Source organism: Nothobranchius furzeri, chromosome 14 (genome assembly GCF_043380555.1).
Source record: "Nothobranchius furzeri strain GRZ-AD chromosome 14, NfurGRZ-RIMD1, whole genome shotgun sequence".
Taxonomy (NCBI): domain Eukaryota; kingdom Metazoa; phylum Chordata; class Actinopteri; order Cyprinodontiformes; family Nothobranchiidae; genus Nothobranchius; species Nothobranchius furzeri.
In genome coordinates, this window is record NC_091754.1 from 44,571,406 (window position 1) to 44,694,404 (window position 122,999).

The following is a 122,999-nucleotide window of genomic DNA, read 5'->3' on the forward strand; positions in this document are numbered from 1 at the left end:
TAATAAACATGAGTGTAAATTCTGTAACGTGAATGTAACTTTCACATTACAGATTATCTATTCATTTGTTTGTTTGTTTTTGCTGCAGAAGTTCCTGAATCCTGTAGTTTATTTATCTGTAAAGAGATTTTTAAAGTTATTTGTGCACAGGCGTAGTGTGTGTGTGCGCGCGCGCGCGTGTGTGTGCGTGTGTGTGCCTGTGTGTGTGTGTGTGGGGGGGGGGGGGGGGCGTGTGTATGTGTGTGAATGTTTATGTGTGTGTGCGTGCGTGCGTGCGCAGGTATCCAGCTCCTCAGTGCAGCAGCATCAGGAGGAGGAGGCAGAGGTCTCGGCTCGGTTCGGTCCCGCCGGTTCGGGCTGCGCTACAGGGGTGGGACTTCGTGCTGTCGGAGCTGAGCTGCAGAGCTGAGGAGATCATCCTTCGTGGCTCTCCTCTTCCTCTCCTGGAGGCTCGCGGATGCGCTGAGGCTGCAGGACCGTTTATCTCCTCCTCCTGCTGCAGGAGCAGATGAACCCAAGTCAGCGGATGGAGAGAAGCTTCTGAAGACCGGAGAGCGGTGGAGTTCTCCTGCTCCTCCTCCTCCCTACTGCACCAAAGGAAAACTCCGGGTAAGCTCTCAGGCCGTTTGGATGCTGCGATCCTCTCGCGCGCGCACATGCACGCGCGTTTCTTCCCGAGACTTTTGTTGACATAGATGGTGTTACGTCTGAGCGTGTGAGGGAATCCTGAAGGCATCTCCTGGAACGACACGGCGGGCTGCGTTCCGTTCCTATTTTCCGCGTCAGCCGCGCTGAACGCTGTTTTGTCCGCGCACCGGCGCTTGGAGCGGGTTTGGAAGCGGACCGACCTCCAGCTGGACCAACTTCCAGAGCAGGTCCAAACAGAACCGCGTCAGCACTTTTGCTGGATTGTATTCATCATTTTCTGACCCAAATTAAAAGTCCTGCTGTTGGCCCAGAGACCCGGATGTGGATGCAAACATGCATCACTCTAGTGCAGCAGATGGAGGACAACCTGCAGCGTGCCACGCCCCCAGCATCAGGTAGCAGTTGGAGTGAGACTGTCTGAAGGGATGACGTCACTCTGGTTAAACTGCTGACAGCTCATACATCGTGCAACCTGCAGCAGGTCACACTAGATTGAGGGCATGATGTGAGTCAGGAATCCTATACATCCTCAGAGGAGCAGGGATTAGGACGCTCGGTTCTGAACTAACTGATTCATGTCACATATCCCGAGAAGCTTTTGGCTTCCAGTGTGCTGGACCGGACCGACTCAAGGCAGAGCTATTATTCTTATTCAGATTCAGACACATCTCAACATGAGAGGAAAGGAAACTCCTCTTCCTCCCACAACCTCTCCGTTCATCAGTGTGTGAGTCTCCTTGCATCTTCTGTGTCTCTCTCAGTCCAGAGACTCTCAGGTCCCTCAGTCCACCGCCCAGCTCCCATTGGGAGGAAAATGGGCCAGTAACTGGTAGTTTCTTCTGATCGTCACACTTCTTCAGTGAGTCGTTTAGAGTTAGTGGATCGACTTCGGAGTAAGCAGTTCCACTTTCTGATGTTCGAAACATTGTGAGACTGTGTGAGAAAGTGAGTCCCACTTAAAAATATTAAAGGTCTAATTTTCATCATAGGTTCAACTCATCTGAGAGACAGAATGCTTATAAAGATCCAGGAAATCACATTGTATGATTTGTTAATTATGTATTTGTTTATTGGTAAATACATGTTTGGTCAATAACAAAAGTTCACCTCAATACTTTGTAATGCAACCTCGGACAGGAACCCAGATGATGGCTAGAGAATCAACATTCATCCTTCCTTCTTTCCTGTCCCCTTTACAGAAAAGCAGCCTGCAACTGAGCATCCTTCCCTTTCCACACTTCCACAAGCACTCAAACTCTTGAGCGCTTGTGGAAGAAAACCCATCTCCACGTCCATCTGCTGCACCTAAAGGATCTTCTGACATCCTTTAACTCTGCAGTCAGAGATGCAAGGGTTTCCTATTTCTCCAACCTGGTGTCCCAGAGCAAAGGGAACCCCAAGGTGCTGTTTAACACCATCAGCAGCATCGTCTCTCCTGCCTCTCCTACAGCCTCCATCCACTCTGTTGCAGATTGTGAGAACTTTCTGTCTTTCTTTGTGGACAAAGTCAATAAGGTTAGATCTAGCATCTCTCCTTCAGCCTTATCGCTGCCTCTCCCGACTCCAGCCAGGCCCATCATCCTAGATAGCTTTGCTCCTGTTTCTTTGCCTGAGTTAACCAAACTAGTTAACTCTTTGAAGACCTCTGCATGCCCCCTCCACATCTTACCCTCATCTTTGTTTGAAAGTGCTTTTCAGTTCATCGGTCCCAGCATGCTCTCTATAATTAATGCTTCTCTGGTTTCTGGTCAGGTCCCTGCTTACTTTAAGAACGCTGTAACCCAGCCGCTTCTTAAAAAAGGGGTGAGGAGTGAGCACCACCTCACCCCTGCCACGTGGACCTCAAGGGATAAACCATCAACCCTGCTCAATAGTCACCTTTCCTCATGGGGTCACACACATTAGGACAGTGGGAGGGTTAAAGAGACCACATACTTACGGCTGTTACAACCTGAGGGCTCGAGTTGGAGCATAAGGCTTTAACAGTTCAGTAATACAGGGAGGAGATTGACCAGGTAGAGCAATGAAAGTTTTAGTCAGGATTCTTAAATGAACTCTAAAGTTAACGGGTAACCAGTGCAGAGACATCAGAATAGGAGTGATGTGTGCTCTTCTGTTTGCTCCAGTTAGAAGCCTCGCTGCAGAGTTGTGTGTGTGTGTGTGTGTGTGTGTGTGTGTGTGTGTGTGTGTGTGTGTGTGTGTGTGTGTGTGTGTGTGTGTGTGTGTGTGTGTGTGTGTGTGTGTGTGTGTGTGTGTGTGTGTGTGATGTTTTTTGCACAAGGCCAGAATGAGGAAAGGTGTGCCTGATCTTGACCTGATATATTTCTGTGGGGTGTTCTCTGAGCTGGGGACTCAGGTCCTGCAGCTACTGGAGGGTTCAGTCTGCACCTCTCAGCAATTGCCGCGAGTCACTAAACTATACGTAGCAGGTTGGATTTATACTTTAACTTTGAAATGAGTATGAACGTAATATTGTTATGAAGCAGGAAGCACGTTGGACCCAGAGGATTCCTTTTCTAAACACATTCTCTCTGTTCACCTTCTGGCCATGGTGTCCAGTCTTGTCTCTGATCCCGGCCATGGCTGAAGTTTGACTGTCTGATGGTCGAACAAGTAAATGCTGATTTTTTGCACAATTATACAAAGAAATGATTTAGAAATGATACGATGTGATTTCCTGGATTCCTTTTACATCCTGTTTCTCCCAGCTGAAGAGAACCTGCTGTATGAGTATTATTACATTAAGATGACTGAGTGTACTTAGGAGAACCGTGGAGACATTCAGCTCTGACTAAAAGAGTCAGCATTCCCTAAAGGTTCCATCAAGCTTTCAGAAAGCTGACGCTTAAGAGAACTCCGTACATTTACAGTATTTTGTCCATTTAAATGAAATCAAAGTCGGCTATAACAGGCGCAGCACCAACTGAGTTTTGTTGTGGTTATTAGCTTAATTGTTAGGTCATTAATCTAATGGCTGGTCTAACTCATTTGCAGTATCCAAAGCAACGTCTGACACCTGATTTATCTTTAGTGCTTTGATGCCAGGGCTCCAGTCAGTCCTTTAGGTTACAAAGGAAATGGAAACACCTCAGCACGTCTGATGTTTTATCCTGTCAGTGTGGAGGCTTTGGCCTTTGCTGTGTTTAACGTGATCTTCTGTTGAATCGGCAGGATTTTTTTTTTCATTTTTTATCACGTAATAATAACAATAATCAGGTCTTTGAATGAGACTTAGGGCTCTTATTCAAGCACCTTTTTAAAGAGCTTGATCAAATGTTTGAGTGAGAGCTACTGAAGGTTAATGAGGACTTGTTGCAGACAGAGTGGATTACTTGGCCTGAGTCGGCGAAGCGATTCCCCTTCATTCATCTTCAAAACTAATCGATTTTCTGTTGTTTATTTATTGTTGTAATGATTGATTGGGTAAATGTGTCCTGGAAAGGGATTTTTTTACAACTGGAAACTGTTCTTTGATCCTCTTAGCAAATTAAACTTTGTTGGGTTCAAAATGGCCCTTATTAATGGCAAGTCACAGCCCCATATTAAAGACCTGCAAATAAAGACATGTATAGCATATATATACACGTACATACAGGCGCGCAGATAGGGTGGGGGACGGGGGGGATCTGTCCCCCCAGATTCAGATCGACCCCGATCCGTCCCCCGCACTAAGGCCAGAAAGAAAACAAAATCGGAGGTTAAGCGCTTGAAGTTCCTTTCTCCAATTACACTGAATGCAGCATGACGTAAACAAACACCGACTCCAGAGGCGCAAAAGTGGTTGCTGCTAGGATGCAGGATGAAGCAAAAAAGGCAACGATTAGTGCGTATTTAAAAAAGACCAACAGTGTAAGTAGGCGGGACCGATCTGTCTGTTTATGCATGTTGGTTCCAGTTTCAGTACGTTGTCAGTGTTGGGACTTACTTGTTAAAAGCACCAAAGCCTCATTGCTGACTTTAACAAGTCTCATCTACAAGTATGATCCTCATGAAGTTCATACTTTACACCAGAAGATAGTGGAGATGTGTAACCTTCAGGCTGAGCAATGTTTGGGAGTTTTTAGAGCTTGAAAAGCGCCTCCCGCCAGGGGCGTAGCACCACATTCTGGGCCCTGTACACTCTCAATGTCATTGGGCCCCATTCGGCACACGAACATAAAAGTGGTTTTATTTGTATAAATAAATAAATAAATAAGGCATAAGTACGGTTTTATACAACAGTCAGTTATATATGGATTTTTGCCAACTATTTCTCATACTTAAAGGGATATTCCACCCATAAGTACAATTGTGCCTCGTGCTCTGGGAACTTCCTGTACATTTTTTGCCACTTGATGTCAGATAACCGGAGTCCCTCTTTGCTGTTCAGTGGACTTTTAGATGGCCTTGTTTGCTCATGAGACAACAGAACACATGGGATGCAGAACAGAGCCTTTACACTCTCACTATATACCAACCAGTCCCTCCTGATCTTTTCCTGCCCATTGGTTGACTTAATACATTGGTAGTTGGGGAATTCTTTGCCTTCCTTGTCTTTGGGTGCCACTTTGGTCAAGTTTACAATTTCTCTAGACAGTCTGAAAACTAGACTCTCTCCTGAGCAGTTAGCTTTTCTGGCCACAGTCCTGGGTCATCTGACAATTCCTCAGCATTTCCCTGTCTTGGTCCTTCCTGTTCTCTCCCCCCTGCCTCCTCACTTTTACACACATCTACAAATATGAAACACATGTGCGGTATGTTAGCCTAAAGCTGTCTATAGTTTTACACGTAAATGTACATCATACTTAGAAACAGTACTGGCAGCTACTTCTTTCAGTTCAAACTACTGATACACAAGATTGCTGTAAATAACCTGAGGTTGTCTCAATGAGCAGCTCACCTAGTCTCACTTCCTCACAACCTTCCTTGCCTTCAGCATCTGATGTTGAATTCTTTACATCTACAAGAATAAATAACTGGGATTAGCTTCTTTACAGACAAACATGCCAACCTGACTTTTAATGCAAGATCCCTTTGTAAGTTGTAAGCCAATTTGATGCATAACTGCTAAAAATATTAAAAAATATGGCCAAACATTGATTATTATGTTGACAGATTTTCTTCAAAATGGAGGTCATTTATGTTTAACAATGAGCTGAGGCTGCCATCAAAATAGAACGGGTATGTGTAAACCATAAGGTTTAGCTGTCTTTATGCTTACAGCCACAAAGTTGGCAGCTAGCTACCAAAGCTAAAGAATTATGTTCAGTTGAATGGGACTTTGCACAACAACAAGTAGCAAAGTAGCTCACCTGTTGGACAGAAAGCAGTCAACAGCTGTCGCCTCTTTTCTTGCCTTCTTTCCTTTTCTTCTCAGTTTTTTTTTCTGATGGCCTGATTGGTGCTTTTTGGGCAACGTGATAATGCCTCAAGCCTACTCTGGTCTGGCTGGGCTGCCTGGGCTTGCTACTTGCAGCCTGTCGCTGCTGCTGAGCGGAATAAACCATTTTACGTCTCCGGGGGGGGGGGGGGGGGGGGGGGGTCCTCCTTTGGGGAAAACGAACACTGACATAACGTCTGGTTCTATTTTCCCATCTTTAGTTGGCAACAGCAATATAATGAAACAAATTCACTCAAAGGGGGCCCAATGTTTTCTAAATAAAAGCGGGGCAGGGAATCATGGGCCCCTCTCCCCTCTTGGGCCCTGGGTAGTCAGGTCCACTTTTCCCCCCAGTACGACGCCCCTGCCTCCCGCCGTGAGGCTCCCAGTCGGGAAGAGGAGGAGATGTGCGCAGCATGAAGAGCGTAAATATTAGATAAAACATATAATTGCCGGCAGGTCTGGTCTTTGTTGACTGATCACTTTGTCTGGTAATGACTGACTCTGATTATGAAGCAGAATATTGACTCTGATGAAGAAATTCACTCATCCAGCCGGGACGATTGACGCTGCTGCAGCATCAGACAGCTGGTGCTGCATGAGAGGTGTGTGGAGCTTATAAGCTCCAAACGTTGGGTTTGATGTTTGTTTAACCTTCTCTGGGACGTGATGGATGTAGAAACTATGGTAAAACACTACTAGAGTGACAGACGTAGCGACAATGTAAAAAAAAAGCCGTAAAAAAGAGGCAGATGCCGATGCGTTATGTATGGAAGTCAGTGTGTCACATAATCATAAAAAGAGTAAAATATAAAATTTTAAAAGAGATTTATATATTTATGTATAAATAAAAACTTTCCAAATATAATGGAAATTTCTAAATAACATAACAATAAGAAGGAACATCTGTTGGTCAGGCTGAAAAGTTTGGGAACTACTGCTCTAAGTGATAAGTGAATATTGATTTTTAAATATATTTTATGTGCAGTTTTTTAGGGCTTTTATGTTTTCTGTACAGATTGGTGCTGAAAATCATTTAATGTTTTGCATAAAGCATGAGGTTTTTGTTAGTAATCGACTGGGAGAATAACAAATGACTGACTTGGATAGTGTTGATCGGGCAGAGCTTTGTTGCCAGCGTTCCATTGCATAATGGTTTCTAACACGTATATAAAAGTGTTAGTTTTTACGTAAACCATTGGAGGAAATTACACAAACTGACTGAGCTCTAGTTAAGGCTCTTGCAATAGTTTGTGTACGTGAACATGTGTTAGAGGTGTGAATCTTCACTTGTCTCCCGATTCGATTCAATTACGATTATTGGGTAAACAATTTGATTCGATTCGATATCCCGGTGCATCACGGTTATTTCATATTGATTTGTTTTCATCGATAAATAGAAGATGTCAGATAATTGCTTTTTATTTTTATTTTTTATCAAAAACGTAATTGAGACAACCTGCCATCCCTCAAAAGCTCTCCACTCACAACAGGTTAGGACAAAACATTTTAAACATTTAAGAAGATTTAACAAAGTAAAACAATCTGTTTCCTCGTTCAACACCACGCCTCAGGCTGAGAAAAACACGCTTTTCAAAAACTCACAAAGTACTGAAAAAGTACTGAAAATCTACAGGACACATAATGTAATAATAAAATACATAATGGGTACATTTAGGAGTGTTTAATGTCCCTGAGCAGCTCTAGAGTCAAATATTTATGCTGCAGTTGAAGGGTGTCAGAAATAACACCAAATGAAATGTTTGACTTAGTTTGTTGTTTTATTTGAACCCAGTGGTTCATTTCTGAAATGTTGGAGAATGAATCAAGTTCTGTTTGATGCAGAAAATAATAAAACATAAAACAAATTCTACACTTCCAATAATATTTAAGACGTGTGTTTTATTCTTTCTGATAATAACACCAGCAGAAGGCTGTGGGCTGGATTAGGATTAAATTATCCAGCTGATGGATCTCCTTCACTAACCAGCTAACTACAAACCTTTCCACTAACCTGTCCTGTGGGACCCTCACCATGTAACCCTCATGTCCATGCTGTCTCTGGAGGAGCAGATAGGAGACAAGATCTCCTGTAACTTAAAATGAACCAAAGCTTCCTCCCAGTTTCTCTTTAAGCTGAATTTAACATCAGTTTATCATCATGAAACAGAATAATAAAGTGGAACAAGAACTTCTGTCTTCTATTTCTATCTCCTTTTAACTTCTCCGTGTCCCTAAATAAAAGATGATTACGCTGCAGCCGCCGTCACTCTCCTCTGCCACCTCCCCAAGACTGGATCTCCCGACATCACAATACTCAGTCTGACTGAGCACTTTGAGTTGAAATAATAATTAAATAATGAAAATAATAATGCGTGTTTGGAGGAGCGTCCACCGATCCTCTCTCTTGTGTGAGCAGACAATGTCTCTCTCTCTCTCTCTCAGTTGCTGTGAGAGCGAGCGGAGCGCGCCATGCGACAACCCGCTCAATTAACATAATTCACGGCCCAAATCCAACAGAACTGGTCAGGCTGATTCGGTTCCGGTTCGGTCTCAGGTTATAACTCTAGCGCTCAGCCCTGCAGTACCACATTAAGGCAGAACCACTTGGTAAATGTGGAGGACGCTCACTCTGACAGATTTGGATGCTGCGCTGGTGCCGCCGTTAAAAAAACAAAACTACATTCCACTATAATCGATTATGGCGTACTTTTCTACGATGCAGAATCGTTTATGTCCGCATCCCGATGCATCGATTATTTGATTATTTTCCTCAGCTCTAACGTGCGTGCGTGTGTGTGTATGTGTTTGGGGGAGGGTACATTGGAAGTTTGTCCCCCCAGTTTGAAAATCCTATCTGCGCCCCTGCATACACACATATATATGTGTGTGTGTGCGTGTGTGTGTGTGTGTGTATGTATAAGTATACGTACATACATACATACATACATAAATATATATATATATATATATATATATATATATATATATATGTATATATATGTGTGTGTGTGTGTGTGTGTGTGTGTGTGTGTGTGTGTGTGTGTGTGTGTGTATGTGTGTATATGTGTGTATATGTATGTATGTATATGTACATGTATATGTATACATACATATATATATATGTATATATATATATATATATATATATATATATATATGTGTGTGTGTGTGTGTATGTATATGTATATATATATATATATATATATATATATATATATGTATATACATACATTTGGGGAAAAAAACACCACTGTTTGTTAAATACACATCTTTGGAAAGACGACTTGATGTAGCGAGTGCATTCTCCATTTATTTTTCTGCTCTAGTTTATTATTCCATCTTCTTTTGAAGCACCAGAATACCCACGCGGTCTGGTTTTGTTACTAAATCCGTCTGAGGACTTCTCTCCTCCTCCGTCTTGTTCTCTCCTCTTCGTCATCCTATCCTCCTCCTCCTCTTTTATGCTCGATGCGGACCTTCTGAACTCCCACGTCAGCTCAGGTGAGCTGATGTTTGGGTAGATCTCAGAGCTTCCCTCCCTGTTAGAGATTTTCCAAATGGACCCATGAGCACATCAGCAGCTGTCAGAGGACCTGCACTGCACCAGCCCCTATAATTGGCCTGAACGGATGTGACTTGCCAACTGGAAGAGACTCTCTCTCTGCAGCCCTCCTCCTCAGCCTTTTTAATATGTCATTAGTGTAATGCTTCCACTTCCATAAGCTCCTGAGATATGGGGCATTCCTACAAATGGGGCTGGGGAGGTGGGGGTTGCGGATGACTCATATGCCAGCAAACATTTTTGTTTCTTGTGTAGAAACTGCATGAAAACAAAGCTCAGGTTGCTTTTGTCCGAAAGTATTTCTTTAGTTTATTAGACCTAATAAGAAATGGTTCTTTTTCCACTAAATGATAAATGGCCTGAATTTATAGCACTTTCTAGGATTCTACAACACCCCCCCCCCCCCCCCCCCCCCCAAGGCACATTATAACTAACCAGTCATTCACCTTTTCATACACACTGGTGATGGTGATCTACAATGAAGCCACAGTTATGTTATGCTTGAGCGGGAGGCTCAACTCTTGTGTCAATGTTATCTGCTCCTGCTCCGGTTCCTGTTCCTGTTCCTTCTCCTGTTCTTGCTCCTGTTCCTGTTCCTATTCCTATTCCTATTCCTATTCCTGTTCCAGTTCCTTCTCCTGTTCTTGCTCCTGTTCCTGTTCCTGTTCCTATTCCTATTCCTATTCCTATTCCTGTTCCTGTTCCTGCTCCTGTTCCTATTCCTGTTCCTGTTCCTGTTCCTATTCCTGTTCCTGTTCCTGTTCCTGTTCCTGTTCCTGTTCCTGTTCCTGTTCCTGCCACACACCACAGACTTTAATAAACTTTTGGGTTTTTAACCTACCTGGCTGCCTCCTGGATTTCCTGCACTTGGATCCTGCAACAACCTCCAGTTCCATGGCCGCTAACGGTCGTGGCCTGAAGTGTATCTCCACTCATTGTTGCCATGTTTTTCATATGAACTTGGGGCTTTTCAATTTCTTTTGTGAACGGTTTAAAACAAATGTTGGTCCGGGGCTGCATGGTAGCTCTGTTCCCCTGCAGCCTCTCATTAACTGATGGACACAGCTCCTAGATGCCCTAGTGAGGAACTGAGTGATGAGCGTAATTCTGACCAGTTGGAAAAGACAAAATCCAGAATAAACTCAAACTTGGGGAGTGCTATTGAGCCGACCATGGACTAACTTGTCGATCTATATCACACAGTTGCGTCGTCAACTGTTGCAGTGTAGTTTTACAATATTTACCAGAACGAGCAGAGACAGAAATGACTTAGCTACACGTACACTTTAAACCTTTCCCACAACAACGACCTCAAGGTAGTGTCGTTGTCAATAACTATCATGAAGAATGTGGATTCATGAAAGGTGATGAAAATGTCCTCTGAGAGAAGTGAAGAATGAAACCTGGGTGAGGAAAAAGACAAATTCATTGGTATAATGAACTCAGTTGTTTACTGCTGCTCATTCTTTTCTTTGTGGAGTGCCTAAAAAGCAAACAGCAGGCAAAATATTTTTTTCTAATTTATATTAAATCCTGTCCAAAAACACTATTAGAAAAGCTTATTGTGGATATTTGGTTTTAAAATACATAACAGCAGTTTTCTAGTGTTACGCCCCGGTCTAGGAGAGAATGCATAACCATATAAAGGGTAAACCAGATAATTCACAAAACAAAAACGGAACCTTAAAGTACCAGTCAAGCAAAGGTGGAAAGAGTACTAAAATTTCCTACTTAAGTACGAGTACCAATACTTTGATAATTTTTCACTCAAGTACAAGTAAAAGTTCTTGCCTAAATTTTTACTCAAGTAAAAGTAAAAGGTATCGTAAACAAAATGTACTCAAAGTAAAAGTTACTTAGTTCCATTTTTGTCAGTGCAAGGATGGCTACATCTAAGTAGTGCTAAATCACAACGCCAGTTCACAATTCACTCGTGTGCACACACACACAAACACACACACACACACACACACACACACACACACACACACACACACACACAGTTTGATGGAAGGATTTCTATCCAATGCACATTGATTGGACAAGGTTTTTCTAGGATTGTACGTTTCAATTGTGATTAAAATTATTCTTTATTTAGAAAAAAAAGTTGATTTTTAGATGCCATCAGTATGTGAGGTATCTCAATGTTCTCATGACAAAACTCTGGTGGGGTTCAAAATTGTATATGTGGATTTCTGGAGCTCAGATCACCGTCAGAACCAGGTCAGAACTGGCCACCAGAAGAGCGCATCACAGCTCAGCGGGCCAGCTGGTTTCCGGGTCAGAACTGGATCAGAACCACCGCATGGACCACCAGGAGAAGATGTGCAGCTTTTAAAAATTCCAGCTGGACTGGCTCTCTGGTGTCTGGGTCAGATCCAGCTCACAGAAGCCCGCATGAGCTCCAGAACTGGAGGACAGCCGTCTCTCTCCCTCTCACTAAGCTAAACTACGTTAGGTGAACGGATATTAACGAGTATGAGACAGTATCGGTCAGTTAATATAATATTAACTGTACTATCTGTACTATATTGTGATGCTGCACTGTGACCTGCTGAGCTGTGGTGGCCTCATGGAGGGGGCCATCGTCTAGCACACTGCTGCTAACCACTTAAACATTATCCTTCTCCTGATAATAACTTTTTGCTTTCCTTGACATTGGACGTGCTACTACTAGTTTATCCGTTTAATTATAGATCCACTAGGATAAATACAATAAAGTTTATCTCTCACCAAACAGAATATTTACTAAGAAATCACAATATAACTATAGACACATTACTTTGTCTGTGTGTGTGTGTGTGTGTGTGTGTGTGTGTGTGTGTGTGTGTGTGTGTGTGTGTGTGTGTGTGTGTGTGTGTGTGTGTGTGTGTGTGTGTGTGTGTGTGTGTGTGTGTGTGTGTGTGTGTGTGTGTGTGTGTGTGTGTGTGTGTGTGTGTGTGTGTGTGTGTGTGTGTGTGCTCTGTCTTCTCGATCCCCAGTGAGTCATGGAGGATGGCTGCTTATACTGAGCCAGGATTCTCTGGAGGTTTCTTCCTGTTAAAAGGGAGTTTTCCTCTCCTCTGTCGCTGCATGCTTGCTTAGTATGAGGATTGCTGTATAGTCACTGACACTAGTCAGTGACTTGATGCAATTTGCTGGGTTCCTTATATAGGAAACATTATTTCTGATTGGCTTAATGAACTGACTTGAATTGGAATGTTTATTATGTGAAGTCTCTTGAGATGACTCTTGTCGTGATTTGGCGCTATATAAATAAAATTGAATTGAATTGAATTGAATTGACCTGCAGTTCCCCCTTTAAGACAACTGTTGTGACTTGGAGCTATTTAAATAGACTGAATTCAATTGAATTTATTTTAATGTTAATCCCAAACAAATGCATCAGCTTTAAGGGCTTAAAGTTTTTTAGATCAACTACTGGGATCCCTCTGTAAGAGTGAGAGGTAATTATGCTTCACTTTTAAATGTTTTGGTTGTGTGAATGTTTTCCTGTAGGCTGGCTGCAGCACCATGTCCTCTGCCCAAAGTGAGGATTCATCCAGCTATCATTTAAGTGGTGAGTAGATGTTCACGCGCATGTGTGTGTGTGTGTGTGTGTGTGTGTGTGTGTGTGTGTGTGTGTGTGTGTGTGTGTGTGTGTGTGTGTGTGTGTGTGTGTGTGTGTGTGTGTGTGTGTGTGTGTGTGTGTGTGTGTGTGTGTGCTACTCCACTGCCAAGTCTTCTGTGCACATCTTGCTCGATTCATCAGCTGCATTTGGCACACGCACCATACTCTCTAGCCTTTGCATCAAGGGGAGAGCTCACTCCTATCCTGGCTTGAATCCTACCCCATAGGTCCCTCAGCCATGTGGCCTGTCTTGGTTAAACTCCGAGAAGGACCTGGCTGCAGCGAGCAGAAAGGGGCGTCATCGAGCCAGTTGTCACGACTCATACCATTTTTGGAAAATGCAACACTTACGTTCTGGAACTTGCTTAATCTGAACATAGAACAGAGTATTAACAACAGTATACTAGTAACAGCCATAGTTCATATGGGTCTGACAAACAAAAGAAAGAAAGAAAGAAAGCGATCTTTTGTATAGCGCATCTCAATATAAAAATCAGCTAAAAAAAGTTAAGTACAAAAAAGATTTAGAAATGTTTAAAATAAAAAAAAATTGTGATAAAAAATAATAATGTAAGGAAAGGGGAAGATAAAATGAATACAAAAGAGGGAAATCAGTGGATCCCGGGAAAGGTGGACTAAGAGCAGAATAAGGAGAGGGAGGTGATAAAGGTCCCACCAAAGGCTGAACAGGTGAGTTTAGAGGAGACCACTGAGTCCACTGATATCAGGCTCAGGGGGAGAGAGGTCCAGAGTCTGGGGACCACAGCAGCAAATGATCTGTCACCTTTGGTCTTTAGCCTGGAGCTGCACAATCAGTAGGATTTGGTCACTGGACCTCAGGGACCTGCTGGGGGTGTAGGGACTAAGAAGAGCACCAATGTATGATGGTGCTTGTCCATGTAAGGCCCTATAGACCAGAACCAGGATCTTGAAATGAACCCTGAAGTTGACTGGCAGCCAATGAAGCTGGAGGAGAAGCGGGGTGATGTGGGTGTGTTTGGAGGACTTGGTCAGAAGCCGAGCACAGGCATTCTGAACCACCTGTAGACGGTTCAGGGAGGTTCTGCTCAGACACGTGAAAAGAGAGTTACAGTAGTCTAAGCGTGAGGAGATGAAGGTGTGGAGAACTGTCTCAAGTTCAGAGCGAGACAGAATGGGACTCAGCTTAGCAATGTTCCTGAGATGGAAGAAGGAAGAGCGAACAAGGGAACTGACATGAGAATCCAGGGTGAGAGCTGGGTCAAAGGTCAAACCAAGATTCCTGACAGAAGGTTTGGTGTGAGAAGCAAGCTGACCAAGAAAGCCTCTGACTTAGGGAACCAGCTTGTCTAGGGCACAGATGAGGATGTCATGAAATGGAAAGCAAACGGAGGGGTACACAATTTTTACTCACGACAGAATAACGAGATGATCAGTAAACAGTGTAAGGTAACATGTATGCTCCACAGAAACACAACTCAGCTGGAAAATGGTGGTGTTGCTGGATGTTTTGCTCAGTTTTATGGCTTTTTGTCAGACTCTGAACCAGGAAATGACTGTGGGCAGGGAAACAGAAGGCAAACAACTCTGCCCCTATAGCCAATCAGTGGTCAGAATCACGATGCCGCTTGACTCAGCCTTGCCAGACAAAAATAAACAAACAATGATGAACAATAGTCTGGTTCTAGACCTGCAAATGGGACACACAAAAATACAACAGGAGCAAGCTATCACTGCATCAACCTGATGATAAAATATAAAATTAACACTGTTTTTCTGAACAATCACACAATAATAAATCACAGTGCATTTAGTTCCAACCACAGCCTTAAGACATGTGTTGAACGTGCCCAAGTCCATACTTATGAGAGCACCATGTGAGCAGCTGTGTGTGTACACGTGCTTGTTTATGTAAGGTTTCTCTATTGGAGCGTCCAATAGAGAGTGTGAGAAGCCACAGATCTGCCCCCCAAAGATGTGTAGGAGATAGAGGGAGCTCCAAGTCCCAGAGATCCAGGAGCCGCCCCAGAGCACAGGTACCCCAGGGAGACTGCAACCAGAAAAGCCCCTGCCCCCCTCAAGAGGCACAGAAGATTGCCCCGGGGGGGCCACAACCAGCAGCCAGCAGAGTCCCGGGAGATATCAGTGGCAAGCCCACAGGCCTGCCCCCCCCAGTCAGAGGGCATCAACCCAGCCCCACCCCAGCAGAATATCTACTCCCATCCCTGCATTTGCACAATGTCCAGAATATATAAGACATAGGACATCCAGATAAGGTTGGGTCCTCCCCCTCCTGGACTTCCCCCTCCCCTGTGATGGGACAGCAGAGGAGCCAAGATCTACCTGAGGTCCCTGAGCCCAGGCCAGGCACTGCCACATGGTCCCGCCTTCTTCCCGGCAGCATACATGTCAGGACTCGACCCCCAAAGCCCCGCCCAGATCCCCGCACGGGGCCGGCCACCCCACACCCCGAGCCCCCAGGCCCCGCACCCAGACCTGCACAGGGGCATTGCAGCTGCCAGGCAGCGACCCATGGCCACCGCCTATACCCCCAAGGGGCCCCACTCACAACCGTCAGTAGTCCACCCCCGAGGCAACCCAAGCACCTCCAGTGTGGGGCAGCATTCCCCCAGTCCCAGACGCCCCCAGTGAACCCACCTCCAGGGAACGTCCGGATACTCCAAACTCAGACCCTCTGAGGGTCTGAGGGACTGAATTTTAAAAGCTGTCCAACCGTCCCGTATATTGTGTTCCTGAGGCAAAGACAGCTGCTATTTTGCATGAAGAGAAGCATTTCAGTAAATCATTTCTGCTCATCAGCTTTTTTCATCTCAGTGGTGTGTCCTGGCTGTCTCCTAAAGCTTCCACCTAATGTTAAATGGCAAAGCCTGAAATTGTGTAACTGTGCTCAGTGATTAGAAGCTTGTTAACAACCCCCCCCCCCCCCCCCCCAACAGGCAATGTCACTTGTTTTTGTGTGAATTTCAACCAAACAGTAAACATAGATCATTGTGAGGCTCCTGCAGGTGAAATGCCGACATGTTCCATTTGCTTTCTTGAATTGTTTTTTTGTGTCTGACCCAGTGGTCCGTAACCCACCAGGCTGGGAGGTGGGGATTTACCTTGTGGGCTTCCTCCTACTGCTGGGTGCAGCTGGGCTGAACATCTGGAAGTTGTGGAGATCTGGAACCTTCCCAGCGCCGTCCCCTTTCCCCAACTTTGACTATCGATATCTGCAGGAAAAATATGGAAACTCTTTCTCAGAAGTCAGACAAAAGGTACGTTTGCAAAATATCTGCATATTATTTTGTCACTTTACTTTGTTCATTGATTCAGAAAGAGAGCTAAACAGAGGCAGAGCTCAATGGGAGCTTAGGAAATTTTAAGTTTCAAATTCCAGGGCAAATATTGCATGGAGTACATAAATTACCTTCTCAGTGGTAGAGTGTCTGCCGTGGGACTGGGAGATCGGGATTCAAATCCCGGTCGGTTCATACCAAAAACTCAACGCCTTCCCGCTTGAAACTCAGCTCTGGGGTTGGACTGGGGGGTTAAACCACCAACTAAATCCCGAGTGCAGCCACTTCTGCAGCTCAATGCTCCCCACGGGGATGGGTCAAACGCGTAGTTGAATTACACCAGTGTGTGATGACTAATGGGACTTTAACTTTAATTAAAACTGTTGACATATTTTATAGAAAAACTGGAAACAAATAACTGAAATATTAGAGATTCTTTAACTGTTTGAATCCCATAATTAGCTAAGGTGTCAGTGAAAGCAGGATTTGTTCAGGATTCAAATCTCTCATTCCCACAGAAACCACTTGTTCTGTTGGACAGCCCTCGTTGCCTGTGGGATCTTGCCCGGGAAAACAATCAGGTCTCTTCTACATCACTGGGGAAATTAGCATTCATGGCTCCACCCCCCCTGGCAGGAGATAGCGGAGCCATAATTTGGGTCTGAAATTGAAGCCAATACGGAAGTGAAAAAAATTGCAGTTCCACCCTCATCCACTAGGGGCTGGTGTCAGAAGCAAGCAAATCCTCATTGACTCCCATGTTAAAAATATCCATTTCACAGCAGAAATAAACATGTTTACAGCCTGGTTCCAAAACATGTTTTAACTGCTTAAAACTCTGAATAATTAATGAGCATCAGACCCACGTGACCGCAGAGCTAGCTCCGGGGAAAGGCCTCAGCCTGAGTGTAATGTAGCAAGTATGTTGGGGGGGGGGGGGGGGGGGGGCTATCTCCAGCGGTCAATGGGCAATCAGGCGGGGTACACCCTGGAAAGAGAGCCAGTCTATCGCAGGGCAACACAGAGACACACAGGACAAACAATCATGCACACACACACACACACGCCTAAGGACAATTTAGACAGACCATTCAGCCTAACAGTCGTGTTTTTGGACTGTGGGAAGAAGAAGAAGAAAATATCGTTTCTATAGCGCCTCTCAAAATAAAAATCATGAGGCGCTTCACAAAAAAAATGTAAAAATATAAAAAGCATTTAGAAAATGTTTAAAAATATATTTAAAATGAGCAAAAAGAGACAATTGTGGTAAAGAAAATGTTAAGAAAGAGAGAGAGAATAGGGAAGAGGGAAATCAGTGGATCCTGAGGAAGGTGGAATAGGTGGGGAGAGCAGAATAAAGAGAGAGTGGTGAAGAAGGTCATACAAAAGCCAGCTTGAACAAGTGAGTCTTCAGCTGCTTTTTGAAGGAGACCACTGAGTCCACTGATCTCAGGCTCAGGGGGAGAGAGTTCCAGAGTCTGGGCGCCACAGCAGCAAATGATCTGTCACCTTTGGTCTTTAGCCTGGTGCTGCACAACCAGTAGGCTTTGATCACTGGACCTCAGGGACCTGCTGGGGGTGTAGGTACTAAGAAGATCACCAATGTAAGATGGTGCTTGTCCATGTAAGGCCCTATAGACCAGAACCAGGATCTTGAAATGAACCCTGGAGTTGACTGGCAGCCAGTGAAGCTGGAGGAGAAGCGGGGTGATGTGGGTGTGTTTGGAGGACTTGGTCAGAAGCCGAGCACAGGCATTCTGAACCACCTGTAGACGGTTCAGGGAGGTTCTGCTCAGACACGTGAAAAGAGAGTTACAGTAGTCTAAGTGTGAGGAGATGAAGGTGTGGAGAACAGTCTCAAGTTCAGAGCGGGACAGAATGGGACTCAGCTTAGCAATGTTCCTGAGATGGAAGAAGGAAGAGCGAACAAGAGAACTGACATGAGAATCCAGGGTGAGAGCTGGGTCAAAGGTCACACCAAGATTCCTGACAGAAGGTTTGGTGTGAGGAGCAAGCTGACCAAGAGAGTCTCTGACTTTGGGAACCAGCTTGTCTGGGGCACAGATGAGGATCTCAGTCTTATCTTCATTCAGCTGTAGAAAGCTCCCAGCCATCCAGGTTTTGATAGAGTCTAAGCAGGTGTGTAACAGCTGCAGCTTAGACATCTCATGGGGCTTAAAGGAGATGTACATTTGGATGTCATCTGCATAAAGATGGTAGGAGATTCATTTGAAGGAGCTCAGGATGTGCTGAAGAGGACGCAGATAGAGAAGGGAGGAAGCCGGAGGACCCGGAGAGAACCTACGCATGCACAGGGAGAACATGCAAACTCCATGCAGAAAGATCCCAGGCCGGGAAGCGAAACCAGGGTCTTCTTGCTACAAGGCAACAGCTCTAACCACTGCGCAGCTAGTGTTTTGTCCTTTTATCAAAACTTATTTTGAGCCTGAGAGGGTTAATGTTAAATTTTTCATCCAAGAAAGAAGATTGACGAAAGGCAGAGGAAGAGTCATGTTGCCATTTGCCAATCAAAAGCAAGAGGTTTGCATATCATAAATCTTAATGAGTCAGACTCGTAATCCTGCCACCCCCTCTCTTCCCACTAAATTGTACCCTTTAAACAGGCCCGCTGAAGCTTTTTCCCAGGAAACAACTCACTAGTCATTCATTCAAGCTACAGACCAAAAACTGAGTGAACAAGAGCTTTAAAGGTCCCATGTGTGAAATCCATTGAAATCATGATGAAAAAATGTGACTCTTTAGCGCCATGCAGTTCAGAGACAGTATTGCAGCTACGGTGGCTCACTCATGAGTTTGAATGTATAATCAATTTTCAACCTGTGTAGCCTAACCCACACAAAGCTTAAAACAAGCTACTCGACCTCTTTAAAAAGTATTTATAATTATGACTGTTTAATCAGCCTGCCAGTTCTGAAGGAAGCAAGCTAGTTCTGTTCTTGAAGCTGTCATGATTCACACACGGAGGAGGGGTGACGTCAGCCGGGAGGTCAAGTGTTGTGAGAAATTGTGTTCTCCTGAAAATATTCTGTCCCTCCATGTTGGGTGATCGTACTTCCGGCTATTTTTACAACATTTGTGATAAACTTTTATTGGAAAATGATGTAATGTAATGTAATAATCTTATGCTTGTGATTTTTATCTGTATTTCCTCCTAACAACAACAAAAATATACAGTAAAAACATTCTTGTTCACTCTTTTGTAGCAAGCTTATTTATCATTTTTGTAAAAAGATGTCATGTCACTTAGTTTAACCATCTTTTATTTGAGGTAGTTTAGTCCTCATAATGGACAATAAGTTCTGTGGATTTGGAAATATTTGCTCTAGACTGCCTATGGGAAATAGAATATTTCAGGGGAACATAATTTTCCACAACACCAGTTTCACGTGGATCATGGCGCCTCGATGTAAACAAACTGGCTGCTGCTACCAGTTTATATGGATATGGAGCGATCACTGGCTGCTCGTTAGCCAAGGCTGGTTCAGGAGTGTTGGTGAGCCAGGGACACGCTGTGAAGGTCAAGTAAACAATGTTGAATTAGGCACCAGCTAATCGTGGCTCACGGCTGGCGTGGTAGAGATGGGCGTCACAAGCTACTAGTTAGCCATGACTACAGCCTGGGCGACGCTGTGCATGCTGTGTGTAAACTCCCACGGATTACCAGCAAAAGGAGACCCAAGTCTAAAGATAACATTTGAGAAGAAGCCCTCTGTGTCAGAGCGTCTCAGTAATGCACGGAGAACTACATCACTGTTAGTAAAGTGTTGTGGAGATAAAGTAAACAACTCTGATTTAGCCACTGGCTAGCGGATGAGCGCTGGAGCATGTTGGGCAAGACCACAGGCTGCAGGAAGAGAGGAGACTTGAGTAGAAGGACTTCGGAATGGACACGTTGGGACCGGGTCGGGAGTTCTGGTACGGACACGTTGGGACCGGATTAAGAGTTCTGGTACTAGTAAAAGACAGATGAACAACTTGAGGTAAGTTTGGGAGTCAGAGACACTAATTGGAGGCTGGCGTCCAGCTAGTAGCGGGTGGTAGTGATGCGCGGATTGACTTCTAACCCGCAGTACTTGCGGGTTGGGTTGGATCGGGTCAATAAATTTTTACTTCAGTTCGGTGCGGTTTGGGGCGGGTTCATGAAATATAAATATTATATATAAATGCAGACTGAAGATAAAGACATTAATCAATGCTTAATTTTGTAAAACACAATATTTAAGACAGTTATTTAAACACGGTCACGTTTTAAAACATAACTCCGCACAGATAACCTTTGACCCCATGACATAGGCACTAGGGGCTGCATGACTTAATTTTTTTTAAGTCGACAGTCAAGTAATGAAAATCGAGTCGAACAGTGTGTTGTGATGTCGGGAGATCCGGTCTTGGGGAGAGAGAGAGACGGCAGCTATCCATCTCTTTTATTTAGGGACATGGAGAAGTTAGAAGGAGAGAGAAATAGAATATAGAAGTTCTTGTTCCACTTTATTCTTTTGTTTCTTGATGATAAACTGATGTTAAATTCAGCTTAAAGAGAAACTGGGAGGAAGCTTAGGTTCATTTGAAGTTACAGGAGATCTTGTTTCCTATCTGCTCCTCCAGAGACAGCATGGACATGAGGGTCACATGGTGAGGGTCCCACAGGACAGGTTAGGGCAGTCACACAGCCGAGCTGGAGGCGGACAGGTGTTGTCCTTCTTTATATTGCAAGCTTGAGTGTTATGCGCATTACAGCCAGCGATCCAAACAGCAGCAGCACACCACCAGGCTGTAAACATGTTTATTTCTGCTGTGAAGTTGGCATTTTTAACATGGGAGTTAATGAGGGTTTGTTCACTTCTGCTGCCAGTTCCTAGTGGATGAAGGGGGAACTGCAATTTTAGCCACTTTCTTGTTGGCTTCAAAAAACAACGACCATAATGGCCCTTTAGTCGGTACCGGTACAAGGAGGTCTGCGCTGGGCTCTGCAGACCCGTGACAGGGTTTTAAAAATAAAATGTGGATTTCTGGAGCTCAGATCACCGTCAGAACCAGGTCAGAACGACCACCAGAAGAGACGTGTGGCTCAGCGGGCCAGCTGGTTTCCGGGTCAGAACTGGATCAGAACCAGCGCTTGGACCACCAGGAGAAGATCAGCACAGCTTTTAAAACCACTAGCTGGACTGGCTAGCTTGTGTCTGGGTCGGTTCCAGCTCACAGAAGCCCGCATGAGTTCCAGAATCGGATGACACACGTCTCTCTCCCTCTCTCTAAGCTAAACTACGTTAGGTGAACGGATATTAACGAGTATGAGACAGCTGACAGAGGCTCATTAGAATTAATATTATAGTAACTGAGCGACACTACTTTAACTGTCTGGTACATGATAGTAATCTGTACAATATTGTGATGCTAGCACACGAGCTTAAGCTAACAAGGTTAACTCACCTGTTGTGAATACTGTCTGGTAAAGAGGATGATCAGGGATCACGTTCTCCATAGTTTTCCCCAGAAACAGCACAGCTCTGCTGCCATGAATCACCACTTTGTTTTGTAAAACATGAACTATAGATTGTTTTCCCAAATAAATGAGCAACTGTGATTCCATTGTTGACCAATTCCAGAGAGCTGCTGCCAACAATCAACGGCGTACCTCCACCAACTCCAGCCGCAAGCCCAGCCTGGCTCTCGGAGACACCCCAGATGGCTTCAGGGACCTGGGCCACTTGGAGCTGATGAGCAGGGAGCTAGACCCGACTGGCTTGGCTCAGCTGAACCGATCCATATCTACCGACTCGCTCAGCTCCATTTCCTCCATTGCCAATAACTTTGGCCATGACTTCACAGTGGGCCAGCTGGAGGTGACCCTGGAGTTTGAGCCATCACGACAGCTGCTCCACATCACACTGCACCAGGGCAAAGACCTGCTAGAGAAGGAGGAAGGAGACTTTCCTGGTTGCTTCATCAGAGTCTCGCTTGGCCTCGAGGAGCTAAATGTGGGGGTCACAAGGGTAAGGAATCCTTTATCTTCAGGGATTGTCTATAATGTTTTTGCTTGTTTGATGTTCAGAGAGGTCAGAGAAGGATTCCATCACAACAATGTTTACCCAGTCTGGCGTTTTCTCAGACAGGACCCGTGAGAGGCTGCAGGCATCAAGGCAAAACAACCAGAAATATCTTCTGACATCACGTTTTAACCCGACTTGGTACACTTGGTACACTGCAACCACATACCCGTTAATTAGAACCATCTCGAGTCAGGTTGAGCGCCGAGTTGGCGCAAGTGGAAAGGGTCCACAACTGTAGCGTCACACTTTATAGCGTAACAACTGCAGTTTAATTATGACCAATAAGATGTGATGATTCCATATAAATATGAAATATCAACATGATTGATCTTTGAATGTTTAACCAGAAGAGTTTAGGATTGTTTACTTGTTCAGGAACCATAAACACACTTCGTATTAATTCAGACAGAGTCAAGTATATAGTTAGAAGGAATTTTATTCTTTTCTAAACTGATAATTATACATGACAAGCTATGAATAATGATGTGTGATGGAGTGTATGTGTGGTGATGTAATGTGTGTTGTAGGTGGTGTGGTGTACAGTAGATGTGTATCAGAACCTTTGTATCTGAAAGAAATTGTGAATTCTGGGGGTAAAAGAATTTGTCTGCTATAAACTAGAGTTGATTATTAATAAAACAACATCAGACGTAATCTGTTGTGTCTACAAACCCTGATCGGAGACCCCCAGTCAGAACCGGAATGTCAGGAAGTCTGGTGGACCTCAAGGCACCGAAGTTCGTAGAATTACCGCAGCACGACCAGTCCGGTCTAGAGATGTCTCCCGGTCACAACAGGCAGGAAGGTTTGTTGCGTCTAAGACGGACGTGCTTTTAAGGAGCCAGATGGCTGTGTCAGCTGGCAGTGTGCCAACAGGTTTGACTGTGTGTCAAAGAGCAAGGTGTGTCAAGGAGGCTGTTTCCGAATTAGCCACTTCGGAGTTCCGCTCGAAACTGAATAACTCAGGAAGTCGCTCTAGTTTTAATAATCCACTTATGATTTCTGCGAATCAGAATTTGACATGTTTGTAGGCTTTACCAAACATCTCTCAGAAAACCACACCTTCCAGCTGTTCTTGCTCTGTGGATAAAGAATCTTTAAACTTTATGTGAGATGACCTTAACCTGAATTTGCATCTAATGAACATTGTGTATGAGTGTAAATAATGATTAACTTGTTAAATCAAACAGTACTGATCATAAGATGTAAACGGATCATTGTAAGACAATATTCATTTCAACTTCACTGAATTAGGCACAGATTATTCAAACATTTCGTATAACATCTGGTTCATTCAACCATATGATTATTTAAACATTTGAGCTGCAAATGTTCACTTTTTATTCAGAGGGAGGAATCCTGCAGTTGTGATAAGAGGAAAGGCTTGGAGACCATGGAAGAGAATGTTTGTTGACTGTCTTGTTATCTTGTGTAACAAGCACTCCAGAATCTTCTGGGTGTTAGAAGATAGAATAGAAAATCCACCTAGAAAGTGGATTTATGTCTGTAGGTGACCGGTCACTGTGTGGTCAATATATAGGTCAAAATTGACCCTTTATGAACATTACAACAACCATGGGTTATTATGGGATACATGTTTATGAGCATGAAGCTAAGGAAGCTGTAGAAGACCTCTTATGTAGTAGCAGTGCTGAAGACCACACATCCAAAGGACTTTAACGGATACTGGCTGATAGCATGCATTTGACAAAGCTCCTCAAGAGGTTGGTCCTCAATCATCTTCACCCCCTGGTGAGGTCTTCATTGGATCCACTGCGGTTCGGCATCAAGACAGTGACACCAGTGGACATCCAGGGAACAGACACTGAAATGGTGGACTTCAGAAGTACCCGAGTGTTCACCTGAACAACAATCTGGACTGGAGCCACCACACTAATGCTCCTCTCAGAAAGGGTCAGAGCAGACTCTACCTGCTGAGAAGACCGAGTTCCTTTGGAGTGTAGGGGGTGCTCCTAAAGACCATCGGCCATCTTTGCCGGTGTGATTCGTTGGGGCAGGATCTACATACCTGATCATTTGTTTTTATAAATATAATTTCTAGTTCTGTCTCTGTGGTTGACTTCTCTAACGCTGAGTCTGTTTTCTATTCCGTGTGTGTGTGTACCTGCTAACGTTAGTTTTCACACCTGAAATATTACCATAAACATTTTTGATTCTGATGTAAAATCACTGCTCTGAGAGAAGAACAAGGCTGTGTTCCTCCATCTGCTACGCCTCCTGCTCTGAGTCTGAAGCCAGAAAAGCCTTGACTGGGAACCCACAGTTTCCACATGTAGGCTAGACAACCTAACTGCTGTGGCATCCTCAAACTCAAAGGGTGTGCACCATAACCCAAAGCAGGAGCCTGGGTTGTAGGATTCATCCTAATGTACATTTTCACACAGGGACTGAGCCCCTAAACCAGAGCAGCAGATTATTTTGGTTTGACTCTGAACACCAGTGTGAAAACTGCTCGTCTTGGCTGTGTCCTAGTTGCCTGGCAACTTCAGATGGTTCAAACTAAGATAGTGACTGCAGTCGTGGCAGCAAATTCCGTCACATGGATCTAGACTGGTCACAAGCGCGCTCACTTGTTCAGACCACGGCTTCCAGCGTTTGGTTAGTGGAAGTAAAATCAGCCTAACGGCTGTTCTCTACCTGTTTCTGTGGCAGATAAACACACTTCATTCAGCATGTGTTTGTGACTCCAGGGCATTAGTGCTGGTGTTGTTTTCAGGATCACACAGGTGTGTGTGTGTGTGTGTGTGTGGGAGGGGCTTCATTCACTTCCTCTCCTGCTCTGCTGTGTATTTGCAACCATGTTTGACAGTCAGTCTCCATTATCAGAACCAGGTCTCTCTTCTTTTACGACCCTCTCAGGTGCAGACGAACGCATTCAGCGTGATCTTTGATGAGCGATTCTCTGTCCCTATGGACCCGCCAGCTCTGGATGAGTACAGCTTGCGATTTGCTGCTTTTGGTATTGATGCTGATGAAAGAAACATCAGTGCAGGGGTAGCAGAGCTCAAGCTGTCAGACCTGGATCTGATCATCAGACCCTTCAATGCCTGGCTCTACCTCCAAGATGTCAACAAGGTTTGAGTGTGTTCCTGGTTCTACAATACAGCTGCATTGTTGCTGATTGGCTGCTGGAGATGTTTCCAACAGCTGCTGTCACATTCTGTGTGTTATTGCTGCGTCCAACACACACATTTCTGTTTTCCCTGTTGGTTTGACTCTGCAGGCTGTGGATGCAGTCGGGGAGATCTTGTTGTCTCTTAGCTATTTACCAACAGCAGAGCGCCTCACTGTGGTCGTGGCCAAGTGTAAGAATCTGGTGTGGACCAACGACAAAAACACAGCAGGTCAGGAGATATTTGTGTGTTTTCTTTTTCCTGTTTATCATTATTTGTATATAAACTAAGTACAACTGACAAAATAAACAAGCACCCAGCTCCTGGTGCAATCTACTGTCATCTCCCGCCTCTATTACTGCAATGCCCTTCTAACTGCTCTTCCAGGCTGTACTGTGAGACCTCTTCAAATGGTCCAGAACGCAGCGGTGCGTCTAGTCTTCAATCAGCCTAAAAGAGCACACGTCACCCCTCTGTTCATTGAGCTCCACTGGCTACCGCTAGCAGCACGCATCAAATTCAAATTACTAACACTAGCATACAAAGTGTGAGATGGTACGGCTCCCATCTACCTGAATCCTCTTGCAAAGGCTTACGTCTCGGCCCGGCCGCTCCGGTCATCACAGGATCGTCGGCTAGCAGTGCCTACACCACGCTCAGGACAATCCAGACTCTTCTCATGCATCGTTCCACAAATGTGGAATGATCTACCAAGCACTACCAGAACAGGGGTTTCCTTTTCAATTTTCAAGAAACTCCTGAAGACCCTGCTCTTCAGAGAGCATCTTCTAAACTAGCACCTTGCCTGCACCCGTCCCCCCTCTCTACTGTCCACTCCTTGTTCCCTCCTCTCCATGACTGATGTCAATGATTGTTGTTGTTATTGTTGTTGTTAGTCTCAAGGGCAAAATGCCGCTTTGGACAAAAGCGTCTGCTAAATACATAAACATAAACATAAACAGCATTAATTATCTTGGAAGGGGAATTAAGGAAAAAGCGCTAAACACCAGTGTTTCTAGGTCCAGATGTCTTTTGTTTTCCGTGAAGTCAAATGGACTTTTTCATTTTGGGACTCTGGTAGTTTGTCCCAAAGCTGAGGCGGTAGCAGCCGGCTGTTTCTCCTTCTCTGATGTTACTGAGCGGAGAACCTCTCACACCAGTGGCGTTCTGGTGCTGAATACAGGACTGTGGGATGAGTGGAGGACCCTGGGAATAGTTGGTTTGGGACCAAGCCGTGTTATTGGCGGACAAATGTTGGGGGAACAACTTAATTGTTTTTTTTTAATTCTCCACAATATATTTATAGCTATACTATGCAGCTTGTTTTACAGATTTGCCCATTTTAGCTTTAATGGGTCGGGTTCATCTGGGTATATCATCAGTCCATCCCTTTAGCTGGCATGGATGTAGTAATCATGTGATGGAAGCCTGGATCACACCCGTGCTAACCCTAACCCCCACTCTGAGACGTATGCTGTGTCAACATTAGGACGGGTTTGAAGAGACACCCTCTACTTACATGTTGGTCTAGTAAATGACAGAACAGGCTAATAAATACAAGGCTATCAGAACATCATCTCTCAAGCCTCTCCCTTCGATCCTGGCTCAAGCCTGGGGTCACTTCCAACCAGGACATGCTCAAAACACCTCCCCCATGACGAATCTTGACCTCATGCCAGAACCAAGCCAGCTTGCTTCTCTCAACTTGGAGGAACGGGGTCAGTGACCTCTCCCAGACAGCTTTTCACCCTAGCTGCAGGCTGAGCCTGACCAACCAGCAGTGGAAACTCTTGTTCTTTTTCTTTTAGCCAAAAGCTCGTGACCGTATTTGGGAGTTGGAATATCTACCAATCAGTAAATCACGAGCTTTGCTTCATGAATTTGTGTCTGAAGCCCTACAGACGCTGCCCAGATCTACCGTTGAACTTCTCACATCATCATTCCCTCCCCCATGAACACAATCCTGAGATATTTAACCCCTTTGTTTTATGTCCCATACAACCCTCACATTCATGCTGTTCAGCCCTGTTGCACAAACACCACAGCAAATCTTATTACGAGATATTAATGTGTGTGTTTACAGGTCTCCATTAAGCATACGTCTATAACTGTTCATGTAAACCACATGAGTCAGACACAAGGCCTGCGGGCCAGATGTGGCCCGCCACATCATTTAATGTGGCCCGCGAGAGATTCAAGTGTCTTAAAATAAGTCTATGCAGCTTCAAAGTGAATATTGACTATGAACTACATTTAAAAAACAAACTGTTTCATGTTGACCCAGAGTGAATTTGAGTTCGACACCTCTGATCCTTCATGTTTGCCCCCATGACCTCATAAACCTGTAAAATGTCACATATCTGTTTTCTAAGTTCTGAAAGTACATTTGTGAGATTTGTCGTCTACAGGTCAAATTCACTTTTGTCTTACTTTTTATGTTGAACAGCAGGGGCGGCGTTAGGCCCGGCTACTTGGGCTCAAGCCCCGAATGTTTTATGAAAAGACTAGTGTGTGTTACATGTGTGTTTGTGTGTGTGTGTGTGCGCGCGCGCGTGTGTTAAGCCCCGGGTCTTCTTCAGTCCTAAATCCGCCCCTGTTGAACAGATGTTTGGGATTGTTGTGTCCTCATAAACCACTAAAAGGTCACACTTGTCTAATAAAACATGTGTGTGTGTGTGTGTGTGTGTGTGTGTGTGTGTGTGTGTGTGTGTGTGTGTGTGTGTGTGTGTGTGTGTGTGTGTGTGTGTGATCACCAGATCCATTTGTCAAAGTGTATCTCCTACAAGATGGCAAGAAGATCAGCAAGAAGAAGACTTCCACAAAAAGAGACGACACGAATCCAATCTTCAATGAAGCCATGATCTTCTCTGTCCCATCTGTTGTCCTACAGGTGAGCTTTAGGATGATTCTCCAGGCGTTTTCTAAATCAGAAAATAATGATACAAAGAGTTCAGCGTGTATTTGGAAATGATGTTTAAGTGAAACGAAACACAAAGAAAGAGGCAAAAACAGAAAGAAGCTGTTGGGATCAGCTCGTTCCTGAACATGACTACCACATTTGAGCCTCCAGTGTGTGAAAAACCTTTAGATACCTGTGAGTGTTTCTGAAAACATTCGTTGGTATTTTTATCAGCTTCTACCCAATGACTAGAAATGCTGGACAAACCCCTTGTTGCGTCCCGGTAGAGGAATCTGTGCAGTTGGGACGTAACACCCCTTGTGTTTAAAGAACTCGACCCTTGCACTTGTCGTAAAAGAGTCAAAAAGGCTTTATTACACAAGGGTTAAGGGTTAGAAAATAAAATACACACACAAAAAGAGGGGGAACTGGGTTACTCCGGAATAAACCAAAGGAGCCAGATTTAAGACAGGAGTAGGAATGTTACGGAGGTGAACTACTGTAGAAAGCTAAAGTTACCATAAACTGATTACAAGATTTATAGCAAACGTACCAAACGGCTTAACAAGATCTATAACAGACCTATCCTAATCTACAATCAAACAATCACACAATATGGAATAATATTTACACGGTCTATGAATGAATCTGAGGACGAGCTCAAAGGGAGAGTAGCAGAGACGAGCAACACCTCCCAACCACTGATCTCTGTCTCTCTTGAGTCACCAGACATGATGGGGATCAGCTGTGGTCAAGCCAAGGTCTTGAATAGCACCATCTCCTGGAGAAACCATGGCACTACCCCGAGGGCCGTGACACCCCACCCATAGCTTTCTGTGGTTCCAATTGCCGCCATCTTGGTCGTGTCACACGTCACATCACGTTCAGAAAATCCTAAAATGAGAAAAGAGGTGGAGCTGAGGGTGGAGCTGTAAGGGTAGGAGCACATGATTGACACCCATAAACTCTGGACCAGTATAGCTACAAGGCTTCCCGAAGCTACACAGACCTAAGTGCCAACAGGGGGAGCTACCTTAGCTAACCCGGAGCTAACTCGAAGCTAACTGATGTTTTCGGGCACTTTTAGCCACAAAAGTGCAGTTGAGCGACTCAACAGGGAAACTCGAAGAGCTGCAGTGTTTCTGTGGTCTCCCTAAAGCCTAACTTATACTTCTCTGTCTGCATCGGGACGGACGCACGCAGCACCGTTATCCGTCCGTTTGAGGGCTCTCCGACAGGCTCGCAAGGACGAATGGAGTCGAGCTCTCTTTTCTAAACATCGTCTGTCAAGATGGAGAATGCAAGCTTGCGATTGGTCAGGACGCCACTGTCATCTACAGCGCCGCCATTGCGCTCTCAAAATCATAAAGAGAGCCGAGGATATCTAGCGGCAGACACGGAGCAGCTTGAAGAATGCCTCGTGGGAAAACTCTTAAATATGAACGTTTTATTCCCCCGTGACTGGAAGAGTGACAAGATACACAGCAAGTGTTTTATTCATGGACGGAAATGACGGGAAACGTGGGTTTAGAGGTGGTGGGGGCATGAAGGGGTGGAGGAGGACAAATATGTGCATGTTAAACAGTCTCAAATACAAAAAACACACTATAAACACACCATCTTGGACTGGTTACATGACAGGATAACCCAGAACAGCGCTACGCCCTCTGCTGTCCTGGCGGGGAACTGCTTTGCACATTTCTCAGGAGACGTAGAAGCATGAGGACAAAATGTCTCCGTCTGTGCATGTCTCTCTCTGGTGGAGCTGACGGAGAAGTATAAATTAGGCTTTAGAAAGCTCAACCGGCAGTCATGATGACTACAGCAGTCTAAAGCAAAGCGCATTAGAAAATAGCTCTTTTAGCCCCGTTGACTTGCATTCATTTTCTTTGTTGTTGTTGTTGTTCCGGGCCAACCGGAGAGGGAGAAGACTTAGACTCCGTGTTAAACCTAAACGAAAGAGTTACAAAAAAAAATTAACCCCCTAACAGTTGACATGGATGGATGTAAACATGTTTGTTTCTGCTGTGAAGTTGGCATTTTTGGCATGGGAGTGAGGATCTGCACACTTCTGCTGCCGGCCCCTAGTGGAGGAGGGTGGAACTGCAGCCTTTTGCACTTTCTGGCTGGCGTCAGGATTGTGAGTGAGTGAGTGAGTGAGTGAGTGAGTGAGTGAGTGAGTGAGTGAGTGAGTGAGTGAGTGAGTGAGAGTTGTTGGTGCGACGGTGGCACAGGAGTTAAGTTCTCGCCCAGTAATCAAAAGGTTGCAGGTTCGATTCTCACTCAGCCTGTTGCTGCTCTTGTGTCCTTGGGTAAGACACTTAACCCCTCTTGCTTGCTGGTGGTGATCAGTAGGTGGTGCCTGTGTAGGGCAGACCTGCCCCTGTCCGTGTACCCCAGGTCAGTGTGCCTCAGCTGAGGCGACAATGTAGCTCATCACCACCAGGGTGTGAAGGTGTGTGTGAATGGGTGAATGACTGATTGTGTTGTAAAGCGCCTTGGGGGTTTCCAGGCCTCTAGAAGGCGCTAAATTAAATACAGGCCATTTATCATCACCAAGGAACTCAACTAGCAGATGCTAGCCCTTAGCATTAGGAACTCCACCACACAGCACAACTCCTCCAGGCTTTTGTTATGTGTGGAGATAAAACATCAACGTTGCAGAGCAGAGTCATTGGTAGAGTCGTGCTGCTGTTAGCCAATCAGAGGTGAGGTGTCCAAATATCAGGAAATAAGACTCCAGATCCTGTCGTATGAAGCTCAACTCTTCTCTGGCTCATTTCGAGTTCCTGAAACAGGAGCGCCAGAACCTTTTTCCCACAGTTTTATACTATGCTTACACTAGAGTAAATACTATAATATACTTACACTAGAGTGAATACTATACTATGCTTACACTAGAGTAAATACTATACTTTACTTACACTAGAGTAAATACTATAATATACTTACGCTAGAGTAAATACTATACTATACTTACACTAGAGTAAATACTATAATATACTTAAACTAGAGCAAATACTATAATATACTTACACTAGACTATACTATAATTACACTAGAGTAGATAGATACTATACTATACTTACACTAGAGTAAATACTATGCTATACTTAGACTAGAGTAAATACTATACTATACTTACATTAGAGTAAATACTATACTATACTTACACAAGAGTAAATACTATAATATACTTACTCTAGAGTAAATATTATACTGTACTTACACTAGAATAAATACTATAATATACTTACACTAGACTATACTATAATTACACTAGAGTAAATACTATACTTACACTAGAGAAAATACTATACTATACTTACACTAGAGTAAATACTATACGATACTTACACTAGAGTAAATACTATACTGTACTTAGACTAGAGTAAATACTACAATATACTTACACTAGACTATACTATAATTACACTAGAGTAAATACTATGCTTACACTAGAGTAAATACTATACTATACTTACACTAGAGTAAATACTATACTATACTTAGACTAGATTAAATACTATGATATACTTACACTAGAGTAAATACTACAATATACTTACACTAGAGTAAATACTACATTATACTTACACTAGAGTAAAAACTATAATATACCTACACTAGACTATACTATAATTACGCTAGAGTAAATACTATACTATACTTATACTAGAGTAAATACTATACTATACTTACACTACAGTAAATACTATACTATACTTACACAAGAGTAAATACTATAATATACTTACACTAGAGTAAATACTATACTGTACTTACACTAGAATAAATACTATAATATACTTACACTAGACTATACTATAATTACACTGGAGTAAATACTATACTTACATTAGAGAAAATACTATACTATACTTACACTAGATTAAATACTATACTTACACTAGAGAAAATACTATACTATACTTACACTAGAGTAAATACTGTACTGTACTTAGACTAGAGTAAATACTACAATATACTTACACTAGAGTAAATACTATAATATACTTACACTAGAGTAAATACTATAATATACTTACACTAGACTATACTATAATTACACTAGAGTAAATACTATACTTACACTAGAGAAAATACTATACTATACTTACACTAGAGTAAATACTATACAATACTTACACTAGAGTAAATACTATACTGTACTTAGACTAGAGTAAATACTACAATATACTTACACTAGAGTAAATACTATAATATACTTACACTAGAGTAAATACTATAATATACTTACACTAGACTATACTATAATTACACTAGAGTAAATACTATACTATACTTATACTAGAGTAAATACTATACTATACTTACACTAGAGTAAATACTATACTATACTTACACAAGAGTAAATACTATAATATACTTACACTAGAGTAAATACTATACAATAATTACACTAGAGTAAATACTATACTTACACTAGAGTAAATACTATAATATACTTACACTAGAGTAAATACTATAATATACTTACACTAGAGTAAATACTATAATATACTTACACTAGACTATACTATAATTACACTAGAGTAAATACTATAATATACTTACACTAGAGTAAATACTATAATATACTTATACTAGAGTAAATACTATACAATACTTACACTAGAGTAAATACTATACTTACACTAGAGTAAATACTACAATATACTTACACTAGAGTAAATACTATAATATACTTACACTAGAGTAAATACTATAATATACTTACACTAGACTATACTATAATTACACTAGAGTAAATACTATAATATACTTACACTAGACTATACTATAATTTCTCTAGAGTAAATACTATACTATATTTATACCAGAGTAAATACTATACTATACTTACACTAGAGTAAATACTATATGATACTTACACTAGAGTAAATACTATACTATACTTAGACTAGAGTAAATACCATATTATACTTACACTAGAGTAAATACTACAATATACTTACACTAGAGTAAATACTAAAATATACTTACACTAGACTATACTATAATTACACTAGAGTAAATACTATACTAATACCAGAGTAAATACTATACTATACTTATACTAGAGTAAATACTATACTGTACTTATACTAGAGTAAATACTATACTATACTTGTACCAGAGTAAATACTATATTATACTTATACTAGAGTCCACTGCAAATGTATTGACAAAATGAGTGACCGTTGTCTTCCACCGTTGTTGGTTCTGCACTGCTTTGGATAAATTGTTAGCAAGGTGTATAAAGAGTGTTTTGCTCTTTGCAGGAGCTCTCCCTGAGGGTGACGGTAGCAGAAGCCACTGACGATGGGCGAGGTGAAAACCTTGGTCATGTGATCATCGGCCCTGAGGCCAGTGGGATGGGGATCACCCATTGGAATCAGATGTTAGCCACTCTGAGGAAGCCCGTGTCCATGTGGCACCCGCTACGCAGGATCTAGTAGGGCAAAGTCTGCTCCATGTTTCAGTTTAACACTCATTTTGTGTCATGCCAACATCTGAGAGTGTTAGAATTAGAGTTCACATCATGACCAAATGTGTGACTGGTGTTTAACAGTTTATCTTCATATGTATGAGGGAGAATTCTGTAAAACCAGAGTTTAATGATCCCCTTTTACTGACTTAATTACTCATCATCATCATCCTGGGTCAGGTATTTTATACGTGAACAGGTTGAAAACTTAGTTCTTTCCTCTACAACATGAGCGTGTGAATCAGACTTTTGACTTTGGGTGAGTTCTGAAAAGCAGCTCAGCCTCAGCAGATTCTGCAGCCTCTGTGTCAACATGGTGTCTGCGGTGGTTTAGCATCGGTGTGGAAAAGCATCAGGACAGAGAAGATGTGAGCTGGTTATGGTTTGTGCCCTCCCGGGCATGCAGATGTTAGCAGGTTCAGACAGCAACCGGACATGTTCTTGATTGTTGAAGATGATTGCTCCTCATCATAGGACATTTGGCAGCAGGAAAAAAGGAGGGAAACAGTTAAAATCCAAGTTTTTAACTGTGATGAGGGCTCCTTTAATGTGAGAGAGCTCACAAGTCACCCCGCCACCACACACATACACACATGCAATCATGCGCACAGACACACACACACACACACACACACACACACACGCATGCAGTCGCACACACGCACACACAAACATGCAGTCACACGCACATGCCATCAGGCACACAAAAATACATACACACACACGCACACACAAACATGCAGTCACACACACACACACGCACGTGCCATCAGGCACACAAAAATACATACATGCAATCACACACACACACACACACCACACGTAATCACACACACATGCAATCACACACACACACACACGTAACCATGCACACACACACAAACACAAGCAATCACACACATTCACACACACATGCACTCACGCATACAAATACACACATGCAATCACGCACACACACAAACACACACGCACACACACCACACATAATTATACACACATGCAATCACACACACGTAACCATGCACACACACACAAACACATGCAATCACACATTCACACACACACATGCACTCACGCACACAAATACACACATGCAATCACGAACAGACACACACACACACACACGCACATGCAATCATGCGCACACATGCACGCACACACGTGCCATCATGTACACACACACGTAATCATGCACACAGACACACACACATGCAATCAAGAACACACGCACATGCAATCATGCACACACACACACACACACACACACACACACACACAGACACACATGCAATCATGCACACACATGCATGCACACACGTGCAAATACACACATGCATTCACGCACACACACACAAATGCAATCACGCACACACACACACACACACACACACACACACACATGCAATCATGCATACACATGCATGCACACACACATGCATGCACACACACACACATGCAATCATGCACACAGAAACACACACACACACACCTGCCTTTTGAAGGCTTTCTTGGCTGCTGGTGAGACTTTCTGATCACATGACTAAAACTTGCTGTGAAACTTTCTGAAACTCAAAGCTGCTTAAAAGCTGAAACTTCCTCCTCTGTCTAATGGTGGCTTTTCTCTCTCTTGATGGGAGGAAAACAGGTCATCTTTTTCAAAAGTAAGAACAACTTTCCAGTCATTCTACTGCAGCTTTGAGTCTAATTCCTGAACACTTTTGTGATGATAGACCAACTCACATGTAAACCAGGCCAAGAACCTTGGGCCCATCATGATGATGTGTGAGGTAAAGCCTGTACATACGTCTATTTAACACCGCCATGCCCTGTCTGATGACTTTCGTTCACAAGTATTTAGAGTACAGAGCCGAAGGTCAGGACTCTGAACCTTTCTGTTTCATTTGAGAAATCGTTTAAAGAAAGAAGGAAAACCTTTTCACTTATCTAGAAAATGTCTGGTTGTTCTTGCTTGAGCCCCCTAGGATGTGTTTATGATGTTTGAAACCAGATAATTCCTACTTGATGAAATTGGTTGTAGATTTAGAGATGAGTCCTGTTAGCTTGTGTCATGTGCTACTAGTGACAGACGGGTCGTAGAGTTTTCATATTCAGTATTGATTGTGCTTTTCTAAATATGCAGGTGATCCTATCCAGGTGAAAACATGTCATTTGTAGCAGCTGCTGCAGGGTGGCCAAATTTGTTGCAATCATTATAATAAAGGCAATGTTGTTCTATTTTTAATGCAATACTTGTTGCAAACGTGTATTTAAGGTTGTACATAGCCCACCTAAACACTATCCTCATTTCATTTTCCTGCAAAATGATTTGTTCGAATCACATTTTTCAGAATTTATCTCATAACTAACATCCAAGTCCTTTCAGAAAACTTATATATAAAGTGTGTCTGTCACTGCTATAAATAAAGACCTCTGGGAGTTTCATTCATGATGTAAAGTCTACTAACTCCTTTGTATATATGTTTGTTTTAAACTAGAGGTTCTGAGTCAGCGGAGGTTTTCCCATCAGTCACTAATTTAGCTCTTGTTGTAAAATCTGACTGGTGATGCATTGCAGCTTGAAGGCAGAACACGTGAGTCGACGACAGCAGAAGCATGCAAAGCTCTAGGGGGCTTTTTCTTTCTCTACGACATACACACTCATGCAAACGTGTTTTGTTGTAACCTGAACGTGACTCGTGTGGAAACTGAACCAACACACAACCAGCTTCATGGATCCTTTTTGGTTTTCAGGTTGCTCAACTATGGACTGCCTTTCTCACCTCACTTTGAAAATCTATCTAAAAAAATAACACGCTTGGGGTGATTTGATATAAAATGTTTCCTATTGTGCCAAATGATGAAGCAATATCTTCATTTACATTCATCATTTGCATTCAACAAAGCTGTAGCCTCCATTCGATCATGCACGAAGTTATTTGGCACTTTATGTGAATGTGATTCGAGAACACGATGTATTGTGTGAATGCTGTTTCAAATAAAAACCAGTTGAAGACTGAGCATTCTTTGGTTGAGTGGATGCTTTATTGATTAATTTAAAGTTTATTTTTCCAGGTAAAATGTTTGAGAACCACGTCTCATTTACAAACATGACCTGGCCAACAGGCTGCATAAATAAGTAAAACAAAGAAATGAAAACAAAGCACAAACATTTAGAATAAAAGAGGTAAATATAAAATGTAACGGAATGAAATGACTGTTTTCCACCTAAAGTCATGCCCCCGACACAGAACTAGTCTGCATGAGATATTGTTCAAGGTCTCATGCATTTGCTCTAAACTGCTTCCTTTCCAGCTCAAGACAAGAATGAAGACAAAGGACACTCTTTCTTTTTATTAAATCAAAGAACTCTATTTTAATAAAGCTAATCAAACAAAGTGTTAGTCAATAATAAGATGTGACCAATCTGTGAAATGAAAATATTAATTACTTTATTATAATCCTATAGAATATAATAAGTACCGTAAATCCTCTAATACAGGCCTGTATTCAATTAATGGCTGGGTCTCATATTTTGGTCGGAGTCGGCGGAGGTGAATAATGGCCGGTCTCTTATTGTGGCCGGGTGGAAGGTGGTAACAAGCAAGTACGGGGGGGGGGGGGGGGGGGGTTGTGTCATCATCTCACTTTTGATTTGCCCGTGGTAGACAGCGAGGGTAACTTTAACTGTGCGGAGACGAAGAGGAGGCGAAAATTTGATATCAAGTTCAAAGAGAACGTGCTGATTATGCTGCAGAACACTGGGGAGCAGTAGGGGTTGTATGAACTAGTCGACTTCACTATAGTGACTTTTTATGCCTGTCATCGACTAGTCGCTGTCACGTGATAATGACCGGCAAGATGCAGCCCTCGGAAAAGACAGCAGCCTGCTGTCAGCAGGTGACAAGCTCTTGCGCTCGGGGGGGCAACGCGCTGTGCCAGAGCGTCGGCACTGACACGCGATCGTTTATGTCGGTTCATTTCCTTTAATGTTTTCTGTCTTTTATTTGCGCCTGATGTGTTTCGCTGCTGTGGAGCGGGGCGCATCACCTTGTCATCCGGTGACGCACCGATCACTGATGCGGCCGGCAAGCAGCGAGCCCTCCGCTGTTTTTGCGGTCGGTAGATCTGCGTCCTGAGCACGGCCACAGTAACATTATCAAATCAGGTGTCGCCACCTCAAAAACTAATTTAACAGGCGATCGTTCATCTCGGTTCATTTCCTTTAATGTTTTCTGTCTTTTATTTGCGCCTGATGCGTTTCACTGTGGAGCGGGGCGCATCACCTTGTCATCCGGTGACGCACCGATCACTGATGCGGCCACCAAGCAGGGAGCACTCCGCTGTTTTAGCGGTCGGTAGATCTTTTAGAACTGCAGTTCAAAGGTAACTCATAAGGTGAATATATATGAACCCAGGTAGCAGTTTCTCTTTAGGATTGAGAGGAGATGCAGGAAGATAATAAACAGATACAGGACAGAAAAATAGTCAAATAAAAAAAAGTTAGTTTTTGTACCTGGTTGCAACCAACAGACCATTGAAGGTAATCAGAAGTGAGGAATAGAAAATGAAATAATTCTGGCGTGACTCTGTGACCTTACGTTTGACTGTAACTTCCACAAACAGCCTCCGATTTGCCCGAGACTGAACATCACATCACCAGTGTGGTAAAGATAGAGTATCTCCTAGTGGTGATACGTGTAATGCTGGGCTCAGAGGGGATGCTGAGTCAGGGTGAGGTGTGGACGAGGAGGCCGTTCACGGTTTCTGGTGTCGGGGTGGTTGACGTTTCTGTTCTGCCAGACATGCCCCCGGCTGCCGGCCAGGAAGGAGCGGCGCGGAGCTGGGTTTGGAGAGCGTCGGGGATGGAGCAGAGGGGGTGCGGACGGAGGGCGAGCAGCTTCACTGCGAGGGCCGAACGACGCTGCTTGCAGCTTTAATTAAAATTATTATTAACATTATTATTGTGATCTTGACGTGTCCTTCAATCTGGGACGGAACAGCAGCAGAAAAAGATGATTTCAGCAGACATAATGGCTCCTCGCTTGTTTAATCTGTGGGGCAAAGTTACAGTCGACCCAGCTGACCCAGCTGGGAAAATGTGACCTTTGTCACAAATTGGAGGACCTTCGTGACACTACAACTTTTTTATTGGGAAAGTTGCTGCACTCCGGGCCACCATGTCTAGGGCACCGGTATGTGGCCGTTCTTGTCATGATGTGGTGTCGGTGGCGGCGGACCATGTGTGGTGGAGCTGACCAGGAGGCAGGAATGCAGGCACGGATCAAAATAAAAATGGATTTAATGACAGGATACGGCAGGAAACAAGTCACAACACAACAAACAAACAATGATCCGACACTGACACAAACAAGACGGAGGTATATATACACAGGGAAACAATCAGGAACACATGGGCAGGTTAACAAGGGGCAGGTGACACCAATAAACACTAATCAGGGGCAGGAGTCAGAGGGAGGTAGGAGCAGATCGTGACAGTTCTGTTACTGCCATCAGAGGTTTGGTAGCATTTCAACAAATTAGTCTAGATGATTTGATCAAGATCGCTGGGAAGGCTAAGCCGAGAGGCTCGCCGGATGAAGTGATGCCAACGCGCCTCTTTAAAGAAGACTTTCCAGTAGTCGCCCCTTTAATATTGCACATAATTAACATGAGTCTCAGTTCTGGTATAGTCCCTGACGATTTCAAAAAGGCGGTTATTCAACCTTTGCCCAAAAAGCCTGGACTGAATGGTTCGCTGGCTGCAAACTACAGGCCGATTTCAAAACTTCCATTCCTAAGTGAGGTACTAGAGAAATGTGTTTACCACCAGCTCTTGATTTTTATGGATGAGAATGCCATTTTTGAGACTTTACAGTCTGGCTTCAGAGCTCTACACAGCACGGAGACTGCACTGGTTAGAGTGCTCAATAACATTTATCTACCTACTGATAGCGGTGATTCTGTGTTGTTACTTCTGCTGGACCTCACGGCTGCCTTTGACACGATAGATCATGAAGTGCTGCTTCACCTTCTACATCATTATGTCGGGATTTCAGGGTTAGCCCTGGAATGGTTTAGATCATACCTGACAAACAGAAAAATGTGTGTAAGGATGGGAAGTTACTCCTCAGAGTACTCTGATCTAACCTGGGGGTACCACAGGGCTCGATATTGGGACCTCTGTTGTTTTCTGTTTACATTCTGCCCTTAGGTGACGTCTGTCGTCAGCTTGGGGTTCAATTCCACCTATATGCTGACGATTGTCAGCTGTACCTGCCTCTGAACACGTCATGTGGTCTCTCTATTTCTACTCTTACTTACTGTTTGAGGGAGATCAAGACCTGGATGAGTGAAAATTTTCTGAGCCAAAATGATCACAAAACAGAGGCTATATTGTTTGCTCCAAGCATTCATTGTGACTCTTCCCTAACTGACTGTGGGTCATTTAATGGCCAGCTGACTACATCGGTGACTAATCTTGGTGTTAAACTGGATAGCGACCTTAGTTTTGATACCCACATCAATGGAGTGATCTCCACCTCCTTTTTCCACCTTCATCAGTTGGCAAAGATCAAACCATTTTTGTCAAGTCATGATCTTGAGACGGTAGTCCATGCTTTTATTACGGTGCGATTGGACTACCGCAACTCTGTTTTATTCGGTGTGAGCAAGGGCTCAATAGCCAGGTTGCAAATGGTGCAGAATGTTGCTGCCAGATTTTTAGAGGGCAGGCACAAGTATGACCACATTACTCCTGTGCTGGCTGTGCTTCATTGGCTGCCCATTGATGTAAGGATTCGTTTTAAAATACTCTTATTGGCTTTTAAAACGTTAAAAGGTTTGGCCCCTCCTTACTTGGTGCCACTGCTTCAACCGTGCACCCCTGCACGGTCACTCCGCTCGGAGAATCTCATGCTCCTCTCGGTCCCAAGAAAGCGCCTAAAGACACGTGGTGATATGGCCTTTGCTGTGGCAGGTCCTAAGCTTTGGAACGAGCTTCCTCTCAGCATAAGGGCCTCCACCTCTGCTGCGGTTTTTAATGCAAGGCTAAAAACCTAGTTTTTATGATCTGTCTTTTAACCTTTCTAACTAGTTTTTATTGTTTTACTTATAGCGATTTGTGCACTCACTGTATTTTTATCTGTATCTTGTGAAACAATGTTTTTATTTTCTGGACTTAATGTTTTATGTTTTTTACTTGATCAGTGTAGCACCTTGGTGACATCTTTTTGCCTGTAAGGCACGATTCACAAATAAAGTTGAGTTGAGAGTTGAGTTGAATGGCTCTTTTAAGCTCTACCATAGAGAAATGAAGGTTCAGGACACCAGATCCCTCCCCAACCTCTGTCAGCTGACCCAGACCCAGACCCAACACCACCCTCTTCCGGTAAGCACCGTCCTCGGCCGAGATGTTCGCCGAGCTATGAACCCTCTGAAACTGAGCTGCCAACAGATTTGCCTTCGCCCTATCATCCGACGCCAACCGGCCTCCATCAAAAAGCACAAGTATCCTGTGCCACACCTGCGCACCCGACATCCTGCAAACCACACCCCACAGCAACATGACCCTCAATCATCCTCTTCAACTCCTGATCATTGGCTACCAAACTCCTGGCATTCCATTGCAGGACTCTAGAAGTCACCATCAAGGGCTGTCCTCCACCATACTCCCATCCTTGTCAAGCGCACCACCGCCATCCACCACCAAAACTGCACCCCAACTACCCCCAATGCCAGGACCACCCATTCCCTGTGAACAAGCAGTCTTCCAAACCTCACTGGGATCCACACCAGAGAAGCCCAGAAGCTGTTCAGCCACAGCCGACACCTCACACGTCGCATATGACTTGCTAGTCACCACAGTCCTCACCCTCCACAAAGCCGCCACAATAAAAGCCATAAACCGTGTTGGATCCCCCACCATCACCCCACTACCTCCCAACATCCCCTTGTCCACAAGCAACGAAGCCGCATCACCCACCCCCGGCCTCCCGAGACCCCACCCCACCACCATCCTTCAACCGAAGCGCTGCCCCAGTGTATGAAACCTTACGATCTGACCAATAGGCCTCAACAGCCACCGCCTCTCAATAAAACACACAACCCCTAAAAATAGTCTGGTGAATGCCCCCCACAATTGGGACAACAGAGGACCTCCACAAATTGGAGACCATCATGGTCGCCCCCACACCTCTTACACCTCGTAACGCCCATGCAGACTCCTGCCACATGACAGAATTTATGGCACCAACAGCACCTCAAAGGTGCCCTCTCAAAAGCCCTGACAGAATAGCTGACATAGCCCAACATAACATGGCCAGGTAACTCAGAGTCACTGAAAGACAGCAACAAGGGTGTAGAACCCCGAGCGTCGTAGCCCATTCGCCGTACAGCTGTAACAGTACCCCTTTTCAGACAGCAAAGAACCTCTGACTCAGGAACATGATTCGGAATGCCATATACCACACCCTGAACACCAGCCTCAGCACGCGATACTACCACATCAACCCCCACATCCAGAAACCGCTTAAAGCCGGGCGTACACTGTGCAACTTTTTCACTTTTTTGAGCCGATTTTCCAGTCGTGCGAGAATCCACGACATCGGGGCGAGTTTTGCGCCGAGCGGCCGTGTAGTGTACAGGGGGTTACGAGAGGCGATTAACACCATGTGACCAGCTGCCGATCAGCAGTCGTGAGGATGCACGGACTTCTGGCGTGTTTAAAATTTTGCTCGTCCCTCATGAGGGTATCGCACTGTTGAAGCGGCGCTGCGAGCAGCTGCGACCCAAAAAGCATCAGAACCGCTCACGGCGCATGCGCAATCCTGCATCAACGCCGCTTGCTATTTCCCTAATAACACACACTGTTCGTTTTTGTTTCTACACGTTTTTTTACTCACAAAGATTGTCAAGAAAGCGTGTTTGTCGTGTTCATGTCAAATTAAACTGATCACAAAACACAGATGTACTTTCTTTATTTCGTTTTCCTCATCCAACCCCCATAAATCCCTGTGTGTCCTGCAGCACTCCCGAAGGACAACAGGCAAGACAAGACAAAAAAGTCTGACGTGTTGAGTAAAACCTGCTATTTTTAGCATATTTTTAGGTCCGACGTGTTGCTACCAGACGTACAGTGTGAGCAGTCAGGTCGCATGCGAGAACTGGGTCGTGCAGTGTGAGCACATGACTCGTGAGATCTGCCCTGCGAGGAAGTCGTACAGTTTGAGCTGAAGCTGAACACTGCGAGTGAAAAAGTTGCACAGTGTACGCCCGGCTTAAGTTTGAGTGCCTTGTCCTGCTGCACCCCAGTACGACACACTACAGACAACACCCCACCAGGCAAGACAGAAGCATCCTGCACATCCCCCATTGTCTCCTTCAACTACCGAGACAGCCACAACGGGCTGACAGAAGCAAAGCCACCCCTGCCTGACGCCCTCAATCGAACAACCAGGCGCTACTCACCAACCCCTCCGGTCCGCAGCTGTTCAGATGAACCCTCGTCCACCACCCCATCTGGAGATGAGGAGCTATGATACCTCTTTGAAATGCCTCTACTCTCCACCGGCGTAGCAACCCAGCTCCCTCACCGGCCCTCCGCCCTATAGCAGCATCGAGAGATTGAACGGGAACAGAGAAGGAAAAATCGTACTACCGGATCCTAACAGGCCATCGGCCGATCCACCAGACTCCCTTCACGGCCAATCGAAGCCGACACCCCAGCGATACAACACAGGAACCTATTCCACAATGATCAACAGTGTCCGTGACCAACCCAACCACCTACCTGCTTTCTCCTAACAGTTCCAACAAGAGAAGGGAGTGCACGCACACTGGACCCCCAAGTTAGCTTATTTCTTCAGAACAAGGTCTAGGGTTGTCTTGTCTTCCAGTTCATTTTATCCGTAGCAGTTGGTGAGTGATCAATTGCTGGTGTGCAACATGCACACCTGCTGGTAAATCCGATGAGTAGAGCATCACCATGGTGCCCTCCAGAGACCAACCTGTAGACTCAAGGGAAAAAAGGAACAGAAATGAGAAAGGGTAGAACTGGACCCATATAGGGCATACGGTTAAAATCTGATATTAGCCCAAATCTGGACAAGTGGGGGAGTTGAGGGAGATGGAGTGTACAGTCGGTAAAGACGGCTCCCCCTTGCCCTGCCTCCAACATGCCTCCATCTAAAAGGCTAGGTTATCCAGAGTTATCTCTGTAGTTATGCTGCTGTAGGCTTAGACTGCTGGAGGACATACTGACCACTTTCCACACTCGACTACTTTCTTCTACAATCTGCTCTTTAACTGTATTATTTCCTGCTATTTCAGCTGTCAACTTTATTTTTTCTCTTAAGTGTTTTTCTCCCCAGAAGAAGCTACAATGATGTTCTGCTGAACTGTGGTGGCCCCATGGAAGAAGAAGACGAAGAAGAAGAAGAAGAAGAAGAAGACAATATCATTTGTATAGCGCCTCTCAAGATAAAAATCACGAGGCACTTCACAAAAACAAAAAATGTAAAAATATAAAAAATCATTTAGAAAATGATTGTAAATATATTTTAAATGAGCAAAAAAATAGACTGTGATTAAAAATGTAAAGAATGAGAGAGATTGAATAGGAAAGAGGGAAATCAGTGAATCCTGAGGAAGGTGGAATAGGTGGGGAGAGCAGAATAAAGAGAGTGGTGAAGAAGGTCACACAAAAGCCACTTTGAACCGGTGAGTTTTCAGCTGCTTTTTAAAGGAGACCACTGAGTCCACTGATCTCAGGCTCAGGGGGAGAGAGTTCCAGAGTCTGGGGGCCACAGCAGCAAATGATCTGTCACCTTTGGTCTTTAGCCTGGTGCTGCACAACCAGTAGGCTTTGATCACTGGACCTCAGGGACCTGCTGGGGGTGTAGGGACTAAGAAGATCACCAATGTAAGATGGTGCTTGTCCATGTAAGGCCCTATAGACCAGAACCAGGATCTTGAAATGAACCCTGAAGTTGACTGGCAGCCAGTGAAGCTGGAGGAGAAGTGGGGTGATGTGGGTGTGTTTGGAGGACTTGGTCAGAAGCCGAGCACAGGCATTCTGAACCACCTGTAGACGGTTCAGGGAGGTTCTGCTCAGACACGTGAAAAGAGAGTTACAGTAGTCTAAGCGTGAGGAGATGAAGGTGTGGAGAACAGTCTCAAGTTCAGAGCGAGACAGAATGGGACTCAGCTTTGCAACGTTCCTGAGATGGAAGAAGGAGGGGGCCACTGGCTTGAACACTGCTGCTAAGTAACCATTTAAACATTCTCCCTCTCCTGATGATAACATTTTACTCTCTTTGACATTGAATATGTTACTACTAGTTTACCTGTTTAATTATAGATTCACTAGAATAAATACAATAAAGTTTATCTCTCACCAAATAGAATATTTACTAAGAAATCCCAATGCCATATAAGTACTATCTGGTATGTTGTTTATGTGTGTGTGTGTGTGTGTGTGTGTGTGTGTGTGTGTGTGTGTGTGTGTGTGTGTGTGTGTGTGTGTGTGTGTGTGTGTGTGTGTGTGTGTGTGTGTGTGTGTGTGTGTGTGTGTGTGTGTGTGTGTGTGTGTGCTTGAGTCAGGATCCTCTGGAGGTTTCTTCCTGATGTGAGGCTACACGTTGGTTTTCACCCTGAAAACGTTGAAAAGCGTTAATCAATTTCCCTCTGGGATTAATAAGGTATTTTTGAATTGAATCGAAAGCAACAAACCTATGGTGGACTTAACAAATAATTATTATTTTGTCTTTTAATTTTATTGCATTGTTTTCCTTTCCGCGCAAAAAGCGTTTCTGGTTAAACTTTTTAAGGAAAAATTAATCCATCCAAAAATCACAACAGCTAAAAAACTAAAACAGAGAGATGGTATAAAACATACTAAAGGGGACTGAAGAAGTGAAGAAGCTCACCCTCTGAAAATAGGTCAGCCAATCAGAAGGAAGGGAGCGAGAAGGGGCAGGGCCAATCCGGACAAAGTCCAGGAAGCACGCCTCTGGTTTGGGATAAATAGATAACCCATTTCTCTACAACACCGAGTGTTGGCGTCCTTCAGCGCGGTAAAGATGGCGGACAGCAGGGCCAAAACCTCTGACCAGATGAAAACATGGAAGGAGAACAGAAGCTCTCAGGTTTGTACGCACGCTAGGTTTCAACTAGCTAACAGGCTAGCTGCACATAAATAACGAGACGCTGCTCATCTACGTCACACACACGGAGACTCTTCTGTGGTTCTGTTTAATATCCCGCTAGAGCCTCACAACTAGAGAAGTTTCTTCTAGAACAGTCTCAGAGCGGAATTTCTACACGACCCTGGTGTTCCAGCCCTGTTTATGCAGATGCGCAGACCGCGTCTTTGTTTAGATGTTCAGCTACACCCAGAGGAAGGATGGTCTCCACGGGTGGAGCTCCAGATAATTCCAGCTGCTATCTTATCGGACTCTGTGGTTTCAGGAATGTTCAAAGCAAAAGGCCAAAATTAAAGCCCAGCTTCCCTTTGTTCAGATATGCTAACGCTTCTCTACATGTGATGCCTGAGCCCTCAGCGTGTGGTTAAAGGTGTGATGACGCAAAAACAGCCCCTTTGAGCGTTACTGCTGTAGTTTGGAGAGGGGGACAAATGTGTGAAAATCCTAGTAGAAACGTGCAAAAAGCTGCTTTTAATGCTTCGTTTTTCTGTGAATTATCAAACATAATAATGTTGTTTACACTCATTTCACGTGGTTGTTTACAGAGCCACCTGGCTTGTTTCCTGGTTGAATGGCAGCGTAACTTTATTCAGCTGTTATTTTATTACATACGTGATCTCTGTGCAGTTACAGTCATGGTGCATGTTTGTCTGCAGCAAACGGACTTTGTGGCATTGCATGGTCCTTTTCTCTGCACCGTGTTGACGCTTTAGTTGTGTTGTGTGTTCCAGAAGCCTGATGTCCTGACCACAGGCGGTGGCCATCCCGTCGGAGACAAGCTGAACCTGCAGACTGCAGGGCCGAGAGGTCCTCTGCTCGTACAGGATGTGGTCTTCACAGACGAGATGGCTCACTTTGATCGTGAACGCATCCCAGAGAGGGTGGTGCATGCCAAAGGGGCTGGTCAGTTTGGACCAATCCTCTCTCTACTTTATTTTATGTTCCTTCCTCAGTGCTGTTACAGCAACACAATGAGAAGTAGTGCATACATGTGAAAAACTTCTTCCTGATGCAGGGGCCTTCGGCTACTTTGAGGTCACTCATGACATCACACGCTACTGCAAGGCTAAAGTTTTTGAACACGTTGGAAAGACCACACCTATCGCTGTCCGTTTCTCCACTGTGGGTAAGAACATACTCGTGGGTTTTTGTTGTCATGAAGGCGTTAATGGATGTTTCTGAGATGCATTTAGAAGCTGAAAACCATCAGTTCTCCGTCGAGTCAACGGGTCTAAAGCCTGGCTGGTTAAATGTTTACCATGTCTGCTACGTAACAAGAGGCTCATATCAGCCACAATAACAAGGTCCACTTGACTCTAATCGATGTGTTGGGTGGGAGTTCATGTCTGGGGACGTGTGCACATTTATATGATATAAATGATGTGAAAGACCCAAACGAGCAAACCTCCATGAGATGTGGTGGTCAGCTGATTAGTGAGTGTAGGAGTGGTGACTGGTACAGAGTCAGGAGCCCGTTTACACAATCAGCACTGGTCACGTGGCCCTGCTGCACCAGGCCCTTCCACACCAGGCCCTGCTGCACCAGGCTCTTCTACACCAGGCCCTTCCACACCAGGACTGGGTTTGGTAAAAGCGTAGCTGTTTATGGTTCAGTCCTTTTCTAAGAGTTCTTTAGAGTTTTTACATCAGTGAGAACGTTAGCGCCTCGCTAGCTTTGATTCTCAAAGCCACAGTTCTCACAGGTGAACAGTTTAAAGGCTGGAGTTCTTTCACAGCATGCCCTCGGTAACAAAGCCTGCCGTAAAGCTGTAAAATGTAATAAAAATACCAGAGGGGCTAAAAGCAGCCAGTTAGAGGATCACAGCTTGCAGAAGACAGCCAAAGGTCGAAAGGTCAGTGGTGTTTAAAGACAAAGCCTGCTTGTTTCTCCAGCTGGGGAATCTGGGTCAGCAGACACGGTGCGAGATCCGAGAGGCTTCGCGGTCAAGTTTTACACTGAAGACGGTAACTGGGACCTGACTGGAAACAACACCCCCATCTTCTTTATCAGGGATGCCATGTTGGTGGGTGCACGTTTAAGATTCAGCCTTTGCAAAGGTCTAATGCAGCATCGAAGTTATTTCACTTATGTTCTGAATGCATCACGTAGACGCTAATGTGAAATATCTAATAATGCAGAATATTGTGAAAAAGCCCCAAATTTAGGCTCCGGCAGAAGTTGTATAAAGATTTGTTCTAGTTTAATACATCAAGCTTTTATTTCTAGCGATGAAAACTGAAAGTTTAGCGTCTCAGGAAGAATAAGTCATGAAGGCACAAACACACTCAAATGACTCTTATTCATGACAAATCTTTAGAAATGAATCGGAGCAGCCCAAAGGACGGTTCCTGTCTGCATGAGCTAGTTACTGCAGCCTCACCTTCAGCAGGTGCTGCAGATGGGAACCAGACACCAGTCTGCTGCAGTCTGGTTACAGTCGGCTGGATCGTCATTCAGTCAAGTAGCTAGAGAATGTACTCAAGTAAGAGTAGATACTTCATAATAATATTACTCTAGTAAAAGTAAAAAAAAATGCTATTTTTTTCCCTCAAAGTTACTCGATTAAGTGTGTTCCTACTGCCAGCACACAGTAGGGACGAGAAATGGTTCGTTAGATGTTTGTTTTTTACCTTTTACTGCTAAAGTTTCTGCCACCACTGTAGCACCGCCCACGCCGGTGGCGTTACTTCCTGCTCCGTTTATCTGCGGGCAGCAGAGGACAACGCCCATGCGTGTGCCCAACCTTATATGCAAAAGACGGTAAAACCAAATCCTCATCTACGCTGTTTTAGAAACGTTAAAACAACGAGAAGTGGTTACCTGTGAAATGCCACAGAGCAGCCAGGTTACTTATGGGCCATTCCCATCAGTACCGGGTCGGCCCGGGCCGGGTAGCGTAGGTTGTTTACATATCTGGGTGGCCTGGTATTTTTCCGGGCCAACCAAGGCTCATTCTCAGCCCTCTTCTGGAGGGGGTCTGCTTCAGGCCGACCAGGGCCAACACACCCACTGCTGACAGCAAATTCACACCTTCCATTAGAGCAAGCTTCTGATTGGTGGGTAGAATCAGCCCACATGGGCTTAAGGCAAGGATGTGTGGAATCAACCGGGCCAGGCTGGGGCCGACTGGGGCTACCCGGCCCGGGCCGACCCGGTACAGATGGGAATGGCCCATTATAAGCAGAGTACTCGAAGTACTTTAGGTGTAGTAGGCAGGATAGGATCCTAAGTCACCTGAGCACATTTGTGGAAAGAGTGTTTTTAAAAAGGTAGTGTGGTGCAGGTGTGTGTATGCAGTGGTTTATAGGTCAGAGTGCATTTGTTTTGCTGAGCTAAAGCAGTTTTCTAAATAAGCCCCTGGATTGTTGCTCAGTGGTCCAAAGTCCTCTTCAGCAGGACTCGGCCCCTGTCGCACCGCCAGATCGGGTTCAGTGACCCGACTGGCCCGACTCGAACCGTCTCAAAGAGAATCTATGGAAGGTGACCTGCTCTCTGTGGGCCGCTATCACAGCTCAGCAGTAACCTGACCCAGGCTGGTGGCCTGTTGGGTAATTTTATCAATCCAGGATTACCTTAGGGAGCTTCAAAGCACAGGGGGTTATAGTAATCAGTTCGTCAATACCAATAATCAAACAGTCAGTTTAGACTTTGCAAAGTGGAGAGGAAAAGTACACACCAGTCAGTTGTTAGGTTCGCTCTCATTGGGCAGCTGCCTTCCAAAAGGTTTTATTAAGAGATAAGCACACACACACGTTTGACATTCTTCACAGACTCTCAGGCAAGGAAGACACACCAGGTGCATTTCTAAATCAACAAAGCACAAAGCAGTCTGGACTTTCTCAAGGGAGTTCTACTGATCAGGGGACCAGTACCGGTCCTGGTACTGAGGGCAAGGTCAGTCCTCCCTGTAAGAACTATAAAAGCCTGTCTGTTACCAGAGTAAGATAAATGGATGAAACTTTGTTTAAAAACGCCAGATGTTAAACAGTCAGGACATTAATAACATTAATAGTCCATATCAGTTTTTATCCATCAGCCTTCATGCCGCATTGATCTTAATGACAACTGTGTCAAATAGTTTCCCCTTTTAAAAGGATCTCATGTAATATTCTTTAGTCAGAATCGTCACAATTACGAGAAATAAAAGCCTAAAATATTTCCCTGTGTGTGTGTGTGATGTGCCCACAGCGGGTACAGAAGGTATTCAGACCCGTCACTTCTCCACTCTTTGTTATATTGCAGCCATTTGCTAAAATCTGTTATTCGTGTTGTCCTCATTAATGTAAACAGTGAGAGAAAAACAGACTTTTAGAAATCCCTGCAGATTAACTAAGAAGAAAACTGAAACATCACATGGTCCTAAGTCTTCAGATCCTTTGCTCAGTGTTTAGTAGAAGCACCTTTGGAGTTAAAACGGCCACGGCCGTGTCTTCTTGGTAAAGATGCAACAAGTGTCTCGCACCTGGATGAGGGGATCCTCTGCCGTTCCTCTCCAGGTCTGTCAGGTTGAATGGTGAACGTTGGTGGACAGCCATGTTTGGGTCTCTCCAGAGATGCTCACTGGGTTTAAGTCAGGGTTGTGGCTGGGCCATTCAAGAACAGTCAGAGTTGCTGTGAAGCCACTTCTTCGTTATTTTAGCTGTGTGCTTGGGGTCATCTTCATGTCTGAGGTCCTGACCACTCTAGAGAAGGTTCTTGTCCTAGACATACCTGTTCTTGCCCACATTCATCGTTCCCTCTATTGCAACCAGTCGACCTGTCCCTGCAGCTGAAAAACATCTCCACAGCATGATGCTGCCACCTCCGTGCTTCACTGTGAGACTGTATTGCACAGTGATGGGCAGTGCCTGGTTGTCTCCACACATACCGCTTAGATTTAAGGCCAAAAAGTTCCATCTTGGTCTCATCAGACCAGAGAATCTTATTTCTCACCATCTCAGGGTTCTTCAGGTGTTTTTTAGCAAACTCCACATGGGCTTTCATGTGTCTTGCACTGAGGAGAGGCTTCTGACAGGTCCCTCTGCCATAAAGCCCTGGCTAGTTGAGGGCTGCAGTGATGGTTGACTTTCTACAACTTTCTCCCATCTCCTGACTGCATCTCTGGAGCTCAGCCACAGTGATCTTTGGGTTCTTCACCTCTCTCACCGAGGCTCTTCTCCCCCGGTAGCTCAGTTTGGTCAGACAGCCTGGTCTAGGAAAGGTTCTGCTCATCCCAAACATCTTCCATTTAAGGATCATGGAGGCCACTGTGCTCTGAGGAACTTTAAGTGCCGCAGAGATGTCTTTGTAACCATGACCAGATCTGTGCCTTTCCACAATTCTGTCTCACAATTCATGTCCTCTGACCTCATGGTCCTCGTTTGCTCCGACCTGCATCATGAGCTGTAAGGTCTTCTATAGACATGTGTGTGGCTTTCCTAATCAGGTCCAATCAGGATCACCAAACACAGCTGGACTCCAGTGAAGGTGCAGGACCATCTCAAGGATGAGCAGAAGAAATGGAAAGCATCTGAGTTAAATATGAGTGTCACAGCAAAGGGTCTGAACACTCAGGACATGATATTCAGTTTGTCTTTTTTTAATCTGCAGAAATGTCTAAAATTGCGACACTTGTAAGTCGCTTTGGACAAAAGCGTCTGCTAAATACATAAACATAAAATTCTGTGTTTTTCTGTAAAAATGGGCTGCTGTGTGTTCGTTAATGAGTCAAAACGTGAATTTATTTTATTTGAGCAAAAGGCTGCGATATAACGGAGTGAAAAATGGACGGGGGTGTGATTACTTTCTGCTGTATGTACGTGATGTGTTCAGGCCAGCTGGGTTCTGGATGGGAAGTATTAGAGTATTATCATGTATACTCTTCTAAACTTGGTAACATCATTATTAAAATGATTTACATGTAAAACGCGTCATTGATCTGTTCTCCTCTCTTCACTGCCTGCAGTTCCCATCCTTCATCCATACCCAGAAGCGCAATCCTCAAACCCACATGAAAGACCCGGACATGGTGTGGGACTTCTGGAGTCTGAGACCCGAGGGCTTGCATCAGGTAGCGACCTCGGAGCCACCATCCAAAAGATGCAGCAGAAAGTTTTTCCTCAAAAGCTTTTAATTGTTTGAATATTAAAGGAACATTACTCTAATAATTCAGTGGTTTCAAAATGCCTGAATTTGAATTTGTTAGTTTTAAGTGTCCTTGAATTTGTTTTGTCAAATTACAACAACACAGCGGGCTGGTTATAGTTGACCTCAGATGCTGGAAGAGCTCGAAAGCTTAAACTTTCTTCACTAAAGAAGTGTGATTATGTGGTGAGTGGATCCGAAAAGCTCTTCCTTCCCTCCTCCAGGTTTCGTTCCTGTTCAGTGACCGAGGTTTGCCTGATGGTTACCGCCACATGAACGGTTACGGCTCTCACACGTTCAAACTGGTCAACGCTGATGGCCAGTGTGTCTACTGCAAGTTCCATTACAAGGTCTGATTCGGACTGATTCAGCTGTATGTTGGTTTGTGTGTGATGACATTTTTATTGCGATGTGTTTTAGACCGATCAAGGGATCAAGAATCTGCCGGTGGAGGTGGCGGATCGTCTGGCAGCCAGCAACCCTGATTATGCCATTGGAGACTTGTTCAACGCCATTGCAAACGGCAACTACCCATCCTGGACCTTTTACATACAGGTCATGACCTTCGAACAAGCTGAGAAGTTCCCGTTTAACCCGTTTGATGTGACTAAGGTAAGTCGGGCCTTTTGTTACAGTTTTCTAGAGTAAGTTCTTAAATTTTCCTTCATATACTTTCTAAAATGAACAATAGAAATAACTGCTGATTTCTCTGATCCAGGTGTGGTCCCATAAAGATTACCCTTTGATCCCTGTGGGTAAACTGGTTCTCAACAGGAACCCAGTCAACTACTTTGCAGAAGTGGAACAGCTAGCCTTTGACCCCAGCAACATGCCACCAGGCATTGAGCCAAGCCCCGACAAGATGCTGCAGGTAACCTGATCTCACAGGTGGTCATTCTTCTCTCTCTCTCTCTCTCGCTCTCTCTCTCTCTCTCTCTCTCGATCTCTCGATCTCTCTCTCTCTCTCTCTCTCTCTCTATAAATCATTAGTGTAATGCTCCCATTTCCACCTAGCTGCAGATAGGTGGGGAGCTTCCTACCAGAGGGGAGCACACCTGCTACATGCCAGTAAATGTTTTTGGGTTTTTGTTTGCACACAAGAATACAACAATACATCTTGATTGTGCAAATCAACACTTGATACTCCAGTAGCCAATGTAGCGTGGTTAACTACATACTGGGATTTAACACTGTTTGCTATCAGTTTGGTTAGATCCTGAGAAAAGATCCAAACAAGTTAACAAATGAAGCTTCTATCATATATAAATATCTACGATATTATATATTCGATAGAAGTTCATATGCCAACGAGCTTGGTCTATTTTTAATCCAAAGATAAATTTTTAATTTTAAGATAATTAAATTTAATAGCAAAAGTTGATTTATGTAATCAGAAGTTTAAAGGAATCTTTGCGTTTTCAATAACCAAAAATATACACCATTCTGTGTTCCATTTCAAAGAAGAGTCAGAGTTTTTTAAAAGTTAAGAATTTATTACTAACACTTTTAAAAATTACAATTTGAAATGACAATTTTTAACAGACAATTTGATATTAAAACTTGTTTTTAAGAGCAAACCTGTGACTGAATGGAAACTAAAATGAAATGCGAGGTTTTTGGATGCGTGAATATCCGGTTTCTTTCAGCGAGAGAAGCGTTCTGGGTGGAAAGTTGGTTTGCAGCGAACTGAGTCGTTTCTTAGGAAGAACAGCATCAGACACCATCTGTTCGCTACCTCACCCAGCAAGACGACCCTCTGTGTGGATCCGGAGGTCAAGGAGGATGTTGTCAGCGTCAGGGGTACTCGGTCCGGTAGAGAAGACCCGAGTAGAACCGATCCTCTGGTCCAGAGATGTTGCAGGGTACACGGTGTCGAGCGTCTGGCTTAACTCTGAAGGAGTTTTTGCGTCAGCTGGTTGCAGTGCGTTTATTCAGAGCAATTCTATCAGAATGCTTAGTAGAGACTTGGGCGGCCGTCCCTCGTACCCTGGTCTGGTTCAAGAACTGAACTTACAGCTGCGGGATTTGGTTTTAACAAAACCCTCAGAACACGCCCTCTCAGCGTCAGAAAGCTTGTTGTTATGAGTAAAGACATGTGAGGTGTTTTAAGTTTACCCTGGATACCCTCTGCATGAGGTGGTTAAACGTGCAAGATGACCTTCTGGTTTACTGAAAACACATTACTGATTATCATAAATAATATTATTACCCAAAGCATAATAAGTCATTTCAGTAATTAAAATACATTTATTCTGAACCAAGAGATTATTTATGATGATTGTAATAACGGTAATTAAGTCAAGAGTTTATTAAAATTATTATTTAAAATTATTATTGTGAAATCTTGAAGTGTCCATCTTGGGACGGAACAGCAACAGATAAAGATGGTTTCAGCAGACATCACGGCTCCTGGTGGGTTAATCTGTGGGGCAAAGTTACAGAACGACCCAGCTGGGAAAATGTGACCTTTGTCACAAATTAGAGGCCATTCATGATGCTACACCAAGTAAATAGACAAAGTTCACCACCCCTGCAAATGCGTTAGAGGTTCAGGGTATCCGCGGGTCCTTAAAAAGTCTTAAAAAGTCTTAAATTGGCTTTTCTTAATTTAAGGCCTTAAAAGTCCTTAAAAACGACAAATAATCCTTAAATCCAGTTTCCAAAGGTCTTAAATGACCAAAGACCCAATAAACAAGATTCTTTTATTTCTATAAAAATTTCGTGAATCTCTAGTTAGTGTTCAGCATTTTTTGTGTACGATGTTGCCGTAAGCGGAACCGTACGCAGTCAGTTGGTTGTGAAAGGGGGCTATTTTTTTTTAGATGAGCACATTAGCTGGTTAAGCTAGTGGGAGCTTGCGCCATGGGGAAGGGCAAGTTTAATGGTAACTGGATGGCTAATCCCACGTTCGCGACATGGTTAGCACCGGTTCCAGGCAATAGCTGGAAATTATCGCTTAAATTTAATTTTTAAAATAGCTTAAATTTGGTCAAAGTGGCCTTAAAAAGGTCTTAAAAAGTCTTGAATTTGGCTCCCTTAAATCTGCAGCTACCCTGAGGTTGCTTTTTGACGTCAACATTTAGCTTGTTTGTTCATTTGTTTTAATTAAGAACATATTTAAAATAAAATATTACAACAGATGAAGCTGAAGTGGGTTCCCTTTTTTAGTTTCAGTGTTGGAAAGGTCATTTCTAACATTTCCACTCCCTGAGCATCTTTAATCTGCTCTAATTACAAAACCTAGACCCTTCAAATCTGGACCAGATTATTCTGCAGTAATAGCAGAATACTTAGACGGTTGTTGTTTTATTTATTTATATTTTTAACCTTTAATATGTGAACGATCAAATATTTGAGCACTTTTTGCATCTAGACCAGGGGGTGCCCAATCCTGGTCCAGTAGGTTTTGTGGTTTTTCTGCTCAAACACACTGGTTGAGTCACCTGTGCAGCATCTCATCAGGCTCTGCAGAAGCCTGTTAATCACCTGCTGATTGAAATCAGGTGTGCTGAAGGAGAGTTAAAACTAAAACGAGCTGGATACCGGCGCTCGAGGACCAGGATTGGGCACTCCTGGTCTAGACCACATTAGAACTGGTCCAGCTCCAAAACCACAACACCTAGATGACTAGATGTTTTAGATTTAGCCAAATGAATGATAGAAAAAAATAATTCCATTGAGGTTCCATTATTGATAGTTAATTATATATATACTGTTTGTGATAAACTCAGGTGTTTTTGTTTACGCCCCTCTCCTTTGGACGTGTCCAAACTAGGGTTGCAACGATTATAAATGTTGGTGATTTGATTATAGTCAGAGAAATAGTCAGTTTCACGATTATTTTACATGAACTGATTTCACATCTGTAAATAAAGCACACACATTCTATAAATAACAGATAAAAGGCACGATTAGATTCTTTAAAGGTTTTGAATCCCTGAAATATTGTTTTCGGAGATTTTGCTTAGGAAAATTCACTCTACCACTGACTGCTTGCTCTGCAACATTGATGTTTTATCTCCACAAATAACACAAGCCTGGAGGAGTTCTGCTGTGTGGTGGAGTAGCTAATGCTAATGGTTAGCTTCTACTAGCAGAGACGTTCTCTGCGGTTTTCCTGGACGCTAAACCAACAACAGGCTTCCCCGTCGTGACTCAAGATGGGTCAGTCCATGAATGTTAGTGACAGTGTGACGTAGATCTGTCAGGCTTTTCTAATCCTAGAGTTTCACAGTCTGTTTTCTATCAGAAGCTAATGCAGGAGATAGGTGTAGGAGACTATTTTCATGTTCAGCCTGCATGAAAAACTCTATCAGAAATAATCAGTAAAATTTACTTCAGTGAACCACACCTTTAATTATATTTGCCTAATAGCCTTTTTGAGTTTCTGTAAAAAGACAAAAAAGTTTAACTGTTGACAGCTGGTCAGGTTTAGCACTGAAGGATGGAGACACCTTCATGAGTTAAGATGCTAAAGTCCTACTAGTGCAGTTGTTATTATGAATATTGCTTATTAATTATTGTAATCTCTACTTGTTCATATCTTCTAGTGTCATCAGTAAGAATATTATTTGGACAGGATAAATTATGTTATTATGTTGCACAGGAAGTACAGAGGTGTTGATTAAATATTAAAATGGCTTGTCATAGGGCTTGCTGTAGACAGATACAGGGGAAACGTAGAACAACACAATATGAACCGTCGTTCACAGTCATTGTTCTAATATTACGGTATATCCGTTCAGTCGCTTACATAATCGGACTCAGTTGGAGCTCATTTCAGGGCTGCCAATTCTCACGTATTGAGCATGAGACGCACGCCTCTTCACACGCTCTCACGCCACACCTCCAATATCTCACGCTGATTAATTTGCTGTGTTGGAGACGTCTTTATGGTGGGTTAACCGCACCGTTTCACACCGTGGTTAATAGTCGAACCGGTTAATCATTGCAACCCTAGTGTCTGTCTGTCCTCTCTGACTTTATCTCTACAACCTCTAACAAGAGCTGTCCTTCAGATGGACTCAGTCCTGATCCTATCCTTGTCACTCCCAAAGAGAACCTCCAGTTCTGTGTCCTGTCCTGTCCTCATGGACACTGTCTCTAAACCAGACATCACTGCTCTCACTACGGTCTTCTACACCTGAAATCCTTTTCTCCACCCAATGCTTCACACACTTTTTCCCCTCTATTCCACTCTGTCCGTTGCTTGTTTGGACCATGGACCCTAATTACTTATTGCAGAACGATGGAAGCATTCTTTGGGGGAAACGAACATCTCTTATCCTCCTTCACCAGATCTACCACCACCATTCCATCATTCGACTAATCCTCCATATCCTCAGACTTGTAGCAGACTGGGTGGGGTAGAGTCTGTAGTACAACATCTTAAAGGGACGTGAACGTCACACACCTTCACACTTTTCATTTTTTAAAGAACACTGAATATACTGGCATGGGCACGATAACCTTGGTCATAGTCATACATTTCTGTTTGGTTACATTTTGGGTTTATCGCCACTAACAGCATTCATCATTATTCCTAGACTCATCAGCCTTCTTCTTCTTTAGGATGACTCCTACTCAGCTTCTCACTTTCCCCGGCCACCATAAAAGAATTAGTTGACTGCCCACCTCATATTTGGAGGGCTGCAAGTTTGAGCCTCACTCAGTCTTTCTCAGTTGTTGTGTCCTTGGTTATGACACTTCATCAGCCTTGCCTGCTGTTGGTGGTCGGTGGCGCCTGTGCTCATCAGCCTCACGTCTTTCAGTGCACCTCAGGGCAGCTGTGGCTACATTGTAGCTCATCACCACCGGGATGTGAATGTGTGTGTTAATAAATAAGTGACTGGTTGTGTTAAGTGCCTTTAGGGGTTGTAGGACCCTTGAAGGAGCTTTACAAACACAGGCAATTTATCGTAGGTGTCGAGCCTTGCTACCATCTGAACACGGTATGTGTCGCAGATGGTTAGTGCTGATATAAAAGTGTTTGTTTTCATTTTGTCTTTACACAGGGTCGGCTCTTCTCCTATCCTGACACACATCGACACCGGCTGGGAGCAAATTACCTGCAGCTCCCAGTCAACTGTCCATACAGGGCTCGTGTAGCCAACTACCAACGGGATGGCCCAATGTGCATCACTGACAACCAAGGTCAGTCATGGTTTTCTCTCGTTTCTAGGGTTCAGATGGACACCAGGGGCCTCATTTATCAAGCTTGCTTGCGCACAAAACGGGGTCTGAAAACTGCGTAAGCAACTTTCCACGCAAACTTTGGGATTTATGAAAGAAAACGTAGCAGAAAAATGTGCAACTTTAAGCTGACTAAGGACCTGGCTTACACACATGTTGGACATGGAGAGCACCTGCAGTGCTGCTGCTGAGAAGGATACAATTATGAAATCATGCAGCATTATCACTTGTACTCTTCGTTTTCACACAGAACAAGACCACACACACACACACACACACACACACACACACGCAGGCGCACGCAAACACACACACAGCCTGAAGCGCAGAATACGGACAGGGGGACGGATTGAGACAGAATGTCATGCGTCTGTGACAGTGTGTGTCCTGTCACTGTGACCCGATTGATCACCCTGGCTACTTGTACAGGGGAGATCTGTTTGGCTGACTGGTTAGCGCGCGTGACTGTCACCCGGGAGTCTGGGGATCCGCCACAGATCTCTTTGAAGAACTCAGCATTAACGGCTTCAGCAACGCTGTGCCACTTCATGGATTTTCTCTTATTTGTTTTGCAAAAGCACTTCCTTTCATTTCTCCACCTCATCCACAAGTACCTCAATTTCTGCTTCTGTGAAATGGCGCTTCCTTGATCTGCCTTGATCTACGGTTGCCATTGGTGGAGCGCTGCAACAGCCGGCTTATGTATATGCATGAGATCCACAAGGCACTTTGCATTGATTATTTATGGCAGTAAGTGGGCGTGGTGAGGGAGGGATGTGACTAAAATGCAGCTGAGAAACGGTCTAGATAGTTTCTGATTTATGAAGCGGAGATTGCGTGCAGCTGTGTGTACTCCATGTTTGATAGATCACAAACCTACTTGGTGTAAGTACTTTTTTTTTTTTTTTTTGCGCTGAGCTTAAGTACGGGTTTAGTAAGGATTGATAAATGAGACCCCTGGTGTTTTTTTGTTTGCTTGTTTCAGAACGTTTTTGTTAGTCTTAAGGCCTAGTCCACACGTAGCCGTTTAAAAAAAGAAAATGAATATCCGCCCCTCCAAAAACTTGCATCCACACCACCTCGTTTAAAAAAAAAACTGTCCACACGTACCCGGATAAATACGTTGTTAAGGACATGCCAGACCTGTAGGTGGCAGTACTTCCCCCGTTCTTAACCTCGTCCTTCGTCTGTGGTCTTCCGCAAGGAGCAGTAATTCCGCTTGCAAAAACAAACAAGCAAAAAGCGCTTGGACAATTGATGGATCGGGTAGTGACAGAGCGCAGCTCTGAAGGCTTCCATGCTGTCGGCTAGTGTAAACACAGGTCGCACACGTGATGTCAGCATTTTTTTGTCGCGGAAAGTGACGTTGCAGACCTTAAAACTCCGGTTTTGTCCGTCCACACGCAGACACCCAAAACGGAGAAAACGCAGATCTTCACTTTGGTCGGAGTTTTTAAAAAGATCCGTTTTCGTGTGGATGACAGGCCAAAACGTAGAAAAGTATCTACGTTTTGGCAGATCCCCGGCTACATGTGGACAGGGCCTAATTCAGATGTGACGTGTCCTCTTGTGAGCATTTGAAGGGTCTTGGTCAAAATTCACCCATGCAGTCCCGTAGAGGTCAGCTGGACCTGGTAAATGTACCAGATGTAAACCAGGAGTCTTCAACCCTCACAAGCTACCAGTAGCTTGCAACGCACTTAAAGGTCACTCACCTGGAAGTAGCCAGCAAGTCATCCTGCTTTGTAATTAACAAGTGTTGGTTTTAAATTTGAAGGCAGGCCTTTCCTGTTTTCTGTGATATCTCATTTAAACTTGGCACCGAAAACCACCCGCTCATTGACGGCCTCAGTAACGTGTTGTTAGTGGTTACTTTTAATAAATTGTCAATAGAAGGTATTCAGTAAAATGTAACATTCCATAAAATATGATTATCAATATTATTGAACCTTTGATATTCTATTGATGATATAAATGTGTAGTTTGGGTCTGCCTGCACCTACTCGGCTCCATTGTGGCTGGTGAGGAAACCCAACGGTAACTGGCAGCTGACCATGGACTACAGAAAACTAAACTGACAGGTTCCTTTGTCTCGGTGGCCGATGGTCTGACTGGAACAAGAACTTAGCAAAGATTGTTAAAAAGCAGTAAAATAGGTTTGTTCTACTTGAAGTTCAGTTCAACTGTGAACTATTACTGTTCAAGGGTCAGCACTCTATTCATAACCAAACCCTCATTAGGCTCTGAGCATGAAGTGGCTCCCAGCTCCCTGTTGAGAATTAAAATCTCCTGTTGTCCGGTGTGTTCGCCACTAGGTGGAGCTCCAAACTACTTTCCAAACAGCTTCAGCGCCCCAGAGGCTCACCCTCGATTCCTGGAGTCCAGGTTTAAGGTTTCCCCTGATGTGGCTCGTTACAACAGTGCAAACGAAGATAACACCACACAGGTAAGGGCGGTGATGATGTCACTTTCCTTCCAGGTGTGGGCTTGATGCCTAGTTATTACTCAGATATTAACCAGCTGCTGTGAGTGCAAGAGCCTGAGATGGTGCATCACTAAGGTTTGTGTTGTTACATAGCAGCCTATAAAGTTGTATAAACTCGTTTAGCCCCGCCCCTTTCATATAGTGTACTTCTTAACAAATGTTTTCACGCCACAAGAATCAAAACAAACAAACAAAACTGTCATTTCCTACAACTAAATGAGTAAATAAGGGAACGGTCCATTTTCTACTCCATTACCTCTCTGGGTTGAATTCAGGTCTGTTTGGATTATTGACCTCTGCTCTGGTGAGTAACTACATCGGTGCTTCTCTGATGGTGTTGTGGGGAGCTGACCGATGGCCCCTGCTGTCTGGCCCTGTCACCCTGAAACAGTCTCTTGGTGAGCTGATGTTGCTGCAACACTTCATCTCAACGCCCGCCAACCTCTTCCTGTTTCCTTTGGTTCTGCCTTGTTTTGTGTTCTGTCGCTCCTTGTTTACACAATCTGTGGTTCTTAATTTTATTCTGTGGAAATGAGTTTTCATGTTTCTGCTGCTGTGTTTTATAATAAAGTTTTATTTTATAAATGTTTCTAGTAAAGTTCCAGTTAATTATTGAAGTGAAACTTTCTAAAGGTGAACGTTGACTACATTGCTGCGTGTGGAATAAACACATTAGTTCCAGGTGTGGCCATATTACCCAAATCCTGTTTGCACATGTCAGATGTGTTGAATCAGGAAGGGATGTGTTTGGTTCCAGGTCCGTGCCTTCTACACCCAAGTGCTGAATGACGAGGAGCGCCAGAGACTCTGTGAGAACTTGGCGGGGTCCCTGAAGGCTGCTCAGCTCTTCATCCAGAAACGGATGGTGAGTTTTCATCATGGACACCAGATTCAAACGTCCAAATCCAGTTTGTAGATGAGGCCACCGGTCAGAACCACTTGCAAGTTGTCCACAAGCACAGTGTTTAATTTATATATCAAACGTTCCCGTAACGCAAATACTGACCTCAAACCAAAGTTCAATGACAAAGTGACAACGGTAGATTTGGCATCTTTACTGTTCCCCTGCTTTAGCCCGTTTTTATATCTGTTATAGGATGCTTAGCTGATGTTTTACCCACGTTCTTCATACAGGTGGAGCACCTGAAGGACGTGCATCCAGACTATGGAAACAAGGTTCAGGCCCTTCTGGACAAGCACAATGCAGAAGCCAAGAAGGTACTCATCTTCTGTTCTACACACAGAACTAGTCATGAGGGGCGGGACTAGCCAGCTCAACAATAACCAATCAGAAAAAAGGTGGAAATGCCGCCTGTACCACGCTGTAGTGAAAAATGGCGTCTGGCTGCAATCATCTTTCTTTAGGGGAAAAGCTTTTAGCACTTCTTGTTTTAAAGACACGTCCAAGTCATTCATAACAGAGGAAAGCGCCGCAGCGAAGTCCGCTTCAGTTTTCGTCGTTCACGAGAACCTCAGCGTTGCGGTGTGTGATGTACGCTGCTCAGCGCCGATTGGCTCGGTCAGAATTCTCAGGGGGCGGGGTTATTTGAAGGAGAGTTTCCAGACTGCACGGGGCTGGCTGGTCCGGCTAATAAAACCTAATTTCTGATGTTTTTTTTAAACACGACTCCATCTTCTGAGGAAGTTACTGTGGTGGGTATTTTACAGGTGAAATGTCTTGAAGTTCATAGCATCAGCAGTGTTCACACTCCTTTGCTAGTTGGGTGGATTCCATAGACATGAAAAGTTTCTCTGGATGGTCGAACATTACATTTTGCATCATATACAGAAGATACGCATGTGACCAAAGTGGATTACTGCCATGGTAACACTTCTCTAATTCAATGAATCCTCAGACTGGTTCATGCAAACGGTGGTTTATGTCTTACCTCACATAGTTGCAAATGGATGCTGCTGCAGCACAGCCTGGGGTGCTTCCTGCAGGAATATTAATAAAACTACACCTGCATCGATATCAAATGCATCAATCTAGCCAGAGTTTTCAATCTGACGATGTTTGAAAACCAACATACAGCACTCGGGGTGTAATCTCTGATCTGAAAGGTCTTTTTAATAAAAACACTCATAAGAGAGGATTCAGGCTCATAACAACAAAACATGATATCCCCCAGAAATGTAAGAATTTAGGTTTCCTGATTTAGTGTTTTTTTTTTTTGTTTGTTTTTTGTTTCAGAACACAAATGTTCACGTCTACAGCCGCCCAGGAGCCTCAGCCGTTGCAGCATCTTCCAAGATTTGAGGTGTCAGATGCTTGGGCCCATTCTACGGCAAGAGCAGACCAGTTGACTCCATCACCAGCTTCGTGTTCCAAGAGTAAGATCAAAGTTAACCTGCTGATTATTGTAATGGAAGAATTAGAATTAATGTTGTGTTAAATGGCTAGCCGTCATGAAGCCCAGCACATTTAAACTAATGTCAGACAATTTTGTCTTGATTCAACTGAAATTGTATTAAATTACCTGAATTTATCACATGATGCCTTAAGAGTTGCATGTAAGTAAACGTTACTAAAGCTACATACAAATTGTTGAGTTTATTCTTGTACTACTGTGCTCATGACACAATACTATTACTATTATACTATAATATAATTCTATTGTCCCCAAAACAAGTAAAATCTTGTTGGTTTTAAACAAGAGCTGTGTGTGAGGTGGGTCTTTTGTTTTATTTCCTGCTTGACAGAATCATTGAGTTTAAAATATGATGATGAAAATGACAATAAATTTATTAACAACAGAGGTTGTCAGTTTTCTTCAAAATGTCGACATTTCTCGCCTACATCTATACGTACACATTTTTCTAGTGCATTTTATGTACATTTGTTCAAAGGGTGTGTGCAGAGGGGTGGGGGTTGTATTGTCAACCAGTATGAAGCATATGCAGTGTAGGGTTATGAGATTGGGGTGTTAAATTATGACCAATAAGATGTGATGATTCTATAAAAATATAGAATATCAACCTGATTGATCTTTGAATGTTTAACCAGAAGGATTTAGGATTCTTTGTTTATTCAGTGACCATAAACACACTTTTTATTCATTCAGACTGAGTCAAATATATAATTAAAAATAAACTTTGTTTTCTAGACTAATTATAATACATGACAAGCTATGAATAATGCTGTGTGATGAGTGTATGGTGATGTGTGATCAGAACCTTTGTACCTGGAAGAAAGTGAGTTCTGGGCATAAAAGAATTTGGTCTGCTATAAACTAGAATGTTGATTACCAATAATACGGCATCCGACGCTATCTTGTCGTGTCCACGTACCCTTTGGAGACCCTCTTTTGGATCTGAGATGTCAGAGGGTCGGGTGACTCCAAGGCATTGGAGTTCGTAGATTAACTGCAATGCGAACAGGTCAGTCCAGAGTTGTCTCCAAGAAGGTGGGGCACGTTGGCGAGTGCCTGGTGGCTGGGCTTTCACCCATGGAGCCCGGCTGGGCACAGCCCGAAGAGGAAACGTGGGTCCCCCTTCCCATGGGCTCACCACTCGTGGGAGGGGCCAAAGGGGTCAGGTGCAGTGTGTGACGGGTGGTAGTCGAGGGCGGGGACCTTGGCGGTCTGATCCTCGGCTACAGATGCTGGCTCTTGGCTCATGGAATGCCACCTCTGGTGGGGAAGGAGCCTGAGTTGGTGTGTGAGGTTGAGAGGTTCCGACTAGATCTAGTCGGACTCACCTCAACGCATGGCTCTGGCTCTGGAACCAGTTTCCTTGAGGGGGGTTGGACTTTCTACCACTCTGGAGTTGCTCCCACTGAGAGGTGCAGAGCAGGGGTGGACATAATAGTTGCGCCCCCCCCCCCCATCTTGGTGCCTGTACATTGAGGTTTACCCCAGTGAATGAGAGGGTAGCCTCCCTCCGCCTACGTGTGGGGGACGGGTTCTGACTGTGGTCTGTGCTTATGCACCAAACTACAGTTCAGACTACCCACCCACATGGGCAACGACAGTGAGACCTGGAGAGGTGTGGTTGGGAGGAACGGCCAGACAGAGAATTTCCTCTCTGTCTTAAAGTTCTATTGATCTCCAACCCCTCTGAATACAATAATGGCGTAGATTAATCTATCCCAATCCGTGCTGGTCCTTCAACTCTATCCTTGATGGCATCAACCTTCTGTGCCAGAGTCTGAATCTCAGCCAAAGTTCCAAGCTTACGACTAGTCTCGGCAATTATGAGTTTGTGCATTCACAGCGCGGTGTAATCCATCCCTGAGCTCCGGGATTGAGCCACTATTCCTTGACAGCTCGTTAATTTTCCGGTAAGCTAGGTAACCGCTCAGGCCAAACAGCACGAAACCTTACAACAACACCACGGATATCCAGACGTCTTCAGAATCCTCTACAGACAGCTGAGAGAGGCAGATCAGGTTCCACTGTTTTCAGGAGTCCATGATATGCCCAGCTGGCTCTGTCCCAGAGGGGCAACCGGGAGCCCCTTCTCCCTTTGTCATCATTGAAAAAATGTTGTCAGTCGCATTGAGAGACCAACTGACCAGATCCATTTTAATCATTTCCAGTTTCCAGAAAAAATGCAGAAGCATTGTACACCCAAAGACAGACAAAGAGCCTTGGGATAAGATAGGGAGGAGAGGAGGAAAAAAGCATCTGTACTCTCCAAGAGCTGGAAGAAGTGGTTGTTGTTTTCGTCCTGGCCGTGGAACACTGGACCAGCTCTATACCCTTAGGGGGATCCAGGAGGTTGCGTGGGAATTTGCCCAACCAGTCTACAGGTGTTTTGTGGATTTGGGGAAGGTGTTTGACCGCGTTCCTCGGGGGGCCCTGTGGGGGGTACTGCAGGAGTATGGGGTACCAGGCCCTCTGATGCGGGCTGTTAGGTCCCTGTATGACTGTGTCACAGCTTGGTCCGCATTGCCGGCAATAAGTCGAGCTTGTTCCCAGTAAGAATTGGACTCCGCCAAGGCTGCCCTTTGTCACCGATTCTGTTCATAACCTTTATGGACAGGATTTCTAGGCGCAGCCAAGGTGTGGAGGGCATCCATTTTGGTGGCCTGAGGATCAGGTCTCTGCTTTTTGCAGATGATGTGGTCCTGTTGGCTTAATCAGAACGTGATCTTCATCTTTCGCTGGAGCGGTTTGCAGCTGAGTGTGAAGCAGCTGGGATGAGAATCAGCTCCTCTAAATCTGAGACCATGGTCTTGATTCGGAAAAGGGTTGAATGCCTTCTCCGGGTCAGGGATGAGGTCCTGCCCCAAGTGGAGGAGTTTAAGTATCTCGGGGTCTTGTTCACGAGTGAGGGAAAACTGGAGCGTGAGATCGATAAGCGGATAGATGCTGCATCTGCAGTGATGCGGGCGTTGTACCGGTCTGTCGTGATGAAGAGAGAGCTGAGTCAGAAGGCGAAGCTCTAGATTTACCGGTCGATCTACGTTCCTACCCTCACCTATGGTCATGAGCTTTGGGTAGTGACCGAAAGAACGAGACACAAGCAGCCAAAATTAGTTTTCTCCGAAGAGTGGCTGGGCTCCCCCTTAGAGATAGGGTGAGAAGCTCGGTCATTCGGGAGGGGCTCGGAGTAGACCCGCTGCTCCTCCACATCGAGAGGAGCCAGTTGAGGTGGCTCAGGCATCTAGTCAGGATGCCTCCTGGATGCCTCCCTGGTGAGGTTTTCCAGTCACGTCCAACTGGGAGGAGACCTAAAGGTAGACCCAGGACACGGTGGAGGGACTATGTCTCACCTGGCCAGGGAACACCTTGGGATTACCCCGGAGGAGCTGGTCCAAGTGGCTGGGGAGAGGGAAGTCTGGGCCTCTCGCCTTAGGCTACTGCCCCCGCGACCCAACTCCGGATAAGCAGCTGAAAATGGATGGATGGATATAAACATGACAAGTTAACCAAGGCTACTGTGAAGGATGAATCCAAGAGGATGGGGTGTGATGTATGGTGACTGTGTGAATGTAAGGTTATCAGAACCTTCGTATCTAGAAGAACTGCGTTCTGGGTTAAAAGATTTTGGTTTGCATTAAGCTATGAAGTTGGTTCTCATCAAAAAGGCATCAGACGCAATCTTTGTGTCTACCTCACTCTTTCTTTGGAGACCCTCTTCGCGGATCCGAAGGTCAGGGAGGTCAGATGACCTCTTGGCACAGAGGTTTGGTAGATTAACCGCAGCACCGACTCTCCAGTCCAGAGATGTTTCCGAGTCACAACAGATGGATGAAATTGTTTGTGTCCAGCCTTTTTCAAAAACAGAAAGAAAGTAAGCCAGTCACTACACACAACAACAGAGAGGAGGACACACTACGTCTGTGGGGCTGAAAGAAAAGACGCTTCACCTGCGTTACTGGATGATCTGATTAATTAAAACAACAGGTTATTATTCTTTAAAATAAATCAGTGACCCTATGATGAAACCTAATATTAGCTAAAATTTAACGATTTGAGGGCTTTTAAGAGGAGATCCTTTCAAGACAGCTGATCTGTGAACATAACCCTTGTGCATTTATAAGTCATGGTCACGCATTAATAACTCGTTGAAACACAATAACTCGTGGAAACGGGCTAATAACTGGGAACGCATTAATACCTTGTGGAAACGCATTAATAACTCATGGAAACGTGTTAACTGGGAACGCATTAATAACTTGTGGGAACACATTCATAACTCATGGAAACGCATTAATAACTCGTGGGAACGTGTTAATAACCCGCAGCCATGAGTTTTTTTTCTCAGTGTCACCAGACGAGCTCCGTACACTTAAATGTATTCATCTGTGTCATATACTTCATTTGTTCTCGTGAAGTATACTCGCACTTTGTTAAATAAAGTTATTCAAAAAAATGCTGTGGAGAGTGAGGAGACCCATCCAATATGGCGGCGACGCAGTGTTCAGCGACAGGTATTATTGGACAAACCACACAAGAGCACCTACGTATTGACTGACGTCAATGGGGTTGTTTACACGGAGGACCTATAGTTGGCCTACTGTCTTCCTGAATGTAACCGATATTAAAGGTGATGACATAATATATATTACACTAGTAGTGTGCGTTGTTTTGTTTTTTTTGTTTTTTTTGCGTTGTTTTAAATGTTGTAACAATTCATAAATGACTAGCATAAATACAGTTGGACCCAGGTTATTCAAGTATTATTTCCGACAGGCAGAAGAAGGGATACTCAAAGGCACTTCCTCCAGCTGACAGTAAGGCAGCATGGCGGAGCATTGAACTGGTGTTTTCACACAGGAAAGAAACATGGCTCAGGGGTTGCTACGACTTTTGTCCACGGCTAAGCCGCTGTCCCGGGCCGGGTTAGCCCATGCTCGGCTCTCCGGTCTGGGGGCTGGACGGCTTCTCTTCGCGGGGCTCCGGAGCTCCTCGGCAGCGGTAGGTAGTTGACCGGTGCGGCTTCAGGGGTCTACAACCTTCAACTGAGACTCGTACACTTACACTCTTAAAGTAGTAATAATAATAATATTAACTAACTTGCTTCATACTTATAACTAAAAAGGAGATTCAGCTTCTCGAGTTTTTCATGGAAGAATTGTGTATGACTCCAGCCAATAGTAATGCATGTAAATATTCACATTTTTGATTGTTTTTGCAAAGTTTATTTATTTTAATTTTAATAATGAATAAAACATAAATTAAAACGACATCGCTCTTAAATTGCATATTTCTGAGGAGACACAAACATTCCTGTCGTTAAAGCTCTCCTCTCCAATAACTCTTGGAAACTCCTCTCCTCTTTAATAAACTCGTGGAAACGCGGTAATAACTCGCAGCCTGTCTCTCCTCCCCTCCTCTCCTCCTCTGTTTTGTAGTTTTCTTGTGGCTCTGTTAACTGGTCTGTCTGTTTTCAGAACTGTGGTCTTTTCACTAAAACTCCACATAACTTCCTGCCGTTTGGGACAATCCTGTCCATTCAGCGGCGCCCCAACTCAACTCAACCCAAAGGTGAGATGTTTTCTACAGGACTGAGTTGTGGGGACTGTCTGACTTGCTTCTCCTTTAGCTAATTGTGTTGCCATGCTGATATTTTTGGGTTAACGGTCATGCTGAAGACCCATCTTCAGTGTTCTAGAGCAGTGGTTCCCAAACTTATTTAGCCGCGCACCCCCCAGCCCCACATCAGGGCATGGCGCTCTCTCTCTCTCTCTCTCTCTCTCTCTCTCTCTCTCTCTCTCTCTCTCTCTCTCTCTCTCTCTCTCTCTCTCTCTGTATGTGTGTATATATCTCTCTCTCTCTCTCTGTATGTGTATATATATATATATATATATATATATATATATATATATATATATATATATATATATATATATATCAGACGTCACGCTAAACAGTCACTCGACGGACAGGGTTAAGAAAATATGATCGACCTTTTTCCCCATCTCTTTCATTTTTATGCTTATGTATTATGTATTTTTGAAATAGTAATTAATAAACATTCAATACCATTACAATTTCCTTTGATTTAATTTTAAATCAATATTTAGAGTGCCCAGGTAGCACATAAACAATGCAATTTAACAGTTTTCTTAAAGCAGGAATGTTTAACCAGAGCTCTCTCCTTCCTTCTGCTCTGCGTAAACCTGAGCTGATCACCTACTTGTGCGTAATCAAATGTCTATAGGGGAAAAGTTGGAAAAGATATAGCCATGAGGTTCACTTTTGCCTCAGACCGACTTATTGCTGTTTTATGGTGTAGCTGAATCTGCGATCCGTTGCCACGCGGACTGGAATAACAAATGCTGCAGTAACATGAGCTGTAGTCAGGTTCATGAGGAGTCGCTGGCTGGAGTGGACTCGACTTTCACACGCCATCCCAAAATAGAAGCTAATATGACCTTGAATGAAAAATGTTGTTATAAAACCTCTTAAAAGTTTTTTTTTATCACGGAAGCGGCAGCGCTCATTTCTGTCTTCAGTCTGAGAGCGCAGCGTACGCGTGTTGAATCAGTGTGTGTGTGTGTGTGTGTGCGGCACAGCTCCATGAGCCGCTCCAGTCACCGCGTCTCGTTATTGGCGCTATTTAAACCAATGTTGTAAAGTTTCTTCTGCCCAGTCCAGATGTGCTCACATGTGCACCTGTGAGCGGTGGTTCCGCTGGAACGCGTCTGACCTCTGACAGACACACTCTGAACTTCAGATCTTCAGCGCGCTGTTAATAGCCTGACACGTTTAGAATGCTGTCCCACAGTCAGTGTGCTAATGTAATAACATAATGATGCTAAAATGCTCAAATGGGAATCATTTCTTGATTTATTTTGTTACATCCACAGTGTTCTGTGTGTGAGGTTTACAATGTCAGAACACCTGCATGAGACAGGTGTTAATTACAATCTGCCAGAATGACTCACCACCTTCAGATTTCTCCAACACCGTTAAAAATGATCAAATACGGAACATATCTTGCTATTGACAGCGTGCGCAGGTCAGAGTGCTGAAGCTCGGAGCGCATTATTATTATGAAGCTAGGGAACATGCGGAGGGGACACACACACACACACACACACACACACACACACACACACACACACACACACACACACACACACACACTCACAATATACTTGTTTTCAATTACATTTTCTTTGGCCCACCCACAAATGAGTTTCTGGCTACGCTAATGGTGACATATGACAGACTTCTCTCAGCTCCGCAGCCATTACACTTTTCACCTCGCGCACCCCCTAGCGGCAGCTCGGGTGCGTGCACCCTACTTAGGGAATCCCTGGTCTAGAGAATAGCATTTCATCCTAGATTTTCTGCAGCGAGGCCTACTTGCCCCTCCGTTGTGTGAAGTCACCCTGGGCCCTCAGGTTCTCTGGGTTGCTGTGGCTAGCTTGCTGCTGCTCGGTCTCTGACTGAAATTGGTCATCACATCTATTCTTGTGTGTTTGGTCAATCGTGTGCTGACAGAACTTTCAGAAGGTAGTCCCCCACTGAGGTGGTACTAATGGAATCACGGCTTGTTTCAGGTGGAACAGGAGCATCGGGCGGAGGGAGACCAGGAGGAGGGAAAAGAGGAGTCGGAGGAAAAGACTGGTGGAGTCGAATTCAAAAAGTTTGTTTTAACCTAGTTATGATGCCAAAATAACCCAACAATGAAATATGGATATTCTTTAACATTTTTTAAAGTTCATTTACCAGAACCGAACATATCAAGTACCCTAAAATCAACCCTAATTAAAACAGAAGCAAATAATCAGAGCAGACTGGTGCGGGTGGTCGGGAACATGGAAACGTTCAGAAGCAGCCTTCCTCGTGGAGCAGGAGGCGTTTAGCCTCAAGAGCACAAAGAGAAACCAGCTCACTGTCAGAACACCACTGTTCATTTTCACAAGAAATTATCATTTAGTTTAAGTCTTGGACTTTTGATGAAAACTCTTTAATTTTAGTCACAACACAGTCGTTCAGTTTGTTTTAGTCTCATTTTAGTGGAATAAAATATGTGTTTTTCTTCTCATGCAGTAACTTTGAACTTGTGTGAAGAACATGTTAACGACACCTACTTAAAACTGTAAAGAAATACTTCAAATTCACAGTTTGGGTCAATAAAACTATATTTCTAATAGTTTTAACAACAATACTGGAGAACACCAAAGGGAACACCGACGGTTTGAAATCGTTCTTCTCAATATTAATACAACAAAAACATCTGTATAATGCGCCGTAATATTTGTAAACACAGTAAATGACATCGTACCATCAAAACATTAAAATGTGTTACTCTATTGATGCGAAGGTAAACTAAAGGTAAGAAATGTTTTCAGGTGTATTCATAAGAGTTGTTGTTAGTTGGACTGATCAAGGTGAGACACCTGAACGTTTCTCCTCACTAAAGCACCGCTAGAACACCAGTTGCTGACCATATCGGCCGTAACAGCTCCACGAATATAGTGTGTAGAAGAAAATCTGTTACCAGCTTTAATAGCTTCACCGATCTGGGCTGCTTCTGTCTGAAAACTGTACCGACCACCGGAGATGCAGCTGGTTTAGCTCACTAACCTAACTAACCCGTAAGCATGCAGATGGCTGGATTTAGGTGTGAAAATTGCTAAAATGATTCCTTCATTGAAATGAATGAGTTGTTAATGAGTTTCACTGGCAGACATAACTGTGTTGTTGTTTAGGGCGACTTTCCCTGGGATGAGAAGGACTTTAGATACCTCATGGTGACGCTGGCTGGGCTCGGCTCCCTGCTCCTCTACCTCTACTTCAAAGACAACGGCCGTGAGATCAGCTGGAAAGACTTTGTCCACCGTTACCTGGGCAGAGGCCTGGTGAGGAGCACCACACAGTCATCCTATAAGCCAAGCCATCTTTATTTGTACAGCACCTTACAACAATATAAAACCCACCAAAGCGCTTCACAGAAATGAGAACACATTAAAAACAATCCACGACATAAAAATGCATCAAAACTAAAGCTTAACCAGTAGGGCTGGGGGTAAGCAAATACTTTTAAAACCATTATTTTATTGAATAGTCGATTATTCTAATGACTAATTGGACGATTAATCTAACAATTATTTTTCTGTTGCACGATTTATAAAACCCAGAAAATCTCAAATTAAACCCCAAAAACTTTGAATAAACTAGTACTGTGAAAGAGTAAACGCTGCAAGCCTTCCGTTTTGGGTTGGGTGGTGTTCTGGTGACACGTAGAGCTTGGGAGTGCAGGCTGCTGAGCCTGAGACGTGATCGGGGACGGAGTTTTGTTCTCCATGCTGCCTTCTTTTGGTCACTCACGTGCGCGTGGCGAGTGGTGTTACGACCCTTCCTGGGGCGTTTGGCTCGTGTGCAAAAAGCAAGATTTAAAAGTTAAAGTGATGATCGGCTTTATTTGCAAAAAAATCTTAAATCTTTTCTCCCACAGGTCGGGAATACTAACCAACAAAACTAATAGAGCTCCGGGAGTTGACGTCACTTCTCCCGGCATGCAATAGTTCAAATCGAAACGGCGCCATATTGGCATGCAGAAGCCGGCAGCTGGACTATTTGTTATTGTCAGAAAACTCAATCAGACGGGAAATATGGTAGATTCCTGTTGTGCCCCAGGATGCAGAACAGACGCGGACGACATAAGGAATGAGCCATCTACAGGATTCCCCAAGATCCGGAGCGCCGCAAACGTTGGATCATTGTAATAAAACGCGCTAGTGACCGGGTTAAAATGAAACTGTGGGACCCCGAGAGTAAAGGTTTTCGCTTATGCAGCGACCGCTTCATATCAGGTACTTAAACCAACGTTTCCTCAACTGTGTATGGTATTTATTTTAAATGCTTTTATTATGATTCTTAGTGGGCTTCCTAAACTTATTTTGGCGTGGCTTTTTCTGTCTTATTACTCATAGCAGCAAGTAAACATCACGTAAAACGTTGCCTCGTGAGTTCTGCGTGCTGCCGTTTACGTGTTTCATGATCACAGCAATTAACCGGCTAACTGTATTTAATTTTTAAGCAATGGTTGATCAATTGTCAGATCACACACCGAGACTACTTACGTGTAAATCTGTTATTTGTCCGTCCATCCATCCATTTTCATCCGCGTATCCGGAGTTGGGTTGCGGGGGCAGTAGCGTGACTTCCCTCTCCCCAGCCGCCGGAGCCAGCTCCTCCGGGTAAATCCCAAGGGGTTCCCCGGTCAGGTCCGGTGTTGTGCCGGTAAGAAGCCCGCTCCGACAGCTTCTGGCGTCGGAGCGGGCAGTAGAGTCGAGAGTCCCAGACCTTCTCCCAGCTCCTCCGGCCGGGGGAATCCCAAGGGGTTCCCCCGGCCAGGTCCGGTGTTGTGCCGTTAAGAAGTCCGCTCCGACATCTTCTGGCGTTTTTAAAAAGTATCCCAGGGGCACGGTAAGGGTCGGAGATGTTTACTCTATTTAATTTCTGACTATATAAAACGATTTCTTCTGTTTTAAAGTGTGAAGTAAACTCCGACGAAGTAAAATCCAAGCGGATCCCGTTCACGTTCATGGTTACATCCGTGTTTGTTTACCTTTTTTGCATGCCAAAATGGCGTCCACTAACTGAGAGTCACGTGGGGTCCGGAGCTCTATACAGCCCATGGGGAATTAAAACGGTACACATAACTAGAGTTTTTAATAATCAAATAACTAAACGTGTCCCACTACAAATGGGCAAAGGTTTCAAAGGTTACGAGGTTCCTAAAGGCCAAAAAAAGGTCCAAACTCAAAACTGGGTGGTTAAGGAGCAGTTATTACATTAACGTGAAAGGACCAGTAGTTATTGGTGGGGATAAATCTGTTAGCAATGCTACAGAAAAGTGAGGAAATTAGTGAAAACAGGGTGGTATGAAGTCCTTTCCTGTCATGAAAACGGGGAGATGGAGCACTCAGGTGAGTAAAGTTTATTTTTTATAGGTGCAAAAACTGTTCACAGTGATATTTACAAACATGACAGGAAATGAGTTGAGTATGGTGCTCAGTGCATCATCCACTACATCAATGCTCAGGACAAAACGGGAGCTGGAGAAATGTATTTTTAATAGGTGCTAAAATAAAAAATGTATGCTAACATTTCAACGCAATGTGCATTTTTGAGAGTGGTTATTAAGGAATAGCATAAAATGTCATAAAATGTCCAGTGTGGCACTTAAAATATATTTTCTACATGAAAATTTTTTTTTTCAATAATTATCGATATCGATCAATATGAATTATTTTTTATCTATCTGCTTTTCTTCTCTATCGTCCAGCCCAGCGTTACTCCTGGTCCTGGAGAGCTGGTATTTTATCCTTGTTTCTCTACTCCAACAAACCTAATCCTGTGGTTAAATCACCTGTTTAGCAGCTCATCAAGCGCATCAGAAGCCTGCTAATTACCTGCTGATTGAAATCAGGTGTGGTGAAGCAGAGTTAAAACTAAAACATGATTGATACCAGTTCTCCAGGACCAGGAGTGAGTACCACTGGTCCAGCCCTACACCAGCAGCCTCTCATCTGGGATCTACTTAGAAAGTCTCTCTTTATGCTGACAAAATGCTTTTTTAATTTTCAAATCCTTCTTCTGGTATCCCAAAGCTGTTGACTCTTGGTTAAATTGGCTTCAGACCACAGGCGAAAATTCTCTCTGTGACTTGTTGGTTGACGGTACATTTGCCTACTTCAAATAACTTGATGACTAAGTTTCACAAATCACAATTCTTTAGGTATTTACAAGTGAGACACAAGTGCAACTCTGAATGTTTTCCCCTGTGCCCGTCTCAGACTCTTCTTGACTATCGGACAACTACTAGGTGAGTCTTAAGTAAACTTTACACACAGCTCAGCTCAGACCATTGAAGGCACAGCAGCTTTATTTATAGAGCACATTTCAAACAAGGAGGTAATTCAATGTGCTTTACAATAATCAGCACATGATATGAAAACAAGCTACAGTGCATCCGGAAAGTTTTCACAGCGCTTCACTTATTCCTGCCACGAAGTGGAGGGATGGTGAGGGAGGAAGAGCGGATCCTTCAGGCAGGCAAATCAACCCAGGCAAGACAGCAATAGACATGTGGTTCCTCTTTAATGGTCAGGAGTGCAGACATGACAGGGTAGACAGATGTGAACATAAACTGACATGTAACGAGTACGAACCGACAAACCCACAAGCAACACACAAGGCCTATATACACACTGGGATGGGTAATCAGGAACACGAGGCAGGTGGACACAATTGAGGTAAAACCCAAGGCACAGGGGAGCAACAATGTGACAATTCCACTTTTTTGTTTATGTTACAGCCTCATTCCAAAATGGATTAAATTCATTTTGCCCATGACATGCAACATACAGCACCCCATAAGGGTCACTTAACAATGATAAGCCCTGGTTCACACCCAAACTAAGACAGCTGAGGAGGGAGAAAGAAGCAGCCCACACAGCCAAGGACAGAGAAAGCTACAAGGGCGCTAAGTACCAGTTCTCAAAAGAGTTGAAGAAGGCGAGATCCCGGTACAATATGCGTCTAAAGGAGCAGTTCTCTGACAATGACACCGCCTCTGTCTGGAGAAGGCTCAGGCAAATCACAAACTACAAGCCTAGAGCCCAACATGCTGCTGACGATCTACAACTGGCTGAACAACTTAACTCCTTTTATGCAAGGTTTGTAGTGCAACACCCATCCCCCACACCCCCTACTGCACAGGTTTCTTCAGCCACTCTGGTGTTACATGCCTCCCCCACCACCTTCACCACTATGAATAGTATAGTCCCCGCTGACCACCCCTCCCCCTCCACTGCCTTCTCAGTGACAGAAGAGGACGTGCTCAGGGTTTTCCGTAAGCAAAACCCACGGAAATCCCCGGGCCCGGGCGGTGTCTCCCCCGCTACCCTGAGACACTGCGCAGAGGTATTGTGTCCAATCTTCACGGACATCTTTAACATCTCCTTGGAGTCCTGCCATGTTCCAGCCTGCTTTAAGCTGTCCACCATTGTCCCTGTTCCTAAGAAACCCCGTATCACTGGACTGAATGATTATAGGCCTGTGGCACTGACATCTATAGTCATGAAGTCTTTTGAGCGCCTGGTCCTCCCTCATCTCAAGTCCTTCACCTCCACCCTCCTGGACCCTCTGCAGTTCGCATACAGAGCTAATAGGTCTGTAGACGACGCCATCAACCTGGCCCTCCACTTCATCCTGCAGCACCTGGACTCCCCGGGAACCTACGCTAGGATCCTGTTTGTGGACTTCAGCTCTGCGTTCAACAACATCCTCCCTGCTCTGCTCCAGGACAAGCTCTCCATGCTCAACGTACCCAACTCCACCTGCAGGTGGATCACTGACTTCCTGACGGACCGAAGACAGTGCGTGCGGCTGGGGAAGAATGTTTCCACCACTAAGACAATTAACACAGGATCTCCACAGGGCTGTGTACTTTCTCCTCTGCTCTTCTCCCTGTACACAAACTGCTGCACCTTGAGCCATGACTCCGTTAAACTGATCAAGTTTGCGGACGACACCACCCTCATCGGGGTCATCTCTGACGGTGATGAGTCCGCCTACAGGAGGGAGGTGGAACGGCTGGTGTACTGGTGCAGCAGCAACAACCTGGAGCTCAATGCTCAGAAGACAGTGGAGATGATTGTGGACTTCAGGAAAGTCACAGCCCCATCTCTCCCCCTCGTCCTGTCGGACACCCCCGTCACCACTGTGGACTCCTTCCGCTTCCTCGGAACCACCATCACACATGACCTTAGGTGGGAGCCATCCATCAGCTCCCTGCTCAAAAAGGCCCAGCAGAGGATGTACTTTCTGCGGCAGTTGAAAAAGGCCAAGCTGCCGGCCCAGATGATGGTGCAGTTTTACACGGCCATCATTGAGTCCATCCTCACCTCCTCCATCGCTGTGTGGTATGCTGGAGCCACAGTGAGGGACAAACATAGACTGCAGCGCATTGTGCGCTCTGCTGAGAAGAAGGTGATTGGCTGCAGCCTTCCATCTCTCCAGGACCTGTATGTCTCCAGAACTCGGGGGCGTGCAGGTCGGATAGCAGCTGACCCTTCGCACCCAGGTCACAGACTTTTTGAGCCGCTTCCCTCAGGCAGGAGGTTACGGTCCATCCGGACCAGAACCTCCTGCCATAAGAACAGCTTCTTTCCATCTGCTGTTAGACTTGTGAATAGATTATAAACACACAACCATGCTCGTCTTCTGTACTCGACACAACGTCACGTTATCGGCCATGTTACCATTACCTGCCATTATTTATAGCTGAAAGTTTTATTCTACTTTTTTTAGTCTATTTTATTCTATTTTTAATCTTATTATTCATGTTATATGTAGCACATTAGTACCGAAGCAAGTTCCTAGTTTGTGAATTGTTTGTTCACTGACAATGGCAATAAACCTATTCTGATTCTGATTCTTATTCTGAGTTACATGTGATGTTTTAAACAAATACAAGTCTGGTTAAATATTTGTATTCACAGCACATTTAAATAATTCTATATTAATTTCAGAAATGGACACATCCATGATCGATGGGATAAGTGGCTTTGCCGTGCCGTGCTTGTATTTTAGGTCAGGTCCCAGTAACAGTTTAATGCTTTTTACAGGTGGAGCGGTTGGAGGTGGTCAACAAGCAGTTTGTCAGAGTTATCCTGGTTCCTGGAACGGACATAGAATCTGTGAGTAGTAGAAGCCCCGCCCACAGACCTGGTGGCATGAGATGACACTAGCTGTGAGCTAGCAGCACGTGTAGTCACAGGGCTGAGTGTGCCGTTACGCTCTGTAAAAGTATGACGTGAGCAGAGGTCACTTTTGTCATCTTGACCTACAGGGTTAAAAAGGAGAAAGGGTCATGATCAATTATTTCCCGTCACTTTTGTTTCTAAATAAATTAACATTCAATGCCATTAAATTCTCTGTCATCTGATTCAAATTTATAAGTTTAAAGTGCGTAACTACATCCTCACTGTCCTTCAGGGACATTTTAATCATCGCCCTGTCAGAAACATGGCTGCTTCAGTCAGCCTCGAGGACAGCTTAAAGGTGGTGTTTCAGAACATGATGGAGAACCCGATTGTCTTCTCAACAGTAATAAGTTTAGAACCAGGAATGACCAGAAACATTAGCAGTTTTTACAAAACAAATCCGTATATTTGCTGCAACACTGTGGCGGCTCGTCTCGATATCCTGTTATCGAGAGGAGTCAGTTGTTAGGGTGCCTTTTGGACGCTTCCCCAGGGAGGTGTGTCAGGCATGTCCTGCCGACAGGAGGCCCCCTGGTCGACCCAGGACACGTTGGAGAAAGTACATCTCCAAATTGGCCCAGGAACGCTTTGGGGTCCTACCGGAGAAGCTGGTGGAGGTGGCTGTGGAGAAGAGGCTCTGGAACTCCTTAGTTTAAATGGTGCCCCTGCGACCCGGACCCAGATAGGCGGAAGAAGATGAGACGAGACCGTGGTGGCATCAGGGAGCCCTTAGGCCAGGGCTATTCTATACCGGGTCTCGAGGGCCGGTATCCAGCATGTTTTAGTTGAAATCCTGCTTCAGCACTTCTGATTTCAATCAGCAGGTGATTAACAGGCTGCTGCAGAGCCTGATGAGCTGTTGCACAGGTGATACCGGCCCTCGAGGCCCGAACTGGAATAGCCCTGCCTTAGGCTGTCTATAAGTGCTCAGACCGCGATGGTAATGTGGCACAGTCTGTCATGAACCGAGTTCAGAAGACCCGTGAAGACGCCAACACAGTAAAAATATATTAAAAAGTCTTTATTTAATGCAGAGGTACCTGGAGGGCAAGGCTGAGGCAGGTTCAGAGGCAGGCTAAGGTCAAAGTGGCAGGCAGAGAGCAAGGCAGGGGTCAGGCAAAAAACAAGGTCCAGAGGCAAAGATCAGGCAGGGTGGATGGCTGGAGAACTACTGGCAAGGCTGTAATAATCTGGCATCTGTTGACTGGATGGCTGGTTCTTTTATAGCAGGGGGAGCAGGTGAATGGGATGAGGCTGATTACAGGAGCAGGTGGAATGAATGGAGCTGATTGAAGCTGACAGGTTGCTGGGGAAAGCAGGGCTTGGCTGGAGCTTGGTGAGAGGAACCAGGTGAGCTGAATGAAGGTATAATGAGGAAGTGGAGGAGGGTGAAGGATGGGAGTCATGACAGAACCCCCCCCCCCCTCAAGGGCGGATACCAGACGCCCACAGGAAACCAGAGCAGGGTGGGAGGAGGGGGACCAGGAAGGAGGGCCAGAGCAGGGCGGGAGGAGGGGGACCAGGAAGGAGGGCCGGAAGGGTCTGGGGGGCCGGCGACGGGGAACCAGGAGCCGAGACAGTGGGAGTCTGGGGGGTCGGCGACGGGGAACCAGGAGCCGAGACAGTGGGAGTCTGGGGGGCCGGCGACGGGGAACAAGGAGCCGGGACCGTGGGAGTCTGGGGGGCCGGCAACGGGGAACCAGGAGCCGGGACCGTGGGAGTCTGGGGGGCCGGCGACGGGGAACCAGGATCCGGGACCGTGGGAGTCTGGGGGGCCGGCGACGGGGAACCAGGAGCCGGGACCGTGGGAGTGTGGTGACAGAGGACACTGGACCAAGACTAAGACTAAGACTACGAGGGGACACTGGACCACGACTAAGACTACGAGGGGACACTGGACCACGACTAAGACTACGAGGGGACACTGGACCACGACTAAGACTACGAGGGGACACAGACTCTGGGACTTGAGGGGACACAGACTCTGGGACTTGAGGGGACACAGACTGGGGAACTTGAGACTGGGGAACTTGAGACTGGGGAACTTGAGACTGGGGAACTTGAGAGCAGGAGGGGTCCTCTTCAGAACAGGAGAGGTCCTCTTCAGAACAGGAGGGGTCCTCTTCAGAACAGGAGGGGTCCTCTTCAGAGCAGGAGGGGTCCTCTTCAGAGCAGGGGCAGGAGAGGTCCTCTTCAGAGCAGGGGCAGGAGAGGCCCTCTTCAGAGCAGGGGCAGGAGAGGTCCTCTTCAGAGCAGGGGCAGGAGAGGTCCTCTTCAGAGAAGGGGCAGGAGAGGTCCTCTTCAGAGAAGGGGCAGGAGAGGTCCTCTTCAGAGCAGGGGCAGGAGAGGTCCTCTTCAGAGCAGGGGCAGGAGAGGTCCTCTTCAGAGCCTGGAGGTGTCGACCCTTGGACTGGAGGCTCGTGGAAAGGTTTCACCGGAGCCCCTTGGACAGGCTGGGCCGGAGCCCCTTGGACAGGCTGGGCTGGGGCCTCTTGGACCTCTTCCGTCGAAGCAAGATGCGATATGTCCTCCCGGACCACCGCCAGAGCAGGATGCGATGCGTCCTCCCGGACCACCGCCAGAGCAGGATGCGATGCGTCCTCCCGGACCACCGCCAGAGCAGGATGCGATGCGTCCTCCCGGACCACCGCCAGGGCAGGATGCGATGCGTCCTCCGAGACCACCGCCAGGGCAGGATGCGATGCGTCCTCCGAGACCACCGCCAGGGCAGGATGCGATGCGTCCTCCGAGACCACCGCCAGGGCAGGGTGCGATGCGTCCTCCGAGACCACCGCCAGAGCAGGGTGCGATGCGTCCTCCGAGACCACCGCCAGAGCAGGGTGCGATGCGTCCTCCTGGACCACCGCCAGAGCAGGGTGCGATGCGTCCTCCCGGACCACCGCCAGAGCAGGGTGCGATGCATCCTCCCGGACCACCGCCAGAGCAGGGTACGATGCGTCCTCCCGGACCACCGCCAGAGCAGGGTGCGATGCGTCCTCCCGGACCACCGCCAGAGCAGGGTGCGATGCGTCCTCCCGGACCACCGCCAGAGCAGGGTGCGATGCGTCCTCAGAGACCACCGCCAGAGCAGGGTGCGATGCGTCCACCGGGACCACCGCCGGAGCAGGGTGCGATGCGTCCACCGGGACCACCGCCGGAGCAGGATGCGATGCGTCCACCGGGACCACCGCCGGAGCAGGATGCGATGCGTCCACCGGGACCACCGCCGGAGCAGGATGCGATGCGTCCACCGGGACCACCGCCGGAGCAGGATGCGACACGTTGGAGGGTTCTGGGGAAGGTGACCACCTCTCACAGCAGGTCAGACCCTCCATGGCGACATCCTTCAGTGCAGACCCATATACCTGTCACCAAGCAGGTTCCCGGATTCCAGCATTAATGAGAGTTCCACTGCTATAGGAAGACTAAAACCAAAGTGTGATCCAAAAGTTTTATTCTAAAACTGCCTGTTAAGAAAAAATATAAAAGGAACTCTTTAAAACAGTCTGAACAAAATGTAAAAAGAACTGTCTTTGCTGTTCAGAAAAGAACAGTCGCTCCCACCAACTGGAGCTCTGGTGCGTTCTCTTTACTGTCCTGCAGGGGCCTCCCTTCAGTCTCTGGTGCTTTTAGAAATCTCCAGGCTAGGGCCCAGCCCCCCTCGTCTGGGCTTCGTCACGGATTGCGTCTGCTCCAGCTCGTCATCAGTCGGGGTGGGCCGCTGCCCCGCTCCTCTTCCCTCCCTGGCTCCGGTTCTGCCGCTGCGAGGAAAACACAAGACACAGCTCAGGAGGGCGTTCACTTCCCTCCCAGAATCCGCAGGCACGCAGGAAATAGCCACAATATTTCACGTCCCTTCACTTAGCTGTTTGGCGGGCGTTGAATGATTCTGATGTCACGGCTGGATCCTTCCACGGCGTCCTCTAATCTCTCCCAGGAGATAGAAAGCGTTGGTACCGCAACTCAACGTGGTTCCAGGAACGCGAGTCCCGCTGCTGCCCGATTACTCTGCGGTGGCTTTGCTCTGTGTCTCTTCCCCTGCCCGGTTACTCTGTGACGGCTTTGCTCTGTGTCTCTCCTTTTTACACACACCTGTCAGCGTCTTTATATTAAGTCCCAATCCCGCGATTGTCCAATCCCAAGCCGCATTAGTCCGTGATTATGAGCGGCGGAGCTGCTCTCAATCAGAAGTTCATTTTCTGTGCTCATAACAGGAAAACACAAATCCATGCAAATAAACAAATAAACATCTCAGAAAAGAATAACATGCACTAATAATTGGAACAACAACATGCAATTGATACCTAAAGGAAAACCGACTTCTGCACAGTAAAGGAACACTGCATAAACTGTCCCAACTTTGACATACCCTCCGGACATAAAGGTAGTAATTACCAAGTGCTGGGACCGCTATCAACTCTGGATGGGTGGAGAAGATGACATTTAACCTATCAGCCGCCCGCAGACGTAAGTGGGGGCAGGTTGGCTTGGCAAAGACCTCCCACACAGCCTCCTCGACCATCTGCATCATCCCCTGAACAATCTCCTCCGTCGGGACCGGTCCAGAAGCAGAACATGAGGTGCCGTCCGTGGAACCCGCCGACACCAGCACGGGAGAAGGATTAACCCTCTTATCAGCTCCAGAAAACCTCCGGGACCGCCGCCGTCGTGACCTGACAGGAGGGGTTTGAGGCTGGAGCGGCGTGGTCATGAACCCGCTGCACAAGACGTTTGCAGCAGGCCTGGACAGAGGAGTGGAGCCTCTGCGTGGCTCTGGCCTGATGGCCAGCCGCGTTCCCCAGAACGGTGACTCCTGCTCCTTCTCTAGCTCCATAAACTCCAGGAGCGTGAGATCCTCCATGACAGGTACGATGAAAAAAAAAGAAGAAAAAAAATACTCCAAGTGCTGTGTCAGCGTTGGGTCAGATTTTTGGCCAGATTATTCTGTCACAAACAGAACTCAGAAGACCCGTGAAGACGCCAACACAGTAAAAATATATATAAAAAGTCTTTATTTAATGCAGAGGTACCTGGAGGGCAAGGCTGAGGCAGGTTCAGAGGCAGGCTAAGGTCAAAGTGGCAGGCAGAGAGCAAGGCAGGGGTCAGGCAAAAAACAAGGTCCAGAGGCAAAGATCAGGCAGGGTGGATGGCTGGAGAACTACTGGCAAGGCTGTAATAATCTGGCATCTGTTGACTGGATGGCTGGTTCTTTTATAGCAGGAGGAGCAGGTGAATGGGATGAGGCTGATTACAGGAGCAGGTGGAATGAATGGAGCTGATTGAAGCTGACAGGTTGCTGGGGAAAGCAGGGCTTGGCTGGAGCTTGGTGAGAGGAACCAGGTGAGCTGAATGAAGGTATAATGAGGAAGTGGAGGAGGGTGAAGGATGGGAGTCATGACACAGTCATGTCCTTTTTATGAAACATCACGCCAAGGTGAACGCTGGCTTGACTGCTCGCCGCTGCCCGCCCACTGTTAGAGGTGGTTTGAACATTTTAAGAAGTTTACTGAGCTTTTATTTTTTTTATTTTTTTAAGAACTCTAAGCAATGGTGGCATAAAGGGGGTATGGGAGCGGTCCCATCACTGCTGAGATGTCTTTTTGTCTGGGACATAGCTAGCTTTTTATTGCAATCGAAGCCGCGATAGTTACGTCTTTTAATAAGCTGCTCCTAAAGGGGGCTGTCGTCCACAGTCCCGCTGCAGTCTGCTGGTTCCGTTCACAAAAGCATCTCTTACAGCCCGCGTTTACTTTCATTTTCAATGTAGTTGCCGGCCATGGCTCAGCAGTAACTCCCCACGTTATCTCGCCTCTGTCAGTGCGCCCCAGGGCAGCTGTGGCTACATCGTAGCTCATCCCCACTAGTGTGTGAATGTGTGTGTGAATGGATGAATGATACACTGTAGTGTAAAGCGTTTTGGAGTCCTTACTCTGAGAGGCGCTATACAAGTGCGGGTCATTTATCGTTTATCGTGATGCCTCTCTCTGTTCACTGATAACAGAATTGAATCATATGTCTGCAGAGCTATGTCTGGTTCAACATAGGCAGCGTTGATACGTTTGAGAGGAACCTTGAAGCTGCTCACCTGGAGCTTGGTCTGGAGCCATCGCATCGAGCTGCTGTTGTCTACAGCACCGAGAGTGATGGGTGACTTTATTCCACACACTTGCATTCATCCTTGCACAAATGCATAGTACCTGTGGGCCCTAACTACAGCTGGAACTAATGTTTTTCTGTGGATCTTCTCAGCTCTTTCCTCATGAGCATGATCCCCTCCCTGTTGCTAATTGGCTTCCTGCTGTTAACACTGCGACGAAGTTCAATTGGAGGAGCTGGCGGTCGTGGGAGGAGCCCCTTCAGCATGAGTGAGTCGACAGCCAAGATGATGAAGGAAAACATTGAAGTGAAATTTAAGGATGTGGCTGGGTGTGAAGAGGCTAAGCTGGAGATCCTTGAGTTTGTCAACTTCCTGAAGAACCCACAGCAGTACCAGGATCTTGGAGCCAAGATCCCTAAGGTGAGGTTCGAGGGGGAGAGGGTCTGTTGCTGTAGGTAACGTTGGTTAAATGAGGTTGTGTGTGTTTTGTCAGGGCGCGGTGTTGTCAGGACCTCCTGGAACAGGAAAGACTCTGCTAGCAAAAGCCACAGCAGGAGAAGCCAACGTTCCCTTCATTGCAGTAAATGGATCTGAGTTCTTGGAGATGTTTGTGGGTGTTGGTCCTGCCAGGGTGAGTGATCTAAACCAACCCTTCTGTGCAATGAAAAGCTCCTTCTGCTGGAAGTTAAGTGTGCTATCTGATGTGAAGGTGAGGGACATGTTTGCCATGGCCAGGAAGAATGCACCCTGCATCCTTTTTATTGATGAGATTGATGCTGTTGGGAGAAAGAGAGGTGGAGGGAACTTTGGAGGTCAGAGTGAGCAGGAGAACACCCTGAACCAGCTGCTGGTGGAGATGGACGGTAGGCCGACAACATTCTGGTTTGATCTTAAAGTTTAAAGGTAACAGTGAAAGTATTCATACCTCTTAAAACTCATTTTCACTACAGTTGGGCATTGTTTGAATTTTAATGATTCCGGTTCCAATCGACTCCCGATTCTGATTCTTTCAAGTGGCAGGATCCAAAAACTTTGTTTTAAAGATTGACAATTGAATGACCAATATCATCACCTTCATTTAGAAATTAAACATGTTTTCATTAAAGTAAAAAAAAGACTTGCAGCAGAATTGGTGTTTGTTTCTGACAACAACCCGAGTCTGGGACCTGAAGGAGACTCTAGGACGAGAGGCTAAATGTCTTCAACATCAATCAATCAGTCAATCAATCAATCAATCAATCAATCCTTTATTAACCCCAGAGGGAAATTAGAGTTTGAGTACACACAATTCAGAGATCAGAGATACATGGGCAAGACACGTGACAAGAAATGGTGACTGTGGTCATTCGCAACCCGAGTTGCGCTACCTTAATAGAGATAAGAGGGTTACATGAGGATTGGTTCAGGTGGAGGGAAAAAAATGCACTCCAGAGTTACCCTCCACCAGGAGGGCAGCTTTGCTCTGCTAAAGAAACACCTGAACAGATATGCATCAGACTTCAGACAACACAACATAACATGAGACTCCAATAGGAAGGTGGGGGAGGGGGGGGGGGAGGGGGGGGGGGGGGGCTGGGATCCTCTTTCCCCCAACGAGAGAAGCCATCTACGGCGCTCATCTACTGAACAGTCACAGGTGGGAAGGAGATCTTGGGAGAAGCAAAGAGTACATTGACTCCTACAGTTGATGACCTGGCCAACATACCCTGCTGTCAGCATGCCAATTGCACACTCCCTCAATGCTTGTAGCATCTGTGGCATTTTGCTGTGAGACAAAACTGCACATTCCAGGGTGGCCTTTTATTGTGGGCAGTCTGAGGTACACCTGTGCACTACTCATGATGTCAGATCAGCATCTTGATGTGGCACACCTGTGAGGTGGGATGGATTATCTCAGCAAAGCACATTATCACACATTTAGTCTGATTTGTGAACAAAGTTTGAGAGAAATGGTGGTATTGTGTATCTGGAATTATTTTTAGGTCTTTAAGTCCATCTCATGAAAACTAGGAGCAAAAACAAAAGTGTTGCATTTATATTTTTGTTCAGTGTATGTCAACTGGACTAAAAGAGCTATTTTCTAATCCGCTTTGCCTTAGACCTTGATCACACATATGTTGTACTTCATTTTGAATGAAAAGTAATGCTGGGTGTTTCGACCATGCCAGTCATGTACTTTGGGATTTATCAGCTTGTAAAATTTTGTAAATAGCATGTCTACAAACTAAAAATCGGCATGTGGCACAATCTCCTCCCCCCTAACGTAGCTGCTACTTACCACATGGCCAGATTTATGGTGGTTCTTTCCTCCTGAAGGAAGGATTTAATCTTTGGTGAACTTACAGCTCTTTCCCTCAGTTTTGTCCGTGTCTGGTTTGATGACGTCACTTCCGTGAAGCACATTTGTAGTCCTGGAGTCATTTTCACACAAACCATAATATTGCGTTTCCCCCGTTCGAAAAGAAGCAATTTCTTGTTATCAAATATGTCTTTTAAATTCACGGACATCACATGTGAAATCCATGGTATGAAACAAGTGGAGTTAGAAAATAGAGCTTTTAGCCCCGTTGACTTGCATTCATTTTGTCATTCTTCCGGGGACCCATGGTGCGGAAATAGATGGGCGTGACTTAGGCTATATTTTTTAGAATGTCATGTTTATGTGTTTGTGTGCAGATGTGTTTATGTGAATCGCTATGTGTTTGAAAGGCTTTTGTTTTGGTTTTGATTTTAAATGTTGTGTATGTAAAGGGCATGGGAGGAGTTAGGTGAGACTATGGAGCAGGACTTCCATACGGCTTTGAGGACAATCTGGTCCACCATCCGGCGCCTCAGGAGGGGAAAGCAGTGTGCTACCAACACTGTTTATATTGGGGATGGTGTGCTGCTGACCTCGACTCGGGACGTTGTGGATCGGTGGGCGGAGTACATCGAAGACCTCCTCAATCCCACTGGCATGTCTTCTAAAGACAAAGCAGGGTCACTGAGGTGGTTAAAAAGCCCCTTGGTGGCAAGGCTCCGGGGGTGGACGAGAACTGCCCAGAGATCCCTGAGGGCTCTGGATGTTGTAGGGTTGAGCTGACGCAGCTCTGCATTATTGTGTAGACATCAGGGGCAATTCCACTAGATTGGCAGACCCAGGTGGTGGTCACCCTATTTAAAAAGGGGGACCGCAGGATGTGTTCCAGCTACAGTGGGATCACATTCCTGAGCCTTCCTGATATGGTCTTTTCAGGGGTTCTGGACTAGAAAATCTGGCAGATTGTCGAACCTCAGATTTAGGAGTAGCAATGATGTTTTCGTTCTGGCCATGGAACACTGGACCAGCTCTACACCCTTAGGAGAGTCCTGGAGGGTGCGTTGGAGTTTGCCCAACCAATCTACATGTGTTTTGTGGATTTGGAGAAAGCATTCCACTGCACCCCTTGGGGGGCTATGTGGGGGTACTCCGGGAGTATGGGGTACCAGGCCCTTGGATACGGGCTGTTAGGTCGCAGCAGAGTCTGAAGCAGCTGAGACGAGAATCATCTCCTCTAAGTTAGAGACCATGGTCCTGAGTCGGAAAAGAGTAGAGTGCCTTCTCTGGGTCAGGGATGAGGTCCTGCCTCAAGTGGAGGAGTTTAAGTATCTCGGGGTCTTGCTGACAAGTAAGGGAAAGATGGAGCGTGAAATCGACAGGCGTAATGGTGCTGCATCTGCAGTGATGTGGGCATTGTACCAACCTCATAGTGAAGAGAGAGCTGAGCGAAGTTTAATCAGTACGCCATTACCAGCCAATCTACGTTCTAACCCTCTCCTATGGTCACAAGCTTTGGGTAGTGACCAAAAGAATGAGATTGCAGATACAAGCGTCTGAAATTAGTTTTCTCCGCAGGGTGGCTGGGCTCCTACACACTGAGAGGAGCCAGCTGAGGTGGCTCGGGCATCTAGTTACGATCCCCCCTGGAATTTTCCCTGGTGGTGGTGGTGGTGGGGGGGGGGGGGGCAGCCAAAGGGAACCCATTAAGGGCTGCCAAGCCCAGCACACCGTCACCCTCACCGATACAGACCAACCCAGAGTGTGACTACCCCAAGCCCCGAGGGCCCACCCCAGCACCCCACTAAGGACAGCCAGCATGGGGCGACCAAGCTAACCGGGCCCATTCCCCCAACGGAGTGAGTGCAGGAGGGCTTTTTTTTTCAGCTCCCCTGTACTCTGATACCTCTAAGTAATATCCATTGCAGTCAATAAGTCACCTAATTATATTACAGAGCTCACGTGTGTGTGATTTAGTCTCATTAAAATTTCAAGGGGTGTGAATGCTTTGTCCAGGTGCTGTACATCTTCTTTGCTCCTGTTTATGTTTTCTCCTATTATATGTTTTTCTAGGTTTTAATACTGCTACCAACGTGGTGGTGCTGGCTGGAACCAACAGACCGGACATCCTGGATCCTGCATTAATGAGACCAGGACGCTTTGACAGGCAGATTTACATCGGTAGGCATTCCATATCCTTGTTCAACTGTACTTTTAAAAGAAAACGTATTGATTTATTAAATACACTTGGCAGACAACAAACTCTTACAAACTCATGTGGGCTGTGAGTAAAAAGGCCTTAACAAGGTGATGGTACAAATAGGGTTTCAAGGATTAACCGGTTTGACTTATTAACCACGGTGTGAAACGCTGTTAAGACGTCTCCAACACCGCAAAAAGAAAAGAAGTGAGCAGACCAACCACAGGGACCGCTCCGTGTCCACCTAGGACAGGGGTTGACAACCTGTTCCCATCAAAGAGCCATTATTACCCATTTCCCACTGTAAAGAAAACACTGGGAGCCGCAGCAGAGAGCTGCTTTAACCAATCACAACAGGTGACAGCAGCTAATATCGGCCACTCGTGTACGTCAAAGTTATCTTTCAACAGACGTTAATCAATAAAACGATTAGTATAAAATGGATCCAGATTTTGTAGCCCGTCTCTGCCTACAATATTTTTGATATTTTTCACCCTGTTGGTGGTTTTACTGAGCAGGTGCCACTTTTGTCACACGTTTCTTTTTAAAACATGTTTAAACTCTGCGCCTCTTAAGGGGGGCGGGGGCTTTTCTGGTCGCAGTCTTCCTGGGGTTCCTGTGCTCTGGGGCAGCTCCTGGATCTCTGGGACTTGGAGCTCCCTCCGTCTCCTGCACATCGTTAGAGGGCAGATCTCCTATAGAGAAACCTTACATAAACAAGCGTGTGTACACACACAGGTGCTCACATGGTGCTTTCATAAGTATGGACTTGGGCACGTTCAACACATGTCTTAAGGCTATGGTGGGCACTTAATGCACTGTGATTTATTACCGTGTGATTGTTCAGTTAAACAATGTTGATTATATATTTCTTCATCAAGTTGACACAGTGATAGCTTTATCTTGTTGTATTGTTGTTGTGTCCCAATTTTTTTTTCTTCTCTCTTTCAGCAGGTCTAGAAGCAGACTCTTGTTCATTGTTGTTTATTTTTGTGGAATCCCCCCCCCCCCCCCCCCACACACACACACACACACACACACCTTTTGTCTCTTCCTTTCTCTTTCACCTCTATCTCCGTGTCTGGTCGGAATTAAAAAGCATTCAAAAACAGTAACAATTAAGTTTTAAGTATCAGTCGTGACATTAAAAGCAGACGCTTTGATGCTCCACCTGAGAGTAAATCTGTAAGGCTTGTCACCAGCATTCAGACATCAATTCTGTTTGCTTCACAGCCAGACAGGACACACACAAAAAACAAAAACAAAAACACACACACACACACACACACACACACACACACACACACACACACACACACACACACACACACACACACACACTAATGTTTTGAATGTAAATAAACAAATTTTCTTCTTTTTAAATTTACTTTCAGGACCTCCAGACATCAAAGGTAGAGCATCCATCTTCAAAGTCCACCTTCAACCAATCAAACTGGATCCCAGTCTGGACAAGGACGCTCTTGCCAGGAAAATGGCCGCTGCCACACCAGGATTCACGGGTGTGTCATGCTTTCTTTATTTTTATTCAGATTCCTTTACAGTCATTCAAGAGCATTTTAGTGCCATGGAAGAACTTAATGTCCAACTGAGGCTGAACAAACAAACACAATCAAACAATAACGCTGGTCTCACACTGGAAGCATCGGCTGCGCGGAACGGTTTACTCGTGAACTTCAAAGTGGTCCTTTTCACACTGGGAGAGTCTTGCCAGAAAACACTGGCAGCCGCGGCGTTGTGGGTGGGCCTACCGGGCCTATGTAGGTGCCGATGTTTTACCGCGTCACACATTTCACCTTGACCACCTACCTATGTTCAGTTGTGAGCCCGGGAATCGACCCACTGCAATTTGCACATAAACCAAACATGGGGGTGGAGGACGTGCTCATCTACCTGCAGCACTGGGCTCTGACTCACCTCGAGATGCAAAAGAGCACTGTGAGAATCATGTTCTTCGACTTCCCAAGTGCCTTCAACACCGTACAGCCATGTCTACGACAGCAGAAGATGACAGGGGCAGGAGTGGACGAACATCTGACTGTCATTGTTCAGTACAAAGTCAGTCTGAAAATTCATAATAAAGACCAGGTGGTCTATACACAAGCACAAATCAGACTTTTTTTTTCTGATTTCCAAAATGGATGAGATAAGACTGGTCTGGAGCTGATTGGTTGTTCTGGTAAGATCAGGTTAGCTCTCCAGTCCACATTAACCTAAAGGATTTAATAAAGTCAACCCAGATTGTCTGATCCACATTAGGTTTTTGGGGTCAAATAAATCATGGGATGATCTTTTTTGTTTTGTTTTGTTTTTTGATCCAGGTGCTGACATTGCTAATGTCTGCAACGAGGCAGCTCTGATTGCTGCTCGGTACCTGAGTCCTGCTGTCAGCCACACACACTTTGAGCAGGCGATTGATAGGGTCATTGGCGGTAAGTTTACAATAATGGGTGGAGTTGGCACAAAACACCTGAAAACATTTATTCTTGAATGTTTTATGTTTAATGACTTGTGTTCAGGTCTGGAGAAGAAGACCCAAGTGCTGCAGCCCACAGAGAAGAAGACTGTAGCATATCATGAGGCTGGTCATGCTGTTGCTGGATGGTTCCTTCAGCACGTTGACCCTCTGCTCAAGGTACTGAGACTAGGTAGTCTAGACTGTGTAATCTAGAAAAAACCAATGTAAACATTAAATCAAGACAGTGTAAAATAAATGCTTTGTTTATGTTTATGTATTTAGCAGACGCTTTTGTCCAAAGCGTCTTACAAGTGATAATCGGCATGTTGCCCTTGAGGCTAACAACAACAATAACAACAACAACATTGACATCAATCATGGAGAGTAGGGAACAAGGAGTGGACAGTAGAGAGGGGGGACAGGTGCAGGGAGGGTGCTAGTTAAGAAGATGCTCTCTGAAGAGCAGGGTCTTCAGGAGTTTCTTGAAAATTGAAAAGGAAGCCGCAGTTCTGGTAGTGCTTGGAAGGTCATTCCACATTTGTGGAACGATGCATGAGAAAAGTCTGGATTGTCCTGAGCGTGGTGTAGGCACTGCTAGCCGACGATCCTGTGATGACCGAAGCGGCCGGGCCAAGACGTAAGCCTTTGCAAGAGGATTCAGGTAGATGGGAGCCGTACCATCTTGGACTTTGTATGCTAGTGTTAGCAATTTGAATTTGATGCGTGCTGCTAGCGGTAGTCAGTGGAGCTCAATGAACAGAGGGGTGACGTGTGCTCTTTTTGGCTGATTGAAGACCAGACGCGCTGCTGCGTTCTGGACCATTTGAAGAGGTCTCACAGTACAGCCTGGAAGAGCAGTTAGAAGGGCATTGCAGTAATCGAGGCGGGAGCCATTTGAATTAAATTCCATAGACTAAATGGCATGTAGTCCAAACACTGTTTAATCTAAGTAAGCACGATATATCAGCGTCAATATCGGTAATGGCCAGTGTTAGTAATTTCTTTAACATATCGTATTGGTCTGATAGGTAAAACTGAGACAATAGTAACAACCGATACTATTTCCATCTTCTTTCCATTTGTGTATCTGTTTCATAGGGTGAAGGGGGTGATTAGGTCTAATTTAGTCCTTCGACAGTGATGGTGAGATGCCAACAAGTGGGTGTTTTTACAATTGGGAACTATTCTTTCATCCTCTATAAAGCACATGTAACTTTATTAGGGCTCAAAATGGCTCAGGAGCCCGATAATTGGCCAAATTCAACTATAATGAAGCCCTACCGCCCACTTGGCCAAGACATGAATGTTAAATGAGCTTTATGCTGATTGGCAAACCCAAGTGAAGTCTACACACATTGAGCAACTATTCCTATTTTTGTACAGCCTACGGTTGTGCCTAATTGAGAACAGATCACTGGGGATGAAGAAGACAGCATACACCAACACCAGCCCACCCACACACAAACACATCCACACACACAACATATTTACCAAGTAGTGTTTCTATGGTTACATTGTGATTTCTTAGTAAATATTCTGTTTGGCGAGAGATCAACTTTTATTGTATTTATCGTAGTGAATCTATAATTAAACGGGTAAACTAGTAGTAGCACATTGAACGTCAAAGAGCGTAAAATGTTATTATCAGGAGAGGGAGAATGTTTAAGCGGTTAGCAACCAGTGTTGTGCTAGTTACTGAAAAAAGTAACTAGTTACAGTTACTAAGTACTTCATTCAAAAAGTAACTTAGTTACTTTACTGATTACTCACATCAAAAAGAAATGAGTTACTGTTACAAGTAACTTTTTAGTTATTTAAAATATATTCTTAAAAATGCTGTACAAAATCTAATCTTGAGTTTTAACGAGCAAGTCACCCTCCAAATCAACATATTTTTGCTGATAAATCATATAAATGAGTGTCTAATCGTGCTGTAGACATGTGCAGTCAATAATTTGGCACTTTAGTACATATTAGTTCAAATTTAAGTATTCAGCCTAAAACTGTCAGTGTTGCGCCCTCTTCAGGTAAAAACTCTGCATTGCATTTGAATTTAAACCTGACATCGTCATTGGCTAAGAGGTACCCTATTGCTTAGCTGGTACCTTATGATGTCACAAATTCGTTGCGAGCCTGTATGTGCGTGTATTTGTTAGTGGCTCTGCCCTCTCGTCTGCCAGGCAAGGCAACAGCATTTGTTGCATTTTTCAAACAGGAAGTGGGACTGGAGTAAGACTCTGGTAGGGGTGACTTGCTCTTTAAGAGTTAAGAAGCTGGACTTCAAGAAAAAAGTACAGTTGCTTTAATTTCAAATCTCAAGATTATCATGTCCCGGATGACTGAGAATCTACGTTAACGTACAAAATATAATTCAAACTCAAATACAATGTAATTTTTAAACACTATTTTAATCAAGTCAGGCCAGTGAATGATTTCAAAACAAATAAGTAAAACAACACCTGGTAAAAAATAAAATCTATGAGCAATGTTCAACTTCAATGCCAGTAACTTAAAGTAGGCTGGATGTATTAGGTAAAGTGCAAATAATAAAGTGGTTTCAGGACCATACAACTGCCGAAGTATACTATTTCCATAGAACATTCTTGAAAAATATTTCAAACCCTTTCTGAGCAACACCATGCATTCATATAAAATACAGTACGTGTTCTGAAATTTAACACATGTCACAATGAGTACTTAACTAACACATGTTAGTGTTACACACACATTTTTATTTTTTTTTGTTGTTGTTTTTGTTTTGTTTTTTTTGCAGTAAATGCAGACCTCGGAAAGAAATGACTTAAGTTTGACCTAATTTGAAAGTTAAACTCATTCTAATTTTCTTAAAGAACACGTATGTCCACTAATGCAAGCATCTGGTTGTATGCCATACATGCTACTTGAAAAATGTACAGGTCTCATACAAAATGGAATGAAGACCGAGTAAATATCAGTAGGTGAACAAAATGGAAATATTTATTCAAAATTAGTTTTCAAAACTTCAGCACTTCAACTTCACAGTAAAATAATGCCTGTGCAAAAAATAAGTATACAACCTGAGCCGATTTTCCCCTCGTGTGAGAATCTATAAGCTAGGAGGATAACTGTTGAAGTAGTGCTGCGAGCGGCTGCGGCCCAAATGACACCAGAACCGCTCGCGGCGCATGCGTAAACATGGCTCGCTATTTCCCTATTAACACACGTCCATTTTAATTTCTACACTTTTTTTTCTCACACAATAACAAGGATTGTCGAGAAAGCAGGTTTGCCGTGGTTGTGTCAAATTATACTGATCACACAACATTTATTTACTTTCTTTCGTTTTCCACCGCCACTCTCATAAAAACCTGTGTCCTCCTGCAGCAATCCCGAGGGACAACAGACATCAATAACAACACAATAAAAAGTCTGACGTGTTGTGTAAAAACTGCTATTTTTGGCACATTTTTAGGTCCGCCGTGTTGCTACCATACGCACAGTGTGAGCTGAAACTGAGTGCTACAAACGAAAAAGTCGCACAGTGTCCGCAGAATATATAGCAGACCTCCGAGTCCGCTTGCAAAAGTGACATTTACATGTGGATGTTTCCTGGTCTGGTGCTGCAGCATTGGTCCCACATCTTTGACATTTTCTGTCTTTTTCACACTCCACCGGTCCACGTTGTCCGCCATGGCAGTTAAGTTACATTCGCTACTCGCGTGTGCATTCAATGCAGTGTGTATGTGCGTCACTTATTTCGGTCTGGGTGAAACATGATCCTGGGCGATTGCAAAGCCATGAATTAATTAAACATGTATTAAACTAATCCTCGAGGCAGAGAATTTGACTCGAGGATTTTTTGTTCTCGAATTATTCGAGGTACTCGAGGAATCGTTTCAGGCCTACTCAACAGTTTTGTGTGGGGTAGGACCAGTAGTTGTTTTACAGCAATAGCTGTTTTCTGTACCAGTAGCTCATATAAAGGATGATTTCTATAATTTTGTGAAATTGCTTTTTCATGTCCAGGTGTCGATCATCCCACGGGGGAAAGGTCTGGGTTATGCACAATATCTACCCAGAGAGCAGTACCTTTACACCAAAGAGCAGCTGTTTGACAGGATGTGCATGATGCTGGGGGGGCGTGTGGCCGAGCAGGTCTTCTTCGGCCGCATCACCACAGGAGCGCAAGATGATTTGAAGAAGGTCACGCAGTCAGCCTACTCTCAGGTGGGTACTCCAATGACAAGTCTAAATCGAGACATAGTTCCACTTCATCTTTTCCAGGAATCAGGGCAGTTTCCTGGGGCCATTCTTTTCCCTGAGTGTTTCCACTAAAGGACTGGGCCAGATATATTACTAGGGCCCCAGAAAACAGTCCTGGTAAATTTAGGGTGGTGGTGGGGGGAGGAGTCAGAATGGTAAATTGCAAATAGCCTGTATTTGTACAGTGACTTCTTAGGGATATACAACCCCCCAAAGCACATCACAACACAGTCATTCACCCATTCACACACACGCTGGTGGGGATAAGCTACGATGTTGCCACAGCTGCCCTAATGAACACTGGTGCCTCCGATCAGCACCAGCAGGCAAGGTGAGTTAAGCGTCTGGCCCAAGGACACAACAGCAGCACTCTCTGGCAGAACTGGGATCAAACCTGCAACCTTCTGATTACTGGACAACCCGCTCTACCTCCAGAGCTACGAGGGTACTGCTTCATATTGAATGAGTCCAGCATTCCCAACAACCATTTCTCAAAAATGTGCAGGTGAAAGAAATGAAATGGCTGCCGCTGTCTGTTCTGCAATCCCAACAAGGGTTTCTGTTGATGCTCACATTTTGCACCTTTTGTAGGGAACTGAGAAGATTTATTAGGGTTAAGATTGCATGAGTGTTGCTTGCTAATTGGACAGTTTGATTACACAGAAGTGTGATTGACTTGGCGTTACATTGTGTAGCTTTACTGTTCCTTTATTTGTTTTAGACTAAAACAGAGGATTGTCAGATCAATGATTTAAGAGGTGTCCAGCAGACAGGTGACTACTTAATAAAGAAAAGCCCCTCCCATTTCATGCTGTCAGCAACGGCTCCACATAGAAGAGAAATGTTACAAAATCTGAGATAGGAACTAATTTCTTTACACACAAAAAGGATTGCTCAGCTACTGTTTCTCGTCAGTATCAGCTGAGGGGAGGCTCACTGTTCATTTCGCTGCCGTCTGTGTCGGCAGAGAAGGTAGGGCCGGGTAGAGGGGTGGGACCGCGCTTAGCCTTGTGAGTGACCAAGCACAGCGCTTATAAAGCATTTGGGGAAACCCTGAAAACTGAATGGCATCGTAAAGGTGAGGATTTCAAAGAGAAATGCATGGTGCCTACAGTGAAGCACGGTGGTGGCGGTGTCCTTATGTGGGCCTGCATGAGTGCTGCTGGTGTTCGGGAGCTGCATCTCATGGATGATATCATGAACTCAACAATGTAATGCTCTATACTGAAGGAGAAGATGCTGCCATCACTTCACGATCCAAAACACACATCTAAAGCTACTGATGCATTTATACAGAAGAACAGGGTGAAGGTGATTGAATGGGCAAGTTTGTCTCTGGATCTGAACCCAATCCAACACCTATGGGGAATTCTGAAGCGACAAGTTGAGCATCACTCTCCATTCAGTATCCAGGCTTTAAAAGAGGTTCTTCTTTAAGAAAGGAAAAAGTTGGATGTTGTTTGTTATTGTGTAAGGAATATCCTTTTTACTGGCGTGCAATGTGCTCATCTAGGTGCTGTGGTGGATAACAGAGGAACCAGCAAAGACACAATAGCAGAAACGGTCCAAAGTTTAGGATCAAAAGTGCAACTATGGGCAGATCAGCTAATGCTAGCCGGTAGCAGACTCATGATCCGCGCGATGGTCGTGAAACTAAGAATATCTAAACTCTACAAGTAGAAGGAAAATCCAAATCATCCTGTTTATTCTTAGCTGTCTGCAGCACTATGCAGCGGAACCGCTGCTGTCAGGGTGCTGATTCGAGTCTGCTCTGCTCAACACCACTGCAGGATTTTGGCAAGCCACTGTAGCATGTAATTCACAAATGTATCTATCTTTGAACATAATTTAAACTGGATTATTACTAACCCATTTCATTTTAGCAGTAGAAATGAAATCTTGCATTTCCAGAAGCTTACTGCTGAACATATATATTAAATACATTAAATTTCACTGATCATAGCTTAACTAAGGATACATTTAGGTGATGCATGTGGCTTTTCATGCTATTCAACTGTTTTCTAATCATGTCTGCCTGAGTGTTCGTGGCAACCGGGTCTGGGGGTTTAAGATTTTGGCATCTGCCTGATAGATCCCGGTGGCTGCCTGGTGGGGTCTGGGTCCCTGGGCTCTGCTGGGTCCCCGGCGGGGGTGGTCGCCCCTGGGTCCCGGGTCGCTGGGTCCCGGGCTCGGCCGGCTAGGGGGTGGGAGGCTGCGGGCGGGCCTGTGGGCTTGCCGCTGATATCTCCAGGGACTCTGCCGGCTGCTGGTTGTGGCCCCCCGGGGTGATCCTCTGTGCCTCTCGAGGGGGGCGGGGGCCTTTTTGGTTGCAGTCTCCTTGGGGTTCCTGCATTCTGGGGCAACGCCTGGATCTCTGGGACTTGGAGCTCCCCCCGTCTCCTGTGCATCTTTGGGGGGCGGATCTGTGGTCCCTCACACTCTCTGTTGGACGCTCCTATAGAAAAACCTTACATAAACAAGCGCGTGTACACACACAGGTGCTCACATGGTGCTCTCAAAAGTATGGGCTTGGGCACGTTCAACACAGGTCTTAAGACTATGGGGGGCACTTAATGCGTTGTGATTTATTATCGTGATTCTTCAGTTAAGCAATATTGATTATATATATATATATATATATATATATATATATATATATATATATATATATATATATATATATATATATATTGTTTTTTTGTTTTTTTTTTTTCATCAAGTTGACACAGTGATAGGTAGATCTTGTTGTATTGTTGTTGTGTCCCTTTTTTTGTGTCCTTTTGTTTTTTTTTTTTGTCTTTTTCTGCAGGTCTAGAAGCAGACTCTTGTTCATTGTTTATTTTTGTGGAACCCCCCCCCCCCCCTCTCTCCACCTTTTCTCTTCCTTTCTCTTTCACCTCTGTCTCCGTGTCTGGTCGGAATTACAAAGCATTCAACAACAATAACAATAAAGTTTTAAGTATCAGGCGTGACATTAAAAGCAAACGCTTTGATGCTCCACCTGAGAGTAAATCTGTAAGGCTTGTCACCAGCATTCAGACATCAATTCTGCTTGCTTCACAGCCAGACAGGACACGGTAAAAAAAAAAAAAAAAATCATGTTCTGTTGCTGTCTTCATTGCACCACTAGCAGCCGTGATCAGACAAACTACTGTTATTAAAGGCATAATGAGTAAGAACATAGAGCATAAAATCAGTCTTTATGCAGATGATGTTAGTTTTTCTCCAGCATTCTCAGTCCTGTTTCTCCCAAGCAATTGAATTGATAAACTCCTGAAAAGGAGTTTCAGACTATTCAATAAACTGGTTAAAATCTACAGTTCTCCCAATTAATTTCTATTTTCTCAATTCCCTTAAAGTATCTTTCCCCTTTCAGAAATTACATATGGTTTTTCAGAAATCCGTAGTGTAGGTCTTATCATGTACTGTGATGCAATGTAAGCATTACGTCTTTTTTTGCTAAGCACCCCCCCCTGCCCCGCAGAGCTCCGTGCAATAGGAAACTGAGCGCAGACCAGAACTAACCAATAGCATTAGAGTACTGCTTACATGCTTAAAATTTGAGGAATACCTCAGGTGATGCAGAGTTGATGAACTTTTCACAGAAATCTCTAAAATATAAATATATGAGAACACAACATGACATGAGAGTAATATTTATAAAGCGTGTTTTAGCCCTGTTGGCCACAGAAGCACATTTATAAACTAGAAACGTTAAGTCGCCATCTTAAAAAAATAGAAGTTATTTGTGTGATATTCTTGTCAGCCACTAGATGGTGCCATCGGATAAGAGAAATACTGTGGAAAGAGACTATTACACAATTAGAGTCAGGGAATATTGCAGCCTAGTGACTGCTCCATTGGAACATCTGCGGCTCCCTAGCAGCATTCTGGCTGGCCAATCACAGCTCTCTATCAAGATTTCAAACCAATAGCGCTGTGATTGGTCCACAATAATGGGCCAATCAAAGAGCTCTATCAGCTTTGTGGGCTAATCAAGGCACACTATTGGTTTAGTGGGTGGGATGATGCAATGGAGTGGAACAAGATGGCGACAACTCATTTGAAATGTTTTTTTCATCAATTTTGGTCTATTTGGACTTGGGCTTTATTAACATCAGGAACAGATGGATGTATTTAAGTCATATATTTAGAAAAGGGAAGTATTTTTGCCTTCTTGAACAGTAAACTGCCTCGTTGACTAATCTGGTGCGGTGAGTACGTCATGTTGTTCAATGTCCAGTAGCATTTGGAAATTGTTTGAAAGACAACTGTAGAAGCTGCCCAATGACTGAGAGCTGTCAATGGAGCATTCCCACACTAATTAATATATTTATTTAGTCTGGCTTGCCAGGCTAGGAATATTACATACTTGGACATTAATATTTCTCCGAAGCTGGCAGATTTCTGCAGAATTAAACTGCATCCCACTTTTAAAGAAAGTGGAAGATGATCTTGCAAGATGGAAATCTCTACCAATATCACTCATGGGGAGGGTTGCTACAGTAAAAATGATTGTTTTACCCAGAATAAAATACTTATTTTCAGTGATCCCAAACAAGCCACCATCTGCCTGGTTTCTAGACTCCTCAATCACTAAATTACTTTGGCAGGATAAACCTCCACGAATTAGCTTAAAAACGCTTCAGAAGACCAAAGCTAGAGCAGGACTGGATCTACCCAACTTTTATTATTGATACTTAGCCAACCTGCCCCAATATATACCAAGATGGTCGCAACATAACTCACTAGATGAGTCCTGGTTAGCTGTGGAACAGACACTTTGCAATGAGAGCTTTTGGACCTACCATTTATTAGCTCAAACATAAAAATACATGAAAGCTTTAAAAGTATTAATGTAAAAGTATTAATATCAGCACCTCTCTGGCAGCATAAATAATAGCAGACTTCTCTAATCCCATGCAGATGCACACCCATCTGGAATAACCCTGACATTTTGCAAAACAACAATATGATCCATTTTCCAGGGATCTGGAGGTGTAAAGGAATCTTGGACCAGGAACATATATTTCACATAGAATAGATTTCATCCCAACAGAAAACATAGGAGAATAATCTCCTAATATGGGATTGATAAATATAGATTTTTAGAATATCAATAAATAGTTAAACAAAAATGAAGCTAAATAAAAGAAATACAAACACCATCAAGGGTGCTAGACATCTTTAATCTCAACCACCCAAAATTACTGTCTCAAGTACATAAGACACTGTCCAAAGTTGATGATTTAATAGCATTTACAATAGGAAAAATGGGAGCAGCTTTGACTAGAATTTCTGGTCTCAGAAATGTTTAAAAACTTTACAAATTACCAGGAATGCCAATTACAATTAATTCAATACAAAATTCTTTACAGAGTACTTTGCATTTTTTGACTTTTTTACACACTGCACATCAGAGGTATGACCAAGTCACTGTTTTACAAGTCACAAGTAAGTCACAAGTCTTTCCAGTCAAGTCAATGATGTGGAAGTCCAAGTCCTTAACTTTGAATTTTCAAGTCATAATCAAGTCATCTGTCCAATTTCAATTTAATGACAATGATAATAAATAAATTCCAGAAATAAAGCTTCTTAAAGCTTCATTTATTTGCTCAAACAAGCAGAAAGTGCAGCTGAATTTGATTATAAAGTGCTGCTGCATTTAGCAGTACAAAATCAAACCCAGATCAAAGAATGATTCATGAATTTTGTTCATGTCGGGCCACTTTTGCGCTAAAATATCAAATATGCTCAAGTCAACAGATGCATGTCGATTCAAGTCGCAAGTCATTGGCATTCAAGTCCGAGTCAAGTCGTAAGTCTTTATAGATTTTATCAAGTCAAGTCAGAAATCATTAAAATAATGACTCGAGTCCAAGTCATGTGACTCGATTCCACACCTCTGCTGCACAGATAAAGCTCCTGACAGTTATATCCATGCATTGTGGTCCTGTCCAACTGTTAGGGATTTTGGTGCAGAGTATGTTAACACCTCTGTTATGCCTTATTAAAAAAAGGTGAAGGACAAGCATACCATAAGGTAGGCATGCATTAGTGTGAACAAAAATAGTTTTTTTATTTACAAATTTAATAAACTAAATCACTGGCTCAGCCACGAACAACTGGAAATCGAGCTGAAGGCTGTTGTAACCAATAACTAAAATATATGATACAAAAAAAGATCCCCAATGTTAAAGTAATCTGACTCTGACACCCAAACAAAAAGGGGATTTCAACCCCTTGCTACAAATGCAAACACAAAAAGACTCTTCTGAGCACACGAAGACTAATCACAAGCCAATACAACAAGTTAGAACTAATAAGTACAAAGACTATCTCCCTCTTAGCAGAGATAAAATACCACAGATAAGACCTAAACCAACCACAGTCTCATAAGGAGAGAATGCTGGAAAGGGAGAAGACCACTTCACAGATCCAAACTCTCCACTCTCACCAAAGGCTACCCAGCTTCTTCCTTCTGTGCTCTCTGGGCACTAGTGAGCTGATGCACAGCAGCTGTGCAGGCTGGGCAGCAGGAGGACGGGTGCTGCAAGAGGACGCAGGAGGGCAGATCCTAGGGCTGAAAGCTATACTCATGAACTGGAAAAGTAAAAAAAAAATTGCATTAACCAATATAGAATTATTTTGTTAGATCATTTTAGCCTTGAGACAGCCTCTGCCTGGATGAGGATTCAGGCCGGGCCTCGGGGGTTGGCTTGTCTGTTGCCAGTAGAAGGGCAGGGACTGGGGGCGTTGCCTGGCCCTGACTTCAGGGCCTAGGGGTAAACCTTAGTACCTCCTGAACAGACAGGTATTCCATCACAGGGAAGGGGGATGTCTGGGAGAGGGAGGATCCATCTTTACCTGGGTGTCTCTTGTCTTGCATAGTCTGGTGTAGGGCTGGGCGATATGGCAAAAATAGAATATCACGATTTTTCCAATATTTTATCACGATTTCGATTTTATCACGATTTTTTATCCATGGATAGCATAACTTCAATTGCGTATTAAAGAAGAGAAACATTGAATAAATAAACATTTATTCATATTAGGGATAATCAACACAGTGCTAACACACTTATATTTTAAACTCACACCAGAGATGATAAAAGCCCTGAGAGAAACAATTACAAAAATCAGTTTTTCTCGTTTTTCAAGTAACTTAACATACATTAAAATCGTAAACATATTTAAAGTGCAAACATGTCAATTGCAAACGTATTGTGCAAACATTAACTTGTTCAAAATAATATGTAGCTCCCAGTTGCTCATGTAGTGGATAGTTAAGCTCAAATACGGCTCTGATGTGCGGCTGGACCAGAGATCGCTTGTGGTAGCAAAAAACTGCACATTCTGAATATTTTCTGCAACAAGTCTCTAAATAAAGTAAAAATTTCCAGTGCAGATTGGAGACAACCCATAGAAGCACTGATTTGATCTCATTTCAGAGAAAAATAGAACAGGTTAGATGCACCTAATAAATAAAATTACTAACAAACTCAGGAATGTTTCTTTGCTTCACTGTTCTGGTGCTGAAAATATCACTAATGCGGATCAAAGGAGATACACAGATGAATGCACCTCTTATTATTTGGAAACTACATTTACTGCAGCTGGCAGAGATTGTTTCTATTGATACACAGAGTTTACAGAATCATTTTAAATTGTAATGGGGAAGACTGCAGGAGGGAGCGGTAAAATACAGGGGGTCCCCAGCAAAAACAAGAAACTACGAGTCTGATGAAACCCGCTGGTTTTCCATCAGGCAGTCACGGGGCAGCTCCAACGACCCAGTGACTGAGCTCAGTCCGGCTCGGCAGAGGGTGAACGAGCCGAGGCGATGTCGTGCTCTGCTTAAGAAGAAGTGTTATTTTCCTGCTTCAGAAGAAGCGTCCAACGTGTTTTTACGCTTTCTCTGAGACATGTCACGTCGCTAAGTTGTTAGCGCCGCGCGCTAAGGAAACCCTGCGTTCCCCTTCGGAAGCCGTGTTTGTTCACACACAGGTGAAAACAAGCGGGGCACTAATATATTACTATGACTCACTCTGATTGGTTAAGGGTCAAACAAAGGCGTGTCATTCGCCTGGGGTAAGTTCCTTTTTCATTCAGAGGCAGAATTTCAACAGCAGAGCTGTGAATCGTGATAAAAAGGTCTCTCAAAAATGACAGACCGTCAGATGTGTAGATCGTAAAACGGTCTAAAATCGTCATATCGCCCAGCCCTAGTCTGGAAGTTGATCATATGTGGGGGTGGGAGTATATATTCTGCCGGGGTGGGACTGGGTTGGTGACCTTGGGTTCCGTGGGGTTTTGTGAAGCTGCTGCTGTGGGCCCTGGCTAGATTGGCTGGGGTGTCCTTTCTCCAAGTGGGGTTTGGGAACGGGGGTGCCTATTAGGGCCAGCGGGTGAGCTGGCTCCTTTGGGAGTTTAGGCCCTCCAGCCTTTGTTCCCCATCCTCAGACATGTTCCTACTCCTGCAACCCTTCACATCTTCACACAAACACGCACATAGGCCTTGGAGTGTGGGTAGGTTCAGAAGGTGTGCATGGTTCTCATCTCTGCAGTACTGCGGCAGCCCGAAGTTTAGTCTGCACAATAAACACTACCAGCTCTGGTATCCGGGAAGGGTTGTGCCCTCTGTGCAGCACTACCAGGACAAGAGTGAGTGGGGTGTGTATGGGGAGTGTGAGTTGGTGTGTGATGTACATACCTGTGTGTCTTTAGGTTCAATGTGTTTACGTGTGAGCATGAGGGTGGACGTGTGTGACTGTTTGTGTGTGAATGTACATGTCAGGTGGGGTCTTGGACTCCTCCCCTTTTCTGAGACATCTTGTGGTGCTACGTCATCCTTTAATTCAATCTGCTGGGTCCCCGGCGGGGTTGGTAGCCCCTGGGTCGCTGGGTCCCAGGCTCGGCCGGCTTGGGGGTGGGAGGCTACGGGCGGGCCTGTGGGCCGATATCTCCCGGGACTCTGCCGGCTGCTGGTTGTGGCCCCTCGAGGTGGTCCTCTGCGCCTCTCGAGGGGGGCAGGGGCTTTTCTGGTAGCAATCTCCCTGGGGTTCCTGTGCTCTGGGGCAGCTCCTGGATCTCTGGGACTTGGAGCTCCCTCCATCTCTTACACATCTTTGGGGGGCTGATCTGTGGCCTCTCACACTCTCTATTGGACGCTCCTATAGAGAAACCTTACATAAACAAGCGCGTGTACACACACAGGTGCTCACATGGTGCTCTCATAAGTATGGACTTGGGCACGTTCAACACATGTCTTAAGGCTGTGGTTGGCACTAAAAGCACTGTGATTTAATATCGTGTGATTGTTCAGAAAAACAATGCTGAACATTGTAGGGGGTGGGGGGTGGGGGGGGATTGTGACCTGATGTTGGGCTAATACAGCCAGTCTGTCACTCCTTGCTCCTTGTAAAGTTTGTTGTACACAAAAAGCTTATCTACCGAGATGACAGCCCTTCTCCCATCCTGGATAAACTTTTTGCACAGCGGGAAGAGGACTCCTTGCCGATCCAGGATTTCCTTAGGAAACTAGTCATTCACGCTGAAGTGTTTTCCTTTGCGCTCTCTTCCGTGGCTTTTAACAAGATCCTTCTGCTTAAAATGTTCAAATTTAGCCACGATGGGACGAGGTCTTCTGCTGTCCACTCTTTTTGCTCCAAGGCGATGCACCCGGTGAAAGGTGATCTTTTGTACCGTTTCTTTGGGTATCTTCATTTGGGTCTGGAGAAAGTTCTTGATTGTTTGTTCGCAGTTCTCTGCTCCTCCCATCTGTTCCGGCAGGCCTGCGAACACCAAATTATCCCTTATGATTTGGGCTAGAAGGTCCAAAACCGTCTCCTTCAGAATCTTGTTGTCCTGGGAGATCCGCTTCACTCACTCTTCCAGGGAAGAAACGGACTCCCGCAGAGACGCGTTCTCAGCAGCGAGCCGCCCCACCTGTTCCTGGCTGAATTCCAGAGACGGAAGGAGGTTCTGGAACTCCTGATGTAGAACCTCAAGCAGGTGGAGTCGCCCCTCAAATCCCAGAAGCCGTTTATCTATAGAATCCAATAATTCTAATATGTCCTTACAGGGAGATGAGACCTAAGGTGAGTCCTGAGGACAGCTCCTCTTCGGACCCATAACAAAAAACTCAAAAGCTTCGTCAGTATAGTTTTGTAAACTTTCAAAATTTTCTCCACTTACCTCCAGGTTGAGTGAGTTATACTTACCAGATTATTTTTTGCGTTGTCAGTAAATAAATTGGGTGAAAATGCATCTTAATTGTTAATGGATGTTTAACGAGCTGCCATCAGCTTCAAACGCTGCTGTGTCTAGTGATCGGCCGTCAGCGCATGCGCTTCTCACCTCTCCAGCGAAGGTTTCTTAAGTAAAGGTTTGACTACAGCAACCTTAAAATCCTGTGGTATGTATCCATTTGCTAAGGATAGATTTTTTATTGCGACTATGGATAGAATTTATTACTAAATGGAAACTGCATTGTATGCTTATTGTTTTGATGAAGAAGCCAACTTGTGTTCAAGCTAATTTTATGGCGGCGCGATGATTGACAAACAGACTTATGACTCATTGAAATATTTTGATGTGGCCCTTTGAGACTTGTATTTGAGTACCCCTGAATGACACGATCTTGTATATATCAGCTGTTTTTCTAATTATTGTTATTTTACAAGATTATTTTATTGTTCTTATTTCTTATTTTTGCACCAAGTACCACAGCAATATTCTGAAGTTGTGAACCTGCTCACACATATGACAACAAACCATTCTGATGCAGAAAGCAGGTCGAATGGTGCTTATTTTCTGATTCACCAACAACTCTCCTAACTTTTCAGTTGTTTTTGGGTGATGTCTGCTGAATTCATTTCCTGCTGAGTTACAACCAGTCAGTGCAAATTAACCAAAGCTATTGCTCAGCTATTCTGCCGAATAGCTACCCTTGTTCAGGTACTCCATTGGTTCCTGAAAATGGCCAGGACAATGGCCCGTTTGGCCGGCCTGGTGAAACGGAGACAGGCCACCTCTTGAGTTGGAATGTAGATTTATTAAATCTGTTACTTTGTCTTATGTTTATCACATTGACTTGCTTCCTGTGTATCAGCAACAATGCACACCTTATTGCATTCTGCTTCCTGGTGCAGGTGGTGCAGTTCGGGATGAGTGAGAAGGTGGGCCAGGTTTCGTTTGATCTCCCTCGGCAGGGTGAGATGGTCCTGGAAAAACCCTACAGCGAGGCAACAGCTGAGCTCATTGACAAGGAGGTCAGAGGGCTGGTGGACCAAGCTTATGAGTCTACCATGCAGCTCATCAAGGAGAAAAAGGAGCAGGTGGAGATGGTAAGGCCCTCAATTTCATTTCATTTATTTATCTATTAAGCACCTTAATGCCACCAGCCAAGGCGGCCCAAAGTGTAGTACTTGATAAAATCATAGATCATACACATTAAAATTAGAGACAACAATAATAACATACTAAAAAAATGGATGTTATAAGACAAAAAAACACTGAAAACAACTAAATTTAAATGCACATAGTGCCTAAAAACAATAATAATAGTAATTAAAAACATTCCAAGAATATTACCAGAAAAATAACAATACAATGAAAGGAGTACAAAAAAGTATAATATTTACTAGATTTGTAATATTGATTCAATTTAGCTCTAAAATTCCAGACAGTCAGCACCTCTACGACTGTTTAATATCTAGTGGGAGTTTGTTCCACAGTCTTGGGGCCAGTGTTGCAAAGGCTCGCTCCCCTCGAGACCTGCAGTTAAAGCTGGGCTTAACCAATAAATCCTTCTCTGCAGAGTGGAGAGGTCGAGTAGAAACATACCTTATTAAAAGCTCTGCAAGTTAAGGTGGCGCTGTTCCAGCAAGCGCCTGGAAAACATAAACCAGTAGTTTCATTTCGATGGTACGCTTCACACGCAACCACTGCAGAGTATCAAGGACTGGAGATGTGTGCTCCTACCTTTTTACCCATAGATTAACCTGGCTGCAGCATTTTGCACCATCTGCAGTCTGGCAATTGCAGATTGAGTCATTCCTGCATACAGGTAGCTGCAATAATCCAGCCATGATAGTACAAACACACGCGTCACAGTCTAAATCCTTTCTTGAAATCATTGCTTTTTTTCAGCACCTCTAATCACAATATAAAAAAGAGAGAGGCTGTCTTATAAGACAGGAATTTCACATTGACCGACTCAATTAGCTCACAAAAATTTGCCCCCGCTCTATAAATAATGCTTTTTCCGTTTACTCTTTTTAACATAACACTACTAAACTTCCACACTCGTTACATTTATGGACATAAAGTAAAGAGAGCATGGGATGACAGCTGGAATGAACAAGAGGGGTCCAAAGACTGAACCCTGTGGTACTCCCTTGTAGACACTCAAAAATTCTGAGGACAACCCATCACATTTAACACATTGAGTTCTGTCCTTCAAGTAGTCCATGATGTTCAGACAATCCCAAACAAAGAAGCGTTTGTTTTAAAACAGCATGGTCTACAGCAGGGGTTCTCAATTACTTTTTTTTTGAGGACCCCCTTGCTCATGTTCAAGACAAGCCAGGACCCCCAACCCCAACTCCTACATGCATACACACATTAAATGTGATCATTTACCATCTTTATACAGACACACATAGTTATAAATTGGAGTTCTGATTGTACTATAGGGTGTGTTATTGGGAATTTATGAATGTCACTTTTACAAATAAATTCTTGCTAACCTCACAATCTCAGCAAAGACAAAATTGTGGGGACCCCCTGCAATTTGGGAACCCCTGGTCTACAGTGTTTGTGTCACGACGTGCCGGTGAGTGGAACGGAGGTGAGGATCTACATGCTGGGGAGGAATCAGGCAGGTAGACAAACTGGGTAACGTAAAAGGTTTTAATAACAAACGCACACAGGACATGGGAACAATGAGCCAACAAGAGACACAGAACTGGAGGGGTTTAAATACAAGAGGGCTGGGAGCTTGGGTGATTGGAAAACGAGAGGCAGGTGGGAGCAATTAACAGAGACGCAGGCTGAACCAAATGGGGAGACAGGACAGGGTGTGACAGTTTGACAGATCAATAAAAGGTGAGGCACACTACTGCTTTTTATCCAGAGCAACAACTATGTCATTGATCACCTTGGTACCTGTGATGTACCTGTGCTTTTTCTGAAACCTGATTGCAGACTTGAGAGAAGGTTGTTTGAATATAAAAAGTCTTTCAATTATGACTTACTAGGGTCTCTATAAGTTTTGCCAGGACACACAGATTAGATATTGGTCTGTAGTTTGTTAATAGAGCTGGGTCACCACCTTTTAGTAAAGGAGACACAAAAGCAGACTTCTAAACTGATGGTATTTGTTTGTTTTTAAGAGAAAGGTTAAAAAGAGGCTCTGCTATGAAATCAGCAGCCATTTTTAAAAAGTAGGGTTATATCATGTCTGGACCAGAGTTCTAGTAATTTAATATACTTGCTCTACAGTAAAAGGAACAAAGTTCAAAGATACACCAGGGGTCATGTGGGAATCGGTGCATGGGAACAGGGTGTGTTCCAGTAGAAGTAGACTCTGAACAGATTGTTAAAACAGTTTAAAACCTCGGTTTTATCATAAACGGGGACAGAGTTGTTTAGGATACATTTAGGAAGAGCATGAGAAGTGAAGTTGTCAGATTACTCTGTGGATTATTTAGGCTCTCACTTGTGACAGATAAGTAATAGTCTGATTTGGCCTTTTGATGAGAGTGGTACATTTATTTGCTAGTGTCCCGAAGATAACCCAATCAGAGGGGAGATTTCCTGTTCTGGCTTTGGCCCATGCCACATTACGCTGATGGATAATATTTTACAGTTCGGGGGAGAACCAGGAATTTTCTCGTCTTGTGATTCTGAGTTTCCTGAAGGGGGCATGCTTATTTACAATTTCCATGAAAGTCTCCTTGAAGAATGCTTATGCTAGCTCGACATCTGGTTACAAATCTGTTTGCCTCCAATTAACCAAAGACAAATCCTTATGATAAGGTTGTTCACCGAGTTGTGTAAAATCTCTCTTGTAAATGATGCGTGATTTGGATTTAGGCATTTTAGAGCTCCTGTAGTGGCTACAACACAATGATCACTCAAGTCATTGCAGAAAAAGCCTAAAGATGAGAATTTATGAGGGACATTTGCTAAAATGAAGTCAATCAAGGTGGACTTATCAGGATTCTTAAGATGGGGTCTTGTGGGCTGGTTGACCAACTGGAGTCACAGAAGCTTCTGATTTAATCTGAACCTGCATTTTGCCAGTCCCAGTTGAAATCACCAGCCAATATAAGTTCACTATAATTTAACTAGGACAAGAGATGCTTTAAGGATGATAATGCCTCCTTGTAAGCCGATGGTGGTCTGTAACACCCAGCAACAGTTATAGAAAGTGATTTATCAATTTCCACATTTAACGCCAATTTTGTGGTGTTTTATAAATAATCTAAATTATGGTGGTTCAATTGTAGTTTGGCAAAATGGGCCCCAGAACATCATCTTGCTTAGAGCCCCCACAAAGCTAAAACAGCTCTGTCTGGATTTATCCTCTTCTCGTTTCATCTCATAGTTGAGGTGTACCTATGGTGACAGTAAGGAGAACTTTCACAGGGACCCAGATCCTACCAGGCAGCCACCGGGATTGATCAGGCAGACGCCAAAAATCTTAAACCCCCTGACCCGGGAGCTGAGAACACTCAGGCAGACCAAGGCACCACACTCCACACCAGGTGTGGTGGGGGAGAGGAGACGAAGATGTATAGCAGCAAAAGAAGTCCCAGGAGAGGGGAGGAGTCAAAGGCCCCACCTGACATATACAGTCATACACAAACACAGTCACATACTCCCTCCCTCATGCTCACACACACATACAACCTAAGACTAACAAAAATGCACGCCGGACACCCACTCATGCTCCCCATACACACCCTATTCACTCTGGTCCCGGTACTTCTGCACATGGAGTACAACCATTACCGGTTCCCAGAGTTCGACCCTTTCTGCTGGGGTGCTGATGAGCAGGCTCCCCCGCCCAACACTGAGCAAAGCAGCCCACCACCCCAGACCCCAACCCGATGGCCAGATCCCCCTCCTAGCCTCCAGCCCCGGGAAGCCAAGCGACAACAGAGGTGTGCTAAGACCCGTAGTCTTCCTCCGTCTGATCCAATATAGTGTTAGTGCATGATGATGAGGTGTATTCCATGGCTGTGGTGAGCGGGCAGTGCGGGCATTGTCTGGCCTATGCCAGCTGATGCCACCACACCACCCCACTTACACCCACAGCCCTCTGTGTCTAAGTGCAGTTTAAAATTGGAATTGGGCACCGGCACTTGGGATGAGGCTGAAAGATCCCCTTGCCAAATGCCGTTGAATGTGCTCACTTCCAAGGCCCTAAGTGTGTCTTTGCGTGGAATGTTGTTGGTTTAAGTGTTTACGGTGCAAATAAAATTGGGGGGCAGGTTGCCACAGGAATGCGTAAATGGGGTCCATACCCGCATCCCCTGACTTGTCCACCCCCAAGGTCCTATGTGCATGATTGTGTGATTATGTGAGGGAGCAGGAGGAGAAAAATGTGTGGGGATGGGGAGTAATGGCTGGTTGGCCTAAGCCCTCCAGGGAGCCAGCTCCCCCACTGGCTCCAATAGGCACCTCTGCTGCCAAAATGCCACCCAGGGCATGGAGACCCCAGCCCATCTTGCCAGGGTCCAAACCAGCAGCATCGCAGAGCCTCACGGAATTCAAGGGCACCAACCCAGCCCCACCCCAGCAGAATATCTACTCCCATCCCTGCATTTGCACTACTTCCAGAATATATAAGATATAGGACATCCAGGTAAGGTTGGGTCCTCCCCCTCCTGGACATCCCCCTTCCCTGTGATGGGACAGCAGAGGAGCCAAGGTCTACCTGAGGCCCCTGAGCCCGGGCCAGGCACTGCTGCATGTTCCTGCCTTCTTCTCAGCAGCATACATGTCAGGAACTGACCCCCAAGGCCCTGCCCAGATCCCCACATGGGGCCCGGCACCCCCACAACCTGAGCCCCCAGGCCCCCACCCAAGTCTGCTCAGGGGCAATGCAGCTGCCAGGCAGCGACCCATGGCCACCGCCAACACCACCAAGGGGACCCACTCACAACCGCCAGTAGTCCACCCCCCGAGGCAACCCAAGCACTTCCAGAGGGGGAAAATCCCTTTCAAAAACATCAGATACGTATCGGGTTCAGTTCCACATATGAAAGTGACCTGGATCGGATCTGTGACTTGATCAGATATGGGTCACATGTGGGAAAGAAATCAGATTTGATGCGCTTTTGCCTGCAGTGTGAATCCAACCTTAGTAAGGATCCTAAACAATGTTTTATAAATTAGGCCCCTGGTCTGTCATAAGGTCTCATGTCTCAAAGGTTTTTATCTTTTCCTTATGAGAGCCACATACTCTGGGTTTCTGAGCCGGTCAGAAGTCAGTGCTCTCCCCACTTGCTCCTCACCTCCTACTGGCTGACATTTGAGACACGGAGGAGAGAGACCTTGCAAGCTGCACTCAGATTGATTTAGCTTGACTGTTGCTGGACTTCAGCAAACATCTGATACTGGTTGCTGGTCTCTTTCTTAGGTGGGGAACCATCTGCTTGAGAAGGAGGTGTTGAACAAGGAGGACATGGTGGAGCTTCTGGGTCCACGGCCATTCCAGGAGAAGTCCACATACGAGGAGTTTGTGGAGGGAACAGGAAGCTTTGAGGAGGACACCAGTCTTCCAGAGGGTTTGAGAGACTGGAACCAGGAGAGAGGAGGGGAGGCTGAGGAAACGGATCCAGCCCAAGAAAAACAGCAGCCAGTTTAAAGCTGGACTTTCACTCTCAGCTCAGACAGACATGGACGTTGAAACAGTGAGCTGACTGTAACATTTCTGTGGACAGAGGGTTTGTTTTTGAAGGAGTCCTCCTGGACAAAGTTTGACCTGCAACCAAAAACACAAAGTATTTTTACAAGTTCCTTTAAACTTTCTGTCTGAGACGTCTGCAGGAGTTCAGGTGGAAAACTGCCCACAAGGAGTGGATTTCTCTGCTGTAAGTCGGGAGTCTGCTTCTCCTGAATAACATTCATTAAACCAGAATGTGAAACGTTCCTGCTGAGTTTTTAAATAATCACCATTAACCCTGACCAGCATCGAGCAGGTTCAGCCTAACAAACAGCAGCATGTTGGGGTCAGAGAAGTCAAGAGGCTGAGCTTTAGGCAACATGAGATGTCTGTATTTGGATTCAATCCCAGGAACTTTTGATTCATGAACTGGTTTCAGATAAACTTTAGACTGTGGTTTGAACTCAAATCTTCTTTAGTGTTTCCCCGCGATGACATTAAGACTCTTCCCTCTAAAACTTGACATTTTACCCCTTTCATCTAAACCAGCTGTAGAGAACATCGGGTCCACATGGAGGCAGTGGTCTAATTTATTGTGATCATCACTTTGTCCTCTTCATCATCACCTCTTCTACCTACACTTCCTTAGTTCACACCCCTTTTTCAAATTTCTATCATATATCAGAATCAACTTTATTTTTTATTTATTTGAATGCCTCAGCATCCTGAAGCAAGGTTACAGGATACCAGCAGGCCAGGAGAGCCACCTTCTCCACCCGTATGTTGGACTGCTGTGTCTCATTACTGCTACACATTCATTTGGAGTCTTCTGGCAGCATGACCTGTGAGCTATTGAATCACACCTTCCTCTCTTCATTTCCTCTATCGAAAATATCAGCTGGAGCTGAAGGCTAACTGCGTAAAAATCCCAAAGACTGCCTTAGTAGCATTTTATGAAGAACTTTTTGTGATTGTTATGGATGCCAGGCTGGCCTGTGGAGAGAAGAAGCCAGAATCACCAAGTCCTGCTGAATCAGCCTGACACCGCCCCTCCTCCTCCTCTCTCCCGGGCTGCTGAGGAGCACAGCTGCAAGGAATCTTCACTGATTGCCAACACCTGTATAAAAAGGCTGTGCCTTCAGCAGTCTGGGAGGCAGCAGTTGATGGGGTTCTGCTGTCCTCCTGGTTTTGTGTAGCTTCAACCCCTGGTCGTTTGGATTTGTTTGTGTTTTAAACTTTGGTTGTTTTTAACTCTTAATGAGAAATTGAGGATGATCCAGTGGGATCTTTTGTGTGTTTGGGTCTTAAGGTTAACTTTGTCTGTGGTTATTTTTTACTGACCTTGGTTTGAAACACCTTCCGCTGTGGTAAAGCTTTTAAAATAAGTTTTTACCAGGTGTTTTAGTCAGAGTGTTTTTAGCCTTTTATCAACTTCAGGATTTTAAAACACCTTCGTTGCGGTAAAACTTTTAATATAAGTTTTTACCAGGTGTTTTATAGTTGATAATTTGCTTTGTACTGTTAGCCTTTTAGAGAAATCAGTTTTGCTCGTGTTTTTAATACCTTTTTGTACAAATAAACCCATTTTAAACTCCGCCGCCAGTTCTTATGTTACCCCCATCCTTCACATTTTTACCAACACATGTCGGGGATGTAACAGTGATGCACATTAAATATATTCATAATGGCATGAGGCTCGAAGACTAAAACGTGGTTTCAATTTTAATGTTCCAGCAGTTCCTACAGGAGGAACCAATGTTTCAGGATCAAACACTGAAAACACCATCTCATGAGAATTTACTTCTATCTAAACTTGTATCCAAACACTAGCCAAGTAATTTAGACCAAACACTAGCCTAGTGAGCTAGACCAAACACTAGCCTAGTGAACTAGACCAAACACTAGCCTAGTGAACTAGACCAAACACTAGCCTAGTGAACTAGACCAAACACTAGCCTAGTGAACTAGACGAAATACTAGCCTTGTGAACGCTCCATTGGAACAGGAAGCTTTTCTGGTGGATTTAGGTCTGGAGACTGGCTAGGCCACTCCAGAACCTTTATATGCTTCTTACGTTGCCACTCCTTAAGCCTGGTTTATGCTTCTCCGTCAGCTCCACAAGGGACAGACACGCACGGATTGACAGAAGCGTTTTGCTCTTTTACTTCTCCGTCTCCTGGAGAGTGTTGCAAAGCAATTGCCCGGCAGGACCACAGAGGGCGTAGCGCTGTTCTGTGGTATCCTGTCATGTATTGGTCCAAGATTGTTTGTTTATATTGTGTTTTTTGTGTATATAAGAGTCTTTTAACACGGACATATTTGTCTCTCAATCTCCCACCTCTTCATGCGCTCCCCACCTCCAAACCCACGTTTCCTGTCATTTCCGTTCACAAATAAAACGCTTGCTGCGCATCTTTTCACTCCTCCAGTCACAGGAGGATGAAACGTTCATATTTTTAGAGTTTTTTCGCGAAGTATTCTTCAAGCTTCTCCGTGTCTGCCGCTAATTAAACTCTGCTCTCTTTGCAATGGCGGCGCTGTAAACAACAGTGGTGTCCTGACCAATCACAAGCTTGCGTAATCCGTTTCGTTCGACGGATGTTTAAAAAAGTGGGCTCGACTCCATATGTACTTGCGTGCCTGCCGGATCCCTACGCAAGGACGGATAATGGTGTTGCGTGTCTCCGCACTGACGCAGACGGAGAAGCATAAATCAGGCTTAAGTTATCCAAGCTGTGTGCTTTGGCTCATTGTCATGCTGAAAGACCCAACCACAACACATCTTTGATGCTGTAAGGGAAGGAAGCTGATTGCCCCATTCATCCTCTCCTTAATACTAGAGGCCAACAGATAAATTGGCAAGATATTCAATTTTTTCTATATCGGTCATCGGCTGAAATTATCTTTAAAAGCAGATAAAACAAATATAAATAAATCAGGCACCTGTGTGGCCAAATGATACTACTACTAAACTTAAGAAAGGATCCGAAGGAATCCAACACTGCATTTTTTTTAATGTTTTGAGTTTATTTTATATTTGAAGTTCGATAAATATTAAGAGATTTATTGACTTATTTAATTTATATTGCACACAGTTAGGGTTCAGTTGTCTTTCACAATCAATGTGTTGCTAAAATGTATTTATATCAGCCTTAATAATTGGCTTTAGATGTCAGCAGCAAAGTTCTTTAAAAATCGGTATCGGCATTGGCCATAAAATAAAGCTAATCGGTTGGCGTCTACTTAATACAGTGTAGTTGTCCTGTCCCCTTGGCAGAAAAGTGCCCCCAATCATGATGTTTCCACCCCCATGCTTCACAGTAGGGATGGTGTTCTTGGGATGCATCTGTAACAATGCGTAAGTGTAGAATATAAAGGGATTCAATAAAATGTAATATTCCATAAAATTATGGATTATCAATGTTATTGATCTTTTCATATTTGATTGATGATGAAACTCAGTACTTCGGTTAATCCTGGGAAAAAACACTTTATAATAATTTGACACAAAGACAAAAATATAGTTTAATCTATTTATGACTATATTAATGATGATGAAAGGTAAATGATTGTAAATGGTGACACAGTGATGTTAAATGAGACGATGAATGAACTCCGATGAAACATGACCTGGTGTGTTTAAGTGTTTTCTAAGTGACTCAGAAAGGTGCGATGTCTGGTTTATTAAATACATCTGGCTGTTTGTTGGATATAATTTAACAAGTTATCAGATCAATATCAACCACTCTGACGCCATTGTTTAGTCTACACACCCTGGATCATGGAAGCTCTGGAGATCCGGCCTGCAGATGAAGCCATGGGCGTAGCACCCGTGGGGGTTCAACACCCACACTTTTCTTATTGAGATCGTTCAACACCCACACTTTTCCAGCTGTTTTGCTCACCTCCACACCAGTCTGGTTTCTCACACTCACTCTGTTTGCCTCATCTCCTTCTTCCCCTCCCTCTACTGTTTCTCCTTGAAACCCGACAGCCAATGTTGGGTTTCAAGGAGAAACGGGGGAGGGAGGGAAGAGCTCGACTGAATTCATAGTTTGACATCTTGACATTAGCTGTACAAACTGAGTTTGATGAAGTGAAGAACAACAATTTGCAGAGGTTTATAACAGGCGCGGCGCCAGGTTTTCATTTTTGGGTGGGCCACGGTCATTTTGGACGGACCTTAATAAGCAGTGACTTAAGTGAAGCAGGCAGGTCGCGCTAGAAAATTTTGTTAAAAAGACGTCAAAAATGTGTTCCCCCGTCATTTTTATTTCTAAAATATGAAGTAAAAACTCCCAATTTAATTTTCATTCATTTTTTATTTATAGGCACCAGAATGCTTTACCTGCACTTCTAATATTTACCGCTCAACGTAGGACTCTTTCATAAGCGTACATGCACACCGGTAGTTTTTACGGTTATTCACGGAGCAAAATCTCCGACATTTTTGGAAAAAAAAGATCCATCTTCCAGTAAAAGCAAAGCATCCAGTCCACCTCTCCAAATGCGTAAAATGTGCGTTACAGCCGCTCGGCGTGCCGCGTGCACCGTCAGCTATGTCAGCCCAGACAAGAGCAGAGCAAATAGAGAAAGAATAGAGGATAATTGTGTCTGGATGTGGATGGAGATTACATTTTACAGCAGCCTGGTCATCATTTAAATACGTAAACCATCACCTGGCTTCTAGTCCACACTATCAGCATTATTTTAATTGGTGTGTGAGCGTTTGTGTGTGTGTGTTTTCCACTTCAAACACTGGTCTAACCAACCAGACCAGCGTGTCCAGTAACATATTAATGTTGCAATTAAACATTTTCACTTCATGTGGGCTATAGGAACATTCCACCTGCCGTGGCCCGACCGTTTCTGCTCCACATAAACTTTGTGCGTGATCAAATGTCTCTACAGGTGCTTTCTGAGCTGAAGAGGCTATTCTGCCTCAGACTGGATGCGTCATGTGTGTCCATATGAGAGACGGGAACAAGCGCTATTCAGCCAAAGTTTCATAATCAGCGAACATTTTTCCAAGTGACACATCCCTCAGAGACCGGCTTTCCAGACCGCTTCAGTGAGAGGAAATCTTGTCGCTTGCGCCACGGTTCTGCGCTGCGCTGCGAACCCCTCTACAGATCTTCAGCCCACTGTCCACCTTGGGCGCTCCGAGCCGCGCTGAGCACAGTGTCCAGTATAAAGCTCTGATGTTCTGATGGGAATCATTTCTTGATTTAGTTACCTCCGCGATGTGCGTGACGATTAAAATGTCAGCTCATCCATGCGCATCAGTGTGCGTCGGGGTAATTCTTTCAAAACAACCAACATCCTTGAGTTTATCTGTCAAAATAAACAGTCAAATGGAAATATCTGTAACCTGCCATTTAACTGTTTTGCCTTCCTGTGAAGATTGTTGCAAAGAGAAACAACTAAACTTGATTAACCCCAGAGCCGTGCGCACTATGTACTCCGTGACTGTCTATGAGGAGGAAATGATTTAATCAGATCCTTTTCTTTTCAACATGGTTTAATGTAGAGTTTCATTCAGTACAAACTTTAGTTACACCAATCTAACGAGACAGAGCCTGGATTTGTGTTCTGAACAGTTTAAACATGTTTAAAACGGAGACATGTGTGACGCGTCTAAAATTCACACCTGCTCCGCTATTATGGAAATTAAACTAACAAGATGAATAACATGAAATTATTTTAGGCACAGACAACATCCCCCACACTTTTGAAAATCTTGCAACGCGCCTGGGTGAAGCCGTCTCCCAGAGCGAGTGAGTGGACTTCTGATGTATCTGAAGATCGTAGACATCCTCAGCATACGCACAGCTGGTCAGAAGATACTTCCCAGGTGGCTTCTGGTGGACGGTTTCATGTCTGATGAGTGGATGATTGAATAAATAATAATAGTTGATTCAAAAGGATGGTTCATGTGCTGCTGAAGTTATTCCACTGAAATATCTGGTTTATCCCCACAGGATGGTCATTTAGCATGAGCTGTGAGCTTTGGCTGGAACCGGTTAAAACAGGAAGTGATTCACTTTTAATGAAATGGTTGTTTATAAACTTTGACCAACCAGATCTGATTATTGTGTCTAGATGTTTACCAAGACCCTCAGCCACTCCCCTTTCTGTGATGCTTAGAGAGCTTATTTCACCTAATGTATGGAGTAAGTCTGTTACACATTCTTTTGTTCATGCACTGATATTAATATAATATTAACTGGTTCAAAAAATTGAAAACACAGCATCATGAGAGCGTACATACCTTTATCTTTCTCCTCTTTTTTTTCCTGAATCGGGCACCTGGTGGTTTTAGTCTTTTTATGTTCATCTCTTCTGTTTGGCTCTTGACTCAATAAGTTTCCTTTAGTCGGGACTAAACAATTTGACCTTGATGGGGGGGTGACCACAAAATCGTTTTGTTTTTCCTTTTTTTATTTGGTCATTTCACACAATTCAGAAAAACCTGAAAGAATGATGGGCCTGTGTTTATGATATTATGAATGAAATGTGCGTTAAATGGAAGAACATCAAGATGTGGTTGACTTCAGCCATGTTAATACAGTTGATTCAGCCCCTACCCGCTCATTTGATTTGGACCCACCCAGAGGTGAATTCCCCCGCCGCGCCCCTCCCCTTCCTCTTCTTCATACACACACCGTGAACGTTCTCAGTCAGCAGCAGGAGCGCCTGCAGCTGCAGGGGGCGCCAACTTGCTGTTTCCAATCCAGACACTGTGATATGACAGATAATAGAAAACCTCGGTGCGGCGCAGATTTCTTTCTTTTTTTTTTACTCAGCGCTTGTGCGCCCCTTTTGTGTCATGAAAAAATGCTGCCCCGGGCAACTGCCCTGTCTGCCCGTGCCTAAAACCGCTGCTGCCGGTGGTGGTGGTGGTGGTGGTGTGCTGCTGCTGTTTAGATCGCTGGCTGTAATGCGTATAACACACAAGCTTGCAATATAAAGAAGGACAACACCTGCCCCCCTCCAGCTCAGCTGTGTGACTGCACTCACCTGTCCTGTGGGACCCTCACCATGTGACCCTCATGTCCATGCTGTCTCTGGAGGAGCAGATAGGAAACAAGATCTCCTGTAACTTAAAATGAACCAAAGCTTCCTCTCAGTTTCTCTTTAAGCTGAATTTAACATCAGTTTATCATCAAGAAACAAAAGAATAAAGTGGAACAAGAACTTCTGTCTTCTATTTCTCTCTCCTTTTAACTTCTCCGTGTCCCTAAATAAAAGAGACAGATGATTATGCTGCAGCCGCCATCACTCACTCCGCTCCCTCCCCAAGACCGGATCTCCCAACATCACAGCACTCGGTCTGACTGAGCGCTTCCAGGAGAAACAATAATGAAGTCATGAAAATAATAACACGTGTTTGGAGGAGCGTCCTTCTCTCTCTCTCTCTCTCTCTCTCTCTCTCTCTCTCTCTCTCTCTCTCTCTCTCTCTCTCTCTCTCTCTCTCTCTCTCTCTCTCTCTCTCTATTTTAAAAAAAGGATGACAAATGTGCACATCTACAGATGTGATGTTGAAAATATTTATTTTAAAAAAAGGGATGACATATGTGCACATCTACAGATGTGATGTTGAACCTTTTTACTTGTAAACAAACTTTCTTTTGCATTAACACTGAATCTAGAATTACACACACGCAGGTACATTTGAAATAAAACACACATCAGTGGTATTTGTTACTTACTGGTATTATGTCATTTATTCATTAAAATGTGTTGAAAAACATCACATTTGAATTATTAATCTGAGTATTTGGAATATTCTATTTTCTTGTTTACTCTGTTATTCTTATATTTTACTCTCCTTTCTGCTCCTGTATTGAATGTTACTGCTGCTGTGACACCAAATGTTCCCCAGTGAGGGACAGTAAAGGGATTTCTATTCTGATCATCTCTCTGTAGCCTTTCCAATCCACAATTAAAAAAATAGGTTTCTCTGTGAACTTGTCCTTGATCTCTCATATGTTACTGGGGCCGCCATCTTTCAATTGTATCACCTTGCTGAAATTAGGAACATCCTGACCAAAAGTGGAGAAGATAGGCTAGTTCATGTATTTGCTGCACTTACTTCTAGACTTGATAACGGCAATTCGCTATCATCATCTCTGAGAGGCCTTCATCTGATCCTGAGTTCTGATGAGTTAGGAGACCAGATTTCTCCAGTTTTAGCATCATTCCATGGCTCCCTGTAATATCCACAACTGAATTTAAAATTTTATGTAACTTCTAACGCTCTGAAAGTTCAAGATGCTTCTTCTATTACCGTATTTTCCGGACTATAAAGCTTGGTTTATGCTTGACGCATTTACTTTCCGCTTGGTGATGCGGCTCGCGGATGGAACGCGCTTCACAACTCGCATCGTTTATGGTTCATGCGGCTCGTCTCTGCGGTGAGCCAATATTCTCCCAAATTCAACGGGGCAGCATGGAGCTCTACGGCATGAATCCAACACTACACCATAGTAGAAGTAGAAATGACTGTTGTTTACAACATGGCATTCCAGCATTTTTAACAGCGTCCTCATCTTTTCCGACAGTGCGAGCTATTTCTCTCCAAGAATTATTAACATGTTGATCACTGCCATACTAGTTCTTGCCGGTCCGCCATGTTTTTCCGCGTCCGTCCTTCCGCGTGGTTAGAAATTTTCCGAGGTGCGCGTTGCGGAAATCTTGGGCCGTGCGGACCTCGCAGACGCGTCAAGCATAAACCAACCTTAAGCCGCTACTTTTTCCCCACGCTTTGAACCGTGCGGCTTATAATGAGGTGCGGCTTTACTGAAGATTTTCCTTCACCTGCAGGGGGCGCTTTAGCAGAAAGTGAAACAGGTGGAAGTCAAAAGTGGAAATGGAAGAAAGTGCTCATTTTAATTTAGCACATGCAGGCAGCCGGTACGATGAAGAATATTTTTCAAATCCATACCCCCTCATCATGGTAACTACACGTATGAGTTCATATGATGCCGCATTTAAGTTGAAGGCCATCGATCTGGCGGTAAAGGAGGGAAACAGTGCTGCCGCACGTAAGCTTGGCATGAATGAGTCCATGGTTCGGTGCTGGAGACGGCAACGGGAAGAACTCATTCAAGCCAGCTTCACTCGGGGATGATGACAGCAACACGGACAGCGACACTGACATCGCCACAGAAAAGGTATGTGACGAAGCTCTTCTGAGGCTGTTCAACTCCGACACTGAAGAAGAGGACTTTAATGGCTTTAGTGCGCAAGAGGAAGATGAGAGCGGATGACTTCTTCTGGTAGGCTGGTGTGTTTTATTTACTAACCAGGCATGTTTTGTGTGCAGTTTTTATTTTCTAATCATCCAGGGCTTATTGATGCTGTGTCAGCGCTGTTCTTTTCTTCTAAACATGCAAATTACCGGTAATAACGTGTCAGTTCTGTTTTTATTTTATAACCATCCAGAAATATGAATGCTATCAGTGCTGTTTTCTTTTCTAAACTTGCAGGCACGTTCACCCGTGTTTAAAATTCTTTTGTTGATTTAAAACAACAACGAAAAACCTCCGTGTAGCGTCTTTCTGTCTAATTATCTTATGTTATGGCCGTACATGCGCTGTGCGCCGGAGACCTGCATGTGGCTGCTGCGCCGCGGCTTGTATTTGAGTGCGGCGTGTGTGTGTAGAAAACCTTTTTTTTTTTGTTGGTGCGGCTTATATTGAGGTGCGCTCTACAGTCCAGAAATTACGGTAAATATCTTCTTGTTCCAAATTGATTTGCGAGTACATTCAGCCAGCAGGAGTGTCCCACGTTCATTATTCATCATCATTCTGGTGAGGTGAGTCTCCTCTTTGTTTTGGTTGTTTTGGCGTCGACATCATCCTAGCGAGCAACGTTCTGTGACTCTTAAAAAAACAGTAAAAACGGCGAGAAACGCTGGCAGCGAAGGCCGTTAGTGATCAGGAAACGGCTGGCAGTGAGTGAGTAAATTACACCTAAATGAAACAGTTACAAACATTCACCCCCTCAGAGTTGTCATGTATGTAAACTAGAGCTATTAAACCTAGAATGGTTTCTGAACCAGGCCGTAAACTTGTTTATTTCTGCTGTGAAACTGGCTTGGGAGTCAATGAGGATTTGCTCCTTTCTGGGGTCAGCCCCTAGTGGATGAGGGTGGAACTGCAATTTTTGGTCACTTCCATGTAGGCTTCAGGTCCGGGTCCCTTGGCTTCCCTCTTGGAGGACCCACAGACCATGTGTCCTCACCCTGTAGGCTTTATGCTCTTATGTTTTGCTGCTTTTGCTCCCATTACCTTTGCTGTCTGTCTGTCTTCCATTGAATCGACTGGTTTAAAATTTAAATAAATAAGAAAATAAAAACGAGCATGTTTCGATTATAATGGTGATATTTTGTGCCCATCTGGGTTTAATCCTAGTCAGCTTTACTCCAGACACCAATGCTGTTTTTCCTGCTGCAAAACTCTGAATCAGTTAGATTCACTAATATGTGAAAAACTCCCATTAAAATAAGGACAAATGCCCAAAAGGACCTTCCATCAAAGATTAGG

The 122,999-nt window shown here is 44.6% G+C and overlaps 4 protein-coding genes and 1 long non-coding RNA gene across 7 annotated transcripts in view; 3 read left to right on the forward strand and 2 right to left on the reverse strand.

Moving 5' to 3' along the window:
• Positions 1–250: 250 nt before the first annotated feature.
• syt12 (synaptotagmin XII) lies at positions 251–37,073 on the forward strand. Of its 3 annotated transcripts, none has more exons than XM_054743107.2 (8): positions 251–609; positions 13,071–13,131; positions 16,246–16,439; positions 22,088–22,474; positions 25,412–25,627; positions 25,776–25,896; positions 28,422–28,555; positions 33,850–37,073. In XM_054743107.2, exons 2-8 carry the CDS (start codon positions 13,086–13,088, stop codon positions 34,021–34,023), a joined length of 1,272 nt encoding a protein of 423 aa, XP_054599082.1. In that variant the 5' UTR covers positions 251–609; positions 13,071–13,085; the 3' UTR covers positions 34,024–37,073. The 3 variants fall into 3 exon arrangements, with proteins under 3 accessions (XP_054599082.1, XP_070400238.1, XP_054599083.1); XM_070544137.1 differs by lacking the exon at positions 251–609 and adding an exon at positions 704–1,593; XM_054743108.2 differs by lacking the exon at positions 251–609 and adding an exon at positions 1,676–2,163.
• An 8,429-nt stretch (positions 37,074–45,502) lies between these two features.
• LOC139062653 (uncharacterized) lies at positions 45,503–46,111 on the reverse strand. The gene is made up of 2 exons (XR_011516226.1): positions 45,980–46,111; positions 45,503–45,703 (listed from the first exon to the last, which is right to left on the reverse strand). It is a non-coding gene; the product is annotated as an uncharacterized lncRNA (long non-coding RNA).
• Positions 46,014–63,813, forward strand: cat (catalase). Its single transcript, XM_015952176.3, has 13 exons — positions 46,014–46,198; positions 46,987–47,158; positions 47,271–47,381; positions 48,149–48,279; positions 52,201–52,305; positions 52,604–52,729; positions 52,800–52,991; positions 53,098–53,250; positions 58,394–58,532; positions 60,887–61,017; positions 61,814–61,921; positions 62,191–62,274; positions 63,251–63,813. The coding sequence occupies exons 1-13, from the start codon at positions 46,133–46,135 to the stop codon at positions 63,314–63,316; spliced, it is 1,584 nt and encodes a 527-aa protein (XP_015807662.1). The 5' UTR covers positions 46,014–46,132; the 3' UTR covers positions 63,317–63,813.
• Positions 63,814–68,062: 4,249 nt separating this feature from the next.
• On the forward strand, positions 68,063–112,715 carry LOC107380816 (mitochondrial inner membrane m-AAA protease component AFG3L1). Its single transcript, XM_015952175.3, has 16 exons — positions 68,063–68,423; positions 68,900–68,993; positions 71,018–71,103; positions 72,173–72,322; positions 78,101–78,172; positions 84,261–84,385; positions 84,488–84,755; positions 84,829–84,966; positions 85,045–85,198; positions 88,705–88,812; positions 90,226–90,351; positions 91,171–91,281; positions 91,369–91,484; positions 95,313–95,513; positions 106,703–106,897; positions 112,204–112,715. Exons 1-16 carry the CDS (start codon positions 68,292–68,294, stop codon positions 112,429–112,431), a joined length of 2,304 nt encoding a protein of 767 aa, XP_015807661.1. The 5' UTR covers positions 68,063–68,291; the 3' UTR covers positions 112,432–112,715.
• A 10,245-nt stretch (positions 112,716–122,960) lies between these two features.
• Positions 122,961–122,999, reverse strand: part of LOC107380887 (voltage-dependent calcium channel subunit alpha-2/delta-4) — a 78,058-nt gene continuing 78,019 nt past the window's right edge. The window contains exon 40 of the mRNA XM_054743106.2: positions 122,961–122,999. This exon is cut by the window's right edge and continues 261 nt beyond it. The gene's annotated coding sequence lies outside the window, so the exon portion shown is untranslated.

Bases quoted from the DNA above. Each gene is read 5' to 3' on its own strand.
- syt12 (XM_054743107.2), top strand. From the start codon at position 13,086: ATGTCCTCTGCCCAAAGTGAGGATTCATCCAGCTATCATTTAAGTG. The intron at 13,132-16,245 runs GTGAGTAGATGT...TGTCTGACCCAG, and splicing joins ATCCAGCTATCATTTAAGTG to TGGTCCGTAACCCACCAGGC. The intron at 28,556-33,849 runs GTGAGCTTTAGG...TGCTCTTTGCAG, and splicing joins TCCCATCTGTTGTCCTACAG to GAGCTCTCCCTGAGGGTGAC.
- cat (XM_015952176.3), top strand. From the start codon at position 46,133: ATGGCGGACAGCAGGGCCAAAACCTCTGACCAGATGAAAACATGGAAG. The intron at 52,992-53,097 runs GTAAGTCGGGCC...TCTCTGATCCAG, and splicing joins ACCCGTTTGATGTGACTAAG to GTGTGGTCCCATAAAGATTA. The intron at 61,922-62,190 runs GTGAGTTTTCAT...TTCTTCATACAG, and splicing joins TCTTCATCCAGAAACGGATG to GTGGAGCACCTGAAGGACGT.
- LOC107380816 (XM_015952175.3), top strand. From the start codon at position 68,292: ATGGCTCAGGGGTTGCTACGACTTTTGTCCACGGCTAAGCCGCTGTCC. The intron at 78,173-84,260 runs GTGAGTAGTAGA...ATATGTCTGCAG, and splicing joins CTGGAACGGACATAGAATCT to AGCTATGTCTGGTTCAACAT. The intron at 88,813-90,225 runs GTAGGCATTCCA...ATTTACTTTCAG, and splicing joins TGACAGGCAGATTTACATCG to GACCTCCAGACATCAAAGGT.